At 42.5% G+C, this 110,059-nt stretch overlaps 2 protein-coding genes across 2 annotated transcripts; both read left to right on the forward strand.

Annotated features, from left to right (window-relative positions):
• The first annotated feature begins 6,631 nt into the window (after positions 1 to 6,631).
• Positions 6,632 to 78,070, forward strand: RAD50 (RAD50 double strand break repair protein). The gene is made up of 25 exons (XM_081093139.1): positions 6,632 to 7,020; positions 9,192 to 9,275; positions 21,982 to 22,133; positions 25,824 to 26,009; positions 26,339 to 26,543; positions 38,000 to 38,128; positions 38,347 to 38,512; positions 41,604 to 41,797; positions 42,208 to 42,414; positions 43,623 to 43,805; positions 44,691 to 44,848; positions 47,058 to 47,233; positions 48,005 to 48,242; positions 51,343 to 51,532; positions 52,016 to 52,142; positions 52,567 to 52,760; positions 53,870 to 53,980; positions 55,662 to 55,754; positions 56,029 to 56,142; positions 58,424 to 58,551; positions 60,683 to 60,907; positions 73,463 to 73,548; positions 74,082 to 74,224; positions 76,420 to 76,553; positions 77,784 to 78,070. Exons 1-25 carry the CDS (start codon positions 6,892 to 6,894, stop codon positions 77,968 to 77,970), a joined length of 3,939 nt encoding a protein of 1,312 aa, XP_080949265.1. The 5' UTR covers positions 6,632 to 6,891; the 3' UTR covers positions 77,971 to 78,070.
• Positions 78,071 to 94,824: 16,754 nt separating this feature from the next.
• IL13 (interleukin 13) lies at positions 94,825 to 96,705 on the forward strand (the record flags this gene model as incomplete). Its single annotated transcript, XM_081092779.1, has 4 exons — positions 94,825 to 94,950; positions 95,939 to 95,992; positions 96,199 to 96,303; positions 96,598 to 96,705. 4 exons carry the CDS (start codon positions 94,825 to 94,827, stop codon positions 96,703 to 96,705), a joined length of 393 nt encoding a protein of 130 aa, XP_080948905.1.
• Positions 96,706 to 110,059: the final 13,354 nt, after the last annotated feature.

Raw genomic sequence — 110,059 nt, forward strand, 5'->3', positions numbered from 1 at the left:
ATGTTTCTCCCTCACATCAATGTTTCTCTCTCTCTCTCCGCCCCCTCCCCATCAATAATCATATTCTTGGGTGAAGATTAAAAATATAATATTGCATGTTGAAAAAAAGTTAATAATTGTTTTTTACTATTATTATGAAAGAGACTTTGTATCCCATAAATGTCATAGACTTGAGACCTTTGCCTTCACCACTAGATTGTGAGCTCCTTAAGAATAAGGATTTTATTTGATTGATCTCTTCATGGTCAAGGACCAGCCTATTGTAGGCACTCAATTAATGCTTGTTGAATAAGTAACTGAATGAATAAGCAGGCACTTGGTTGTATTAGTTGAACAAATTAATATGTATACTGTGGAAATTCAAGGAGTCTGAAGGTCTCCTAATGAAAAGATAGAGTAAAACTTTAAGGTTAAGCTAGAGACCAAGCCAATATGAACTACCATGGCATTAAAAAAAAATCCACATTATTTTAGGAGAACAGAAAGAAATTAGCAACCAGTATGCAGAATTAAGAATTATGAGTAACTATATTATATCATTTAGAAAAAAGATGTTGAATAGTGTTGAAAAGGTGCATTAGTAACATCCATCCTTTTGCCCTAAAACCTTCCAAATTGGCAACCTATTTTTAAAAATTGATACCTGTGGTTTTTACTAACTGTGTAGTCACTTAAGGTTAAATGACTTTTCTATGAACTGATTTTAATCAACCTACTGGGCATGATGCCACAAAATTTTCTTGGTGACTAAATGTAAAATGATAGTATCTCTTTCTTCTTTTTATTTTAATCTAACCTCCATCTTTTCAATCCTCAAGCATATGTTTAAAATAAATTTTTATTGAATAAATAACATTATAGGAAAATAACAGAACTTCTTCCTCTTGGCCTAGCAACTTTCAGTGTTTTTGATGACTTCTTCCAATCTTTACTAACACATAGATAGCTTTACAGAGTTGTAAACCAATGAATATATGCAATGTGTGTTTATCTTTTTTGCTTAATTTTTCACATATCTATTTGTTTATTTTAAAGGTTACCTGCTATTACATGAAACTGGTGAATCATAATTTACTTCACCATTTGGGTTGTTTTCAGCATTCCACAATTTTATCATTTTTAAAATACTGTATAATTTCTAAATATTTCCTTATGCTAAGGAACTTGTGTAATAATTTTTTAGCTTTTGTTACATTTTACCAGATCACTGCTCTGAAAATATTCAATGCACAAAAAATAAATCTCTTATATTTTAACAGTGTTTTGCAACTTATAAAGTACTTTCTAAAAAGTCCATTGTATCATTTCTAAAATATATCCTTATGTTAAGGAAGTTGTGTGATAAATTTTTTAGCTTTTATTACATTTTATAAGATCACTCCTCTGAAAATATTCAATGCACAAAAAATAAATCTCATATTTTTACAGTGTTTTGCAACTTATAATGCACTTTCAAAAAATAACTTTGTTTAATCCTGATATCAGCACTGTGGGATAGATTTCTTTCCCTGAAGTCTCATTAGCAAAACTAATGGAATGAATGAAATGAACCCAGAAGGAAGGTATGATGCCAGAAGCGGTGAAAATCAAAGAGATTGACAAATAAGTTGGTAAACCTAAATAAATAATGCTGGTTAAAAACAATTTATTTAGGGGGTTTCAAGGCAATGAGGAACAGACACTAAACAATGATCATGTAGGAGATAGAAAGAGTGATCAGACTTGGTGCATCTTATGGTCTTGTATTGTTTGGGAGGATGCTAAAGATATTAACTTTAGACGTCAAAATAGGCATGTGAAGTTTTTAAGAGTAGCCGCTAAAATAACAGAAATTGAATGTATTAAGTCCCAAACCAGTGGACTAAACCATGGGAATAAAGGAAGCTTAATCAATCCAGAAACTAGGAAAGGAGAAAAAGTAAAGAAAAAGATATGAGAAATATATCCAAATTTATCAGAAACAATAGTAATTGAAAAATAGATTAAACTCACCTATTAAAAGGAAGATACTATAAAATTATATTAAAATCATTTCAGCTATTTTCAAGAGATACACTTCATGAAAAATGCCATTAAAAGGTTGAAAATCATGCCAGGCTGGTGTGGCTCAGTGGTTGCGCATCGACCTATGAACCAGGAGGGACATATGCCCAGGTTTCGGGCTTAATCCCCCTGTGGGGTGTGCAAGAGGCAGCCGATCAATGATTCTTTCCCATCATTGATGTTTCTATCTCTCTCTCCCTCTTCCTTCCTCTCTGAAATCAATAAAAAAATATATTTTTTAAAAGGTTGAAAATCAAGGGATAAAAAATAGACTGATCAAATACTAATAAAAATAAAGCTGACACAGTAATACCAACACTAGAAAGATAATTTATATGAGAAAGTATCATAAGGATAAAGAGATTCACTAGCCGGTATAAGATAATATCTCATGGTAGTTTAATTTCCATTTCTTTGAGTATGCTATAAGTGAAACCAAACATTTTTCAATAGTTTACTGAGAACTGGGAACCTGACTGATTTGCCTTTTTAGTTATTTTTATTTTAAGGAGTAATCATTTTTATTGCAAATCTTTTCCACCTTCCTCCTAGAGTTATCTTAGTTTTAGAGTTTCCTATTGTTACAAAGTTGAAAATTTTTGTAATGGAATTTACCTTCTCATATCCATTTTTTTCCCTTTAACTCATAACTTTTCTTCTGAAGTATTTTAAATGACAGAAAGCATGACACTATCATTAACACCTCCATATGTACCTCAGAAAATGATCGTTTTCTTACATAGCAAAATATTATCACACCTAATATAATGAAATTAATAATTCTTTTTAGCATTTAATTTGCAGTCTACATTCAGAAAAAGTTTTCCCATGTATCCCCCAAATTCCCTTCACATCTCTATGTTCAAATCAGGATCAACTCCAGGACCACATGCTGAATAGGGGTAACATGCAACTCAAATCTTTTCATTTGCAACAGTCCTTAAAAAACAAACAATCAAATAAACAACAAAACTAGGCTTTTAAAATGTCCTTGTTTTAATGACAAAGAGAACCAGGGCTAGTGTTTTGCAGTACATCCAGGTTTACCTCTTTAATCCTTGTGTATTATTAGCTTAATCCTTAATTCCTGTGAACTAGAAGTTAAATTTAAAGGTGTGATTAAAGTATAACCTTTGAAAAAAACTGCATAAGAGGTGATGTTGGATACTTCATATTAAGATTTCAGGAGGAGACAATGTCTGGTTGCCCCAGTCATTGCTAATTTCTTGTGTTACTTTGAGTATAAAATTCTGTTTTAAAAGTGAGGGTTAAAAAAAAGGGGGTGGGGGAGAGTTGTTATGCCCAGAATTCAAGATCCCCAAGAAACCACGCCAGGGAGCCAGTCCGATGCAAAAGCAGAGGGTCTCTTATACAAGCTCGCTTGGTCCCCCCCTTGCCTCTATTACTGGATGCAAGAGAGAGCCCCGAATCCCAAGAGAACAAAGAATTTATAGGGCTTGGGGTCGGGGGTTCAGGCAGGGTGCAGCTAGGGTCTGGTTACACAAAGACAGGGGCGGTGGCCAGCATACTTTTGGCCTTGGGCTAGTTTCCCCCCGCTTTCCCATTGGCCGAGATAAGGGCAGGCTGAGTAACTGATACACCCTGCGGCTTTTTCTTGGAAAGAGGGGTTAAGGACACAGCCATCAGTCCTGCTCTGTCCTTTCAAGAGTAATTACATTTCTGGATTTTCTTTTATTGTTTTCAGAAATATCTAGCTCTTCATCAACCTAGAACTTAAGAGTGGTTAGTAAAATATAGATTTGCTTTTTTCTTCTTACTGGCATCCAAGTATTTGTCTTCAAGGATGGGGAGTGTCTGTCCCATGGGCCATATAAGGCCCTCGCAATCATTTGGTTTGGCCCTGCCAAGACATTAGGGGTAAGTTAATTAAATGTTTGACCAAATATAGCAGGCTAATTCTTAATTTTATAATTTTGTATGGCCCTCAAATGATGTTATAAATATCCAAATGGTCATTGGCAGAAAAAAAGGTTCCCCACCCCTGAAAATTGGTGGGGGGCGGTGGGGGGGAAGTGGTCTTGGTGGTTACACATCTGTTTACATTTGTCAAAACTCATGGAACTGCATGCTGGAAAGAGTAAATTTTACTGTAAGTTATGCTTCAGTAAACCTGATTTTTAAAAAATGAGCTTTCATTATTTTAATACTGGGCAAGAGCATAAATCAGGCTTCCTAGTTTCTTCACTGTTTATATGTTTTGAGTCCTACTATGAGAATTTCCTTTCAATCAACCACAGAAAATAGGTATGAAAATAATGAACTCACCAGTAAAGTTCACTTCGAATAGTCTTCGGAGGTGCTAAATTTTCATTACTTTAGCGTCTCCTAGTAATTTTTAGGTAGTGAGTAAAAAGAAAACATTAAAAAGTAAAAACTCTTTTTTTAAATAAAAAAGGCTTTACTCTAGTGTCATTGTTTTATCATATTTGGTAATAAGGCATTATTGTATACATAAGGCATTATTGTATAATTTCAATCTGTTTTGTTCCATTGGTAATTTAAGATATGTACTGTAATAACTGACCCTTTCATGTTTTCACACTTGGTACTTGAAGACACTATTTACTGGCCTTCCCCACTTGCATCTTTGATGTATTTTTTAGTTAATGTATTAAGTTCTGTAACTGATTGTCTTGGGACTATGTGATTAGAGTGTTTCCTATGCTTTTCTAGCTCAGTAGTCCAAAGTGTTTACTTTGATTTTAGTATCTTCCATTACTGCTTTTGTAATTTTGTCTATACATCCTTGCATGTGATATCCCTCAAATTGGTTTCCAAAAAGCAATATTCTCATTTTTAAATTTATTGATTTTGAGAGAGAGAGGAAGGCAAAAAGAGAAATATCAACTTGTTGTTCCACTTATTTATGCATTCATTGGTTGCTTTTTTTTTTTTTTAAAGAGCATTTGTGGGAAGTTTTAATTCATTACCTTTTTAAAAAAATATATTTTATTGATCTTTTACAGAGAGGAAGGGAGAGGGATAGAGTTAGAAACATCGATCAGCCGCCTCCTGCACACTCCCTACTGGGTATGTGCCCGCAACCAAGGTACATGCCCTTGACCGGGATCGAACCTGGGACCCTTGAGTCCGCAGGCCGATGCTCTATTCACTGAGCCAAACCGGTTAGGGCATCATTGGTTGCTTCTTGTATGTGCCCTGACCAGAGATGGGACCTGCAACCTTAGCATACAGGGACAATATTCTAACCAACTGAGCTACCAGGCCAGGGCCACAATTTTCTTATTTTTGAGAAAGGTAATTTCTCTTTCCCTTATTTTACTTTAAATTTCTTGAAACATAAAAGTTGTACATACTTCATGTATACAATGTGATGACTCTGGAGGTAAGTCTACTCCGTCAATGCCACTAGTGCACCTGTCACCTTCAAGTTCCCTCCCACCTTCTCGGTAGGAACACGTAAGATCTACCCTGTTAGCAAAATTGTATTTATACAATATAGTACTCTTCACTGTAAGCACTATGGTATATAGATCTCTTACTAGTCATCTTGCATAACCGAAACTTCCTTTTTTGAAAGGTGTCTATTCCTATCTTGTGTTAATACTTATGACTAGATTTCCTTCACATCATATGCCAGAGCGTTTGACTTTTAGTCTTAAACGCCTCTTTACACTCTTACAAATTACTGAGGACCGCAAAGAGCTTCAACATTTTATTTTTATTAAAATAGTCGGTATACAGTATTATATTGGTTTGAGGTGTACAACACAGTGATTCGACATTTATATACCCTGTGATCGCCACTCGAAATCTAGTAACATGCCACTGGTCACCATTGCGATGGCGTCACCACCCGTCATGTGATCACCAGAAAAAACTCTATTAGTGAGCAAATGAGAGTAGAAAAGGTAAATAACAGCTACTTTTAGAAAAATAGTGGCTTTTTTTTGTGAGAGAGAATTATTGATGAGAGAGAATTATTGATCCGCTGCCTCCTCCACGACACCCACTGGGGAGCAAGCCCGCAACCCCTGCATGTGCCCTTGACCAGAACCCAACCGATGCCTTATCCAGCGGTTCTCAACCTATAGGTCCCGACCCCTTTGGTGGTCAAACGACCCTTTCACAGGGGTCGCCTAAGACCATGCTGCATATCAGATATTTACATTATGATTCACACCAGTAGCAACATTACAGTTATGAAGTAGCAACGAAAATAATTTTATGGTTGGGTCACAACATGAGGAACTGTATTTAAAGGGCCAGAAGGTTGAGAACCACTGCCACTGAACCAAACCGGCAAGGGCTAGGAAAATAGTTTTGACGTTAGCAAACACCGCACTCTCCTCCATTCCCGGGATCCCACTTTGAGAACCGTGGTGGTTCGCTGCAAGTCTTCGTCTCCCCTTAGAGATAGTGCCTCTCCATTCGCCCAGGACCGCCAGCAGTGATCAGGGAGCCGGAACCGCCGCCACCGGAAACACGCAGGATCCAACCCTCTAGGTCCGCAGGGCTCCCAGAAGCCGGCGCTGCGCACGCACGCAGGGCGGGCCTCGCGTTCCCAGCGTGCCCCGGGCCTGCGGCGTAAAGGCGCGCAGGCCGCAGCCGCTCACGTGACCCGCGGGGCAGCAGAGGCGGGAATCTGTGAGTGGGCACGGTCGCGGGGTCCCGTGGCCCGTGTTTTGCGTCTCCCGCGGGCATCCCTGGGCGGCTCCGGCCCGCCAGCCGGGAAGAAGGCGGGCGTGGGAGGAAGGGTTCCAGCCGGAGCCTTCGCTCCCAGCGGGAGCCTGCCGGCCCGCGTTCGCCGCGCTGCTGCCTCACCGCTCAATCTTGCTGGTGTTGAAATAAGAAACATTTACAAACATGTCCCGGATCGAAAAGATGAGCATTATGGGCGTGCGGAGTTTTGGAATAGAGGACAAAGATAAGCAAATTATCACTTTCTTCAGTCCCCTCACAATTTTGGTTGGACCCAATGGGGCAGGGAAGACGGTAAGTGCGGAGTAGCCCCCTTCCGGTTACCGGTCAAGGAACCGAGGCCTCACACGCCCGGGGAGCAGGATGCTGATGAGGAACGAGAGGCGCCCCTGTGTCTGGGGCCCCAGGAAGTGCCTGTCCTCTCCTCCGGTGACTTCCCGGCCCCGGGGCGTGGTCAGCGAGTGCAGGAGTCGCCCAGACCCAGCACCCGAGGGTGTCCGGGCCCGTGGGCAGGTTCTCCGGGGAACCCCACGGGCCGACAGCCTGTCCCGCAAGAATCCTTGTCTGTATCGGTGCATTTCAGCACCTTGCTCCCAAGCATAGCACTCTCTTCATGGTAGTTTTCTCAATACAGGAACTTCATAAAAGGTTATGAAATAGAAATATGTGAGTTTACAAGTATGCCAACTGTTTTAAGTATAATTAATAAAAAAATAAATGGCTTAATTTTAAAATGAAACATGCAGTGAGGCTTAAATTGGAAAACTGCAGGCATACCTCGTTTTACTCTGCGTGGTTTATTGCTCTTACAGGTGCTGCGTGTTTTTTGTGTTGTTTTTTTTTTAATGAAATAAACTTAAGGCAAACCCAGCAAAAAAAAAAATAAAAAAAAATTGACTTGCTTTATTGCAGTGGCCTGGAACCAAACCCGCAGTATCTTCGGGCGTGCCTGTATTTTGTTGTGGGATGCGCTTCCCTAGTCAAAAAGTTGGAGCACAGCTTATTTACTGTGGTTTTTTTAAAACGGGGAATATTTAGGAATTTAGGTTAGGCCCTGCAATGGCAAGCAGTTACGGAAAAAGGATAGCCAAAAGGCTGGATTGTGTTCTGGAAGGGTGGCTTGAGAAAACACAAGGCGTGTAACAGGGAGACGAGTCACTGAGGTTTTGTTAAAAGCGTAGAGGAAGAGAGAAGGTTTAGCGCTGAGGACTGAATGTCTGACTCCTGTCTCCTTTTATGCAAAAATGTTGTATTTATTGCACGCCTTTGGGTAGCTGGCATTGTATTAAGTGACCCACTGTGAAGGAGACGAGTATCGCGTTGATGAGCGCTGGCTGTGCAAGAGTGACCTCAGTGTCCTATGCCTTAGTTTCCTCATTTGTAAAGTGGAGATAAAAGACAGTTTCGAGAGCCTAGGATTAATGTGAGAATTACAAGGTTACTCCATGTAAAAGTGGTTCATTCAATACCTGGCACATAGTAAGGTCTATGTAACAGCCATTGGTTTTGGTGGTGGTGTTTTTTACTTTTCTAAAAATTTCAGTTTTATCAAGGTATAATTCACATAAAATTGTAAGATATTTATAAAGTATACATCTGGTGGTCTGATAATACCTCATGGTGGAAGGACTCCCCCTATGTAGTTAATTAACAAATCCATCATCTCACACATTTATCTTTTTTAGTGAAAACATTTAAGTTCAGCAAATTTCAGTTATACAATATTGTTATTAATTATGGTGGCCATGTTTTTTAATTAGCCATTGTTATTATTAAATTAGCTTAAATGATTTTAATTGGAAATAGTGAATTTTTTCTAAATAATTATTATTTATTATACTTTTAAAAAATATATTTTTATTGATTTCAGAGAGGAAGGGAGAGAGAGAGAGAGATACATCAATGCTGAGAGAGAATCATTGATTGGCTGCCTCCTGCCCCCTACTGGGGATCGAGCCCGCAACCCAGGCATGTGCCCTTGATCAGAATCGAACCCGGGACCTTTCAGTCCACAGGCCGATGCTCTATCCACTGAGCCAAACCGGCTAGGGCTATTATACTTCCTTAATTGTGTAGTTTTTCTATGAACTTACAACAATTATTCTTTAATAGTTAATCATACCTCTGTTGCAGGTTTTATGTCTGATTGTATCCTTAGAGTCTCTAAGGCAGTGGTTCTCAACCTTCCTAATGCCGCGACCCTTTAATACAGTTCCTCATGTTGTGGTGACCCCCCAATTTCATTGTTACAAATTGAACATAATTAAAGCATAGTGATTAATCACAAAAACAATATGTAATTATATATGTGTTTTCCGATGGTCTTAGGCGACCCCTGTGAAAGGGTTGTTCGACCCACAGGTTGAGAACCGCTGCTCTAAGGTAAATAATATTTTTATAATGAATATTGTATGATTAATTTCTGTGGTTCTCTTATGGCTAAATGTAATTTTCTCTTTCTTTAGACCATTATTGAATGTTTAAAATATATTTGTACTGGAGATTTCCCTCCTGGAACCAAAGGAAATACATTTGTTCATGATCCCAAGGTAATGGTGCTAGTAAAACTTTGTACTTTTAAACTAAATTGTTTATAATTATAAAAGTGATAACAGCTTATTGTAGAAACCTAGCAATGGCAAAGTATAAAGAGATAGGAATGTCACCCACACACAGTCTTAGCACCCAATGAAAACCATTGTTGACATTTTCATGTATTTTCTTATCTTTTACATACTGTTTAACATAGCTGAAGACATACTCGAATTTTGTATTCTGAGGGTTTTTTTTCCACTTAACATCATAAAGTCCCATGTCATTAAAAAATTAAGTTCTTAATCTAGGTGTTTGGTATATGGGTGTTCTTTATAATCTTTATGCTTTTTTATAATGTCTGAAATATTTCTCCTTAAAACATGTAACATTTGTGAATGTTTTTAATAATTGCATACTTTTCTTACATTGCTTTTAGTTTTTCATTAAAATGTACCATGACGAAAGTCTTTGCCTGAATCTTTGAATTACTATTTATACTATTGGTGTTTGTCAAGGACATAGAATTTTCTGTACATATTTGGCCTGTAGGTTTTTCTTATTGCATATATTGGTGCCTCTCTCAATATCTACCCCTCACAAGAGTTTGTTGTATATTTATTCCAGGCTTTTTTTGTGTTTATGAAAACATATTTGTGTGCATATATAAATATACTCACATATGTATTTTAACACATGGATAGAATTTTATTATGCCATTTTACAAATCAAATAATTATTTAGTGACCTACTATATGTCTGTTTATATACATACTAGAGGCCCAATGCACGGTCCAGGGGAGGGGCCGAGGGAGGTTGGCTGTGGGAGCGCACTGACCACCAGGTGACAGCTCCTACATTGAGTGTCTGCCCCCTGGTGGTCAGTGCACATCATAACAACCAGTCGACTGGTTGTTCGGTCATTTAGACTTTTATATATGTAGATATTCAGGGGTGGGCAAAAATAGGTCTACAGTTACGAGTACACAGAGTTTTTATTGTAGTAATATTTATTAATTATTGTATTCTTTTCCACCCCTGTATATACTCTTATTTCGTTGTTTTACTAAGTTGAATTCCATTGAGTTTATATTCTGTAGTTCATTTAACTGACTCCCAGTTGGTCATTGAAATTTCTACTTTTATATTACTATAAATAGCTAATAATTAAAGTATTTATTAATTTTCCACTTAGAAATAGAAATACCATTTAGTACATATACTGAGCCCTCTCTATTCACATTTTCTTTCTTCTTAAACCTGTAATCTACCCTCCTTGATTGATGATCTTGCCTTGTACTATATTGAGAAAGTAGAAGGAATCAGATGAAAACTCTCTCGTTTTCCAGTCATAAAATCTTCCAAACTACTCTGTATATGGACCCATGCTATCTGTTTTCTCTCCTGTATTAAGAGTAAATTGTTTATTATTTTATCTAAAGGTCAGCCAACTCCTCTTGAAGGCTGGATCCAATCTCTCTTGTCATCTCAAGCATTTTGCTTTCCTAGTGTTCCTTCTTGCTCTTTCAGTAGCAATTTCTCCCTCTGTATAGGATCATTCACATCAGCATGCTCTGGTAGCTCCAATCTATAAACAAAAACAACTGTCTTTTTACTTCAAATCACCCCTTTGCTACTACCTCTTCTCTGTTCCAGTTTATAACAAAATTCACAAGAGTTGTATGTACTCATTGTCATCACTTCATTGCTTTCCATTTTCTCCTCAGCCTACTCAGTTCAGATTTTCTTCTTTTTTTCCTCACTGAAACTGCTCTTGTAAAGTTACCAGTAATATCTATGTTGCCAGATAAAGTGGTCATTTTATTTTTCTTTTCCTTTTATTTAAATACTAGAGGCCCGGTGCACAAAAATTTGTGCACTTGGGGGAAGGGGAGGTCCCTCAGCCTGGCCTGTGCCCTCTCGCAGTCTGGGACCCCTCGGGAGATAACGACCTGCTGGCTTAGGCCTGCTCCCGGGTGGCAGAGGGCAGGCCCAATCCCTAGGTGCAGCCCCTGGTCGGGCTCAGAGCAGGGCCGATTGGGGAGTTGGGGCGCCTTCCCCTGTCATGCACAGAGCAGGGCAGATTGGGAGGTTGCGATGCCACCCTCAGTCACGCTCAGGGTAGGGCCGATTGGGGGGTTGGGGCACCGCCCCGTCACACTCAAGGCAGGGTCGATGGGGAGGTTGCGGCGCCACCCCCTGTCACGCACAGAGCAGGGCCTATCAGGGGAGTTGGGGCTCCCTACCCTGTCATGCACAGAGCAGGGTCAATCAGGGGGTTGGGGAGCTCCCCCCTGTCATGCACAGAGCAGGGCCGATCAGGGGGTTGAGGAGCTCCCCCCTGTCACTCACAGAGTAGGGCCGATAGGGGAGTTGGGGCACCGCCGCCTGTCGCACTCAGGGCAGGACAGATCAGGGAGTTGGGGCGCCGCCCTCTATCACGCACAGAGCAGGGCTGATCAGGGGGTTGGGGCGCCGCCACTGTCACACTCAGGGTAGGGCAGATGGGGAGGTTATGACTCTACCCCATCACACACAGAGCAGGGCTCATGGGGGGTGGGGGGGCACCGCCCTCTATCACCCACAGAGCAGGGCCGATCAGGTGGTTGGGGCACCGCCACTGTCACACTCAGGGCAGGGCCAATGGGGAGGTTATGACTCTACCCCATCACACACAGAGCAGGGCCCGTGGGGGGAGGGAGGGGTTGGGGCGCTGCCCTCTAACACTCACAGAGCAGGGCCGATCAGGTGGTTGGGGCGCCGCCACTCTCATACTCAGGGCAGGGCCAATGGGGATGTTATGGCTCTACCCTGTCACACACAGAGCAGGGCCCGTGGGGGGCGGGGGGGTTGGGGCCCCGCCCCCTGTCACACACACAGCTGCAGGGCGATCAGGGGGTTTGGGTGCTGCCCCGTCACGCTGATCCCGGTGCCGGGAGGCCTCGCGGCTCCGCTGATCCCGGTGCTGGGAGGCATATTACCCTTTTACTATATAGAATAGAGGCCTCGTGCATGGGTGGGGCTGGCTGGTTTGCCCTGAAGGGTGTCCTGGATCAGGGTGGGGGTCCCCACTGGGGTGCCTGGCCAGTCTGGCTGAGGGACTGAGGCTGTTTTCAGGCTGGGACTGAAGCTCCCAACCGCTCCGTTTTTTCTTTTTCTTTTTTTTATTCTGGGCCAGCTTTAGCTCTGAGGCCTTGGCTGCTGAAAACAGGTTTCTGGCCTTTGTTTACCGTCTGTATTTGATACAATGTTGCGGTCCGGCTGGCTGAAGCTCCGCTGAGTAAAGCAGGTTTCTGGGGTTTTTTTAGCTTCTTTATTCGCAACATAGTTGCTGAGAGTTGCAGCTGAGAGGCCGGCAAGTCAGGCAGGGAACGTTGGAGTTCTCCATCACTGAAGCAAGCAAGCCTCCCTGTTCGCATCTGCTGCCAGGCTGCCGGCCACCATCTTGGCTGCCAGTTAATTTGCATATCTCGGCCCTACTCTGTGAGTGACAGGGGGATTAGCCAATGGGAAGGGTAGCAGAGTGACACTAATTACCATGTTCCTCTTTTATTAGTGTAGATATTTTTATTGATTTCAGAGAGGAAGAGAGAGGGAGAGAATGATGGAAACATCAATGATGAGAGAGAATCATTGATTAGCTGCCTCCTGCATGCCCCACATTGGGGACTGAGCCCGCAACCTGGCTGGGAGTTGAACCATGACTTCCTTGTTCATAGCTGATGCTCAACCACTGAACCATGCCAGCTGGGCTAAAGTGGTCATTTTCTAATTCTTATTAACTTCTCAGCAGATTTGATACAGTTGGTTAATCCATTGATTTTTGGAGAGAGTGGAAGGGAAGGGGAGAGACAGAAATATCAGTGTGAGGGAGACCCATCGATTGGTTGCCTCCCGCATACACCTGAACCAGGGCCAGGCATTGAGCATGCAGTCGTGCCCTTGACTAGAATCAAACCTGGGACCCTTCAGTCCGCAGGCTGACACTCTCCACTGAGCCAAACCTAGCTAGGCCGGTTATTCCTTTTTTTTTTTTTTTAAACATTTTTATTGATTTCAGAGAGGAAGGGAGAGGGATAGAGAGATAGAAACATCAGTGATGAGAGAGAATCGATAATGGGCTGCCTCCTGCATGCCCCCTACTGGGGATCAAGCGCACAACCCAGGCATGTGCCCTTGACCAGAATCAAGCCCGGGACCCTTCAGTCCACAGGCCAACGCTCTATCCACTGAGCCAAACCGGCTAGGGCTGAAGTTCATTCTTTAAATGAATATAATTAATTTACCTCTAAGCAAAGTGATCAAGAAAAAGACACAAGTTACCAATAATAGGAATGAAAGAGGTGACTTCACTGCAGATCTTATAGTCAGTATATAGGTAATAAGGGAATAGTGTTAGCAAACTTATACCAATAACTTCAACTACTTAGATGAAACGGAAAAATTCTTTAAAGGACACAAGCTGTCAAAGTTCACTCAATAAGAAATTGATTCAAAGTTAAAAACCTCACAATGAGAACTTACTTCAGGCTCCAATGGTATCACTGCTAAATTCTACCAAACATTTTAGGAAGAAATAATATTTCTATACAGATCCTTTTAGAAGAGTGAGGGAGAGGAAAATGTCCCAACTCTTTATGAGGGTAGCATTACCCCATACCCAAATCAGACAAAGACACAAGAAAACTAGATGATACCATTCATGAACATAAATATCTCCACAAAATTTTTAGCAAAATATTAGCAAATCAAGTTCAGCAATATGCAAATAAAGATAATATTCCAGGTGTGCTCTCCCTCCAAGGAGCGTGCCCATGCCATTCCCCTTGCCCCTCTTCTCCCCCCTGCTCCCCTGCATGTATCCCCTAATCTCTAAGGGACTGCATGAGATTTGCAACCAGGGGAGCAATGGGCAGTAGAGCTCTTCTTGGGCTATCTCCTGAACTTGTCTCCAAAGCCCCCTGTTCTCTGCCTTCCCAGTGAGCTCAGGCAGCCCAGCCTAGGCTCTCCTGTTGCTTCTATGGCCTTCCTTGTTTCACTCTTCTAAGTATATTTTTGCTGCGGTCAATAAACTTTATGCTTGCTTTTCTAAAAAAAAAAACAACCACAGAAAACAAGATAATATTCTGTGACTAAGCAGGGTTTATCTCAGGAATGCAAGTTTTGTTTGACATTTGAAAACCAATTTGTCACATTAACTAAATAAAGAAGAAAAATATAAGCACCAGTAGGTATAAAAACAGCATATAAGTTCAATATTTGTCCAGATAAAAACTCAGCACTCTCTTTTATTCATATATGTATTTGATTTTTTACAGAGAGGAAGGGAGAGGGATAGAGAGTTAGAAACATCGATGAGAGAGAAACATTGATCAGCTGCCTCCTGCACATCTACTGGGGATGTACCCGCAACCAAGGTACATGCCCTTGACCGGAATTGAACCTGGGACCTTTCAGCCTGTAGGCCGATGCTCTGTCCACTGAGCCAAACCAGTTAGGGCATCTTTTATTCTTAAGTAATTCAAACCAAAAGCTAGTAGGTAAGGCTGAGAGAGGAAGGCATCAACAAAAAAATAGCTGTGGCAGCGTGGTTAGGAATTGGAGTCCAAGTGAGGAATGAATGAGTCCATCATTATATATAAAATTAAACTAAAATAAGTGGGGGGAGAATGAAGCCCTTAAGTAGAATCTTAAAATTATTTTCAATTACTGTTGACATACAATATATTAGTTTCAGGTGTACAACATAGTGATTAGACATACGACTTACAAAATGATTACTCTAGTAAGTCTAGTACCCATCTGGCACCATACATAGTTATTACAATATCATTGACTATATCCCCATGATACAAATAAGCATGGGTTTATTGACTATATCCCCATAATATAGTCAATGATACTTCTTTGGCATGCTAAAGCTCTTAAAAGGCATCCAGTAAGAGGTGCAGGTGGAGTTTGTTAAGGAAAAAGCAAAACAAAATCCTAACAATTTATTTACATTCATTAAAAAATGTTCTCTATTCAGCTCAAGTGGGAATAATAATGAGTTGCTAAAATAATACGCAATTTGTATTTAATTCCTTCCCATTTTTCACTCATCCCTCCAGCCCTCCTCCCATCTGGCGACTATCAGTTTTCTGTATCTATGAGCTTGTTTCTGTTTTGTTTATTTTGGTTTTTTTTTTATTTCACATATAAATGAAATCATAAGGTATTTGTGGGGGTGACCAGGCTGGCAGGGTGGGGGCAGTTAGGGGTTACCAGGCCGGCAGGGAGGGGGCAATTAGGGGTGACCAGGCAGGTGAGCAATTAGGAGCCAGTGGTCCAGGATTATGAGAGGGATCCCAGATTGGAAAGGATGCATTGCTGAGGGTACACACACACACCCTCCCCCGTGCATGAATTTTGTGCACTGGGCCTCTAGTATATAAAGCATAAAAACAGACACATCGATCAATGGAACAGAATACTGAGCCCAGAAATAAACCCATCCTTATTTATATCTATTCATGTCCACTGCCCATTATTTGGTTTTTATTGCTGTTAAGTTATATGAATTTCTTATATATTTTGGATACTAACCCTTTTTTGGATGTATTATTGGAAAATATCTTCTCCCATTCAGTAGCTTGTCTTTCTGTTTTATGTTTGGGCCCTCTCTTTTTCTTTCTTTTCTTTAATCAGTCATGAATTTTTATATATATATATAAAATATATGAAGTATATATATATATATATATATATATATATATATATATATTTCAGAGAGGAAGGGAGAAATAGAAACATCGATGGTGAGAGAGAGAATCATTGATAGGTTCCTCCTGCATGCCCCCTAGTGAGGATCGAGCCTGCAACCCGGGCATGTGCCCTTGGCTGGAATTGAACCTGGGACCCTTTAGTCTGCAGACTGACACTCTATCCACTGAGCCAAACCAGCCAGGGCTCTCTTTTTCTTGATGTGTCTGGCAAAAGGCTTATCAATTTTGTTTATCTTTTCAAAGAACCAGCTCTTGGTTTCATTGATCTTAGTATTTTTTTTTTAACCTCTATTTTGTTTATTTCTGCTCTGATCTTGTTTCCTTCTTCCTGCTCACTTGGGCTTTGTGTTTCTAGTTCCTGCAGGTGTAAGGTTAGATTGTATATTTGTGATTTTTCTTATTTCTTGAGGTAGATCTGGATTGCTGTGAACTTCCTTCTTAGAACTGCTTTGGCTATGTCCCATAGATTTGAGGTCATTATGTTTTCATTTTCATTTATCTCAGGTGTCTTTTGATTTCTTCTTTGACCTCATTGTTAACAATTCATTGTTTAGTAACTTGTTATTTAGCCTCCATGTGTTTGTGTGTTTTCAATTTTCTTCCTGTAAATGATTTCTAATTTCATGCTATTGTCATCGGAGAACATGGTTGGCATGATTTCAGTCTTAAATTTATTGAGATTTGTTTTGTGGCCTAACGTGTTCTATCTTGGAAAATATTCCATGTACACTTGAAAAGAATGTATATTCTCCTACTTTCAGGTGAAATGTTCTAAAAATATTAATTAAGCCGGTCTGGTCTAATGTGTCATTCTAAGCCACTCTTTCCTTATTGATTTTCTGTTTGGATGATCTATCTATTGATGTCAGTGGGATGTTAAAGTCCCCTCCTCTTATTGTATTACTGGTAATTTCTTCCTTTATGTCCATCAATATTTGCTTTATATATTTAATTGTTCCTATGTTGGGTGCATAAATGTTTACAAGAGTTATATCCTCTTGTTGGATTGATCCCTTTATCATTATGAAATGTCCTTCTTTGTCTCTGGTTACTGCTTTTGTTTTAAAGTCTATTTTTTCTCTTACAAGTATTGCAACACAGTTTACTTTTTGTTTACATTTGCACAAAATATCTTTTTTCATCCCTTTACATTCTGTGTTTATCAAGCTGAAGTGGGTCTCTTTTAGACAGCTTACGTATATATGGTTCTTGGTTTATATTCATTCAGCCATTCTATGTCTTTTGATTGGAGCATTTAGTCCACTTACATTTAAAGTAATTGATAGATATGTAGTTATTGCCATTTTATTGTTTTTTGAATGTATTTTAGTTCCCTGTTCCTTTCTTATTTTCTTGCTATCTTCTCTTGTATGTTTATGACTTTTTATAGTGTTCTGTTTGGATTCCTTTCTCTTTATTTCTAGTATATATCTTACAGATTTTCGGTTTGTGGTTAATATATGCTTCATATATACTAAGTTATATTTGTAGCAGTCTGTTTTAAGTTGATATTTGCTTAACTTCAAACATATTACAAAATCACTACAATTTTTGCTCATCCCTTCTACGTTTATGTTTTTGTCATTTTTTACTTTTGTGTCTGTGAGTGTATCCCTTAATTGATTGTTATTTTACACATTATCTTCCTACTTTGCCTTTAACATTTTTTGTAATACTGGTGTAGTGGTGATGAACTCTTTTAGGTTTTTCTTGCCTGGGAAACTCTTTTATCTCATTTGATTCTAAATGATAGCCTTGCTGGGAAGAGTAATCTTGGTTGTATTTCCTTGCTTATCATCACTTTGAATATTTGTCAGTCCCTTCTGGCCTGCAAAGTTTGTGTTGAGAATTAGCTGATAGTTTTATGGGAGCATCTTTGTATGTAACTAATTGCTTTTCTCTTGCTACTTTTAAAATTCTTTATCTTTAAACCTTTTGCATTTTAATTATGATGTGTTGGTGTGGACCTGTTTGGGTTCATCTTGTTTGGGACTCTCTGTGCTTCCTGGACTCATGTGTCTATTTCCTTTGCTAGGTTAGGGAAGTTTTCTGTCATTATTTCTTCAGTAGTTTTCAATCTCTTGTTCTCTCTCTTCTTCTTTTGGTACCCCTATGATGCAAATGTTGGTATGCTTGATGTTGTCCCAGAGGTCACTTAAACTGTCCTCAGTTTTTAAAATTCTTTTTGCTGCTCTTATTGGGTATTTTTTGCTATCTTGCATTGCACATCATTGATTTGATCATCTGCTTCATGTAATTTGTTGTTGATTCTTTCCAGTGTATTTTTCATTTCAGCTATTGTAATCTTTATTTCTAACCGGTTCTTTTTTTATGTTTTCCACCTCAGTGAGTTCATCTAATCTTCCCCTAAGTTCGTTGAGCATCCATTACACAGTGTTTTCAACTTCGTATCTGGTAGGTTGCTTGTCTCTATATCATGTAGTTGTTTTCTGGAGTTTTGTCTTGTTCTTTTATTTAGGACATGTTTCTTCATCTCCTCATTTTGGCTGCCTCCCTGCATTTATTTCTATGTATTAGGCAGATCTGCTATGTCTCCCAGTCTTCACACAGTGACCTTATGTAGTACATGTTCTGTGGGTCCCAGAAGCCCAGTCTCTCTAATTACCTCAGCCGGGAATTTTAGGGTTTTCCCCTTGTATGAGTTGTGTGTGCCCTTCTGTTATAGTTGAGCTTTGATTGCTGTTGGCATGTCATAGGTTTGGTTGACCCTCAGACTAACTGGCTTTGAGTACTGGGTGTGACTACAGTGAGTGAGCTGTTGTGTGGGAGCTGACCCTATGAAGAGGGAATCACTTTAGTGGGCTCTGGTGCCTGTTGAGTTTGCCCTTTTGGTATGTTGTTTGTGGAGCTGGTTGGGTGGTGCTTTTGGTGTAGTTTAAAGCTGGCCACCCAGTATGTTGGTTCTGGAGCTTTTTGGGAGAGGTTCCAGTGTAGGCCAAGGTCAATTGCCACTTGTGCTGGGCTTGAGGTCACCCGGTAGGATCAACAAAGTGATCTGCAGTTGATTGCTTTTTGTGCAGGGCTTGGAGGCATTTGCGTGATGGCATGGTGCAAACTGAAGCCAGCTGCTACTTGCGCTGGGCTTGGGACCCTTTAATGGGTACCTTGATGTAAGCTGAAGCCAGTGCTAACTTGTGCCTGGCTATAGCTGCTTAGTTGAAGCTACATTTTAAACTAAAAGTGGCCACCACTTATTCCAGGCTTGTGGCCACCTGATGGGAATTACAATGCAAGTGAAGACCAGTCACTGCTTATGCTGGGCTTAGGGCTGCTTGCAGGGCATCCTGAACTCAGCTGCTGCTTGTTTGGGGTTTGTGGGCCTTTGAGAGATTTTAGGAAGGTCCACAAGCCCTCGGCAGGCCCCCTGTGTGGAGCAGCCACTGCAGGGCTGGACTTGAGTGGGGTGGGGTCTTAGGGAATCACCAGGGAAGGCTAATGCCCACTTGTGCCCACTGACTGAGTGAGAGGAGTGTTCAACAAAGGAATAGTGATGCCTATCAGCACTTCCTCAGGGAGAGCTGCCTGGACCCCTGCTCCTTCAGCCCTTGCTGCGAAACTAATTCCTCCCTGGATGTCCCTGGCACTTTTCAAGCTGCTGTCCCTTCTCTGGACCCCAGAACAAGTGAATTTATCAGTGAACAATTTCATGCACAGGACCTTTAAGAAGACAACTTGATTTTTAGCAGTCCTCTGGATCACTGTACTCAATCCCTGCTGGTTTTCACAACCCGGTATTCTGGGGGACTTCTTTTCCTGGCACTGGTGCGCCTGGTTGGGACCCATTGCTCCTCAGGGGGGACCTCTGCAGCCCAGCTCTTCCTCCTTATCCTTTTTTAAAATTATTATTATTTAAGGTATTACAAATAGTAGTACACGTCTCCTTTTTTTCCCCATTGACCTCCGCCCGGCCTCCCCTACCCCCATTCCTCCTCTACCCTCAGCACTTGCACTCACACCGCCCGGTGTCTTGCATCTGTGGGTTGTGCTTATATGTATGCATACAAGTCCTTCGGTTGATTCCTCCTTGTGGAGGCCTGCTGGCTAGCACCTTCGGATGATTTTTAAATATTGTTGGCTGGACCCAGAGCTCAGGCAGAGCCATGCCCTGGGGGCAATCCTAGTCAAGAGGCTAGGATGCCACTCAGTCTGACTTTCCCGCCCAGGTGCTAAGAGAAAGGATGGATCCTATTAACTCAAGACCCACCCAGATGTGATGTAACTTCCTGTTACCTCGAATATATATTAAATTTACTTCCAATGCTGCGAGTCTGTCTGCCCCTCCATCAGAGGGCAGATGCCACACCTGGTCCCAGCTTTCCCGCTATTTCTCTCTCAGTCTTGTTTTATTCATTTTTCCTTAAACCTCGTCGTGTCTAATCAAGATTCATCAACCCCCCGCGTTCTCTCTCTCTCTCTCTCTCTCTCTCTCTCTCTCTCTCTCTCTCTGCGCTGGTTGCGGGAAGAGAGAACTCCCCCCAATACCTCCTGATTCTTAATCACTACACTTTGGATGTGAAACCTGCTGGTTCTGTGTCTCTGCTCCTTTTACCAGTCTTGACATGGCTTCTTTATGTCCTTAGTTATAGGACTTCTGTTCAGCTGATCTTCATCTGGTTTTCAATGATGGTTGTTCTATAACTTAGTTGTAATTTTAATGTATTCATGGGAGTAGGTGGGCATAGCGTTTAGCTCTTCTACCATCTTTGCTGGAAGTTCATAGAATCTTAACTAATAAATGTAGGAGAAATAATGGAACTAGAAAATTACTATTGGATAGCTATTTAGTAATCATTCAAGTAAAAAACATTCATTACTAGATGCTAAACCTCATGGAGGAAAGCTTGATAAATATATTTGTATGATCTTAATTTATTTCTCCTCCAATACTTACTAAAAGCAAAGTAGAAGAAAATAAGTTTATGGTGGAGAAGCCTGACAGGTACTGCTTTTATCAGAAACTGGTGTTAACATCCCCAGTAATGAGATAAATTGAAATCAAGTTTCATCTGATAAGATTCAATGAAAGGAACATATCACCATTTCTTTAATATTCCTGCCAAAGATGAATAATCTGGTTATAGTCATAAAGAAATATTAGACAAAGACAAAGATGGGGAGACATTCTGTAAATTTTCAAAATTATCAGGTATGCAAATCAAGGAAAAGCTGAGGAACTGTTCCAAACTGAAAGAAACCAGAGACATGATGTGCACTTCTGAACCGTGTAAATTAACAGTGTGTAATTTTGAAATAGCTTTTTTGTTATAAAAGTCATATTGGAACAATTGGCAAAACTTGAATGGAATGTGATGACTATATGGTGTAATATATCAATATCAATTTCCTGATTTTTATGATTGAAATGTTTCCTAGGAAATATTGGTAATGGGATAGCAGATGAGCAACTTACTCTCAAGTGGTTTGGGGGCAGATTATGTATACTATATTTCTACTTTTCTGTAACCTTGTAATTTTTTAAAAACTTTCAAAAAATGTTTTTGGTGCTTAAAAACTAAAATTTATTTGAAAAATCACACGCCTGAGTTTTTAAAAATATATATATTTTATTGATTTCAGAGAGAAAGGGAGAAGGAGAGAGAAATAGAAACTTCAATGGTGAGAGAGAATCACTGATAAGCTGCCTCCTGCATGCCCTCTACCGGGGATCAAGGCCGCAACCCGGGCATGTGCGCTTGGCCGGAATCGAACCTGGGACCACTCTGTCTTCAGGCAGACACTCTATCCACTGAGCCAAACCAGTTAGGACACCTAATTTCTTAATGATGCTGAATAATATAGGGGAATATATAATTTTAATAAATCAAACTGTAAAATTAAATTCTTTTGTTCACTCATTTTCAGTAAAATTGCTTTTCCTTCAGAACTAGCATTCTAATGCTTATTAAAGTAGCATTTTTTTTCTATTTTATCTTGAAAGATTGCTCAAGAAACAGATGTTAGAGCCCAGATTCGTCTGCAGTTTCGTGATGTGAATGGAGAACTTGTAGCTGTGCAGAGATCTATGGTGTGTACTCAGAAAAGCAAAAAGACAGAATTTAAGACCCTGGAAGGAGTCATTACTAGAACAAAGTAGGTGTTTATTTTATATTTGATTATCCGTTCATTTTCTGTCTTTTAGTTTTTTTATGGTTTTTCCTACTACTTTGAGTTTATTTTAGGGGAGCATATTAATTTTTTAACAGACTATTTTTTAGGGCAATTGTAGGTTCTCAGAAAACTTGAGCAGAAAGTAGCCTGTATAATCCCTGCCTCTACATATGCACAGGCTCACCCACTGTCATCATTTAATTTTTTACTTGGTTACAATTTATCAGTTAAACAGAATGATAATGTTCCGTTCTTTTGAGTAATTTATGAACAGTTGCTGAATTGAAGATCCATAGTCACTCAAATATAGATTGAATGAAAAAATGGTAGTATCGTGTAGGGATGGGTGAGATGAGAAGTAGACAAGTAGGAGAGAGTAATAATTTGTCCATTTCAACTGAGCAGGTGTCATCTTGCAGTGAGTGTGGATTTTGGAATTAGGCCACCCTGGGTTTAAGGCTTTATCTTTGTTGAGCAAATGACTTAACTGTGACCTTACCCCCTTCCTTTTTCATTTATTTCTTATTTGTTAAACTAGTGAAATAATCCTTTTATTTAACCAGTAACGTGTAGCATCTATTATGTGTTAGAGGTACTATACTAGCCACTAGCTTCTTAAGCAGGTTCTTTTTAGTGGCTTTTAAGCACATACCTTTGATTTCAGTCCACTCCAGTTACTGTTTCCATCTTCCCCTTTACAGCCAATCTTCTCAAATGAATTGTTGATACTTACTGTTTCCATTTCTTTACTTTCTCCTCACTCCTTCTCTAGCCCCTTCCTCTACTGAAACAGCTACAACTAAGGTCACTAATAACCTCTGTACTAATTAAGATAATGTTATGGTTATATAAAATAGACCTCACAGTTAGTGAGCTTGTTTTTTTTCATTTGTAAAATTGGGGTTCAGTATCACTGTACATATTAAAACAGATGTAAGGATTGTGCTAGTGCATATTAAATGCTTAATATGTATTAGGAGCTCATGTATTAGTTTTCTATGACTGCTGTAACAAACCACAAACTTAGTGGCTTAAAACAACAGAATTTATTTATTTTTAAGTATATTTTTATTGATTTCAGAGAGGAAGGGAGAGGGAGAGAGAGAGAAATATCACTGATGAGAAAGAACCATTGATCTGCTGCCTCCTGCATGCCCCATACTGGAGATGGAGCCCACAACCCGGACATGTGCCCTAACTGGGAATTGAACCATGACCTCCTGGTTCATAGGTCAGCACTCAACTACTGAGCCATGCTGGCCAGGCAAAACAACACAATTTATTATCTTGCAGTTCTGTGATTTAGAAGTTTGAATTGGGTCTCACTAATCTAAAACCAAGGTGTTGGCAAGGCTGTTTCTTTATGGAGGCTCTAGGAACAGTCTGTTTCCTTGCTCTTTCCACCTTTTATTTTATTTATTTATTTTAAATGTATTTTTATTGATTTCAGAGAGGAAAGGAGAGGGAAAGAGAGATAGAAACATCAATGATGAGAGAGAACCATTGATTTGGCTGCCTCCTGCATGCCTCTTACTAGGGATTGAGCCAGCATCCTGGGCATGTGCTCTGACCAGGAATCAAACCATGACCTCCTGGTTCATAGGTCAGCGCTCAACCAGCGAGCCATGCCGGCTGGGTACTCTCCACCTTTTAGAGGCCACCCATATTCTTTGGTTCCTGGCACTCTTCCTCCAAATTCAAAGCTAGCAACAGTGGACAGAGTTTTCACATCGCATCACTCTGACTTCCTCTTCTGCCTCCCTCTCCCAAACTTAAGGACCCTCTCCTTACCTTGGCCCACCCATACAATCCAGGATAACCTATTTTAAAGTCAGATAAAGGGTAACTTCAATTTCATCTCTTCTTAATTCCCCTTTGCCTCATAAACTAACACATTCACAAATTCAGGGATTGTAATATAGATCTCTTTAGAAGGCCATTGTTCTATGTACTACAACGCAATAAAAAGTAGATGTTAATCACTTCTTACTTGAACATGTTTTTAGATTTCCATGACATGCCGAAACACTGTTCCCTCTTCCTTTTCCTTAAAGCCAACTTCTACCCAGCCAATAAAAGTTGGAGCTGTACAGACTTAGTCCTAGATCCCCTTTCATTTTTGCTCTATATTCTCTTCTTAGATAATCTCATTTATACCTATTGCTCAATTTACTGTGTATTCATAGGTAACTCACAGATTTATGTCTCCAGGCCAGACCTCTGTTTCTAGACTGATGTACTTAACTGCCTCTCTAATTTTTCTACCAGTTGTTTCAAAGATGCCTCAGATTCAACTATACCAAGTTCATGATCCTTCCCCTGACTCCCCTTGAAAAACCTCTTACAGTTCTCTTACTCTCAGTGAATGACACCACTACCTATCTGGTGACACAAGCCGAGAACCTAAGTCTGTTTTGACATCTTCCTTGCCCTTCATATTCAGTCCATTATCAACTTGTGTGGATTTAACCTGAATGTCTTTTTAGTCTTCTTCTTTCTATCTCTATGATGACCATTCCAGTTCAAGCTACCATTATCTTTTCCTGGTCTAATATGATAACTTCCTGCTCTATCTGTGCCCATTCAATCCCCCTACAAAACATTCTCACTTCATTCAGTGTAATGTTTTAAACATACATAAGGGAATATATAAATGACAGGAAAGATCGACACTGCTTCTGCCTACCTCATCTAGTTGTTAACAGATACTGGACAGAAGATATGAAAGAACATGGTAGATTTGTCTTTCTGCTGGAAGATACTGAGAGATCTCTTGGAATCCAAGGACAAGGATGCTCCTCGCTCTGGGTATACTGATCTCACTTAAGAGACCCCAAAGCAGCTCTCTTTATGGTATTGCTTTGGCAGTGTGAACCTAGAGCTTGGGGTCTACTGATAAGAATCCTCCCTGGATTTGCTAGATGGGTACCACTAAGGTTTGTTTGCCTTTACTCTCCTTTTACCATGTGTCTGTTATTAAACAACCCCTTATCTAAACTACAGTCTTTACATGTTTTTGTTTAAGGCACCTTTGCCTGTCTGCTGTGGATTATCATGTTTTGTTCTATTCTCTTAAGACCCTTATTTTCCTTATTTTTAAGTTCTAGGGATGGGAGGTAGTTTATTTTTCCCTATGTATTGTCTATAGGTATTTTAAATGATTGTAATTAAAAATCCAAATATGTAAAAACATATTACATAAATTCTTACATCTTTTTCTGAACCACACAGTTTTATGTACTTCTTTTCTCAGTGAACTGCTGAATTATTTCAGAATACTTTTTTTTTTTTAATTTTTTTTTAAATATATTTTATTGATTTTCTACAGAGAGGAAGGGAGAGCGATAGAGAGCTAGAAACATCGATGAGAGAGAAACATCGATCAGCTGCCTCCTGCACATCTCCCACTGGGAATGTGCCTGCAACCAAGGTACATGCCCTTGACCGGAATCAAACCTGCGACCCTTCATTCCGCAGGCCGACGCCCCATCCACCGAGCCAAACCGGTTTTGGCTCAGCATACTTTTTAACATGAGGAAGCTATTGTAAGAGGGATGAATGAAGGGACTTTTTTTTTTTTTTACAAGTATAACATAAAGGATTGATTTAAGCAATAGAATAGGTACAACTGGAGGTTATTTTACATAAATTCTTTATTTTCATTTTCTATAGGCATGGTGAAAAGGTCAGTCTCAGCTCTAAGTGTGCAGAAATTGACCGAGAGATGATAAGTTCTCTTGGGGTTTCCAAGTCTGTGCTAAATAATGTCATTTTCTGTCATCAAGAAGATTCTAATTGGCCTTTAAGTGAAGGAAAGGCTTTGAAGCAAAAATTTGATGAGATTTTTTCAGCAACAAGGTTTGTAACATTTAATTAGACTTTGTAGCCCATCAAGTTATTGATATGATTGCAATTTGGATATATCTTTCTTAAAACAGATAAAATTTTAAAAGCAAGAAAGTCATTAATTATTACTTCTCAGTAGCAACCAGTGGGCATATTTCCTTTCAGTTTTCTTTCTGTGCATGTAAACTACCTGATTGACAGTGTATATGTAACTTTTTCACTTACCATATGTCATAAGCATTTTCCAAGTTATTAAAAACTTTTAATGACTGCATAATATTTCATTGTATGACTATACTATCATTTACTTAGCCAGAAATTGTTATTTAATATCTTCATAGGTACATTAAGGCCTTGGAAACACTTAGGCAGGTACGCCAGACACAAGGTCAGAAAGTAAAAGAATGTCAAACAGAACTAAAATATCTGAAGCAAAATAAGGAAAAAGCTTGTGAGATCCGCGATCAGATTACTAGTAAGGAAGCCCAGTTAACATCTTCAAAAGAAATTGTCAAATCCTATGAGAATGAACTTGATCCACTGAAGGTAATTTGATTTCTTATATGCTAAGGAGAAAGTCACCTTTACCATGGTAGCACTCACCCTTTATGACTCAGTGGTTCTCAACCTTCTGTCCCTTTAAATACAGTTCCTCATGTTGTGACCCAACCATAAAATTATTTTCGTTGCTACTTCATAACTGTAATGTTGCTACTGTTATGAATCGTAATGTAAATATCTGATATGCAGGATGGTCTTAGGCGACCCCTGTGAAAGGGTCGTTCGACCACCAAAGGGGTCGCGAACCACAGGTTGAGAATCACTGCATGTACTTTATTTTGTTATGAGTTTGAATGATACATGTATTTCTTGAAATATGTACAGTACGTAATACTTGATAATATATTACTGTGTTACTGTTTTATGTATTTACTACATTGTACTTTTTATCATTATTTTAGGGTGTACACTTTTTACTTATAAAAAAACTTTTGCTATAGAACAGTATGCCTTGTTAACACCGGCAGTAGCTTCATACAACTCTTGTTCAACGTGTCTCTTGTGCTTGATTTAATCTCATGTTATTTTGTTCAGCATGTCTCCTACATATACAGAATCTACTGCTAATGTTGCTGGTAAGAGGTCACATTGAGGGATTGGCCTGGAAATGAAATTAAAAGTAATTAAGGACTATACAGGTGGAAAATCAGTGATATTCATTGCTCTTCAGTCAGGCATGTCCCATTCTACCATAGCACAAGTCTTAAAGAACAAGAGCACAGTGATGAAAACTATTAAAGCATCTGCTTCATTGAAGGCAACGAGACTAACAAAAATTAACCCCTAGAGTGCCAGAGAACGTGATTGCGCTCCTCCTGTCTTTCGCGAAAAGTGCCGGGAGCGCTATTGCGCGCCTCCTGCAGTGTCCCGTTCTAAGTCTCCTTTCATTAGTGATGATGATATTGCTAAATATGTCAATTCTTGCTGTGAAGATGACGATTTTGTGGGAGATATTGAATATGTAACTTCATTTACTTGCAATTCATAAGTTTTTTCCTAAACTGCTGTAAAATCAGCAAAAATGCCTTGGCAATTTTAGCATAGTTCCTAGGATATTGGTTGGCACTCAAAGGGTTAAAGAAGAGGCCTACATCAGACATGATCTGAATTGGAGACCAGACATAGAAGTGTATTCTTCTCAGCACCTTGATGATCACAGCCAAAGCAAAAGGATTGTGATGTTAAAAGAAAAGGCTCGACTCTACTATCATGTTGATTTTACTGCTAGCTGTGGGCAGTTTAAACTATTCAAAAATAGTTATTCATTCCATGATGTGAGAGTGAGTGGTGAGTCTGCGAGTGCTGATGTGAAAGCAGTTGAAGAAACTGCTTTGGAAAGTTTCCAAACTTTTGGAAACTCTAGAGAAGTTGATTTTGGAGGAAAATTACTTGCCAGAGCAAATATTCAATATGGATGAAACCTTTCTATTCTGGAAACAGATGCTTGGAAGGACTTTTATCCATAAGAAGGCCAAATCAATGCCAGGTTTCCAGGCTTTTCAGGACAGAATAATAGTCTCATTTTGAGACAGTATATCAGGAGCAAATTGAAATTCTTTGGATCTGGCACAGTGAAAACCCAAAGGCCTACAAGCATATCAGAGAACACAAACTGCTAGTGTATTGCAGGAGTTACAAGAAGTCATGGATGACCCAGCTGCTCTTCCAAAATGCCCTCCTGAATTGCCGTGCTCACGAAATGGAGAAGTAGTATTTGGAAAATAACATAGACCTATCAAGATTCTGCTTATTGATGATAGTGTTCTTGCATATCCTCCTTTCATTGGTGATCTTCATCCCAGTATCAAAGTGGTGTTTTTCCTACAAATACCACCTGTTTGATCTAACCAATGTATCAAGGAATTGTAGCTTTTAAGACCTTCTTCCTGAGGGGGACCTTTGCTCAGGCTATTGCTGCAGCTGAGAAGACACTGATGCAATTTTGGGAGAATTAGGAACCTTGCTGGAGCTTGGGGTGATGTCACCAAGGAGTGTATGAATAGCATCTGGAAGAAGACACTTAAAGGGTTCATCTATGACTTCTAAGAAGTTGCCAGGATAAGGAGGTTACAAAAATCAACAAGACTGTGGTTGAGATAGCAAACAACTTTAACGTGGATAATGGAAGAGCTCTTAGGAGTGGTTCTGGAGGAACTGACTAGTGAGTTGTTAGAACTGGAATAGGAACACATAGAAGAAGAGGTAAGAAAAAAGGAAACTTCAGGAGAAGAAAAAGAAGAACCCCCGCCCCCCAAGAATATTCTTAGTGAAGCCTTTAGCAGAAGCTTTTGCAGATTTCAACTGGCTCCTTAAAAAGTCTAATAACATGGACCCCAACACCGAAAGGTTTTCATTAATAGAGAGGAATATTCATAGTGCATTATCTGCTTACAAGCAAATCTATGATGAAACCAAGCAAACCACCATGAACATATTTCTGAAAAGAGTGACACCTACTTAAGAAGATCCTCAGGCAGGTCCTTTAGGTTATTCCAGAAGAAGGGATTGCTATCATAGGTGATGACAGCTCCATGTGTGTTATTGCCCCTCAAGACCTTCCATTGGAATGAGATGTGGAGGTGGAAGACAGTGATATTAGCCTAGGCCAGTGGTCGGCAAACTATGGCTCGCGAGCCACATGCGGCTCTTTGGCCCCTTGAGTGTGGCTCTTCCACAAAATATCGACTTCTGCACATGGGCCACAAAGTTTCAATCGCACTGTACATGTGCACCCACACATGGTATTTTGTGGAAGAGCCACAGTCAAGGGGCCAAAGAGCTGCATGTGGCTCGCAAACCACAGTTTGCCGACCACGGGCCTAGGCTAATATGTGTGTTTGTGTTTTAGGTTTTAACAATAACAACAAAAAAGGTTGAAAAAGTAAAAAAAAAGTTAGAAGTTTGTATTTTAAGCTAAATATTATCACAAAAGAATCAAAGAGTTTAAAAAAAGGTTACAAAGTAAAAAAGGTTATAGTAAGCTAAGGTTAACTTGAAGAAAGAAAAATATTTTTTAATTATTTTTGTCTAGGTTAAGTGTACAGTATTTACAAAGTGTACAGTAATGTCATAGGTCTTCACATTTACTCACCACTCATTTACTCACTCACCCAGAGCAACTTCCAGTCCTGTAAGCTCCATTCATGGCAAGTGGGTATATGTGGACTGATGCAATTCAAACACATGTTGTTCAAGAGTCAACTGTACTGTACCTTTTCTGTGTTTAGATATACAGATACTGTTGGGTTACAGTTGCCTTCAGTATTCAGTATAGTCATATGCTATATAGGTTTGTAGCTTAGGAGCAATAGGCTATACCCTAGAGCAGTGATGGCGAACCTGTGACACGCGTGTCAGAGGTGACACGCGAACTCATTTTTTTGGTTGATTTTTCTTTGTTAAATGGCATTTAAATATATAAAATAAATATCAAAAATATAAGTCTTTGTTTTACTATGGTTGCAAATATCAGAAAATTTCTATATGTGACACGGTACCAGAGTTAAGTTAGGGTTTTTCAAAATGCTGACACGCCGAGCTCAAAAGGTTCGCCATCACTGCCCTAGAGCCTAGGTATGTAGTAGGTTATGCCACCTAGTTTTATGTAAGTGTACTCTGTGATATTTGCACAGTGACAAAATCACTTAATGCATTTGTCAGAACATATCTCCCTTGTTAAGAGAAAATATTTGCAAGCTATGTATCTGACAAGGGACTTGTATCTGGAACATAAAAATAACACATAACTCAATAATAAATAAATAATAGTTTGAAAATGGGCAAAGACTTTGAATAGATAGTTCTTCAAAGTAGATATATGTCCAATGAGCATATGAAAAGATGCTTGACAACAGTATTCATCAGGAAATGCAAATTAAAACCACAATGAGATGCCACTTCATACTTACTGAAATGAGTTTAAATAAAAAAAATAAGTGTTGGTGAGGATGTGGAGAAATTGGAGCTCTTATACATGCTGGTGTGAATGTAAAATGGTGCAGCCACTTTAGAAAATAGTTCAGCAAGTTCCTCAAAATGTTGAACATGAATTCTCATATAACCTCAAAGGAAATTAAAACATAAATCTGTGTAAAAACTTGTATAGGAATGTTTATAGCAGTATTATGTATAATAGTAAAAAATGAAAACTCAGATGTCATAAATACCTGATCAATAAAATATGGCATATCCATATATTGGATTATTATTTAGCCATAACAAGAAATGAAGTTCTCATACATGCTAAGTGAAAGAAGCCAATCACAAAAGACCACATATTGTATGATTCCATTTATTTAAAATGGTCAGAATTGGCAAATTGATAGAGATAGAAAATAAATTAGTGATTGCCATGGGTAGGTGGTAGAGAGGAATGAATAGTGACTGCTAATGAATACAGGGTTTCTGTTTAGAAATTGAAAATGTCCTAAGAATAGAGTATGGTGATGGTTGCACAACTCTGAATACACTAAAAAACATTGAATTGCACACTTTAAATGGATGAGTTGTAGGGTATGCAAATTATATCCCAATAGCGCTGTTTAAAAAGTGATATAAATCTTTAATTAATAAGATTTAATATAAATCTGTTGTAAGGTGTCCAGGGAGGAAGCATGGCTGAGCTGGGCCTTAAAGAATGGGAAAATTATATCAACAGATTGGAAGGCATTTTATGTGTGTTTGTATTTATTCTGCATTTTTTTTCTTTAAAAATAATCTATGCTCACAATGAAAAAAATTACAGAAGAATATTAATTTAAAGTAAGAAATGTTCTTCCCACTTATTATTTTTGGCCTCCTAGACACATCCAACCAAAAACTTTTTTTGCATATATATAACATATATGTGCATATATTCACATGTATATACGTATATATTCACACATACAAGCTTATCAAAACAGAATTGTGTGAGAAGAGCCTGGGTTAAGTAAATCAGGGTAAAAGGAGTAAGAGATTATTACAGTCAGATTATGAAGAGTTAATGGGTTTAGAATTTAGTTCAGTAGACAAAAGAATGACAAGTATGCTGTATCTTACTAGACTAGAGCTATAAGCTCTGAGGTGGCCAGAAAGGACTTTATGAGACTAAATTTGGGGTATGTTTTAAACCAAAAATGGGTAGGTAATTAGAGACATAGGGACAGTAAAATGCAAACTGTCTTTGAACACTATCAAGGAAAGTCATATAGCTGAAGTAGAGCATATGAATAGGAAATATGTCAAGATAGGCTGGGATAATATCTGATATTTATTTGAGTGGTGCCTAGATTCCAAGATTGTAGCAAACATTGAGGTGTTTGTAAATTTCTTTGTTTAATTTGACTAGTTCTCCAAGGTTTTAATCTTATTCTCTTCAGAGCCTAGTCCAGTGCCTGGCACATAGCAGGTGGGTCAGTAGTATTTATTAAGTGGGTTATTTCCAAAGTCCTTTTTTAGCTCTAATATTTGAGAATTCTTTCCTTCATAGAACTCAGCATAAAGTTTGGATCAAGTCACCTTCCCAGCAGCCATCCAGGGATAGCTTCATTTCACTACTGCACTATAATTCATTCTTAACCGTTTTTACAGATTCCCCCAGTCTTTAAGAACTCTTTCATAAACTACTTTATTTCCATCCCACCACACTGGCTCATTTAGGCCTGTTTTTCTTTCTATCAGTGGAAACTGCTTGAGAATTTGTTTTCAAGTTCAAAAACACTTATTTATTTTTCCACACACACAAGTTCATAGTCATCTATACTGATACAAGGGTAATATGCTAATTAGACTGGATCCACTGGACATCTGACATCCTTCCGGACAAAGCCATGGTGGCGGGGGCCGAGGCAGAGGTGGTTAGGGGTCATCAGGCTGGTAGGGGAGGGCAGTTAGGGGTATGGGGGATCAAGCAGTTAGGGGTGAGATCAGGCCAGCACAAGGGAGCAAGCAGTTAGAGAAAAGATCAGGCAGGCAGGCAGAGGCGGTTAGGGGTGATCAGGCTGGCAGGCAGGCAGGCATGCGAGTGGTTACTAGTGGTCCCAGATTGCGAGAAGGATGTCCAACTGCCGGCAGTCCGACATTCCCCAAGGGGTCCCGGATTGGAGAGGGTGCAGGCAAGGCTAAGGGACCTCCCTCCCCCCGTGCATGAATTTTGTGCATCAGACCACTAAGCCTATATAATAAAGATATAATATGCAAATGGTCATGAAGCATATCGGCTAACCGAGGAACGACCGATCATGGATCAGCAGGAGGGTGGGGCAGCGAGCTACAAGCGGGTGGTGGAGAGCTACAGGAGGGGGCAGGACAGCAAGCTATGAGGTGGGGAGGGAGCTACCAGAGGGTGGGGCAGCTGGCAGAGAGCTACTGGAGGGCAGCAGTGAGCTACTGGCACACGGATTCTGCACAGGGCTACTAGTTACATAGTAATAGCCCAATTATCCTATTCATTTGTCTCATTTCACACTAATGCCTAAGCTTTAAGCACTCTGCTATATTTTTTGTTGCTTACAAATTTGTCTTAGCTCCTTTTATTAGATTGTGTGCTCTGGGGATAGAGCCAAAACACAAGTGTCAAAAAAAGAATCCACAGCATCTGGTGATGGGCTAGATATAAAAAAAGGAAGTAGCTAGGGATGTCACAAACAATTCAAGCCCAGATAATGTTAATGCCACCAAGAGGCAGTGAAAACACTGACTGAGGGAAGCTAAGAAGTTTTTGAGAAGTAGAGTACCATTGCGGGTTTGGTTCCAGACTACTGCAATAAAATGAGTTGTAATATTTTTCCTGGTGGATAGGCTCTCCTCCAATTTGTAAACAATGCAACTTTGTGAAGTGCAATAAAATGAAACACAATAAAATGAGGTATGCCTATAATCAGTGTTTTGAAGATTCAATCCATTTCTCTTGGTTAGACTGTTCAAAAGGTATTCATTAAGGGCCAGTTGTATGTCAGTCACTGATCAAAGTGCTTTAAAATGTATTTTGTAAGCTCCACATTAATCCTGTGAGGTTTTTAGGAAAGAAAACTGAGACACAGGTTTTCATGTTGGAAGTAAGGGATAAAGTCCAGATTTGAGTCCAGGCCTCTCTGATTCCTATGCCCGTACTATTAAACGTCAGATTTATTGATGTATAATTTACATATAGTAAAATCAACCCTTTTAAAAGTATAAAGTTCAATGAGTTTGGGCAAATGCATATAGTAGCATTGCTACCACTCCAATCAAGATACAGAACATTTCCATCACCTCAAAAAGTTCTTATAAGTCTCTGTAGTCAGCCTTCTCCCTCCATCCCCAGCCCTTGGTAACCACTTATTCGTTTTGTCTTTTCCAGAATTGTCACCTAAATGGAATCATAGCTTATGTAGCTTTTTGCATCTGACTTCTTAGCATGTTGCTTTTTTTTTTTTTTTTTTCTTTTAATTAAATCTTTATTGTTCAGATTATTACATTTGTTCCTCTTTTTTTTCCCCCATAACTCCCCTCCTCCCAGTTCCCACCCCACCCTCCGCCCTCACTCCCCACCCACTGTCCTCATCCATAGGTGCACGATTTTTGTCCAGTCTCTTCCTGCATCTCCCACACCCCTTTCCCCCCCAAGAATAGTCAGTCCATTCCCTTTCTATGTCCCTGATTCTATTATAATCAACAGTTCATTCTGTTCATCAGATTATTTATTCACTTGATTCTTAGATTCACTTGTTGATAGATGCATATTTGTTGTTCATAATTTGTATCTTTACCTTTTTCTTCCTCTTACTCTTCTTAAAGGATACCTTTCAGCATTTCATATAATCCTGGTTTGGTGGCGATGAACTCCTTTAGCTTTTCCTTATCTGTGAAGCACTTTATCTGACCTTCAATTCTGAATGATAGCTTTGCTGGATAAAGTAATCTTGGTTGTAGGTTCTTGGTATTCATCACTTTGAATATTTCTTGCCACTCCCTTCTGGCCTGCAAAGTTTCTGTTGAGAAATCAGCTGACAGTCGTATGGGTATTCCCTTGTAGGTAACTGAGTTTCTTTCTCTTGCTGTTTTTAAGATTTTCTCTTTGTCTTTTGCTCTTGGCATTTTAATTATGATGTGTCTTGGTGTGGTCCTCTTTGGATTCCTTTTGTTTGGGGTTCTCCGCGCTTCTTGGACCTGTAAGTCCATTTCTTTCACCAGGTGGGGGAAGTTTTCTGTCATTATTTCTTCAAATAGGTTTTCAATATCTTGCTCTCTCTCATCTTCTGGCACCCCTATAATTCTGATGTTGGTTCGCTTGAAGCTGTCCCAGAGGCTCCTTACACTATCCTCGCATTTTTGGATTCTTTTTTCATTTTGCTTTTCCGGTTGGTTGTTTTTTGCTTCCTCGCATTTCAAATCATTTACTTGATTCTTGCGCTCCTCTGGTCTGCTGTCGGGAGTCTGTATAATATTCGTTATTTCAGTCCGTGTATGCTTAATTTCTAGGTGGTTCCCCAATATACGATCGAGGGTCTCATTAGTTTTCTTGTAGATCTCATTAAGTTTATCGGCGGCTTCTAAACAGTTCTTGAGAGACCTTAAAAGTGTGGTTCTGAACTCTATATCTTCCATTGACAATTTTGTCCTGTTTCTTTGTCTCCGCATTTTGTTATGCTTTCTTGGTGCACCCCCTAGTGGTCTTTGTGCGCAGTCTTATAAACCTTGATTGTTGTAGCTAATACCAGGGAGGGTTTGACCTCCAGGCCAAGTGGCTATGAGAATCAGCTGTTTCTGCAGTGAGAGAACTTCTGTCCTCTAGGGAGGTGCTAATCTGGCGTTTGCCTGAGGCTATCCGGCAAATGCCTCTGTGCAGGGCTTGGGCAGGGCGGGTCGCACAGGATCAACAGGGTGGGCCGGAGAGAGCAGTGATGGCGGCTCTCAGTCCTGTCCCCAGGGGCTCTGCCTCTCTGAGTCCCAGCACCCGCTGCAAAGCTCGGAGAGAAAGCTGCACTCGCTCTGACCGAAGCCAGGCAGTCCCGCTTCTCCCGTTTGAGTTTGGGTCCCTAAAGACTCGCCGGGATCTGGAGCTCAGAGTCTGCGACTCCCTCCCGATTGAAAACGCCAACCGCGCCCTCCGCCGCCAGCCCGCTCCGCGCACTCCGCACCTCAGAATTTGACTTCAGCACTGCGCCTCCTCTGAGTGTCCGAATGCGTTTCTCTTTCCTCCTAGTTGTAGGACTTCCACTCAGCCAGCGTTCCTGTGGTTCTGGGTGATGTCCCTTCCGTTTTTTGGTTTCACTTTTGAAGTAGTTGTTCAAAGCAGCAAACTCCGGCGTTAACCTATGCCGCCATCTTGGTTCTCCGCATGTTGCTTTTTAATTAGTCTCTTGCACATTTAGGTAGTTACTCCTTTTCATTGCTGAGGTTATTTTACTGTATGGCTATATTACAGTATGTCCATCTGTTCCCTGATTGATGGACGTTAGGTTGTTTCCAGCTTTTAGCTATTACAAATCAAATTGCTATAAACTTGTGTATGGGTCTTTGTTTGTAGTATGTTTCTTTCTAGGGTAACTCTCCAGGAGGGGAGTTGATAGGATGTATGGTAAGTATATGTTTAACACTGTGAGCTGCCACTTTTCAAAGTGGCTGTACCATTTCATAGTCCTACCAAGAATGTTTACGATTGAAGTTGCTCTGCATCCTTATCAGCTCTTACATTGTTAGTCTTTTTTTATTTCAGCCATTACATTAGATAGGTTGTATCTCTTGAGTATTTTTTTTTTCATTGTGCCTTTAATTTTTCTAATGTCTTTGGATGTTGAGCATCCTTTGTATGTGTTTATTCGCCATCTGAATATCGTTTTTGGTAAAGTGTCTTTGATTCTTCTGGCTATTTTCAAAAAATGTTTTAATCCTCACCCAAGGACATTTTTCTCCCATTGATTTTCAAAAAGAGTGGAAGGAAGGGAGAGAGGAGGGAAGAGAGACAGAGAAAGAGAGAAACATTGATGTGAGAGAGACAATGCTCTAACTACTTAGCAACACTGGTCAAGGCTATTTTCAAATTTTTTTGTCTTACAAGCTGAATATTAAAAGTGCTTCAGATAGTTTGGATACAAGTCCTTATCAAATACATATTTTGCAAATATTTTGTTAACTGCTTTTCAAAGAGCAAGAGTTTAGTTTTTATGAAGTTCAGTTTATCAATTTTTCTTTTATAGTTTTTGTTTTTTATCTAGGAAATCTTTTCCTGACACAAAGATTTTTTTTCTGTATTTTCTTCCTGACATTTTATAGTTTGAGTTCTTACACTTAAGTATATGCCCTGTTTTGGGTTAATTTTAAAATATGTGTGAGGTAAGGTTGAGGTTTGCTTCTTTGCATACAGATGTTTAATTGTTCCAGCACACAAAGCCTAGGTCATAACCATTACACAACTCTGCATCCCAGTCTCATCTCTTATTGTTAAGTATATATGTAGCTTTATACAAGTTAAGTCCTCCAAGTCTCCTGCCTAGTACATAGTCTCATAGGATTAAAGAGAATGTATAGGAGCAGCTAGTACAGTGTCTACAAGTTGGTAGGCATTCAGTCATGATAGCTGTAACTGTAAATATAAAATTACTTTTTTAAAAATCTTTTTCAGCTAACATACTGAACACCTGTTATATGTGCTAGTGATACATTAGTGAACAAAATTTCTATTTTTATAGTGATTACATGCTACTGATTAATTTACAAATCACGAGATGGTTTGATACAATTTTATTAAATGACATTAAAGTTGAGGATGCATTTTGGTGCAGCTTTGAAAGGTTACAATAAATAAGCACTGTAGTAATGCGTTAGTTTAAAAATCAGGTTCTACAAATGTCTTGTAAGAGGAATCGGTCAGCCTTGGAAATGTAATGGCAGTGGAAGAGCATCACCCAGGAGAATGCTCTGAACCAGGTCACACATATTCCTAGGTGATGAGGCAGCCAGCTCTCCCAGGGAGCGGACCACTGAGGTTATTTATCACATTTCACGTGGTCAGAGTCCTCTGTGCTTGAGCCAACTTTGAATTAAAGTATAATCTTCCATGTAAATTTGCCTCCAGGCTCAGAATGCACTGGTGACTCACCCTGAGTCTCTAGCCCACTCGTTTTTCCTAACTTTTTAAAATACATTAAATAGCTAACCTTTTGAGGATTAAATTCTTAAAATGTGGTACTTTGCATAATGTGGCTCTCAGTACTCGATGAATGAATGACTTGGGGGTGTTGAAGATGAGACAGGGCTTTGGAGTTGACTGCTTTTCTTTATAGCTGTGAGGAGTGGGCAAGGTACTTAATGTCTCCGATCCTTAGTGTCCGTATACCCCCTTTGCAGCATCGTTCACATTAATGAGATCACTTTTACCAAGTGCCTGACCCTGGCACATCTTATGTATTTCTCTTTACCCATCTGTGTTGTAAACTATAGAGAATTTTATTTATTGTAGAGTGTTTGTTTATTTCCAGAATCGTCTCAAAGAAATTGAACACAATCTCTCTAAAATAATGAAACTTGACAATGAAATTAAAGCCTTGGAAAGCCGAAAGAAGCAAATGGAGAAAGATAATAGTGAACTGGAACAGAAAATGGAAAAGGTTTGTGGTGATAGAATTTTGTTCTTCAAAATTCTGGGCTTATTATAGTGAACCTCATTTTAATCCATTTTGCCACTCATTTTGAAAGAAAATCCTTATGATGTTTGCCTTCCAAGTATATGTTAAGAGGAAGGATATTGAATACTTTTTTCATACTTTGTACCTCAGAGTGATATCTTCTTATACTTATTAAAGCTCTTTATTTTGGTTTTGCATAGGTTTTTCAAGGGACTGATGAGCAACTAAATGATTTATATCTCAATCACCAGAGAACAATAAGGGAGAAAGAAAGGAAATTGGTAGACTGTCAGCGTGAACTGGAAAAATTAAATAAAGAATCTAGGCTTCTCAATCAAGAAAAATCAGAGCTACTTGTTGAACAGGGTAGGGTAAAGTATTTACTTGGTCTTTCTTATTGTAATATTATGCATTTTCAGCATGAATGATGAATCTCCAGGGGATTATGCTGAGTAAAAATAAGTCAATCTCAAAATATATACAGTGTCTTGCCATTTATGTAACATTTTTGAAATGCCAGAATTTTAGAAGTGGAGGACTGATTAGTGGTTGCTAGGCTTACTAAGTAGGAGGAGGGGCAGGAAAAAGGTTACTGTGGGTATAGTTATAAAAGCAACAAGAGGGATTCTTGTGGGATTGGAACTGTTCGGTATCTTGACTGTTGTGGTAGATATATGAGCACAGGTGATACAATTATATAGAATTTAATAAACACACATACAAATGAATACAAGTAAAACTGGGAAATCTGAATAAGTTTGTAGGATTGTATCAGTGTCTGTATCCTGGTTGATAATGACACTACAATAGGTCCTTCGAATAACTTTTATTACAATGTTTTTGAGAGGCATAGGAACTTAACTCTTGTCTATATCAAGTAGTCTATGGTAAATTTGGTTTCATTATATGTCATTTCATTTAAAGTTGCAGAATCTACCCATGATTTTAAGTGAGGATTTACTTTATAGTTTTGCAAAATGTTACTAAAATGTTACATAGTTTTCTGCTTAAAATAATTCTAACACCAGGTGAGTGCATTTTTCCACACCAAGCAATTTTCCAATTCTTGGTAACTGGGTGTCCTGTAATTTAATTTAGTTCTGACACTAACTGTCTGGAATTAGCACAGACCCCACAGATTGAGGGCTCAGTCCTGTAAGACTGCCTTTCATTTCCAATGGCCGTTGCCAAGTCCAACCAGGTTGTCTGTCACCTGTTCTTCTGACCACTGGCTACACATCAGACATTTCTGTACCCCTTCCTCAGATTCAATAATTTTCTATAATAGTTCATAGAACTCAGGGAAACACAATTTCTAGTTTATTATAAAGAATACAGCTCAGAAACAACCAAATGGAAGAGATGTATAGAGTAAGGAATGGGGAAAGGGCGTGGCACTTTCTAAGCACCTCCATGTGTTCACCAACCTGGAAGCTCTGAAGCTCCTTGTTTAGGGGTTTTATGGGAGTTCCATTACATAATCATTATTGATTAAATTATTGACCATTGACGATTGAACTGAATCTTCAACTTCTCCCCAGAGTTGGGTAGGAGAGTACTGAAAATTCCTATTCTCTAATCACATAGTAGGCTCCTCTGATAACCAGGTCTCATCCTACAGGAGTCACTTCATTAGAATAAACTCAGGTGTGGTAGAAAGAAACTTATAATGAATAACAATAAAAGAGAAACATGTAAGTTGACCGTACCTCCATGATGCCCACCAGCCAATCAGGAGTGAGCATGCAAATTAACCTGACAAAGATGGAGGGTTAATTTGCATACACAGGGGGAGAGCAGAGTGAGAGAACCGGAGGCTTGGGGGGATGTGGCTCCCTTGGTTGCTCCCCGCAAGCCACCTGGCAGAGAGCAGAGCAAGAGAGTCAGAGGCTTGGGGGGGTGGGGCATGTCTCCCTTGGTCGCTGAAAGCAGAGAGGGAGAGCTGGCGGAGAGTGGAGCAGCTTGGGGAACTTGGCAGAGTGGGAGGCCATGGGACGTAGACAGAGCAGGAAGGGAAAACCAAGAGTGCGGGAAGCACCAGGAATTCTGGGAATAGTAGTTCTGGTGGCAGCTGCAGGACCAGGACCAGAAGCAGAAGCAGAAGCCCAGAGCCCGGGGAGCACCAGGAATGCTGGGAATCGTAGTTCTGGTGGCAGACGGATCTCCACCACCTAGACACTAGAGCAGTGGTTCTCAACCTTGGCTGCACATTAGAATCACCTGGGAATCTTTTCAAAATCCTGATTTCTGGGCCTCATCCTCCGGAAATTCCGTTTCTTTGTTATGGGGTGGGGCCACAACATTAGTAACAAAGAAACAGACTTTCCGGAGGATGAGGCCCAGAAATCAGGATTTTAAAAAGATTCCCCGCTGATTCTAATGTGCAGCCAAGGTTGAGAATCAGTGCACTAGAGCAAAGTGAGCCTGGAGCAAGTTACTGTTGTGGTGGGGATGGAGGGAAAGCAAAGGTGAGAGACATAAGTAAAATCAGAGTGTCTAGGAAAAATTAAAGGGAAGATATCCTAAAACTTCCAGGAAATCTCCACCAATGAAGCAAAGAAAAAAAAAGCCTCTATAATTCTGTGAGCAGCAAACCAAACTGTGTTGGGGTCTCAGACAATTCGCTTATATGATTGCAAAGACAGATAGAAACTCCCAGACTGGAGACAGCTCCTCTGAGGGCTCCCAGATTGAGGGTGCAAATCGGGCTAAGGGACCCACCCTTCCCCACCCCTTAACCCCCACCCCCATGCACGAATCTTTGTGCACTGGGCCCCTAGTAATGAATAACAAAAGACACTCCTCTCTTGCCCTGGCTGGTGTTGCTCAATAGTTAGACCATTGGCCCATTCACAGAAAGGTCTCTGATTTGATTCCCAGGCCTTTCTTTGTCAGGGCATCCAGCTGATGTGTCTCTCTTACATCGATGTTTCTCTCTTTCTCTCCCCTTCCACTCTCTAAAAATCAGTGGAAAAAATATCCTAAGGATTAACAACAACAACCAAACAAAGACATTCCATCCGAAATTCTAAGTGTTTTAGGAGATCAGTGCCAGGAACCAGGGACAAAGACCAAATGTGTATTTCTAATTATATTACAATATCATAGTTACTATTTGGGGAAACAGGGCACAGAATATAAGAGATCTTGCTGTATTTTTTTTACAACTACATGTTAATGTATGATTATCTCAATTTTTAAAAAATCAGCTAAAAAATGAATTACATCTACAGCTCAGTCCGTGTGGGTCAATGGTTGAGCGTTGACCTATGAACCAGGAGGTCACGGTTCGATTCCTGGTCAGGGCACATGCCCGGGTTGAGGACTTAATCCCCAGTGGGGGGGCGGGGTGCAGAAGACAGCTGATCAATAATTCTCTCTCATCATTAATGATTCTATCTCTTCTCCCTTTCTCTCTGAAATTAATAAAAACATATTAAAAATAATAATAATAAAGGTCGTCTACAGCAACAAGCAGATCGCCATCAAGAAAATATCCGAGCTAGAGATTCACTAATTCAGTCTTTGGCATCACAGTTAGAATTGGATGGCTTTGAGCATGGACCATTCAGTGAAAGACAGATTAAAAATTTTCACAAACTTGTAAGAGAGAGACAAGAAAAGGAAGAAGAAACTGCCAGCCAACTGATGGTAAATATTGTTACTTTCTTTTGTTTGTGTCCAAATCTTTAGTTATGTTGTTTTAATACTTGGATAGACCTTATTTTCTTATATTTTGGGGTTAGTGTTAGGATAGAATCTGATACAAGGTAGAAGAAACTTTTATGGATGCAAATTTTTAAGTGTGGATAAGGCTAAAAATAAGAAATGCAGACCTATATTTTTTATTTGATTTTAAGTAATAGTTCTTTTTCTTTTACCAGAAAAAGTAAAGGTTTGCTCAGAGTTAAAAATGATTATCTGTGGGTGCTAGCCATTCTATTTTTTAACTTTTTAATATTTTCCTTAGTGTGCATGTGTTACTTTGATAATGAGGAAACTGTCACTTAATCAATTATGGAGTGAAAAAATTGTTAATACGTTTTCTTATATGTATTTAGAATGACTTTGCAGAAAAAGAAACTCTGAAACAAAAACAGATAGATGAGATAAGGGATAAGAAAATTGGACTGGGAAGAATAATTGAGTTGAAATCAGAAATTTTAAGTAAGAAGCAGAATGAGCTGAAAAATGTGAAGTACGAATTACAACAATTGGAAGGATCTTCTGACAGGATTCATGAACTGGACCAGGAACTCACAAAAGCTGTAAGACAAAATAATTTTAAGGTGTAAGACATTTAGAATCTTGCAGTTTGAAGTATTTTTTTCTGTTGTTAATTCTAAGATTATGACATGTTAATTAAAATATCGACCTTGTCTAACAATTTCATGTAAAATGAATTCATCTAAATATCTTAATCAGTTAACTCTTTGGTTCTAGAATCCAGTGGATTAAAAATTAGAATCACCTAGGAAGTTTTTAAAAAGTACTTATGCTTAGACTAAGCTTACTTCAGACCTTCCAAATCAAACTCTCTAGAGTAGAGCATGGAAATGTGCATTCAGAACAAAACGAGGCTATTCTTATGAGTACCTTGGTTAAGAACCATTTACTTAAGGTATAAAAGAAACAAGTATTTTTCCTCTAGGTTCCATACACTGTAGATCTTATAATTTTTTTGCCATACTACCACTTTTTCTATGGTGGAATCTTTCTTAGCCCACCTGTTCTTTTCATGAATTTCCAAATTTTCTTCCTTCTTTCTATTTTCTTCATCCCCACCACCAAAGTAAACATCCTAAAGCTGGGAATTCCCCCTCTCAGATCCTACTTTGATAATGTAATTAAACACTGCTTTTTGCTTCCTAATTAAACATCTAGTGTACGTTTTGTCAGTTTAGCATTTTATCACAATACTAGAGGCCCGATGCACTAAATTCATGCAAGGGCCTTGGCCCTGGCCCCCGCCCACCGCTGCCATGGCCAGGGGCCTCTGCTGCCTTTGCGGCGGCCCCCACTTGCTGCAGCTTTGTCAGGAAGGAAGGACATCGGGTCTAATTAGCATATTATGCTTTTATTATTATAGATTGTCTTGTTGTAAAGGGGTGGCATTATTAAGGGACAGTGTTACACTGTTTTTAGAGTTTCTATGTGGCAGGAAATGTAGTGAGTTACATGGGTACTTGATAAATACTTAGGTATTGACTGAAGAGTCATGAAACTATATTCTTAGACAAATTTCTCTTAACTTTGCATTAATTCTTATTCTCCCACCTTTGTTTGACTCTTCCAGATTTATTTAATAATTCTCTAGTATTATAAGATAGTAAGGTAATTTTATAAGATTTTTTCCTTAAAAATTTTATTATGTTTTTTTATTTCTGTTGCAGTGAGTAGTTGATTTCTAATACACTTTGTCATTATCTTAACACAAACTATATAAACCTCTGTGTTTGTTTTTATTATTGATAAGGAACATGAGCTAAGCAAGGCTGAGAAAAACAGTAATGTAGAAACTCTAAAAATAGAAGTAATAAGTCTTCAGAATGAGAAAGCAGACCTAGACAGGACCCTGCGTAAATTGGATCAGGAGATGGAGCAGTTAAACCATCATACAGCAACACGCACCCAGATGGAGATGCTGACCAAAGACAAAGTATGACCTTTCTTTTTATTTTAATTACTAGAGGCTCGTGCATTGGTGGTATCCCTCAGCTTGGCCTGCAGACATGCCCTGAGGGGTCCCGGATTGTGAGAGGGCGCAGGCCAGGCCAAGGGACCCACTGATGCATGATCGGAGCTGGGGAGGAACCGTGGGGGGGCTGCAGGGCATTTCTGGCCCATCTCGCCCAATCGTGATTGGTGCTGGCCAGGGAGGGACTGCAGAAGAGCTCCAGAGTGTGTCCGGCCCATCTTGCCCAGTCCCACCTAGATTGGGACCCGGAAGGGGCTGTGGGAGGGCTCCAGGGCATGTCTGGCCCTCTCGCCCAGTCCCAATCAGCCAGACCCCACCAGCAAGCTAACCTACTAGTTGGAGCTTCTGCCCCTGGTGGTCAGTGCACATCATAGCGACTTGTCGAATGGTCGGACACTTAGCATATTAGGCTTTTATTAAATAGGATAATTTTTGGTATTTTAAATAGTTTATCTTACTATGAAGAAGTTAGTCGTTATTGGCTTTATATTTTAGGGGCTAACTGAGCTTAATACTATAAAAATAGACTTTCAAGTTTAAAAACTATTTTCTAATTACAAGAAACTAATACAGAGGTGTATACATACTAGTAAATACATACATTGCTGTTAAATTTTATATCTTATGCAGAAGTTTTAATTTTTATATTATCAGACTTGTTACTCTTTTCTCTTATGGCTTAGGAAGGTCATCCCCACTCTTAGACTTTAGGAAATTATATATTCTCTTCTTACATTTTTATAGTTTTACTTTCTAAGCCTAGAACTTTAACCAATCTAAAATTTATATTTGTTCTTGACATAATGTGGAGATACTGAGCTTTATTTTTAAAATATTTTTTAATAGGCTGACAAAGATGAACAAATCAGAAAAATAAAATCTAGGCACAGTGATGAATTAAATTCATTATTAGGGTATTTTCCCAACAAAAAACAACTTGAAGACTGGCTTCATAGTAAATCAAGAGAAATTAATCAGACCAGGGACAGGCTTGCCAAATTGAAGTAAGTAATAGAAATGTAATAGAAATCTCTTATTTCCTGCTTTAATTTTTAATTGTTCTAAAATAATTTGTCATGAAAAGGTAAGTCTTATTGATTTTGGTTCTACATTTTATGAATTAAGTAAAATGGTAACAGTGATTTGGGATCTCTTGTTCCTTGAAAGTTTGTAGAATTAACTGAGAGGATTAAAAGTCTCCTTTATAAAGCCATACCGGTTTGGCTCGGTGGATAGAGCGTCGGCCTGCGGACTGAGGGGTCCCAGGTTCGATTCCGGTCGGGGGCATGTACCTTGGTTGCGGGCACATCCCCAGTGGGACGTGTGCAGGAGGCGGCTGGTCGATGTTTCTCTCTCATCGATGTTTCTGACTCTCTGTCCCTCTCCCTTCCTCTCTGTGAAAAATCAATAAAATACATTTTTTAATAAAAAAATTAAAAATAAATAAATAAATAAATAAATAAAAGTCTCCTTTATAAAAAAAGTGAGACCTGAAACTATAAAACACCTAGAAGGAAACTTAGAGGAAAAGCTTTATTATATTGAAATGGCAATCGTTTCTTGCATATGACAACAAAAGCAAAATAGACAAATGAGGCTACATCAAGCTTTAAAACTTCTACACAGCAAAAGAAACATTAGACAGAGGGAAAAGGCAGCCTATATAATGGGAGAAAATGTTTGCAAATCGTGTATCTGATAAGGGGTTAATATTCAGAATATATAAACTCCTGCTACTCAACAACAACAACAAAATAACTGGATTTTAAAAATGGGCAAAGGAAGGCCCTAACCAGTTTGGCTCAATGGATAGAGCGTTGGCATGCTGACCAAAGGGTCCTGGGTTCACCCCGCCTGGGCCCTAGGTCATGTGTGGGAGGCAACAAATCGATGTGTTTCTCTTTCACTGATATTGCTCTCTGTCTTTCCCTCTCTCTTCCACTCTCAAAAAATCAATAGAAAAATGACTTCAGGTGAGGATTAAAAAAAAAAATGGGCAAAGGACTTGAATAGATAATTCTCCAAAGAAGTTATACAAATGGCCAGTGAACATGTGAAAAGATGCCCAACATCACTAGTCATCAGGGAAATGCAGATTAAAACCACATCACTTCAGCCCTAGCCGGTTTGCTCAGTGGATAGTGTCGGCCTGCAGACTGAAGAGTCCCGGGTTTAATTCCGGTCATGGTCACATGCCCAGGTTGCTGGCTCAGTCCCCAGTAGCGGGTGTGCAGGAAGCAGCCAATCAATGATTCTCTCTCATCATTGATGTTTCTATCTTTCTCTCCCTCTCCCTCCCTCTCTGAAATCAGCAACAACAACAACAAAAAAAACCCACATCACTTCACACTGGTTAGGATGTTCAATATCAAAAACGCAGAAAATAACAGGTGTTGGTAGTAATGTTGAGAAATTGGAACCCTTGGGCACTGTTGGTGGGAATGCAAAATGGTGCAGTTGCTACAGAAAACAATGGGAAGTATCAAGATGAAGCAGGTGTGCACTCACACATGTTTATCTGAAACAGATTTCTCAAAATAGTACCTGTCCTACCTATGTACAGTCTACTCCGATAGATTCTGTTATTTCATTTTGTTAAAATATGCTGAGATGATGCATTGAATTGATTATATGATTTGCCTCACAACCTGCAAATTAAAAAACCCTAATCTGTATGGGCATGGAGATTGACTATGGTGAAATTTAAGAGTTGGAGTGGAGATAAATTGAACTAGTGAGCAAAGTCTTTGATGAATGAGAAGAAATGAATGATCCTAAGTAGATGATAACAATAAAGAGGGGACAAAGGAAAAGTTTACAGGAAAGGAAGGGAAGTAATATTGTGAATGGGCCCAAAGGGAATTAGGATGTTTGCCCCGCTTCCCTTCCTCCAGTAGATCCAGCAAGCACATTCTCCTTGCAAAGGCTCTTAAGCTGAGATCTGAGGCCATGAATTCCCAGAAACCAGGCAGAATTTCGCTGATATTACACATTTTTCTAGGACCGGGCCCATGACTACTGATGACAAGTGAGTTGGTATCCGAGTGGGAGAGTTCAGGTAGAAGTGACAATTGCCTGGACTTCTAAAAAAAGTACTTGGCCATAGCAAACTTTTTAATATTTGTTGGCAGAATTTGTCTTATACCTATTCAAACTTTTCAAACTAATTTCTCATGTTCTAAAATTGTAATTCATAATTTTCTTATTTTATAGCAAGGAACTAGCTTCAGCTGAGCAAAATAAAAATCATATAAATATTGAGCTAAAAAGAAAGGAAGAGCAGTTATCCAGTTATGAAGACAAGCTGTTTGATGTTTGTGGTAGCCAGGATTTTGAAAGTGATTTAGGCAGGCTTAAAGAAGAAATTGAAAAATCTTCAAAACAACGAGGTAAGTTACCTGCTTTATATTATCAAGTCACTGTGACACATGAATTTTCATTGACAGGTAACTAAGGATGGGAGATTTAAAAACTTGGTTCTGGATCCAGTTGGCTTAAGTTTTGGTCCTGGTTCTATAACTTAACTTGCTGTGTGACTTTGTGCAAATTATTGAATCTTCCTATACTTCAGATTCATTGTCTGAGGACATAATTACCTACCACCTAGGCCCCTGGTTGGCAAACTGCGGCTCGTGAGCCACATGCGGCTCTTTGGCCCCTTGAGTGTGGCTTTTCCACAAAATATCACGTGTAGGCTCGTGTACAGTGCGATTGAAACTTCGTGGCCCATGCACAGAAGTCTGTTTTCGGCCTGGGCGAGTCTATTTTGAAGAAGTACTGTTGATATTTGGCTCTGTTGACTAATGAGTTTGCCGACCACTGACCTAGGCCGTTAGGGAGGAGTAAATGAGATTTTAGGTATAAAACTTAGAACAGTTCTTGGAACATAATAAGCTCTAAAATTTATTGTACTTTTATGTGTTATCCAAAAGACAAATCTGAATGTATTGTGGGAGCCAGAATTTTGAAAGTGATTTAGATAGAGGTTTTTAAGAAGAAATTGAAAAATTTGTAGGAATATTTAAATATCAGAATTTAAAATTTTTTAATAATGTGTTTATAAAGCAAGAAGAATAATCATATATTTACAGAGGAGGATGTAACCATATTGACAAAACTATATTTTCTCCTGACTGGAAACACTTATTTTCTTAAAACAGCCATGCTGGCTGGAGCTACGGCCGTGTACTCCCAATTCATCACTCAGCTGACGGATGAAAGCCAGTCCTGCTGCCCCGTCTGTCAGAGAGTTTTTCAGACAGAAGCTGAATTACAAGAAGTCATCAGTGATTTGCAGTCTAAGCTGCGGCTGGCTCCAGATAAACTCAAGTCAACAGAATCAGAGCTAAAGAAAAAAGAGAAGCGGCGTGATGAAATGCTGGGGCTTGTGCCCATGAGGTGAGACGAGGGGTTTACCATTACGTACATGTAGCAGCAGCAGCAGCCCGGTAAAAGGTACTGGCCTAGTGCCTGGCATGTGGTAGCGCCTCAGTAGCATGTCTTGAATGAATAAAAGTTGAAGTCAGGATCCTAAGCCAGTATGCCCCGTCTCATTTTAGTTACATGACAAGAAGAAACAAAGATTCTCTTCTTGTTTCCTTTTTTGTTTTCTTCTAAAGGTAAATTTGCTTCTTAATCTAGTTACAGGGCAGACAGATATAATCTGTGTCTGTGTTAATTTAATTCCTCAGATTTGGCTTGAGGGCAGAAATTTTGACAGATTTAGAACTGTTTGCTGATATTTAACTTTGTAAGCCAGCAAAAGAATTAAATTACTGAAAAGCTCTTCCAGCAGACAAATTTTAAACTGTATTACGGCCCTGGCTGGTGTGGCTCAGTTGGTTGGGTGTCATCCCTTGCACCGAAAGGTTGCTGGTTTGATTCCCGTTCAGGGCACATGCCTGGGTTGCGGGCTCAATCCCTGGCAGGGATCGTGCAGGAGGCAGCCGATTGATGTTTCACTGTCACACTGATGTTTCTTCCTCTCTCTCCCGGTCTCTCTAAAAATCAATAAAATATAAGAAACTGTATTATGTCTTTCCCACTCTAAAAAGGAATGAATCCTAAATGATTTCTAGTGTTCGTTTTTCCCTTGCTTGTGCAAGAAATTCAAATGAAAGTCTATAAATCAAATCAGAAAGTATGTGATGATTGCCTTGTCTCCCAGAACAGAGCACAGAGCTGGTCAGAGAAACCAATGACATGACCCTCAAGGAGCTGACGTCCCAAGAAAGGAAATAAGCTTTCAGAATTAGATAAAGTGCTTAGTTCAAACAAATGCATTATTTAAGAAGAGAGAAGCCAGTGGACTACAGAGTGAGAATAGAATTTAGAGAACAAGGTAGGAGGGAGAATGTAATTTGCACAAAGTCACACAGGGAAACTGGTTAAACTCAGTTAAGAAAAGGAAAGGGGAGAGGGAACTGAGAACATTGTGTATAAAAGGATGGAGAACATGACCTGTGCTGCAATAGAAGCATTGGAGTTTAGGGAGTTATTTATAGGGATTGATTCCCATAAATTGGGAAGATGGGACTAGATTATGTTCAGGTCTAGTTATAGCTGTCTCTGATGGGGAGCCATCCTGAGGGATTTAATCAAGAATGTGTTTTAGGAAAATTGATCTAATGTTAATGTATTGAATAGATGAGAGTGAAAAAAACAACAACAAAAAACTCTGGAAGCAGAAAAACCAAGAGGATCTGTTGTCCTGGAAAACCAAAGAGGAATTTCAGGAAAAGCAGGAAAGGTTTAAGAAGTTGTGCTTTGTGGTAGCCAGCCTCCATGATGGCCCCCAATGATCCTGGCTTTCACAGTCTTGTTCCAGGATTGGTCTGTGTGACCAAGAAAATATGACAGAAGTGATAACATGTCCCTTCTAGGACTCGGTTATATAAGGCACTCAAGCTTCCTGCTCTCCTTTTTTCTCTCCTGGATCATCTGGATCTCGGGAAAGCCAGTTGTCATGTGGTGAGCAGAGCAGGGACCCACTTGGTGAGGACTTTAGGCCTTTGAACAACCACATGAGTGAGGGTACCATTTGGAAGCATATTCTCTAGCAGTCACTCCTTGAGTGACTGTAGTCCTGGCCTTCAGCTTGAGTACAACTTCAACAAGAAACCCAAATCAGAAGTATCCAGATAGCTGCTCCTGATTATCTTACTGTGAGAAATAAGTGCTGTCATTTTAAGCAGCTAAATTTTGGGCTGTTTTGTTTTGCAGCAGTAAATAATATAATTATCAAGGTGAAACCAGATTATTGCCGGCTATAGAGAGAATGTGATAGGAGACAAAGGCAGTAGTTTGAGAATGAAAAGGAAGAGGAATAAGGCAGTATCTTGAGAAGAAAAAGATCAAATAAAAGATAAAATTTAAAGTTGATAGATATTGCATGTCAAGGAAATTTGAGCTTAGTTCTGTGTCATACTGATATACTATAAATAGCAGAAATCAGCATTGTGTTATATTTTGGGGCTCTTGCCATCACAGCTCCCATTTTCAGAGTAAGGTACTTGGTGCCTACCTTTTTCAATGTTGTAGTTTCATAATTCTTTGTGTATTGTAACTTTCGTGACCCATAGTTTTCAGTGTGAATTTTGTCTACACTTCTTCTCTATTAAACCATAAAAGTGTTTAATAAAATAATGAGAGTGAAAAAATAATATATATGTGGGGCTAGTACCTGCCATATTAGCTAGAGAAGCAACAGTAGGCTGGACTGACAGCTTTTGTACCTAAAACTCATGTAGCATTTGGCTGAGTGGTTGGTTGCTTTCCTTCTTTCCATCATTTTTTTAAACCTTTTATTTTGAAAAAAATTTTAGACTTATAGGAAAATTACAAAAATAGTACAGAAAATTTACATATACCCCTCACCTAGCTTCTCATGATGATCAGAATTTATGTAACCATAATTAACATTGGTATAATGCTATTACCTAAATTACCATATTTGAATTTCAGCAGTCTTTCCATTAATGTCCTTTTTTGTTTCAGGATCCAAACCTGGATTCCACATTGCATGTAGTTCTTATTTCTCCTTAGGCTCCTGTGGCCTGTAACAGTTCTTCAGTCTTTGTCTTTCGTGGCCTTGGTACTTCTAATGAGTGTGATCGGTTAATTTGTAGACTATGTTTGACAAACAGCACAGTAATAATTGTTGCAAGCAACATCTAGCAATGGATAGTAAAATCAATGGGCAGAAGTTTGAGGAGAAACAGGATATTTACAGTCTCAATCAGTGTATCTCTCCTAAGTATTAACTACAAAAAGGAAAATAATTACTTTACAATGGATGGATCTGGCTAACACCATCTTAACCAAGTGAATAAGTTTAACATCTCCAGTAATAAGACATACTGACATGTACCCATCGATATGATGCCCTCAGAAGGATACATGATACCACTGTTATATTATTGCCAAAAAATACATAACCTCAATCTCACGATGAGAAAACATTAGATAGCTTATTTTTAATTGTGTGTTTTCTGTTAAGGCAAAGCATAATTGATTTGAAAGAGAAGGAAATACCAGAATTAAGAAACAAACTGCAGAATGTCAATAGAGATATACAGCGCCTGAAGAATGACATAGAAGAACAGGAAACACTCTTGGGTACAATAATGCCTGAAGAAGAAAGTGCCAAAGTGTGTCTCACAGATGTTACAATTATGGAGAGATTTCAGGTATGCTGATTGTAGTTAAAACTACAAAAAACTTATAGCGAGGCAGCAAAAAACTTCTTTCATGGTGGTTTGAATGTGAAGTGTGAGAGTGTTAAAAACAGTAGCTGGTGTTCAGGTACACATCATGGTTAGAGTTCCCCATTCTGAATTATTTATAAACTAGAGGCTCAGTGCACAAATTTGTGCATAGGTGGAGTCTGCCGGCCGGCAGGGAGAGGCCATGGGCAGTTGGCCAGCCAGCCCCATCCCATGGTTGAACTCACGGTCAAGGGGACAATTTGCATATTAGCCTTTTATTATATAGGATTATGAAAAATAGTCCTGTTTGTTTCCATTTTCAGTCTGCTGCCTTTTGCTTATATCATTGAAATTATTTAAAATTAATTTTATTTCCTCCTATCAAATTTTGTTCAAATGATACATAAAAGCAGTTGTAAATTGCAGTAAATTTCTTAAAAGAAATAACTTTGTTTTATTCTTAAGATGGAACTTAAAGATGTTGAAAGAAAAATTGCACAACAAGCAGCTAAGCTACAAGGACTAGACTTAGATAGAACTCTTCAACAAGTAAACCAAGAAAAACAAGAAAAACAACACAAATTAGATACAGGTAATATAGCCCGTTTCCTCATATTCCCATTAAAGACATCAACATTCCCAGCTTTTGCTTTTCACCTAAATTTTACACCTGTTATGTGGATAAGAACTGTCTTTCCTCCTTCCAATCCACAGTATATTCACTTACTTTTTTCAGAAGTATCACTTCTGTTTCCTTGCTTTGTACAACAGATTTTGAATGATGAGTATCGAGTGAGCTGTACTCTTTCTCAATCATACCTGCCCTGTGAGTGGCCAGGAGGGGACAGAAAGATGGTTTGGGGCTGGAGGGTTCTAGTGGCACTTTTGTTGCTGTGGGTGGGACCTGTAGAAACTTGCCTTTGTGAATTCCATAGACCTATAACACTGGAAGGATGCTGCTCAGAGCATTTTCTATACTCTTACATTAATCACTGTGTCCATATGTTTTTGTGCAGTTTCCAGTAAGATTGAATTGAATCGTAAGCTTATACAGGACCAGCAAGAACAGATTCAACACCTAAGAGGTGTAACAAATGAACTTAAATCAGAAAAACTTCAGATATCCACTAATTTACAACGTCGTCAGCAACTGGAGGAGCAGACTGTGGAATTATCCACTGAAGTTCAGTCCTTATACAGAGAGATAAAGGTAAGAACATTTGTATGTGTTTAATTACTTCAAATGTATGAAATGTTCTTTATTGGTATAGCAGCTAGAATTATGGATATTGTGAAGATAAAATGAAAATGGTATAATAATTCTTTGTGTGGCTCCTGGGTGACAGAACTTGTACTCATAGTACTAAAGATGTCTGGAAGAAGAATTTTGGTCATAATAAGGAAGAATTGGCTGCCTGGTTAACTTAGTAGAGAATGTCTTGTTATTGGAGGTGGTCAGGTGGTGGGTAACTAACTCCATGTAAGTATTCCTCCATGTGAAGTTCGTCTTAATTCTATATCCACAGCCAACACTGCCTTAGTCATAGCACTTTCTCTATCTGATTTGAGATGTAGTCTTGGAATTCTTCCCCAAACAGTGAACATGGGGAATTGATTTGTCACATGAAATGGAACCCATTTGGAATCCCTCATCTCAATTAATAAAATCTAAAACCCAACCAATTAAGTTTTTAAACAGTTTTAGAAACAACAATCTCATTTAGGTTTTTATAATTAGACCCATTCAGTAAGCACTAAATATATTATTGAGCCCTGCCTAGTTTGGCTCAGTGGACAGAGCATTGGCCTGCGGACCGAAGAGCCCCAGGATCGATTCCGGCTAAGGGCACATTGTGGGCGGCAGCCAATCAATGATTCCTTCTCATCATTGATGTTTCTATTTCACTCTTCCTCTCCCTTCCTTTTTGAAGTCAATAAAAAAATACATTTAAAAATATATATATATATATATTATTGAATCTATAGTTACTGTGTTTCTTAAGTATTTTGGATTACAAATTATCAGAGGCTTATAGTATATCAAATAGTACTACCATACATTTATATAATATTTTAGTGTTTATAAAGTAATTTGACAATAAGCCACTTCCTTTATTTACTGGCTGTTGTGATCCTGGACAAGTCATTTCTATGCCTATTTACTCATCTGAAATATGGGATGAAAATAATGGTACTTCCTCATAGGGTTGTTAGAAGAGGCAAATGGGTTTCTTTTTAAAGCCTGGCACATAAGAGAGTGCTTGTATGACTGTAAAGTCTGACCCTAAAATAAGATAATGGAATGTTTTTTGTTTTTAGGATGCTAAAGAGCAGATAAGCCCTTTGGAAATAACACTGGAAAAGTTCCAGCAGGAGAAAGAAGAATTAATCTTCAAAAAAAATACAAGCCACAAAATAACACAGGATAAAGTAATATTTCCTTTCTATATTTACTTACCAATATATATATATGAAACATAATGTTCAGAGCACCATATTGGACATTATTATTTCCCATGAAATTAAAAGTACAAGATAAATAGTATTTTCAGATTTGTGACATAATCTTGATATTAAAAATTCTTGTTAAAATAAGGATTAAACTTGTAACTAGTTTCTTGATCTATCATAGAAGCTGAGAAATAAGACTATTTAATCCAATTCCATACGTGATAAAGGGAATTATCTGAGATAATAAAATGTGCTGGTGATGAAAACTAGAACCCAAAGCTCCTAACTTTCAAGCCAATGTTTTACTGTGCTCTCCTATTAAGTTTTTGTTACCTTAATATACGAGGTGTACCTGTTAAAAATGCAGATTTTGTAATCAAAGGAAACACAATAATTTCAAGAGAAACATCAAAAGTGCTTCATTCAAAGTAATGTCCATCTCTAGCTACACATTTCCCCCATCGTTCAGGTTAATTTTTGGATACTGTCCCAATAGAACTTTTCTTGTTTTGAGGCAAACCATTCAGACATCCAATTTTCCACTTCTTTGTACGTTTTGAAGTGCTGCTCAGAAAGTGCGTGTGCCATCGATAGGAACAAGTGGTAATCTGAAGGAGCAAGGTCTGGTGAATACAGCGGGTGGGTTAATACTTCCCAGGCAAGATCTTTTAACGTGTCTTTAACTAGTTTTGAAGTGTGTGATGGTGTGTCATGATGAAACAAAATTACTTTGCCGTGTCTTCTGGCCAATTCTGGTCATTTCACGATCAAAGCATGGTTAAATTGATTATTTGTTGTCAGTAGCGATCAGTATTAATGGTTTCACCTGGTTTTAGAAGCTCATAATATACCACACCTTCCTGATCCCACCAAATGCAGAGCATTTTCTTCATTCAGAAGCGATTTGGCCTTGCAGTCGATGTTGATAGTTGACCTGGATCAGCCCATGATTTTGTGCATTTGGGATTCTCAGAATAAATCCACTTTTCATCGCCAGTCACAATTCGATGCAAAAAAGACTTTCTTTTGTGTCGATAAAGCAGCATTTTACTAATGACTTTTCGGTTTTCCACTTGTCTTTTGTTCAGTTGATATGGCACCCATTTTCCTTCCTTTAAAATCTTTCCCATTGCTTGTAAACGAGTGGAAATTATTTGCTGAGCAACGTTTAATCTTTCTGCAAGTTGTTTTGAGTTTGACACGCATCTTCATCCAATAATGCTTGTCATTGTTGGTCTTCAAACTTTTTCGGTTGACCTGGACGTTCTTTGTCTTTCACATAGAAATCATCACTTTTAAAGCGTTTAAACCAGCGTTCACAAGTATCTTGAAATGGAGCATGTTCACCATAAGCTTCCCGAAGTATACAATAATTTTTTTCTTCAAAATAATGAATTAAAACTTCCCGCAAATGCTCATTTTTAAGTGTAAAAATATCTATGATGTTAACACCTTCAGCAAATTTGACATAGAAGTTTTGAAGCTTGCTGTCAATACAACAAAATAGCATATATATCAAATCACATATATCTCAACATATGTGTAACTCCATCTATTGAAAAAAATCCTCATTATTAACTGGTACACCTAGTATTTCCTTGGAAATAAATCTTAAATGCTCTGGTCCTCAATCAATGTGTTTAATAACTTTTTTTTACAGATGAATGATATCAAAGAGAAGGTTAAAAATATTCACGGCTATGTGAAAAACATTGAGAATTATATTCAAGATGGGAAAGACGATTATAAGAAGGTAATTTAAAACTTAAATCTTACTTATTTATAGTTTTATTTCTTGTGCTTAAAAAAATTTTCTCCCTCCAACCTCAGAGAGAAAGTGTGGGGGCCGGAGGGTAAGAGATCAATCAAAGGATGTGTATGCAAGCATATTAGCATAACCAATGGACACGGACACTGGGGTGGTGGGGGCTTGTCCTGGGGGCGGGAGTGTGGTGGAGGGGTCAATCGGGGGGAAAAGGAGACACATGCAATACTTAAACAATTAAAAAAATTTTTCTTTTTTATAGCAAAAAGAAACTGAACTTAATAAAGTAATAGCTCAACTAAGTGAAAGCGAGAAACACAAAGAAAAGATAAATACCGATATGGGAATCATGAGACAAGATATTGATACACAGAAAGTAAGTCTTCTTTGTGTCTTAATGGTATCACTTATACCAGTGGTCGGCAAACTCATTAGTCAGCAGAGCCAAATACCAACAGTACAACGATTGAAATTTCTTTTGAGAGCCAAATTTTTTAAACTTAAACTATATAGGTAGGTACATTGTTATTAACTGAATTAGGGTACTCCCAAGCTGGCCTTTGCTAAAAACGTCCTCAATCTGAGGGGTCAAGGTCAACCTCAGTGAATGTACCCCCACTTCTTCTAACGCCACTTCTTCAAGATAGACTCGCCCAGGCCGAAAACCAACTTCTGCGCACAGGCCACGAAGTTTCAATCGCACTGTATGTGCGCGCCCACACGTGGTATTTTGTGGAAGAGCCATACTCAAGGGGCCAAAGAGCCGCATGTGACTCGCGAGCCGCGGTTTGCTGACCACTGACTTATACCAATAACATTTTTTAAAACTTTTATGTTCAATAGATCCATATAGTAGAGAATATCAGTTTTTTAAAAATGAAGTTTTTATGCAGTATTGAAAGCCAATTCCAGTGTTATGTAATACTAGATAAAAGGAAGCAATAGCATAGTCTCTTGTTCCTAATAAGGAAAAAGTACACAGATAGTCTCCCTTGGAAGGATCTTGGAGTGTCACAGCAGCTGCAGTTGTGCATTAAGTTGCCTTGGCAGCAAAAGGACAGTTACAACCATATCATGGTAGTCACTTTTAACTGCTTCTAATGATATCTGTAATAGATAAGTATATATTTATATTATCATTACCAGGAAAACTGATGACAGTTGGGGGAAAAATCCACAAAATAGTGATTTATAGATGGGCAGGGTTGGATATGAACACTAAACATGAGAGAAAAATCCGTCCATGCTTCTCTCCCACCTCCAAATTCATTTTCCCTGGTGACTCTCTGCTGTTATTGTTGGTTAATGAGATATTGCCAAAGATCTGCCTCTCCCTCCCACTTCCCACATGACTCTTGAGTTTATCTCAGCTGCTAGGGTCACTGAAGGAGGAACCTAGCTCCCTCTTTGAGAAGTCTTGACTTTGAACTTGTGATGAGTTTTCTATATTCAGGCTTTTATGGTCCAAACCAACATTGTTTCTACAGGATATTTTTTTCTCTAAATTTCAAAGAATCAACTTCTAATGTTTATCTCACAATATAGTCCATTGTAATCACTGGGAAACCTACTGAAATAATTGTGTTGGCATTGCTGCTGCTGCTGCTAAGTGATTAGGTCTCTTTAAGGACAAAACTGCTCAATAAGAAGAGCCAACTTTTTAAATTTTCAGTTCAATTCAATGTCCATGGAAGTCTCATCAAGTAAATATTTACTATTTTTGTGACACTTCTTACTGCCTTGTATAATTTATTTGTTAGCTTGAAGGTAAAGATCTTATCTGACATACTTAATAGAATCTAGCCCTAGCCAGTTTGGCTCAGTGGCTAGAGCGTCGGCCTGGGGACTGAAGGGTTCCAGGTTCAATTCTGGCCAAGGGCACATGCCTGGGCTGTGGGCTCGATCCCCAGTAGGGGGCGTGCAGTAGGCAGCCAATCAATGATTCTCTCTCATCGATGTTTCTCTCCCTCTTCCCTCTCTGAAATCAATAAAGAAATATATTTTTTTAAAAAATAGAATCTAGCCAAAACCGGTTTGGCTCAGTGGGTAGAGCGTTGGCCTGCGGACTGAAGGGTCCCAGGTTCGATTCCTGTCAAGGGCATGTACCTCGGTTGCGGGCACATCCCCAGTAGGAGATGTGCAGGAGGCAGCTGATCAATGTTTCTAACTCTCTATCTCTCTCCCTTCCTCTCTGTAAAAAACCAATAAAATATATTAAAAAAAAAAAAAAGTTCTAAACTTTAGATTATAAAAAAAAAAAAATAGAATCTAACAGTATTGGCACATAGGACAAAAATACAAGTAGGCAAAAAAAATTGAGGGGGGACATTAATAGTAGTATTGCTAGCTTGTGATTTTTTTTTCAATCAGATTTTTTATTGTGGGGTTCCTATGCAAGATGATCCAATGGGGTACAGGTATAAAATATTTAATTACTTACAGTTGTTATTTCATTGTGTAAATTTCTGTTCTGGTTTATATGTGCAATCCAGGTTAGTCCAGGTTGTAGATTCCTTCACCCTGGCTTATTCTCCCTCTATTGAGTTTAACACGATTCTAAATAAGGCAGAATTAGTACTACCTGCCAGCAGTTGCCTGTTATGAATCACATGTTGGTAACTTGATCATTTTTTAACTGGTTTAATATTTACATTTAGATACAAGAAAGATGGCTGCAGGATAATCTTACGTTAAGAAAAAGAAATGAAGAACTAAAAGAAGTTGAAGAAGAAAGAAAACAACATTTGAAGGAAATGGGTCAAATGCAGGTCTTACAACTGAAAAAGTATGTTTTTTAAAAATAGTCTTTAGTTTAAATAAAGGACTATTATTGAATGTGAAGAATATTTAATATGTGTTTTTTTAAAATGATTTAAGCCTTTAGCCTAAATGTCCCTTGAGACTTATAGGAAGTTTTTATACAAATATATTTCATGGCCTTATGAATTAAATTACTGAAGAAGTGATATAGAATTTATAGTTACACTGCAGTGGTGGACAGAATTAAAAATGCCAAGTCCCCAGGTTTCGGTTAGTCTGCTTCACAAGATAATGGTACCGAACAAAAACAATATATGGCCTACGAACCCTGCCTGGGTCAGAGCTTGTGCAATTTATAATACTGCCAAAGTGATTTGACATTGGAGACCCATTTTAGATGGTCTTAGTCATAATTATACTAGAGGCCTGGTACACGAATTCGTGCATAGATGTGTTCCAGCCAGTCTGCCCCTATGGGGGCCCATCAGGATGGGCTGGCCAGGGGGAGGGACCGTGGTGGTTGGCTGGCTGGGGGGTTGGGGGTGGGGAGGATTGGGGCCGGGATCAGGCTGGTTAGCTGCCACAGTATGAGTCATAGCCACCAGTCGTTCTGGTTGTTCAGCCGTTCAGGTCGCTGGGCTTTTACTAGTATATATATAGATGACAACCAGGCAGATTTGTGTGGTTTTTTCTTAAGATTGTCCTGATTCTTCTTTCATCTGGTTTTATTGGTACTTACTGTAGTGTCTACCTTCCTGGTGCAGCAGAAAAGATTTTGTTCTTGCCTTGTCTGCCTTAGAGTCAGTTGCCTTAAGAATTCTGTAAGAACTCGGTTGATGCTAAGGCATTAGACTGGTATAAATGGCTATACTCACCAAATTGATTTTTTAACGGCCTCAGTTGATTAAATTTAGGTCTCTCATTCAGCCATTCCTTATAGATTTTTCATTTGTTTGACTTTACACAGAAATATGAATCAAAGAATGCTTTAGGTTTTCTAAAGTATATAGTAAACTGAAATTTTAATTTATAAAACACTACAAGTGGTTAACCCTGTTATTGGTTTAGCTGTTTAAAATCTCTTTCCTATAATGAGGAAATCAGACTTTTTAGCTGGAAGAGCTATTCATCTTTAGCTTCTTCATTTTTTATACATTAGGACATTGACACTCAGGGAAAAAAATTCACAGTAAATTTTGATGAAAGCCAGGAATGTGACTCAGATATCCTCACTCCCAAGCCTCAGCTCTTTAACGCTATAATGTTAGTGCTCCCGGTTGCAAGTTGGAAAAAATAAAGCTTTTAGAAGAAACTTCTAAATGAAACAATTTATTCTTTGCTACTGAAAGCAAAACCAGATTTTTTAAATATAATTCCTTCTGTGGTTGGTATATAACAATGCTTTTTACATCCATTCAGTCTACTAAGTACAACTGCTCTTTTGCAAACCTTTCTTCAACCAGAACACAACAGAAATAACAAAAGGACAATCAGGCCAATTCTGTAAGGATGTTTATAAACTTGACAGCAGTGCCAGGCACATAAGAGGGTGCTTAATAAGGAATTGTTAAATGAATGAAGATTTTTTAAATCATATATTAAAAACTGTATTATCTACTAAGTTTGGGTATTTTACTTTTTTTGGTCAGAATTATGCTTGAGTGAGAAATTTTTTCATAGAGGAATACAAACTTTTTTTTAGTAGGTGTTACTATAGAAATTAATAGTTTGAAATAAAATTATATTTGTCTTTGACAATGTGAACAAAATTATGACACCTGTTATTCAATAACTCCTCATTGTACACTCTCAGTTCACAGTCAGAAGTTTGTGAATTTCTAATATTAATCACTAAGAGTGCTTTATTTAGTGTCTAAAAGTCAGGAACTTTCTTATTGCTCACATGTTATGAGAGTTCTTTATTCAGCACACAAAAATTAACTGTTTAGAAACCTGGATGCTTCAGGAATTTGGAAGTAAGAAAATTTTCTTTTGTACTGAAGCCTTACATAAAAAGCAAGGAAAGACTCTGTTATCATATGCTGACTGCTAAGGAGAATGATAAATGATATTTCTCTCTAAAGAGATCTGGCTTTTCCACTTCAAGCTGCCAAAAGCTAAAAATGGTCCTCATTTGTCATTTTTCCCTTTCATAGTGAACATCAGAACTTGGAAGAAAAAATAGAAAATATAAAAAGAAGTCACAGTTTGGCAATAGGGCGACAGAAGGGTTATGAGGAAGAAATTATTCACTTTAAGAAAGAACTTCGATCACCTCAGTTTCGAGATGCCGAGGAAAAGTATAGAGAAATGATGATTGTTATGAGAACAACAGAGCTTGTGAACAAGGATCTGGACATTTATTATAAGACCCTTGACCAGTAAGTATTGGATTGGGAATTTGGTCCCCATTGTAGTGAATATCAACTAGCATATTTTAGTCATATTTCCCTCTTTTTAATTATATGTCATACATGCCAAAGAATGGAAAATACATATATTTATGTGTATACAACAAATACTGAAGTTATAAAGGTAAGTTATAAAGCATATTAATACTAAGGAGTGGTCATGATACCCCTCCTCACACACACCCAATCCAAGAACTCTACCATTGTCACTAACTGGCATCCTCTCAAATGCTCCTCTTTATCTCGGCCTCTGTCATCCCCACTCCCTGTAACCATTGGCACAGATTTTTGTTTTATATGCTTTAAAAAAAAATAATTTTATCATATGCATGTAATTTGAGCTTAAAAATATATTCTGTGTACTCTTCTAGGATTTGCTTTTTTTAAATTTTGTTTTGCTTTTGCTTATGTTGCTTAGAGCTGTCGTTCATTCATCTTCACTGATATATAGAATTCTATTGTGGGAATAGACCACTATGTATCCATTCTTCTGTAGATGGACATTCGGTTGTTTCCGGGTCTTCACTGATATCACCCTTCCTTGTTATGTGTTCTGGAGCAGAGGTGTAAGAGATTCCTTAGAGCAGTGGTCAGCAAACTGCGGCTCGCGAGCCACATGCGGCTCTTTGGCCCCTTGAGTGTGGCTCTTCCACAAAATACCACGTGCGGGTGCACACGTACAGTGCGATTGAAACTTTGTGGCCCTTTGTGGCCCATGCGCAGAAGTCGGTATTTTGTGGAAGAGCCACACTTAAAGGGCCAAAGAGCCGCATGTGGCTCGCAAGCCACAGTTTGCCAACCACTGCCCTAGAGTATATGTGGGGTAAAGTTTCTGGGTTGCAGGATATGCTCAATTTTACAAAATAATGTTAAGTTTTTTGCCAAAGTTTTTTCACTAATTTGCACCACTAGCAGAATATAAGGATTTTTTTAAACACATTTTCTGACATTGATTTTTTTCAGTTTCTTAATTTTTGCCAATCTGGGTTTAAAATGTTAAATCATTGTGGTCTTCATCTGCAGTCCCCTGATTTCTAATATTGCTGAACATCTTTTTCATGTTTGACCATTTTGCTTCCTCTTTGAAATGTTTGTGTCTTCTACCTATATTTAATGTATTATTAGTTTTGGGTTTTTTTCCTTACTCCTCACATAAGGATATGTTTATTGATTTTAGAGAGAGAGGAAGGAAGAGAGAAACATTTCATGGCCTCTTGTATGCTCCCCACCTGGGGCTCAAACCCACAGCCTAGGTATGCACCCCGATCAGGAATCGAACCCGCAACCTTTTGGTATATGGGACGATGCTTCAACCAATTAGGTCATCCAGCCATCTAATTGATTTGAAGGTGTTCTTTATCTCTTCTGCATTTTAATTACTTTTAAGTTATATGTATTACAAATATTTTTTTCGAACTTTTCATGTTTATCTTTTCACTTTCTTATAGTGTCTTCTAGTGGACAGATTTGATTTTAGGGTCATTGAATTTACCAATCTTTTCTTTTTGGGTTAGCTCTTTTTTGTCTTGTTTAAGAAATCCTTCCCTACTTTTGTGTGTCCTTCTAAAAGTTTTAAAGTTTGTCTTTTCACATTTAAGTACATTTAAGTATATAATCCTAAATGGAACTTTATGTACAGCATCAGGTAGGACTCCAATATCACTTTTCCCCTTGTGGCCAACCAGTCGTCCTGGCTCTGTGTAGTGAGGAGCCTATCCTTTTCTTAATGATCTGCACTGTCACTTACGTCACACATCAGAATTCCATGTGTGTGTATGGGTCACTTCTGGGTTTTCCATCTGTTTCATTGGTCATTTTATCTCTGTGCCATTGCCTAAACTGCCTTATTTCCTACATCTGCATAATATATTCAGCATATAACAGAATTTGGCTTTTTTTCTTTATTGATTAAGGTATTACATGTGTCCTTATCCCCCCATCCCCAACCCCCCCATAATTTTTTACTCAGTCTGACCATCTTGTTCTTTTCACTAGTGAATTTAGTTCTTTCAATTCACAAATTTGTTCCTGTCTTTTTTTTTCTCTCTACTTTCTGCCTTCTGTGGAATATTTCTTTATTTCTCTTTTCCCTTCTTTGGGTTGTAAATGATATATTCCACTTTAGTTATTTAGGTGTTTACCTTTAAATTTTTAACATGCATATTTTAAAATCAGATACATTGATTCTTAAAGTGTTTCTGGAGCAGCATTATGAGTATCATCTTGGAACTTATTAGATAGGAAGGAGGGGTGGGGACTCAGTCGCACACCTACAGGGTGGAGATTATCAAAGATAGCTCAGCTTCCAAGGTCCTCCCTGAGGAGTGGGATATGAAAATGTGGAGAAAAAGAAACCCTCCTGCCTTTAGGTGGGATTGCAAATTGGTGCAGCCACCGTGGAAAACAGCATGGAGGCTCCTCACTAAATTAAAAATAGAGCTGCCTGTGACCCAGCAGTCCCACTTCTGGGTATTTATCTGAAGAAATCCAAAACACCAGTTTGAAAAGATACATTCACCCCTAGGTATCCATGAATAGATGAATGGATAAAGAGGATGTGGTACATATATACAGTGGAATATTACCTTGCCGTAAAAATGAATGAAAACTTGTATTTGCAACAACAGGGATGGACCTTAAGGGTATTACGCTAGTGAAATAAGTCAGCCAGAGAAAGATAAATACCATATGATTTCATTTCTGTGTGGAATCTAAAAAGACAAAACAAAAACTCATAAATACAGAGAATAAACTGATAGTTGTCAGATGGGAAGGGATGGGAGAGATGGGTGAGAAAGATGAAGGGAGATTAAGAATATAATGACTAAGCCCTGTGTTGTCCAGTGGTTAGAGCCTTGGCCTGCACACCGAAGGGTCACAGGTTTGATTTCCAGTCCAGGGTATGTACCTGGGTCGGAGGTTCGATCCCCACACCCAGTTGGGGCATGTGCAGGAGGCAACCAATTAATGTATCTCTTACATCGATGTCTCTCTCCTTCCCTCCCTCCCTTCTCTCTCTAAAAAAAAATTAATGGAAAAAGTATATCCTGATGGGAATTAACAACAAAAGAATATAATGACCAATTGGATTAATGACCAATAATACATTTAAAATGGGTAAAAGACACAAATGTTTCAAAGAGGAAACAAAATAATCAAACACGAAAAGATGTTCAGCAGCATTGGAAATCAGGGATTGCAAGTGAAGATAACAAACTGCCACTTATAAAAGTAATCATGAGGTACATAAATCATAAGGTATATAAAATGCCTAATTACTATTTTGTATACCTGACACTCATATAATATTGTGTCAATATTATATAATCTTAAATAAAATTTTAAGATTTTAAAATTTATTTAAATAAAATTTTTAAAAATCAAAAACTCACTGAAATTTAAGAAACAAAAAAAGCGACCCAACCCTTGAATTTGACAAAATGGAGGTTGTTAATGATTTTGAGGTACAATCTTAGTGGCTTGGTTGGAACTAAAGCCTTGAAGTTGGATGAAGAAAGGATGTTTGGTAAGAAATGGAGACAGCGAATATAGATACTTCTTACAAAAAGTTCTTCTGTGAAGGGGAGCAAAACAATGGGGTGATAGCTTGAAGGGCCTATTTAGGTAGAAAGGTTTGGTTTTAAATTTTGCTTGCTCATATTCTACTATTAGGTAGCTCCTCTACTTAGTACACTGACTGCAGACCTGGTTTCATGTGTACTGACTGAATAGAACACTACTGCTAGGCGCCTCCAGCTGTTCCTGCAGACCCAGAGAGCCCGTGGTAGCCACAAGAAGAGGAATGTCCTCAGAAATGCACATGTTCATTCCCAAATCCCTCTTCTGTCTTCTCGTCAGGGAAAATGGAGATATCATATTCTGTCCCTCCTGCAAACAGTCCAACAGGGGAGACCATGGTAGGTGCCCCATAGTCTATGTTTGACCTGGGCCTTTAATAATGAAGGAAGGACATTTCAGTAGAGAAAAAAATCACAGAGGCATCACGTAGCCAAGTGATGGGGGTGAGAGGGTTTGGTGTGGCCAATCAGGGGTTTCTGGGGGTAGGGAGGTACGGGGCTTTCCAGCAATTTGGGCTTACTAAAGGAACAAATCCAAACTAAGGTCTTTATCTGGTAATCAGATGGATTCTACTAAGTGAGAGGAAAAGAATTGGTACAAATTTCCCCAAAATTGAGTCTTTGTGGGCTTGTGCTTGCAAACAGTGGCCTTCTTAAGGTTTATACTCTAAGCCTTAAATTTGCCTTCTCACCTAGAAGAAAGTGAGGTCCAAAATTTCCCTCATTGTTTCACCTCTTAGAATGAAGCATGCAGTCAGTGTAGTTGTTGCATTTAGCTGTCTATTTAAGGTAACACAGGAAATTAGCAATGCATTTTCAAGAAAAGCTGATTATCATCTGTTATTAGTAATCATCTAAAAACATCACTAATTGTAAGCATTGCCCATGGCCTGAGAGACTCGCACTGGCTGAGAAGAGGGAAAACATTCATCATTTAGAAGGATTGCTCCTTGCCCCTTAGTAGAATGTATCAGTTAGAATTAAATGATTTTAGAAGATGTTCAACCTTATACCAATCTTACACTGTCGTTCTTCCCCAAACGTGGAAGGTTGCATATTCTGCTGAGATTCTGTGGAAACATGTAACTTTTACAGTTTTGTATCCAAGGTAACCAACTCTCTGTGAATCTGTTGAGAGTCTGGCTACTTGAATGCATGGAGGGCTTAGGGCTCATTTTTCAACCAATATTCTTGTCTTCACCGTGGATGCAGCAGTTTTACAGCACTGGGCCCCTCCAGCATCGAGCCAAAATCAAAAGATAACCAGAGACTTTTCACACTCACTGCAGTTTTTTTTAAACCAAATGTTTATCTTGTGATAATGGTTGAACCCTTGCTTGAATTTTAAAAGCTGTTTTGTTTTGTGGTGTGTTTTTTTTTTGAGAGTCTGGCTAAAGGAAATTAGTTCAGTAGTTTTAAGAATGTAATAGTCTTAAGGGTTTTATCTAGAGAAAGTGGTCTTTTTTCTTTTAAATGTGCAACTTAAGTTTGGCAAATTAGGGATTTTGAGTTTAGCTCGGTAATGAAAATGATTATTAGTTTGGAACATGGTACCATTTCCTCTATATGAGAGGGCTTCTGCCAGCTTAAATGTTGGGAGACAGGAAGTTCTCACGCTGCTAAGTACCAGGGCAGCAGGAAGAGTATTCAGTGTAATCATGAATAACAATGGTCATAGCCAATTTCTTAGCAAACTATATATCTCAAAGTTTGGTACAATTTTAAATACAAGGATAAAGACAATATTGTTAGAAAACGTCCTTTGTTAAATATAATCTTTTCTACTTTTTTCCCAACTTTATTTTCATTAACTTAGTTTTTCATACTTTTGAAATAACATTTTTTTATTAGTAAGGCATATTTGTATTTGACCCTTTTAATCAATACTCAATAAAATAGCTTGAGACAATGGGGAAATTCAGTTCAAGATTTGCCATTTTATGTGCATTAGTTCAAATTTTGCCAAAATGGTAGCTAACCTTCCTTAGTACCTGGAGATGTTTTAAATAATGAAAGAAGCAGGACCTAGAAGGTCTTTTCCCGGCAGGTAAGGTTTTGGACTATTTAGATGATATTTTTCCAACCCCTTAGATACCTGCTCTCTAATTACTCCATATCAGACACTCCGATCTTTGCTAATGGTTAAGTCCTGATTTAAAACGTGGCCTCAGAACGGCAACGAAAACCCTGAACTATGGTCCTGGGGAGGCCTAATATGCTTCACTTGTGACATCAAACTAGAACATACGTATACTTAGGAAGAAGATAATTTAGAGCTTACAGAGCTTTTCACTAAATGTCCAAGTGTGGGAGGCAGCTGGACAGCTTAGAACAAAAAGGAAAATCATCTCATTGCCGGGGCAGAAGCCCTGGTGCAAAGAGGTACTAAAGGACAGTGTAGTCAGCCTAACGTTTACAGGAGATGCTGCATAAGAGGGAAGAGGGACATGGATAGAAACAGCTGCACCAGTTACATTGGCCCCTATTTCTATTTTTCTGTCTTTTTTAAAAAATATTTTACTGATTTTTTACAGAGAGGAAGGGAGAGGGATAGAGAGTTAGAAACATCGATGAGAGAGAAACATCAATCAGCTGCCTCCTGCACACTCCCTACTGGGGATGTGCCCGAAACCAAGGTACATGCTCTTGACCGGAATCGAACCTGGGACCCTTGAATCCACAAGTTGACGCTCTATCCACTGAGCCAAACCGGTTAGGGCTCTGTCTTTTTTTTTTTTTAGTAGACTTCATTTAGAGCAGTTTTAGGTTCACCACAAAATTGAGCAGAAAATACAGAGATTTCCCATATACCTCCCCCAATCTAATAACCAAAGCCTCTCCCACCATCAGCAGCCTTCACTAGAGTGGAACAGTTGAACCTACACTGACATGTCATAATCCCCCAAAGTCCATCGTTTACATTAGGGTTCACTCTTGTTGTAATACATCCTATGGGTTTGGACAAATGTATAATGATATGTATCTACCATTATGGTATCATATAGAATTGTTTCACTGGCGCATGTCTTTTTGTCTTTCTGGCCTCATGCTGTCCCATGCCTTCTTTCAAACAGGAAATTAGTAGGCCCTTGTCATTTGTGAGGATCATATCCTAAGACTTTCATTGATCACCAAAATTATCACTACTCTAAAGCTATCATTTGTCCTCATAATATGACATAGATTGTTACTAAAAATTTAAAGGAAATCTTTCAGATTAAATATAGGACCAAATAATTCATAGACCACCATATTCTTAGCTCTTAGACCTTTCCATTCTCTTGTGGGAACCAGTTTTCACAAAATGTACCACTTCATGTGAGTTAGTATTTGCATATAACCAAATTATGTACACCAGGCACATGGTGGGGCTGATGCAACTAACCAGATGACCACTTACCCACAACAGTTTCCAGCCCATGAAATTTATATCTTTGCCTCAGCAGAATGATTGTTTACTTGAGGTCATGGACCTTCAAGGTTAATCTTAAATGTTAATTATAAAGTCCAGGTGCATAAAGGTGTGTGTAGCTCATCTCTGGGCCTGTATTTGTTGATCAGCAGTCCACCCTCACCCAGTCCTGTGTCAGAGCTGCTTTTCTTGCACAGCCCCCTCTTGTCAGACCCTCCTTACTCTTACCTATATTATTGTCGTTTTCCCTCACTTCTTTGTCCCTCCTACACCCCCCAGCCCCCCGATATACTTTCACCTGGCTAATTTTCCTAAAGGTAGTTGTCTCTATTCCCTGCTAATTTTAGGACAGACTTCCACACCTGGCCTTTCCCATTTCATCTCTCAATACTCACTGTGATCTAAGCAAACTGAACATTCCTTAGGACACCTCAGATTTTCCCATGCTATTTCTCTTCCTTGGAACGTTATCTTGATGAAGCCCTTCCCAAGCAGATATAATTTTTCCTTCCTGTGTATTCCATAATATTTTGTACAACTTATATGAGTTAACCCATTCGGCCTTATATTATAGATATTTATGCTTCCCGGTACTCACTCCATTACTATCCAAATCACAGAACATGGTTCACATTAGACTTAGGTTTATTTCCATGACAATGTCTAACATTTATTCAGCACTTAAGTATTAGTACATTGGTGACATGTTTTTATTTCCCTCACAGTGCTTTTCTAAGTATGTTTATACAAATAGATCGTTTTTGTTTTTATGTGAATAGTATCACACTATTGGCTTTTTCTTTCACTTAACATGTAATGAAAATCTTTTATGTTCATATATGTAAGTACTTCATTTATAATGGCTGCATACTATTCTATAAAATGGATGTTGCCTACTTTATTTAACCACAGATGGACATATTAGGAAGTTTTTAAATAATTGCTACTACAGATAGTGCTACAATGCTTGTCTTTGCACACTTGTATAGATACACTAGGAAGATAACTTCTTAGAAACAGAGTTAATGGGTCAGAGGGTATCTACATTTTTAAGTTGTTATTGCCAGATTGACTTCCAAACACATTTACAAAATTTGTATTCACCAAAAGTGTATGAAAGTACCCATTTCTCTATGTCTTCATATCATTACCCTTTCTAATTTTTGTCAGTCTGTTACACACACAAAAAAATGCTCACTTTAATTTACATTTCCCTATTTATTAGTGAGGTTAAACACTTTTTTACATATGTTGGCTATTTGTATTTCTTCTCCAAGAATTGCCTATTCATATCTTTTTACCAGTTTTTCTATTAGGTTGTCTTTTTCTCAATGATTTGTACCACTTTTTAAATATATATTCTGGATATTAATCCTTTTCACATACATTGCAAGTTAGTTATTCCTAGTTTGTCATTGTCCTTTAACTTTACAGTATTGTTTGTGACTTTTAATTTCTAGGTAGGCAAATCTTTTTTAAAAAATATATATTTTATTGATTTTTTACAGAGAGGAAGGGAGAGGGAGAGGGATAGAAAGTTAGAAACATCAATGAGAGAGAAACATCAGTTCAGTTGCCTCCTACATACTCCCTACTGGGGATGTGCCCGCAACCAAGGTACGTGCCCTTGACTGGAATCGAACCTGGGACCCTTCAGTCCGCAGGCTGATGCTCTGTCCACTGAGCCAAACCTGTTAGGGCTAGGTAGGCAAATCTTTAGTCTTTCTTTATGGCTTCTGGATTAGAAGGGCCTCCCCAATCTTAAAATTATAAAAATGTTTTCAGAAGAATTATATTTGAGGTTTGTTAAAGGGCAGTGATATAAGTTTAAGTTTTTCCTTTCTCCAACACTACTGAAAGCTTTCCTACTGATTTAAAATGTCATTTATAAAACTAAAGTTCTGCAAGTATTTGGTTTTATTTCATTTCTTTTCCTGTCCTACTGTGATTTATTATTTTGCATTATTCTTTTGAAATAAGAACTTTAGAGTCACCTTATGGATTTAATTTTTAAAATGTTTTAATCTTTTGGGAGTTGTGTTTGGATTGCATTTGCTTTGTGGATTACTGAGGAGAGGAGACATCTTTGCAGTATTGAATCTCCCATTTTGGACTCTATAGTATGTCTCTTCTATTTAGTCAGTTCCTTTGTCCTATTGTAAAGTTCTATAGCTTTCCATTTAGAGCATTTACCTTTTTGTTAGATTTTTTCCTAGGCATTTATTTCATAATTTTAATTGCCACTGTGATTAGGGTCCTTTTTTTCTATTGTTTTCTATTGGATTTTGCTACTAGATAATAAAACTATTAATTTTATTTCTGACCACTGTATTAGTCTTAATAGCTTTACAGTTGATTTCTTAGATTTTCTGAGTGCACAGTTATATCACTTGCAGAAACAATGACATGTTTTGGGCTGCTGCTTCCTCTTCATTATCTTCCTGAATTGTTAGGGATATCTCTAGGATATTATTTTAGGGTAGCCATAATAAGAGGCATCTTTTTCTTGATACAGTTTTTAGCAGTAACACTTCTGTATATTTCAACATTAATTGAATGCTGCTGTGGATATCTGATCAAGTCATTTTGTCAAATTAAGAAAATTTTCTATTTTTTACTGAGGATTTTTATCAAAACCCAGTGTTATAACAAGTACTTTCTGGACATCTATTGAGATGATTTTTTTCCTTATAATCCATTAATACAATGAATCAATTTTTTTTTTCTGTTGTACTATTCTTGGGATAAATACTACTTGGTCCTGATATATTCTTTTTAATACCTCACTACTAAATGATCTTATATAGGCTTATACATTTTTTTCCTCTTTCTACTTGTATTTCTTTTTTTAAAAATGTTTTTATTGATTGCAGAGAGGAAGGGAGAGAGAATAGAAACATCAATGATGAGAGAAAAACATTGATCAGCTGCCTCCTGCACACCCCCTACTGGGGATTGAGCCCACAACCTGGGCATGTGCCCTGACCAGGAATTGAACCAGGAATCCTAGTTCATGGGTCAACACTCAACCACTGAGCAACACAGGCCAGGCTCTACTTATATTTCTTTTTGCTATGTAATATTTCATATACTTAAGAGTTTTAAGCGTACCAATGTACCTTGAAGAATGGAGAACATTTAGTCATAAAACTAGCTGAGCTTGGTGGCTTTAAGGATGGCATTTTGACTGCCTTTTAAAATTTTTAATTATCATATTCAAGGGCTGTTAATAGTCTACCCACTTTTCTCTGATTATGATGAAGTTACTGACTTCATCTTCTTAATAGGAAAATGGGGATAACCAAACCTAACTCTCCCAGTATTATAAGGATTAAATGAAATAATATGATTGTTTAAGCATATTTGTGCCTTCCATAAGTTAATGCTCCTCAGTAGTAACCACTATTATTATTGTTATTCCCTCAAGTGGGGTTAAACTCAAGACTAGACAGAAGGGATACAGCCAGGTAGCCTCAGCTGTGTCTGGCACAGCCCTGGGGTGAGTAGGTCTTTCTCGCAGTGCTCTCTCCAGCACACTACCCACGGGCAGATGCACCTCCGCGGCTGCACACGGGGCACCGTCACCCCCTGCCTCAGCTGGAGCTTGTGCTCTACTTTGGGAATATTTATTATGGAAGATTTTTAACTTGAATGGAAAGATGACTTTTTTAAAAAGTCACTTGAAAAGTCAGGAAAGTAATATATAAAACTATGGCTTACAACCTGGGCCAGGTGGTTCAGCAGGTTGGGCCTTGTTCCATACACCAAATAGGTTGTGGGTTTGATTCCAGTGCACATACCTAGGTTGCGGGTTCAATCCCCAGTCTGGGTGCATTCGTGAGGCAGCCAATCAATGTCTCTCACATTGATGTTTCTCTCCCTCTCCCTTTCTCTCTAAAATCAATTAAAAAACACACACACATATCCTTAGGTGAGGATTAATTAAAAAACAAAAAACTATGGATTACATGATTGATCTCAAGAACATTCTCTGAGAGTGCGTGTGTGTGTATTTTATAGCAAATATTTAGACATTTTGTCTCCATCCTTTGTCTTATTTTTCTGTTAATCCTCACCCCAAGGATATTTTTTTCTATTCATTTTTAGAGAGTGGAAGGGAGGAAGGGGATAGGGGGAGGGAGAGAGAGAAACATCGATGTGAGAGAGAGACATCAATTGGTTGCCTCCCACACACACCCACAGTTGGAGCCAGGGATCAAACCTGCAACCCAGATACGTGCCCTTGACCAGAAATCAAACCCAAGACCCTTTGGCGCATGGGCCAATACTCTAACCACCTAGCCACACTGACCAGGGCTGTCTCCATCCTTTTAAAGGAGTATAAAATGTTAGCCTGAGACAGATGTATAAAGTAGAATATGGAGACTTGCATTCTCATCATCAAGCAGAATATGGTTTTTTCCAGTCAATTACTTCAAAATCCTTCATCTGATACTTAAAATGTATTTGTGTTGAGTCATTTCTTTCTCTTTGGCTAGTGAACCAGAAGATCATGAAGTGATTATGAAGAGGCAGAAGCATTACGTTCAGTTTCTTTTTGTGTGTATCAGATAAGAGGCTGCAAATGGAAGTGAGGCGCCTCACATCCTCTGTGTGGCGGTGGCAGCGAAGTCTGCCTGTGTGTCACTGGGGCAGCGCTTACAGTTCATAGGCCTCCACAGAACCCAGCGCTTTTTGGGGAAAGGTGACAATAGTAAGAACAACATTAGATTCTGAAGGCTACTTCTGTTTTTACAAACATTTCTTCTCTTTAGTGTTCAGAAACTCCTAGTTTTTTAAGAGTGTTGAGAGGGGACGGAAGGGGTGTACCTATTAGTAGGATTTCTGAATCTTTGGCTGGGAAGGGAGAATAAAAGTTTTGAGGTTCAGCTCAGTTTAAGCCTCTAAATGGCCCTTTCTGTACCAAAGCTTCTAATAGATAAAAAGCTCACGGATCTGAGGAATAAAAGCAGCCCAAGAGACTGACTCTTGGTAAACCTTATTAGTAATTAAAGAGGAAAACAACAGCATTTGCAGAGATTTGCCTATTTCCCCATAGAGCAAGGGACCCTGTACACCTCCCTCCCCTCTTGACTCTTCCATTCAGCAGGTCTTCCTGTAACTGGTGGCCACCAGTGGAAACAGTCCTTCCAATTAGCCTAAGAAAGAGTCTACTAAAAAACTGTTTTCTGAAATGTTCACAGCATTTGTGGTTGTATTTAAGGGAGTGTTTGTCATATCATACAGAGTACAAATGGAGAAGGTAGGGACCCTGGAGCTCTGGAAATATGACGGCACTACTCATTATTAGCCAAGCAGCAAGATCTTGGTCCTGATTATTTTTTCTAGCTCTTACTATATCCTACTTTTATCACTGAAATATCCAGGGAAGTTACTTCATGATATTGTTATGATGTTACTTACATTATTATTATACACATTATTATATATTTCACACTTTAATGTTACTGTTACATGTAATAATACGTTACCATATTATTATTCTATTAAAAGTACCACTGGCTTTTTTTCCAGAGCAATAATGAAATTCCACAGTATGAAAATGGAAGAAATCAATAAGATCATCCGTGACCTCTGGCGCAGCACCTATCGTGGACAAGGTACCGCGCGGTGTCACCAGCTCCTCCCAAAGCCCTGTCCCCGCTCCCACCGCGCGACTTCTCATCGTGCCGCGTCCCCTCCCGGGCCCTTGCTGAGCATCTCTCTGATGTGTTCTAAGAATTCTTATCTTGACAACATCTTGTAGCAAGAAGTGCAGAGGTTTCTATTCCAGAGCCTGGTAGGCCTTACATATTTGGCTACGATGCACATTATATTTAGCTGATGACATAATAGATTCTGTTGAGTGTCGATAGGGATAAGCCGAAATGTGATAAGAAGAAACCGTCAGGAGGAAACTCTTAGTAGAGTAGAACTAAGAAAGGCAGCGCTGAGAGGGGGTTGGGGTCTCTGGGTTGCTTCTAGCCAGGAATCCACGGGAACACTCTCAGCCAGAGGAAAGGTTCCAGACAAGCCAGGGTTTCCCCTGTGGTGTCTGCCTCACATGGTACTCCTGGGCTTATTTGATAATGCTGGCAAATGACAAAGGGTACAGAGTGTAGGTTCCTCTGAAATCTTCTTCCTTCTGTGTCAGATATTGAATATATAGAAATTCGGTCTGATGCCGATGAAAACGTATCAGCTTCTGATAAACGGCGGAATTACAACTACCGCGTGGTGATGCTAAAGGGTGACACGGCCTTGGATATGCGAGGACGATGCAGTGCTGGACAAAAGGCAGGTACTCAGAACCTAGGGGCCACCTTCACCCAGAGACTCGACAGAGAGAAACAAATGTCAGTGAGGTGGAAGCCTCCAAGGCCGCCCGGGAATGGTGGAAGCTCCTACCACGCTCCTGGCTGCCACATTCAGGGTCGGATCTGCTGCCCTCATACACTCCCCCACTTCTAACCGGCATTTCCTGCAGCATCACATAAATTGGGCTTTTAGGAGAAGGGCCTGAACCATTCTCACAGGATAGGCTCAATATAAAACAAGGAGCTGAAGACCATTCATTCTTCTACAGCCTTCCTTAGGAGAATAAGTTACTGTGTCATTGATTGCAAGACACACCATTTTATGTGCCACTAAGAAAGAAAAAAGGCAGTTGTAATTATAAGATGCATCCTGATTTGAGAGAAGTCAAGTGGGAGGGGGAGGTGTGTTTTAGTCAGTGACAGGCAGTATTAGCAAACTAGATCCTAGGTTGAGCCAGATGAGGTGTTATAATAGATGAGCCTCTCTCTGAGAAAGCAGCCCCCTTATAGGTCCGAGTCCCCCAACACCACCCAGCCTAGCCTTGGGGCCTGCAGACACCCCCCCCCTCACCACACACATACACACACGCTCACACACACACACACACACACACACACACTCAGCTGCTGGGCAGGGCACCTGGTGCTACGTGAGGCTCTGGGAAGACAGCCTCGGTTGGGCATGGAGCACAGAGCAAATCAGAGGGAAGGTGATTTACAGTGAGGACAGTGGGGCCTGCGTCCTGGGGAACAGGCTGGGTCTTCCCTGTGCACAGGCTGGTACCCAAGACGCCACAGATTCCTCCTTTCAGATTAGAAGCAAGAGATTATATTGATGACATCTCTTTACCCTTGGTTTTCTTAACAAATTTTTAAAATTCTAGAAATAGATGCTCATGTTACCCAAGTTATTTTTGTAGTTTTAAATTTTGACCTAAAGACACTCCATGCATGTATGTATTTTGTTGTCAGCCCAGACAGCTATACTAGTTTAAGGCACCTGCAGATTATCATAATCGTAGTCTGCAAAAAATGACAAATTTGTGATCTATAATCAGTATCCCCTACTTGCTTTGGTGATTTGTAGTGGTAGTTATGAATGGGAAAATATAGTTTAAAACATGTCTCTTTGGATTAAAAATACTTTCAAAAATAGTTTCTGAATAAAAGTAGATTTCCTGTAACTACTATAAATTAGAAAAATTCATTTGTAGTGATTGGGGGAGAAGACAGAGGAATGGTTTGGTAGAGGTGGGCCAGGACTCAGTAGACTCCACTCCGAGGAGTGGTGGGGGAGGTGGCAGCAGGGGGTTCAGACACAGGAAGAAGTGTCTGTCCAAAGGGCCAAGCCCTCCATCAAAGAGACTCTCAGCTGCTCTAGAATCACGAACTCACTGACTCCCCTTCACTCACATGTTCGCGGGGAGGGGGACTTCCAGCTCACACACAGGTGGTTAGACTTCCTGAAGCGCCTGCACTCTTATTGGTGTGCCTGTACCCTCAGATGGTTTCAGCGGGGCCTGAGGGGTTTCTGTTAGGTTTCTGTTAGCCATGGAAGTGCCTCAGTTTGGGTTGTTTGGATTTCCTACAGGTTAAGCTTAAATAACGCTGTATTTCTGTACTCCTGGTATTTTGGCCCAGGAATTCATTCATTCTGTCTCACAATGCACGAACATATTTGTGTGGGTGAGAGCATTTGTAGGTTAGGTGCCTCTTTTAGACCACAGAACAGAGAGATGTAAGGAAGAGATAAAAGGTCTCTGAGGCTCTGGGAAATGTAATGTGTCCAGGTTTCCTGATAAATCTCTATCAGGAAAATAAAATAGGTTGTGAATTTTAAGGTTGTTAATCTTATACCAGTTATTAAAATTATTAGTTAATACTGAATGGCAATGCATTTCTGATTCACGTCTGTGATTTCAAGTTTTGTTATAGCTGATGTGATTGGGGCAGGGGGTCAGCATTGCTCTTAGCATTTTATTTCATTGCACATGATACGCTGAGGTTGGGCACGTCTGGCCACAGTGCCGGGCTCTCCCAAGCAGAAGAGCAGCTTTTCCTCAGGTCAGTGGCCCTGTGACCTTCCCCGTGTAGAGACCCAGCCAGGTCTGCACACTTTCCCAGGTGGATGAGAAAATGGTCTGTGCGGCAGCTCAGCTCTGGTGCTTTTTCCAGGTGTTAGCCTCCCTCATTATCCGCCTGGCCCTGGCTGAAACCTTCTGTTTGAACTGCGGCATCCTTGCCTTGGATGAGCCAACAACGAATCTTGACCGAGAAAACATTGAATCTCTTGCACATTCGCTGGTTGAGTAAGTTTCTCAAGTTTAAAGTAAGATTAAGAGAGTTCCATGGTGAAACGCCTTTAGATGTGTCTTCCTCGGGGAAGCTGGTTGGCTTTACCTTTTGATAGTAATTTATCAGATTTTTAAACATGAACTAAATGGTGACCACCAGCAGCACACACCCTGCACCTCCCCATGTGTTCATGGGGAAACCGTGGTGAGTTTGCTGGTTTGGTTTGGCTTTCCTGTAAACCCACCAGAGGGGCCCACATGTTGTGTACAGGAGTTACCATGACTTGTAAAACATTCTGGGTGGTCACGGTGGTTTTGGACTGTCTCCCCAGCTTTCCACATGCGTCAGACTCTATGAGGAGTGACAGTTCTTATTCAGAAGTAGATTAGTGGTTAAGTGGAATCCAGGAAGGTAAAGTTGCACACACCTTGCAGCACAGTCACCTGTGGGAGACCCCTGGCAGACATGTTTCCTGTCTGACAGCCAGAGGGAGAATTGAGCAACCCCGGAGCCACCTCCCAGGATACCTGCGTGACCAGCAAGTAAGGGCTAGTGCTTTTGAACCTAAGTACATCCAGCTCCGGGCAAGGGATATGTAAGTGGTTGGTATAAGGAAAAGGTCTTTCAGGCCTCAGGTCTCAGCCTCGTAACCTCAGCGTATAGATAACGAGCACCGTGTCTCAGTCCACCCACTCAGGCCGTGTGTCATGCTCATGATGCATCTAGTGACTAGGCGGGCAGAATTCTAAGTAGACACAGCTCCTGAGAAGGCAGCAGGGCTTGCACACGTTATTCCCCTTGCCTGTAGTCTGTCTTTTCAAAAAGAAAAAGTATTTTCTTCCAGAGAAAACTAGTCAGAGGTCAAGAAAACCCAAGGCAAAGGAATAAGTCAGCCTCCTAAAGTTGAGCAGCATAGATATCAAGGAAAACTTTAGAGCATTTCCAGCTGCTGTGGTAAGAACTTTGTGTTCTGGAAGAAACGAGATCACGTATTCTTACCAGTTCGTAAGCCAGACCTACGTGAAGAGTCAAGACATGCACCCCCACTGCCTGGAGAGGAGATGGGCTCCTACCTGACAGAGGCCCGGGTCCACCCCACCCCACCCCCACTTCCTGCAGGGCTGGCAGCGGCCCTGCCGCTCAGCCATATGTCAAACAAGGTTCTCAATAGCTTTTTCAAATAAAGGAAAGAAAGGGTTATATATGTTCTTTAGTAACAAAATGTTCTAAATCTGTTGTTTCAGGATAATAAAGAGTCGCTCACAGCAACGTAACTTCCAGCTTCTGGTAATCACTCATGACGAAGATTTTGTGGAGCTCTTGGGGCGATCCGAGTATGTGGAGAAATTCTACAGGATTAAGAAGAACATCGACCAGTGCTCAGAGATTGTGAAGTGCAATATTAGCTCCCTGGAATCCTATGTTCACTGAGAAGACTCGGGATTTAGCTGCCTTAGAAATACAGGTCCTTAGGCAACTGCTTGTTTCTGGTATCAGCTGAGTCAGTAAGCAAATATATTCTTTAAAAGGAGCTCCGTGTCTAGGATTTTGAATGTCTGAGAGGTTCTAAAATGATTCAAGTTGTTTCACATGAGATTTGGACTGACTCCTGAACTTCACCCCTCGGGCAGCCTGACAGGCCCACAGGGCTCAGCTCAGCAGTTGGACTCGGTTTCCCTTCCCTTCCCAGCATCCCTGTGATTCCCTGGCCTGACCTGCTACTACCTTTCACTTCTCACTGCACCACTGAGAGTAGGTCCTCACTGCCTTCAGATTTAGGTCTTTGCATTTTAAAGTTATGTGTGTTAAATGTTATCACTAAATTTATTTGCTGAGATACGGTTTTTAAAAGCCGAGTTATCACTCTGGCCAGTGTGGCCCAGTTGGTTGGACGACATCATATGCACTGATTCCCAGACGGGGCATATGCCTGGGTTTCGGGCTCCCAGTGGGGGGCATAAGGGTGGCAGCTGATTGATGTCTTGTTCTCACATTGATGTCTCTCTCTCCCCTACTTTCTTCTCTCTCTAAAAATAACTTTATTTTTTGTTTATCCTCATCCAAGGATATTTTTTCCATTGATTTTTAGAGTGGGAGAGAGGGAGGGAAGAGAGAGAAACATTGATGTGAGAGAGACACATTGATTGGTTGCCTCCTGCATTCGCCCTAAATGGGGCTGGAGATTGAACTTGCAACCCAGGTACATGCTCTTGACTAGGAATCCAACCCGTGACTTCATTGCAGGTGCTGAAGAGTCTAACCACTCAACCACACCAGGAAGGTGTCTAAAAATCAATTTTTAAAAAGTCTTTTATAAAACTGAGTTATCAGTGACTGTTAACACCTGACGATGACCATAAATGATGGCTCCATTCACTCTATAAATCCAGCCAAGTGACCTTCCTCTGGGCCTGTTTTCCCAGCTAAAATTTTACAAAGTTGAATGGGGCTTCAGGGTTTCACGGAACCGTAAGTAATCTTGTAGTCACTGTCCGCCATCTTCCCTCCCCACACATCCAGCCGCGGGCTCTCTAGAGAGGAAGTCCCCCACTGTGCACATCCACCCTTGGAAACGCTGACAAAGAGCAAGGCCTCCCTGCCATCACAAGTCTTTAACTCTCCCTGTGTGTCCTCAGCCTCACCATCAGCTGGCTGCTCTCCAGGTGTGCACTACAGGGTGGAGACAGCAAGGCTCGCCCACAAAGTCGGGACCTGCTCCAGTGGGGTCCTGCCACATCTGGAGGAGCAGGCCCCTCATTTCACTCCAGATGTCATTTCTAATCAAAGCCCAATCACACTTTCCCTCGGAATTGCCAACTGACATCTTGAAGCCTCTCACAAGCATTGCGTACAGAGTGCTACCAAGCCACATGCTTTTGAGTTAGACTGTGGAGTTTGATCCTTCGGAGCCTGTCAGTCATGTGGCATGGTTCTGTGTCATCTGCAGACAATGAGGATATATGGTCTAGACCAGTGATGGCGAACCTTTTGAGCTCAGCGTGTCAGCATTTTGAAAAACCCTAACTTAACTCTGGTGCCGTGTCACATATAGAAATTTTTTGATATTTGCAACCATAGTAAAACAAAGATTTATATTTTTGATTTATTTTATATATTTAAATGCCATTTAACAAAGAAAAATCAACCAAAAAAATGAGTTCGCGTGTCACCTCTGACACGTGTGTCATAGGTTCGCCATCACTAGTCTAGACAGCCTTTCTCAACCCAAGTATAGAAGAGAATTAAGCTCGAAGGTCCTTAAAGGGGGAACAAGTGGTGACAGAAGGAGATTAGACTTTGGGTGGTGAACACAGAATACAATATGCAGATGATGTGTTATAGAATTGTACACTTACATAATTATGTAATTGAAACCTATATAATTTTATTGATCAGTGTAATCCCAACAAATTTTTAAAAATGGAGGAAATAAAGAGCTCCAAGGTCCTAACATACCTATAGTAGGTTGAGTAATGGCCTCTGAAGATACCAAGGTCTTAATCCATGGAACCTGTGAATATTATGTCGCCAAAGGGGCTTTGCAGAGGTGATTAAAGCTAAGGATCTTGAGATGGGGTTACCCTGGTAAACCTAAATGTAGTCACTAGTGTCCTAATAAGGAGGCAGAGCCCAGCCGGTGTGGCTCAGTGGATAGAGCTCTGCCGCAGACTGAAGGACCCCAATTCCCTCCCTACCCCCACCCCCCACCAAGCCTCCAAAAGGAACCAGCCTCGCTGGCACCTTGACTTTTAGCCCAGTAAAACTGATTTTGGATTCCTGATCTCCAGAAGTATAAGAGAATAAATTTGTATTGTTTTAAGCTGCTGGGTTTGTGGTAGTAATAATTTGTTATAGCAGCAATAGGAAACTAATACAGTACCCACTGTATGTAATCCATTTCTATGTATATAAAAGGGCACTAGTTACGTACTATCCTTGAGAGAATTGGAAAAAATTACTCAGATTCCTTTCTGTGGTTCCCATGAAGAACCCTGGTTGAAAAGGCTGGTCTAGACCAGGGGTGGGCAAACTTTTTGACTCGAGGGCCACAATGGGTTCTTAAACTGGACCGGAGGGCCGGAACAAAAGCATGGATGGAGTGTTTGTGTGAACTAATATAAATTCAAAGTAAACATCATTACATAAAAGGGTACGGTCTTTTTTTTCAATAGTTTTATTCATTTCAAACGGGCCGGATCTGGCCCGCGGGCCGTAGTTTGCCCACGGCTGCTCTAGACCCTCACCCAGTGCCTAGATGAAAAGGCCAAGCAGCACAGCCACCTCTCCTGCCACCTTCTCATGACCATGTTCAGTCCTAATGAGCTTTGAAAAACTGAAATTACCCATATTTACCAAACTAGCATGACCTTGACAAAGGTATTATGAGAAAAAAACAAACCAATTCTCACTCAGAGCACAGATCCAGGAATTTATAAATTAAGAGCAAATCAATCCCAGTCATTAAAATAAACACAACCCACTGCATGGGAGAACATATTTGCCAATGATACATCCAATAAGAGGTTAATCTCCAAAATATGTAGGGAACTCATACAACTTAAAAGGAAGTTAAACAATCCAATAAAAAAAGGGCAAAAGACCTAAATAGACACTTTTCCAAAGTGGACATACAGAAAGCCAAGAGACATGAGAAAATGCTCAAAGTCACTTATACAAGAGATCAAATCAAAACAACATGAGATATCACTTCACACCTGTCAGAATGGCTACCATCAACAAGCGACAAATGTTGGCGAGGTTGTAGATAAAAGGGAACCCTCGTGCACTGCTGGTGGGAATGCAGACTGGCGCAGCCACTATGGAAAACAGTATGGAGTTTCCTCAAAAAATTAAAAATGGATCTCCCATTTGACCCAGTAATCCCACTTCTAGGAATATATCCCAAGAAATCAGAAAGGATATATGCACCCCTATGTTCATAGCAGCACAATTTACAATAGCTAAGATTTGGAAACAGCCTAAGTGCCTATCAGCAGATGAAAAAAAAACTGTAGTAACATTTACACAATGGAATACTACACAGCAATTAAAAAGAACTCTTACCATTTGTAGCATCATGGATGGACCTGGAGAGCATTACACTAAGTGAAATAACCAAGTTGGAGAAAGGTAAGTATCATATGATCTCACTCATATATGGAATCTAATGAACCAAATAAACTGATGAACAAAAATAGACCCAGAGACATAGAAGCATGAACAGACTTGTTCATGTCATCTTCAGACAATGAACCTCAGAGGGAAGGCAGGGGAGGGGGGTTGGGTAGAGATCAACCAAGGAACTTGTATGCACATATGCAGAACCCATGGACACAGACAATGTGGTGGTGAGAGCCTGGGTGTGGGGGTCGGGAGTGGGCTGGAAGAGATTAATGGGGGGGAAAGGTGGACCTATGTAAAACTTTCAACAATAAAGATTTAAATAAGTAAATACACATAATTAACCAAGGTGTTTTTATCCCAAGAGTGCAAGACTACTTCAGAAAATGAGAAACCTAAATCATCAACACAATAAAGCCAAAGGGGAAAATTTCTGACAGACACCTAACACTGGCCATTATTTGGTAACATTTACTATCTCCTAGCTTAGTGAACTCATAACATTGCAAAGGATAAGAGAATATAAATGTTGTCTTCAAATCAAAATTAAACTCAAGCCAACGATGAAACATTCCCATCTATCTATATAAAACTCTAATATGCAAATAGACTGAACAGCTGAACAACCGAACAACCAGACGCTATGATGTCCACTGACCACCAGGGGACGCGTGCAAACATGGCAGGCATCGGCCACAGCGGGATGGTGGAGTAGGTGAGTAGGGGTGCCAGACCAAGGCAGAGCACCAGTCACTGTCATCGGGGCGAGCTTCTGGTGGTTACTGAAAATTCTTTGCTCCTATGCACCGTGGTCCTGCCCGGTGCTCACACCTGCTGCCGGCACTGGTCCCACTTGCACCCGCTCCTGGCACCAGAGCCGCCGCTCACACCTGCTGCCAGCGCCCAGCACTGGCCCCAATTGCTTGGTGCCATCAGTGGGTGCGAGCAGTGGCTGCTGGCCCAGATCCCCCCTCAGGGCTTCGCCACCTCCCCCTGCTCCTGAGGGGCTATCAGGCCAGCAGCCTCTGCTCGCACCGCTGCAGGTGCCGGCCCCAATTGCTCTGCGCCATCAGTAGGTGCGCGTGGGGCCAGCGCCGTAAGTGCATGGGAGTGGCAGGGGTGGGGCTGCCAGCAGACAGGGGACCGAGGGCTGCGGCAGGAGGGGCCGGGCTGGGGTGCGGAGGATGGGCCGAGACCCGCCCCTGTGCCCACCGCATCCTCAGGGCCCACAGTTTCTTTCAAGGTGTACGAATTCATGCACTGGGCCTCTAGTTAAATAATAAAACCAGTTACCTTCTAGCAACAACATGTTTCTGAAAGCTCTGGCCATTGCAATAGGAGTGACCAAAAACAGCAATGCAGGACACATATAGGCAATGAAACAAAGTCAGACAGACTTCCTAGTTTGATTCTGGTTTTCCCCGAGAATGCAGCTTCCCTTGCAGCCCTGTTGAGAGTGACTGCTGCTTGCTCTCCTCTCCCCACCTCGCCCCTGTTCCTCTTGAATCTGTGGGCATGGAGGTGGGGTGGGTGCCCTTCCTGCTTTTCATTGCTGCTTCTCCACAGCCCCCTCCTTCACACTTGGAATGAACAGGCATTACAGGATGGAGGTTCAGAATAGGAGCCAGACTACTTGGGCTCAAATCTTAGCACCACCACTCACTAGTCCTGGGACCTCGGGCAAGTCATGTATATCCTCTTCTGCTTCTGTTTCCTTATTTGTAAAAGTAGGTCAAAACAGTGCCTGTCATGTAGGGTTGTTGTGAGGATTAAATGACTTCACACACTGCTTAGAGTTGCCTGGCACACAGTAAGTACTGGGTGTGCAAGAAAAGCCTATTTTCAGTTCACTCTTTCTCGCTGCCGTTATCTTTGGCCTGGTCACTCCCCCATGTCCCCTGACTGTTTCATCATCCAGTTCACTGTCACTGTCCAACACTAATTTCACAGTCATTGTGATTTCAGTGTCCAAACGACGATCGAAGACCAACCCCTGGCTCTCCGCTCCTTGTTCTTTTCCTCCAGTGAGAACACTCCATGGTCTTGCTCCCGCGTCCAGTCCCTCCAATAACGATAACTGTGACCCCCCACACATACAAGCTCGACCGGAAGCACCTCTCTCCAAGCCCCTGGTACTTTCCAACTCACTCCTGGGGCCTCCAACCCCAGCAACTCTTTGAGCCCACCAGGGTTTTGGCCCGTTGATCCCACCACTTCTTCAGTTCTTCACTTCCCTCGCCTTCTCTCCGCACACCTGAAGTTCCACGGCCCATCCCACATCACTGTCTCGTCCTCTTCTGTCCTCAAACTCTCCTGACAGCGCCAGCCCGCTTCACGCACAAAGGTTTCCTTCGCTGGTCCCCAACTCCCTCGCCTGTGAGGTTGTGGTGCTCGTGCTCAGCCTGAATCTGCGCCTCCTCTGCACGCCCTTGTTTGTTGATCTCATCCGGTCTCGGCCTTAAAGTTACTACTATCTTAGTTTGGGTTCTCCCAGAAGCAGAACCTAAAACAATGATCCCAGCAGAAGGAAACAGGAGACTTCAGGAATTATATAGTGAAGACAGCCAATGAAGATTGTGTTCTTAAACCAGCGGTCCCAGCAGGCAACGGAGGCTTCATCCCACAGGGAGACGGGGAACTTTGGCAGAATATGTGCTTCAGAATTATCCCACCCGAGGGGCAAGAGAGCTGGGCATGTCTGTGTATACCCACTCCTAGAGGCACCAGCGGAGGGCTCTTCCAGGGCGAGCTGGCAGTTGGCTAGCCATGTACACCAGCAGAGCTGCCTTTTACAGGGATTTTTTTCTTGTTGTTGTTTTAAGAAAGAAAGAAAACGCCTTTGACAGAGATACGCATAGCAGAAGATACAAGTGGGACAGAGCACAGTGGAATTTTTTAGGATAGAGGTAGGGCCCTGATGGCAACTTTAATAATCATGTGGATGCTACTCCTCAAACAAGTCTCTAATCTAGATCTCTTCTAAGCTCCCGACTCATTAAGCTGCCTACTGGACATCTAGTTGCACTTAAATGTAATAGACATTTGAAACTTAAAATGACCAAAACCAGTCTTTCCCTCAGAACCTCCCATAGGCGTTCAATTAATGTCAGCTCCTTCCCATTGCTCAGGCTAAATCATGGCATCACCCTTTACTCTATTTATCTCACATCATGCAGCCAACCCATCATTTTAATGCTATGGGTTCAAATTTCAAAATATACCCAGAACCTGGCCATGCCTGTGCATCCGCCCGCCACTGCGCTGGCTCAGGCCACCATCACCTAGCAGTCTGAGTAAGCACCTACCTGCTCTGCCGACTCCGTCCTGCCCCTCACAGTCTGTTCTCAACACAGCGCCAGTCCTTGTTTTAAAAAATAAACGAAATAGGTGTTTCTCACAGAGGTGAGGGTTAGCAATTCTGAAACCACTTTATATCAAAATCAAACAAATACTTACGTACACTGTAGACAATTAGAGCAGAGTTTCTCACTGTTGAAGAGAGATGTTTGCATACCCGGAAAGGGGGAAGGCTATAGAAAGAGCCCAGTACTGTTGGATTGAATCCAAACTATCGGTGTAAATGTATGGTTTCAGTATATAAAGGATTTCAACTTTCAGAAGGGAAGAGCAAAGACTGCCAAAAATATGCTTCTCCATAAAAGCAATGAGAACAAAGCCAAAATAAACTCTTTTTAGAACTTTAGAAATTAACTAAAGGCTTGTAACAGGCCAAAGAGTCCTTTTCAAGGAAAGCAGCTGAGTCTCAGTAAGAAAAGCCAGTGCATTTGAACCTGCCCTAATCCCAGTCCCCTCTCCCTGTCTTTGGCAGATTTGAAAACCAACATAACCACAGTACCTGTCGAATCAGCAGCGCCTGGAGGAAGCGAAGCGGAATGGGTCTAGAGCTCCCCAAAACCTGCAGCCCAAGGAAACTGCCACGATTTGGCTTGTCCGGCAGCTCACTGAAACGCTCCACCCTCAGGGTCTATTTGGCCTGAGGCAAGCTCGCGCTGCAAACAGCGCACCTGCCGTAGCCAATCCGTGGTAATTAGTTAACCATGCAGCTGCCTGAGGCACAGGGGCTAAGAAAAAACTTAAAAGGACAAAGTGGGGAAGGATATGTCCATGGGGGCTTTGACAAATTGAACATGTTCCTGGGAATCTAGACGTTCATGTGTGTGTCAGAGCTGAGAAGGCCCTACGCTCTGACCTCTGGCTGACCTTGGTACTTAGGCAAGAAGTGAAGGCTAAAGCACAGTTGTAAATTGCCTGCTAGAGCATTGATAACATGACCAAACCATCTCAATCTCCATCTCCATCTCAATCTCGCTCTCTCTCTCTTTCTCGCTTCTTCCCTCGCTCATTCACACGCACAGAGCCCTTCAACAAAGGCTTGGAAACTTATTAGTTCAAGGCATTAAAAGAAATCTCTGTCCATTCATTAACTTACTACTAAGCCTACTCAGTAGAGACTTCAATGAACACACATGACAAAGAAAACAGCTTTACTTAATTAGTCCAGGAAAGTCAATAAATAAATAGCAATAACAACAGTTACAAACCCTGGGGAGGGGGTAATCTGATTTTCAGAGTTGATACATCATATTATGTCCGGTTATCAACCAGAAATTATAAGACATGCAAACAACAGGAATTATGTGGCCCATATGCAGCAAAAAAAAAGTTAGGTGCACGCCCCCTCCCGGGAGCATGCGTACCTTTCCCTTCCCCTCTTCTTCCCCACAAGCATGCCTCTCCTAAACTCTAAGGGTCCCCAGGAGACTTGCAACCGGGGAGCAATGGGCAGCAGCAGCTCGTCCCTGGCTAACCCCCTGAACTTGTCTCCAAGGCCCCCTTTTCTCTGGCTTCCCAGTGAGCCAAAGCAGCCCCACCCAGGCTCTCCCTTATATGAAATATTACTATGTGAATACTAATAATCTATTAATTTCAGACAGCATACTTCAGACAAAGGAAAGTTATCAGGGATAAAAAGGGGCATTATATAACAATAGTTAGTTTTCCAAAAAGACATAATGATTCTTAACATGGATGCCTACTGGACACATATAATAACAATGTCAGTTTTTATTTGTTTGTTTGTTTTTAATCCTCACCTGAGGATATTTTTCCATTGATTTTTAGAGAGAGTGGAAGAGAGAGGGTAAGACAGAGAGAAATATTGATGTGAGAGAAACACATCGATTGGTTGCCTCCCGTACAAGCCCTGACCAGGGCCCGGGATGGGGAGGAGCCTGCAACCAAAGTACGTGCCCTTGACCAGAATCGAACCCGGGACCCCTTTGTCCACAGGACAATGCTCTGCTCTATCCACTGAGCCAAACCGGCTAGAACACAGTGTCAGTTTTGCATGAGGCAAAAACTGATAGAACTGCAAAGAAAAATAGATTATTCCATTATTACAATTGAAGACTTTAGTACCCTCTTTCAGAAATGAATACATCCACTGGGAGAAAATCAGTGAGGGAATAGTTGAATTCTATTCACTATCAAACAACCGGGTAAAATGGACAGCTGTAGACCATTTCATTCAACAACAGCAAATGCACATTCTTCTCAAGCTCACAGGGAAAATTCACCATTTGGGGCCCTAAAACAAACCTTAACACAGACGAATAGAAATTATACTATGTCTGCTCTCATACAACAATGGAATTAAAGTAGGAATCAATAACAAAGATAGCAGGAAATCTAAAAAAATATGTTGAGATTAAACAAAACACTTGGAACAACATGGGTCAAAGAAGAAATATTTAGGTAAATTAAACAATATTTTTAACTAACTGAAAATGAAAACAAGTTGTCAAAATTTATGGGATGTGGTGAAAGTAGTGTTAGAGGGAAATTTATAGCATTGAATATATATTAGAAAATAAGACAGATCTAAAATCAATCATCTACTAGTAAGTTTCCACCTTAGGAAACTAGAAAAAAGAGCAAGTTAAATCCAACATAAACAAGAAAATAAATAATAAGAATTAGAACAGAAATCAATGAACTTTAAAACAAGAAATCAATAGAGAAGCCGAGGCCGGTTTGGCTCAGTGGATGGAGCGTCGGCCTGAGGACTGAAGGGTCCCAGGTTTGATTCCGGTCAGGGGCATGTACCTGGGTTGCGGGCATATGTTTCTAACTCTCTATCTCTCTCCCTTCCTCTCTGTAAAAAATCGGTAGAATACATTTAAAAAAAAAAAAAAAGAAAAAGAAATCAATAGAGAAAATCAAAGAAACCAAAAGCTGGTTCTTTGAAAAGATCAATAAAATTAATGAGCCTCTAACTAGGCTAAGAAAAAAAGAAAGACTACAAATTACTAATAACATAAATGGACTAAGGGAACCACTGCAGATCCCATGGACATAAAAAGGATAATCAAGGAATATTATAAATACTATAAATAATTTGAGCTATTCTATGCCTAAAAATTTGATAGCCTAGTTGAAATGGACCAATTCTTTGAAAGGCACAACCAATCAAAACTTGCACAAGAAGAAAAAAACAATCCAAATAGGTTCATATCTATCAAATAAGTTGAATAATAATAATCCTCTAAAATATAAAGCACCAGGCCCAGATGGGTTCATTCACTGGTGAATTCTGCCAAACATTTTATGGAAAAAATTATACTGATTCTCTACAACCTCTTTCAGGAGATATAAACAGAGAGAATACTTGCTAACAAGTTCCATGAGGACAACATTATCCTAATATCAAAACAGACAAAAACATTATAAGAAAATAAATGTACAAATCCATATAGCTCATAAACAGAGATGCAAAAATCCTCAACAAAATATTAGCAAATTAAGTCTGACAATGTGTAAAAAGAATTATACATCATGACCAAATGGAGTTTTTCCTAATGCAAGGCTGGTTCAACATTCAAAAATCAGTTAATGTAATCTATCACATCAACAAGCTAAAGAATAAGTATCATATTATCACATCAATGGACAAAATCCATCACCCATTCATGATAAAAATTCTCTCCAAACAAACAAACAAACAACTAAGGATAGAGGAGAGCTTCCTCAACTTGACTAAGAATCTCTAAAAAAAACCTATAGCTAACATCACACTTCATGGTTAGAAACTCAAAGCTTTCCCACAAAGACCAGGAACAAGGCAAGGATATCCCCTCTTACCACTGCTTTTCAACACTATACTGGAAATCTTATCTAATGCACTAAGACAAGAAAAGGAAATAAAAGATATATAGACTAGAAATGAAGAAATAAAACGGTCTTTGTTCACAGATGACATGGTCATTGAAATAGAAAATCTAAAAGAATCAATAAAATACTGCTAGAACTAATAAGCTATTATAACAGGGTTACAGGATACAAGGTTAATATACAAAACTTGATCCCTTTCCTATATACCAGCAGTTAACAAGGGAAATTTGCAATTAAAAACACAGCACTGTTAACATTAGCACCCCAAAATGAAATATGTAGGTATCAATCTGACAAAATATGTATAAGATCTACATGAGGAAAACTACAAAACTCTGATGACAGAACTAAATAAATGGAGAAATAGTCCATTGTTCATGGGTAGGAAGACTTGATTAGATGTCAGTTCTCCCCAACTTAATCTGTAGATTCAATGCAATCCCAATCAAAATGTCAGCAAGATATTTTGTAGATATTAACAAACTGACTCTAAAGTTTATATGGAGAGGCAAAAGACTAGCCAGCACAATATTGAAGGACAAGAACCAAGCTGGAGGACTGACGCTACCCGACTTCGAGACCTACTATACAGCTATAGTCATCAGGACATTGTGGCAAGAGCAAAAGAATAGACTTGTTGATGTATCAGTGGAACAGAACAGAGAGCTCAGAAATAGACCCACATAAATACAGTCGGCTAATCGTTGACAGAGGAGCAAAGGCAATGCAATGAAGCAGAGATAACCTTTCCAACAAATGGTGCTGGAATATCTGGAAAAAAATGAAAACTGGACCCAGACTTTATACCCTTCACAAAAGTAACTCAAATGGATCACAGACCTAAGTGTAAAAGTCAAAACTATAAACTCCTATAAGATAACAGAGGAGAAAAGGTAGATGACTTTGGGTTTATCAGTGACTTTTTACATGCAACACCAGGGCACAATCTATGAAAGATATTAACTGATAAACTGGACTTCATTAAAGTTAAAGATTTCTGCTCTTCAAAACACTGTCAAGAGAATAAAGACAAGCTATAAGACATATCAGATAAAGGACTGTTATCCAAATATACCAACCCAAATTTTAAAAGGGCCAAAGACCTTAACAGAAATCTCATTTAAAAAAAAAAAAAGATACACAGAGGGCAAGTAAGCACATAAAAAGATGCTCCACATCATATTTCTTCAGAGAAATGGTGAGATACCTATTAGAACGGCCAAAATCCAAAACACTGACCACACTACATGCTGGCAAGTCTGTGGAGCAACAGGAACTCTCATTCTTTGCAGGTGGGAATGCAAAATGGTACAGCCACTTTGGAAGACTGTCTGACGGGTTTAGATTTTTTTCTGGCAAAACTATACATACTCTTACCATATGATCCAGCAGTCATACTCCTGGTGTTTGTGTAAATGAACTGAAAACTCATGTCCGCACAAAACTGCACAGAGCTGTGTGTAGCAGCTTTATTCGTAATTGTCAATAGTTAGAAACAACCAAGACATCCTTGATTAGGTGAATGAGTAAACCTAGACAATATTATTCAGTACTGAAAAATAAATGAGCTATTAAGCCATGAGAAGACATGGAAAAAGTTAAATGCATATTACTAAGCGAAAGAAGCCAATCTGAAAAGACTATGATTCCAACTATGCGACGTTCTGGAAAAGGCAAAATTATGGGGCCAGTAAAAAAGATGAGTGGTTTGGGGTTAGGAGGGAGGAAGGGATGACTAGGTGGAGCACAGAGGATTTTTAGGGCAGTGAAAATATCCTGTGGATACATGTCATTATCCATCTGTCCAAGCCCACAGAATGCACAACACCAAGAGTGAACCCTAATGAAAACTATGGACTCTGGATGACAATTACATGTGTCAGTGTAGGTTCATCAGCTGTAACAAATGTTCCACTCTGGTGGGGATGCTAATGGAGGGGAGGCCATGCATGTGTGGGGGCAGGGGGCTGTAGGGACTCTGTAATTGTTCCTCAGTTTTGCTGTGAATCTAAACTCTAAAAAATAAAATCTGCCCTGGCAGGTTTGGCTCAGTGGATGGAGCGTCAGCCTGCGGACTGAAGGGTCCCGGGTTCGATTCCGGTCAAGGGCATGTACCTTGGTTGCGGGCACATCCCCAGTGGGGAGTGTGCAGGAGGCAGCTGATCGATGTTTCTCTCCCATCGATGTTTCTAACTCTCTATCCTTCTCCCTTCCTCTCTGTAAAAAATCAATAAAATATATTTTAAAAAATAAAATAAAATCTATTTTTAAAAAAGCAATGACTTCACGAAATTTCTTTTAAAAGAAAGTTTCCAAGAACTGAACATGTTTCCATTTGAAAGGGCCCCCAGGGTGTCTGCCATCGTAGATGAAAACACACAGCACATCATTGCAAAATCTGGAACTTGGGGACCAGGAAAATTTCCTACAATTTCCAGAGAGAGAGAGAATTAGAACAGGTCTGGATTCACAAAAGCCTTTGCACTTCTGAACAGCAGTATTGGAACGTAGGAGGCAACAGCACACGCGTTCAAGATTCTGAAAGAAAATTACTTCCTGCCTGAAACTGTATGTTTATTAGAATGTGTCCCGGGATGCAAAGAACAGGGAAGTCAGCTAAGAGAGAGGCGAAGGGGCTCCCGGGCAGCGGTGGCCGGTGGCCGCTGTGTAGAAGGGTCAGAGGGCAGCTGCCCCTGTCACGGCAGGTGGGCAGGCCCTGAGGAAGACTTCTCAGGAAGATGACATTGTGAGAATAACTCACGAACCCGAGTCTCTTGAGAAGAGATTTATTAGGTGGCCCAGAATGTAAGGCTAAAGGACTGATTTGAACATAGAAAACTAAGCCAATGGGAAAACAAGATTTTTTTTAAAAAGGTTTTCTATGGTATATTTTTGTATTTTTTTCTTTTATTGAACTTATTGCGGTGACACTGGTTAACAAAATTGTACATGTTTCAGGTGCAAGACAATTTTTAATCCCAGAGGAAATGAGTTTTGAGGGAAAATAAAAATAATCACAATTAACCATGTGTCAGCGATGAATATGTTAGCATAATTATGTAAATGATAGACAAGGCTTTTGACCGACTGAACGTATGATTTATGTATATTGATAGGACACAGTGGAGGAAGAATGGTAGGGAGAAAGAGAAGTAAATATTCAGCTAAATTACACATAATGGCTACACCTGAAAATCAAGAAATTTGGAAACCTGAGGGGGTAAATACCAAGAAAAACAGAAAATGGTGGTTTTTCTGGAGAAGAGGCAGGTCTGACAGGTCTGAGACCTTACCCCACTTGCACGCTAACCAGTTTGCCACAGTTTCATGGATGCCGACAGAAGACATGGAACTCTGGGATCAGAGACAAAGAACAGTTTAGTTTCACAGCGGCACTAACTTTGTGTTTGTAAGCTAGTCTCTAAAGGCCAAATTCTGTGAAGGCCACGTGTTAACATAAAATTTTGTAGTTACATCAATATTGAGTAAATTTGTTCATATGTTAAATTTTAATTTCCCGGTTTCACTGGAATGTGAATTCACATTTACAAATGCCGAGGTAGTTTAAGAACCTAAAGTGAGGTCTGAATACTACTGAGCACTGTCTTGCTGCAGTTATTGTATCCAAATTCTAGGAAAAATAAATTGATGCTGGAAGTTGAAGAGAAAAAAAAAGGTAGTAGGGAGCCCAAGCTTCATGGGCGGGAGCGTGCAAAAGGCAGCCCACTGATGATTCTCTCTGACCATCTCTCTCTCCCTTCCTCTCTGAAATACACACACACTCTCCCGGGAGACAAAGAGGGCAGCCAGTGCCTGACTCAGGTGTGCAGAAATGCCAGAGAACAATGGAGAGCTGGTTCTCAAAACTGCTGTCATTCATCATCAACCTCCTTGAGTTATTTTTTAAAATTCGCATGCACATAAAACTTCCGTAAAAACACAAACCTACGATATTTCAAATGATTCAGACAACTCATCCAGCCCCCACTCCTACCGACTAGGCATATTTTCTTTCCAACGGAGACCCGCGGTTGAAGACAGCGGGAAAAGGAGGTTTTCTGAAGCCTTGCCCAGGGGGGGCCGGTGGGGTGGGCGGGGCTGAGCGCTGGGCTGCCCCGGACCGGACCCAGCGGCTGCCAAGGGCCGGGAGCAGCCCTTCTGTACTTTGTGTTGAATGGAGCCCCGCAGAAAGTCAAGAAATAGCAACGCAGTCGGCTGGCCAGCGGGGCTCAGCTCCCGGGCCCTGGTGGCGGGACAGGAGGAGGGGCGGGCGGTACCAGCCGCTTATCAGCCCCATCTCCCATTACATAAGGCCGCGCCCCTATCTCCCCGGCATCGCCGCCAGCGCACGGCCAGCGCATCTTCTCCCACACACAGCAGCCTGCCCACCGCTCCCCGCCTGGGTTCGGCTGGTCCTGGGGAGTAGGCAGGCGTTGACTCATCCTGACAGGGCTCCCCGGGACTTGCACAGCCCAGGGTGGTTCCCCAAACCTTCCCCCATCCAAGACCCCAGGCAAAGATGCCCTTGGCCCTATTCTACCCATGAAGAATCGGAGGCCCACAGAGGGGTCACACAGCCAGGGAGCAGCACTCCAGGCACTGGGAGCGGGGACAGGGGTGGGTGGGGAGGGGGTACGCGAGCTGCAGGGGCTGCCTTCCTTCAGGGCGGGCAGTTGGGTGGGAGCTTAGGATTTGGACAGAAGAGATGGGGGACAGTGTTGCCTGTGGGAGGAGAGGGGGTAAGGCTGGGAGGCTGCAGAGCGGGAGAGAAGCTCCTGCATCCCTAAAGGCCCTTTTGAGGAGATTGGGCCCCACAGGGGGGAGGGGGTGACAGGGAGCCTGAGCAAGAAGGCAGAGAGGGGGCTGGAGGGGGAGGCACTGGCTTAGGGGAGGGAGGAAGTGGGTGAGAGGGTTTGACATCAGCACACAATAGGCAAATGCTGCCGTCTCTGTTGTGGGGGTTTCTGCAGGAGTTCTAGAGAAATGAGGGAAGGGCAGGAAACAGCTACGTGCCAGGGTCCCTGCAGGGGGTGGGCTGTGCCAGGGACCCAGGAGCGGGCTTCACTGTGCAGAAGGGAAACGGGGTCCGCAGAGGGCACGGCTTGGTTTCCACAGAGGCTGGTGGGCAGAGGTGGGCAGTCCACTCCCTGACCTGGGACTGACCGGAGCAGTGAGGCCGCCCAGCAGGACGGGCCCACACTGAAGGCCGGTGGGGCAGGGCTCCCAGTGTCCAGGTGGCCTGTGCTCCCGTCAAAGCCACGTGGAAAAGGGAAGGTCCAGAGGGTCTGCCTGGATCTGTTGGTGGAGACCCGGAATCTGGACTTTTAAAACCCCTCACACAGCGGGGCTGCTGGGAACCAGGAGGCCCTGAGGAGTGGACCTCATTCCGCTCCTGTCCTGTCTGTACTTTGTATCCGAAGCAAGCATCCCTTCGGGAACGCAAAGACCGCTTCATTGGAAAATAAACCCCCAACTCCCCATATCTGGGGGACTGGGGTCCTAGCACTGTCCGCCGAGCACACGCGGTGGCCCAAAGGGGTCTGAGGGCAGGAGCGGGGCAGGCCCTCGGGTGGCCACCAGGCAGGACTGCTGGCACCCCAGCAGCAAGGCTGACCCGGCCCCCCAGGCCCTCTCACCTGCCCCCCAGGCCTTCTCACCTGCCCCTGGAGAAAACCCACCAGATCTTGGAAACTGCCCAGACCCCTGTCATTAGTAAGTCCACAAGAAATCAAACACTTTCCTTTATGCGATGCTGGATTTTCCACAAAGTAAAATCAAGATAAGTAAATTGTGGTTTCTAGATAGTGGCTGACAACGCGGGGACCAGGATGTGAGGCGTCACCTTGGGCCTATAAAAGCTGCCACGAGAGACCAAGGCCACAAGCGCTCAGCTCGGGCCAGCCTGCGCGTCTGCTCTGCTCCTGCTCCTGCTCCTGCTCCTGCTCCTGCTCCTGCTGGTCTGCTCGGGGCTCCATGGCGCTCTGGCTGACCCTGGTCATCGTTCTCACCTGCTTTGGCGGCCTCGCCTCCCCGGGCCCTGTGCGCCCCCTCACGGTCGTCAAAGAGCTCATTGAGGAGCTGGACAACATCACCCAGAAGGTGAGTGCTGGTGCTGGTGCTGGACTCTCGGAACTGGTCATGGTCTGGGCCATGAAGGCTGGGCCTGGCGCTAAGATGCCCGTGGGTCAGGAAGAAGCCCCACGGGCCAGGGGCCGGGTCCGAGGGAGAGAGAGGGGCCAGGCTGGGGTGCCGCAGAATGGGTGGACCCATGAAGAGATTTGGCAGAGCCCCAGGGACCGCCTGTTCCCTGGCCTGGCCCTGCCTGCCGAGCAAGCGCCTACCCAGCCGTTCCTGATCAGAGAAAAGCAGAGAAGGGCCAGCGCCCGCTCAGAACCACCTGGCCTTTGCCAACGGGATTTGAATGCAGTCATGGGCTGTTATTCCGAGCCTCCTCATTGAGCCCATTCTTGTGGAAGGTTCGCGGGCAGGGGCAGGTCCTCTCCTGGTGGTGGCAGCTCACGCTTTCTGAGCGCTGATCATGTGCCAGGCCTGGGGCTGGGGCTTATGCCTCAGTTCACCCTGTCGGCCACCTCGAGAGGCAGGTCTGATGACCCCGTTTTACTGACTGGGCCTCAGCGCACTTAGTTCACAACAAACAGATTCAACACGAGCGCCACGCTCTGAACTGCGGGGGAACTGCGGCGCCCACAAGGCAGGGTAGATCCCCACGCCTCCATCTGCGTGGCCCGCCGCCTTCCCTGCCGGCCCCCTCCTGGCCTGCCCGCAGCGTCTTCTGCCCTCAGTCCTGGCTGTGGCGAGCGCCACACAAGGCAAAAGACCGCTTCACTGGAAAAACAAGCCGTGGCAAGCGTCCCTTAGTGGTTGTGTCATTCAGTTTTTCTCCCTCGAGGCCCCTGGAGAATGGGTCTCCCCGATGTGCAGAGAAGAAAATGGGGTTCAGAAACACTGAGGTGGCCAGGCCTGCCTCAGTGCGACACCGGGGGGGGGGGGGGTGCTTGTGGGACTGATCCCCACGAGACCTGCCTGGGCCCCGCCAGCACTCGCTTACTGTCCTTTGCTCCCCCAGGCCCCGCTCTGCAACGGCAGCATGGTGTGGAGTGTCAACCTGACAGCTGGCTCGGTACGGACCCCTTGGGCACCAGGACCCCAAGGCCTTCCCGCTCACAGGGCTTGGGGGGCTCTAGGCAAGCTTAAAGAGCTGCTCCCTCCCTCCCTCCCTCCCCCCAACCCCACCTCCACCAGACCTCTCAGTACCCCCTGGCCACGCACTGAAGGTGTGAGGCTGGGGTTGCCCACAGGCCTGACACCGCCTCCTCCCCCACGCAGTGCTGTGCAGCCTTCGAGTCGCTGATGAACGTGTCCGACTGCCCTGCCATCCAGAGGACCCAGAGGATGCTGAGCGCTCTGTGCCCTCGGAAGCCCTCAGCCGGGGTGAGGCCCCTGCCCCGCACCCCGCCCTGCACCCCTCCTGCAGCCCTGGGCTCGCCCTGGGGGCCCCAGGGGCCCCGGCTGAGCATCTGAAGCACCCACCCACCTGGGGGCGGGTCCCCTGTGGCAGCAGGCACGTGGCCCTGGGATGTCTAGGACCTGGAATGAGGGGCCACGTCTGTAAAATGAGTCAGGACAGCGGTATCCACCCATGGGTCTTCTCTGAGGACCCAGCACGCCCAGCCCCGGGGAACCCCTGGCGTTGCCACTAATGCACGGGCCTCTCTCCCACTGCAGCCGGCCTCCAGCCCGCCCGTCCGCGACACCAAGGTGGAAGTGACCCGGCTTGCCAAGGACCTGCTGCAGCACCTCAGGAAGGGTGTTCGCCAAGGGAAGTTCGAATGAGAGCAACAGCGGGAACCGAACCAATGGCCCCGCTGTTGGCAGAGCTGACCCACCCACTTGAGTTGCAGATTCGTTTTCCTTTCATGTGTCAGACATTTCTTCGGGGAGGTGGGGCGAAGGGGGCGGGAGGGGGTGACATTTCCTTAGCTTCGACCTCAGCCTGTGCTGCCTGCCTTCAGCCCTGCCCGCCGGGCGGCCCCTGGCCCTGGTGCCTGGGGCTTGAGGCCCCACATGGTGGGCCTCCTCCCTCCGGGGCTCCAAGCTCAGTGGAGGGAGGTAAAAACATGGCCCCACCTGACCTCCCCTTCCTTAGGGCGAACTAGCATTAAGTGGGCACTGGCCTTGCCAGCGGGAGGGAGGGGCCTTCCCAGCGGGCGACTGAGGCAGAGCGCAGGCCTCCTTCTTGGCCTTATTTATTCCTGTGTGTTATTTAAACAAGTGTCTGTCTGTGCCGGGGGCGGGGAGGGACTGCTGCTGCCAGAACTCGGGGCCAAGGAGACTCGGCTCCAGCACTAACGCAGCGGCGCAGAGCCCTGGGAACAAGTACTGTGTGCAAACCCTGCTACCTCACGGGCCGGGGCGGAGGCTCCTGTCTGCAGCCGGCAGCCGGCCCTCAGCCAAAGAGTAATTTATTGTTTTTCCTTGTATTTAAATTTAAGTATTAAAATATGTTATCAGAGTTAATAATATATATACGAGCAGCCTAGAACACTGCATGTGGTATGTGTGGACTCGGGGGGAGAGGTCATTCAATAAATATTTCCATTGGCTTTGCCAAGCTGGAAGCCAGAATAAAGGTGGTGACAAGAGACTCACGGTGTTTGCCTTTTATTTTATCTGTGGGAATGCTGGCCTGTGTCCCTAAGACTCTGTGGAGCTCTCCTGGAAACCAGCTAATTGGAGGGGGGGCCTGGGATGGGCGGAGGGGGAGCGAGGGATGAGACCTCGGCAGAAAGAAAGTGAGCAAGCCCCTGGGGGAGGCCTGGCCTGCAGGAAGTGCCCTCACCTCCCCCTGCAGAGAGTGGGAGGGGGGTGGGGGGGCCTGGGCCAGGATGTCAGGGTTCAAGGAGGGCGTCTGGAGCAGACGTTGACCTCAGAGTCATCTCATGACCACGGCTCTTGATGAGGAGCCAGCCTGCGTCTCCCACACAACCTCTCTGAGGCTCAGAGAAGAGGAGGTGACTTGTTCAAGGTCACACGAGGATAAATAAAGCCAGGATTTGAACCCAAAACTCAATCCAACTCCACTTAACAACACTTAACAACCCTGCCTCCCTGTCCAAGTGTCATCTGGCCCGAATGCATGGCCTTTGTAATATTTTCATCCATCTGCTTGGGCATCTTCCCTGATGGGGCGCTCACTGCCTACTCTTCAGGGACAGCCCATTCCATTTCCAAACATTTCTCGTCACTAGTGAGTACGCTCGCCACCTCTCTCTGCTCCTCCCCTGGCCTCGGCCCGTCTGGGAGCAGCGGCCTCCGCGAGCTGGTGTCCTGGTTTCCATGGAGAACCTTTGGGCGGTGCCCCGAGCAGAGGACTGCCCCAGAGGACGGGTGCCTCTGCAGTGGGTGGTGGGTCACTGGAGACCAGTCTTAAACTCTGGCAGGCGGCGCCCTCCCTGGAGAGCCCAGAGCCCCTGGGAACATCTGCAGTGATGCTCAGAAGTCAGTGGAGGCGGCCGCCCAGGAGCAGGGAGAGCTTCCGCAGGCAGCAGAGGTCACGGCAGGCCGTGTCCTGGGGCGGATGACCACACAGACTGCGGTGGAGGGACCCTCACTTGGCTCTCAGGCAGAGGTGAGGGAAGAGGTCACAACTGACGAGGCAGGATGTTAGGGATGTTTGGCCCTGAGAGGGAAGACCTGGGAGTGGGCATGGGAGCTACGTGTCCCACGGGCTGTCCGCAGCAGGGACTGGCTGGTCTCTGTGGCCCCACTACGTTAGCTGAGGACAGCCTGTGGCCTGCTCTGCACCAGCCTTCTGGGCAGGTGATGACCAAGACACCACATGCACTCAAGGCCGAGCCCCAGCCGGGTGTCTTTAGACGATGGAGGATCTGAGGAAGGCCCTCTACCCTGGAGGGTGGGGACAGGAGGCAGATCTCCACTATCCCCCTCCATCCAGAGATTCGAAAATTTTAAGGCCAGAAGTATATTTATGGAAGATTAATTATAAAATTTAGCATCTATCTGCTGGTAGCATCACTTTTGACTCATGTCCTCTCTGTCCAACCAGGGCATTGGCGTATCTGCCCAAAGGAAGACGGAAAGTCTGCCGCTGAAAGTCCATGTGAATCTCCCAAACAGAGCCTGGGACTGAGGCTGGTGTTGGGGAGGGCCCCTTAGGGTTTCCCGGGGCTGTATTCTGAGCCCTGCAGTCCCAGGGCCCTGCAGCGGGGTGCACAGTCCCCACCGGGCCACCGGGCTTCACCACTAGGGGGCCGCCGAGTGCCACATCCTCAGCCACCCACAGCTCCCGCCCGCACCTCTGAGCTGTCCCTAGACAGGGCCTGTGGCCGCCAGCGCCAGCGTGTGTGCGGCGAGTCAGAGATGGCGTCCAGGGAGGACGGATGCCTCACAGAGCACAGGACCAAGCCACTTCTGGTGGCAACAGGGAGAAAGGGAAAAAGAGAAGAAAGAGAGTACAAAGGTCTGTGTCAGCCACTGCGGCTGGGCGCACCTGGGTGTTTGCTGGGAGTTTTCTCTACCCCATCCCCTTGCTTATCTTCCTGAAGGAGGCAAGGGCCGCCCCGAGAGAAGGGGGAAGAGGCATGGTGCTTGGTGAGTGGGAGGGAGATGCTGATTGTGGGGCCCAGAGAGGGAGCCCCCTGGCACCTCGGGAACCCCAAGCTTAGGAGGTTTCACTGGAAGGGGGGCTGGGGCTCAAGTGAGAAATGAGAAGCAAGTGAGTTTCCGGTGAAGTCGGCACCAAACACCTCTGTTTGCTGCTCAGATGAGAAGTCAGAAACCCTCGAGTCACCTCAGGGGTTCTCCGAGGGTGGCCCCCGAACGGCTCTGGGCCTAGGAGGACAGGGCTGCCTGTGTCCCTGCGCCCCTGCAGCTGGGAGGCCGGGGTTTGTCCAGCCCAGCAGCTCGTCACTGTTCGTTATGACGAAGCAGGGAAGTGCCTTTTGCTTATGATCTCAATTCAGTTGGTCAGTTTGAGCAAAGTTTGACTTTGGCTTCCCTTTGGCTCCCGGGTGAGGAGGCCCGCCGGGGCCAGGCTGACGGTGCTCCCGGGGCGGGGGTGCCCTGGCGTGGGACACGCTGGCCAGGTGGCCTTTCTGGAGGGCCGAGCCAGTGTCAGAACCGGTGGCTGTATCCACGATCACCCGCCCACACACTAGGCCCACTCCTACCCTGAAAAAGAAAAGCCTTACAGTCTCATTATCTTCGTTCTTTTCTTGGCTCCACCCAAAAGCAGCAGAGCAAAAGGTTTGCACCAACGAACTTTCCCAGATCAACTGATTTCCCGGCAGCCAGGGAGGGCCCCATGACGAAGCCGGTGAGATCCCAGAAGCCGTTTCTACTTACAACCTCACTTTCTGTTACGCTCTCTCCCTTCCCCTCCGCAGTGCCTCTCTTATGGAAAGTAATTCTCTCAGAGCGTCTCTCAGAGCTGCCCCCAGCCCCGTGCCCTGCCTGGGCAGACCTCCCTGTGGCCACTGTGACACAGACGCCAAAGTTAAACAGCCTCTCTCACCAGGTCCGCTCCCGCGGCACTCAGACACGCCTGTGGCCCCACAGCCCCTCCTGAAGCCCACGGGGCGTCCCATGGAGGCCAGTGCCCGATGGCCTGCTGACCACGCCAGGCAGAGGGCCCGTGCCCCCTGCCCAGCCTGGGCCTGGCCAGGAGGAGCCACAGTGATACCACATTAGAATAGCAGTTTCTCATTATTATCTCTTCTTCTAATCTCTGGTTGCTCACATTTCCTATAATGAGCATGCATTCATTTCCCACTGGGAGACAAAGACAAAACTAATTGAGAACAAAAAGAACATGAAACTGATGTCATGAGGGAGCAGATCAAAACTAGGGTGGGGAAGGGGCCAGTAGCACCCCTGGGTGGGCCTGGCTCCGTTCTAGCCCCTCCCCGGGGCCCAGCTGGACGTTTGCAAGGGCCTGGGAGGCAGGAGGCCCAGCTGCCCTCCTCCCAGGGCTGGATCCCCAGGCCCATCAGATCTTGTCCTTGGGGGTCGTCACCCAGCCCTGGCCGACCAGGCTGGGGCAGGGAGACCAGGGGGAGCTGGGCAAGTGGCCGAAATGACATCAGTGCCCTGGGGGCACATGGAGAGGTGCTGCAGACTCCTGGACCAGCTTTCCTCTCTCAGAAAGACCTTCCACCTGCTTCTCAAAGAAAAGAGAAGCCAGGGCCCATGGCCCACCATGCGCTCAGGGGAGCGGGAGTCCAAGGCCCTCCTGCCTCGGCTCCCTCCTCCCCTGGTCTCCTTGTCCCCTCGTCCCTTGGGAGGGTCCTCCCTGCACCTGTGCTCAGAATCCCATTCCCCCCTGCCTTCTCCAGGGACTTGGGGCAAGGACTTCAGGGTCCAGACAGCCCTGGCTCCCAGTCCCCACTGGGCCCTGACTTCCCTTGTTACATAGGCCAAGTCTCAGCTGCCCCTCCATGGAATGGGGCGCTGACCACTCCTTCAACAGGGATCTACCGAGGCCTTTACCAGGTGCCAGGCACTGTTCTACGCTCTGGTCAACTAAACAAGGTTGCGTCTAGTGGGGACACAGAATCCACAAACAAGAGAACACCGAGCCCTGACCGGTTTGGCTCAGTGGATAGGGTGTCAGCCTGCGGACTGAGGGGTCCTGGGTTCGATTCCGGTCAAGGGCATGTACCTGGGTTGCGGGCACATCCCCGGTGGGGGGGTGTGCAGGAGGCAGCTGATCGATGTTTCTCTCTCATCGATGTTTCTAACTCTCTATCCCTCTCCCTTCCTCTCTGTAAAAAATCAAAAAAATATATTTTAAAAAAAAGAAAGAGAGAACATGGAGTGTGCAGGTTGGGCGGGGGGGCTCCAGGGGCAGAGAGGCAGGGGGGCTGCCATGCTGTGAGGGGCGGTCAGACAGGTCCTCCAGGTGAAGTCATTCAGAATGGGGCGTGATGACATGAGGGAGGGAGAAGGGCGTTCAGCATAATGTGGGACAAGAACAGGGAGTGAGGACGGCAAATGCTAGAGCCTGGAGGGGGGGGGAAATGGAACGCTCCTCCCAGCAGTGTGGCCGGAGCGGAAGGTTCCCAGGCTTTGCTCCAGGTGGGAGAATGCACCACCATTTGCTCTCATTTAACAGACGCCCTCGTGTGGAGAACGGAAGTGGGCCGAGGGCCGGAGCAGGTCGCTAGTTGGGAGGCTCCTGCCGAGAACCCAGGTGGGAAATGACAGGGGATGTGGCAGTGGAGGGTGGGGCAGGGGCAGACTCTGGGGATGTGTGTGTGTGTGTGTTACCTATGAAATATACACTTACATGCATATACCATGAACATAAATGCTATGTTATATGTAAAAGCATAAATACTTGTATATTATATCTAAAAAGTAGTAAACATACATTTAAGTTTTCTATCTACATCATTTTAAGAAATCTCTAAATGGCCCGCGCCCATCCCAACAGGCAGCCATCCAGTCTGGAGGCCGTTTGAAGGCAGAGGATGGTGCGGGCGCCCTGAAGGGCGGTGCCATTCGCTGAGCTGGGGGAGCCTGTGCTCAAGTGTGTGCCTTTAAAAACTAACTGCTGATCATGCGTAACCGCCACGCGCAGCCAGCACCCTCCTCCAGGGCGTCTGCGCGGACGCTCACACCGTCCACACTGCGTCCCGTCCCGTCCCCGCAGCATCGAGACGCCGTCTCAGTGATTCACCAAGAAGCTCCTATCACTAAGCCCAGCCTAAGTGCCTCTGCCCTTCCCTTTCCTGACCCTGAGGAGCTCCTTGCCCCAGACTGTCCAGGCCGGGGCCCCTCGCAGGCTCCATGGCTGCCTGCCTCCTCTGCCTCCTTCCTATTCCAGTCGCTGAGGGCTGCAGGCACCCGCGTCCCACGCCCCCTTTGCTCCCTCTCCTCCTCTGTGCAGAGCTGCACGGCTCAGTTCCTGGTCCCCCCACCCCACCCCACCCCATCCCTGCTAAGCTGCCATCACCATTAACAGCAGCCCCAAGCCAGAAACCAGGCATCCTCCGGCCTCTCGCCCTTCCTCACCCCATATCCAGCAGCCCTAAGTGCTGACAGTCGGCATCATGATGGTGATAATGATAGCTGGCATCTATTAAAGGCTTTCCACGTGCCAGGCACCACACAAAACACTTTATATTTATAACCTTATATCATCTTCCCACACTCCTATTATTTTTTTTCAATCTTCACCCGAGGGTATTTTTTAAATTGACTTTAGAGAGGAAGGGAGAGAGGGAATCATTGATGTAAGAAACATGGACCAGTTGCCTCCCGTATGTGCCGCGACCCAGGATCGAACCCGCAAACTTTTGGTGTACGGACAGCTCTCCAACCAACGGATGTACCAGCCAGGCCCCCCCTCTTATTCATTAGCCCAGTCTCACAGAGAAGCCTGGACAGGGTGAGTGGCAGAGCTGGGACGCAGAACTGCCAGGTCCCGTGGGCTCCAGACACACATGGCCTTCACTTCCACACTCCCTGGCCACAGAGCCCCTCACACCACAGCCCCCCAGCCCACCACCCCGCCCCATCCACGCAGACAGATGGGACGGGCAGTGCTCTGATTGGCTCCCCCTCTGCCCTTCCTCAGGTCCTCCAGGGCCTTCCCCGCTGCCCCCCTGCTCCCAGCTGGGCCTACCTACTCATCTCTGCCAACATCACTCCCTTGGAGGGCTCTCACTTGTGTTCATGAATGCGGCCACCAGAGGAGCTGGGAGGGGCTCCTCGGTGTGTTGCCCTGCGCTGCTGACACTGGAGGAAGACGATTTGCAGGGCTGGGGGCTGGGACAACCCATCACCGATCACTGGGGGGGGGGGGGGGGGCACAGGAGGCTGGGCTGCCCTGCTCCACCTCCATGCCTCTCCCCTTGAATGCTTACAATTCAGTTCCCGACCTTGGAGTGAAAGCCTGCACCCGCATTGTTCTCCGGGAGCTGTGGAAGGCAGGAGGCAGGTGCCACATTCCTGTTCCCTGGGGCTGGGGCAGGGAGGTTTACTCCTGAGTTCGGGGAGTTGGGAGAAGCCCAGGCCACAGCTCTGCGGTCCCTTCACTGGGGCTTCAGGGATGTTTCTCGAACTTCAGACCTGCAGTGGCAGCTTCAAGGGCAGAAGTCCTTCCTGTGGGTCGTTCCTTTAGAGCTGTGGGCCCAGCCCGGAGCTGTGCAACCACCCTCCCTCCCCCAACATTCTACACGCACCTACTTTCCTGCATCAGATGCTTCCTGCCAGCGGAGCCACAGCAGCATCTACTTCCTACAGAGAGTCCAGCACGGACAATGAGGGCTGCAGTGCAGCAGCTAAGGGGACTCCCCAGAACAAGGACAGGGCCTCAGAGACTGAAAAGAGGACACACCCAGGAGGGTCCGTGTGGGGAAGGGTCCGCTGGCACAACCTCCGCTGGCCCTGCCCGGGCCCAGGCTCGGGCTGGCCTCACACATTAAGTACCACAGTCATTGGACCAACGGAAGATGTGATGCGGACGGTGCTGCCGCTGCTGCCACATCCAGAGCATCCAGAGCGCGTTCTGTGTCCAGGCACGTCTCTGGCGACTCTAACATCACCTTGTTTATTCCTGAGCCCCCATGAGGCCGGTAATGTGTCTCCCTCACTTTACGGAGGAACCTCTTGCTCGCTCCTCACAGGAGTCCCACGAGGAACTACATTATTCCCATTTCACAGGTGAGGGAACTGAGCCCAGAGAGTTAGTGACCCGCCCATGATCACATGATAGACGAGTGGCCTGTTTGCTAAACTCTAAACCCCAGTGCTCCTAACTGGTACGGCCCAGGGCCTGAAAGGGAAGCGCTGAGGCCACACAGGTGTGGGGGGAGGGCGGGAGGCACTTGTCATCTGCTCTCACAAAGGGGAAAGGGAAGAGGGTCCTCAATCTGCCCGCCTGGGACCCCACAGGCCCCGCCTTTCTGGCCGCTGCCCAGGCAGCCACGGGAGAGCGCTGCCACAGCCACGCTGCAGGGGACGGTTCGTTTCTACTTCCCTTCGAGGGGACCTCTGGTCACTCCCTGTTGTTCTGGAAAGTTAAGCCTTTCCCCCTGGCCTTCTCCAACCAGTGGAAATCCAAAAACAAAGCTGTGTTCTGCTTCCGGGCTACTGGTTCCCATTTCTATTCCTTTTCTGATCCGTCTGTGCCCGGAGCCCAAGCCCGGGGCTGGCCCTCAGTGAGGTGGGCGCTCACAAAACCACTGCTGGACACACGATGGCTGTTCTGTGCCTCTCAGGCACCCCTCAGCAAGGCCCGCTGACCCTGCCTCGCCAGCATCCACAAGGCTTTGTGGGGTGCACACTGCCTGGATTCCCCTCCAGTGCATCCGCACTCCCAAGTTCCCTCCTGTTTCACCGGAACTTTTCCTCAATAAAGGAGGAGCACCATTTTACTCCAGGTAATAGTCCATCTGAGTTGAAGTCCCCACCTGTTCTGGAAGGAGCTGCCTGCCGCCTCATACACCCACTTATCTGTGCAGTGACGGATTAACTTCCCCAGCAGAAAAACAAACAATCCCATTGAAAATGGATTTTCCATAGAAGACATGCAGATGGCCAAGAGGTCCATGAAAAGATGCTCAACATCGCTAATCATCAGAGAAATGCAAATCAAAACCACAGTGAGATAGCACCTCACACGTGCAGAATGGCCATCATTAAAAATCAAGATGACAAATGCCGGAGATGACTTGGAGGAAAGAGAACGCTTGTGCACTGTTGGTGGGATTTCAAATTGGTGCAGCCACTGTGGAAACAGCATGGAGGTTCCCCCCGCAAAAAAATTAAAAATATAACTGCTGTCTGATCCCACAATTCCACTTCCATGTTTATCCAATGGAAACAAAAACACTAAGGGTTCCAGGTTCGATTTCAGTCAAGGCCAAGGGCACATGCCCGGGTTGTGGGCTCAGTCCCCGATAGGGGGCATGCAAGAGGCAGCCAATCAATCATTTTCTCTCACCATTGGTGTTTCAATCTCTCTCTCCCTCTCCTTTTCTCCCTGAAATATATGTATGTGTGTGTATACACACACACACACACACATATACACACATATACACACACATATATATATATGAAGATATGTGCACCCCATGTTCACTGCAGCATTATTTACAATAGCCAAGACATGGAAACAACCTAATTGACAGATAAATATATAAAGAAAATGTGACACACACACTCGACTATGTTATCTTACCTAATAATAGACAAACATGTAAATTGACCGTACCTTTGCTATGCTAACCAGCCAATTAGGAGAGTATGTAAATTAACCCAACAAAGATGGCGGTTAATTTGCATATGTAGGCTCTAAGCAGCAGAGCGAAGCCAGGCGCCCCCAGGGCCGGCTCCAGCTGGAGCCCGGCCAGAGGGAAGGCCTGGGTCCCGGGTGCCAGAGGCAAACCGGTGCCAGCAGCCAAGGGAAGGGAAGGCGTATTGCACGAATCTCTTCATGCAACAGGCCTCTAGTTCAGTCATAAAAAGGAAGGAAATCCAGCCATTTGTGGCAACATGGATGGACCTGGAGCAGCGGTTCTCAACCTGTGGGGTCGCGACCCCTTTGGCAGTCAAACGACTGACCCTTTCACAGGGGTCGCCTAAGACCAATTTGCATATCAGATATTTACATTACGATTCATAACAGTAGCGACATTACAGTTATGAAGTAGCAATGAAAATAATTTTATGGTTGGGTCATAACATGAGGAACTGTATTTAAAGGGCCAGAAGGTTGAGAACCACTGATAAAGGATATGATGCTAAGTGCGATAAGTCAGAGAAAGACAAATACCATATGATCTCACTTAGAGGTGGAATCTATAGGTGGAAGGAGGGGCCTTGGATGAAGGTGATCAAAAGGTACAAGCTTTCAGTTATAAGATAAAATACTGGGATGTCACGTGCAACATAACTATTGAGAACACGGCTGGATAGTATATTTGAAAGTGGCTAAGAGAGTAGACCCTAAGACTTCTCATCACAAGAAAAAACACATTTTTTTCTTTTCCTTTTTTTGTTGTATCTATATGAGATGACGGATGTTAACTAAACTTGCGTTAATCATTTCACGATATATATGTCAAGTCATTATGCTGTATATACACTTTAAACTTACACAATGCTGTAATTATATCTCAATAAAACTGGAAGAAAAAAGAAATGCCTATCTTTTTAAAAGAATGTACCCAAAGAAGTCAGACCTTTGTTCCCCTCTTGGAAGATAACCTCTAAACTCCTGCAATAAAGAATTTGACTGTGTTTTGTCATTAGTTCCTGAGAGGTAGTCCCTAAATCCTAGGAATTTCTCAAGTGACAGGAGTCTCAGCCATTCAAGATGAGCTCTGATGGTTTATGCCAGTGATGGCAAACCTATGACACGCATCTCAGAGGTGACACGCGAACTCATTTTTTTGTTTGGTTTTTCTTTGTTAAATGGCATTTAAATATCCTATCTAATAAAAGAGAAACATGGTAATTAGCATACAACCGTTACCCTTCCCATTGGATAATCAGGGCGATATGCAAATTAACTGCCAGCCAAGATGGCGGCCGGCAGCCAGGCAGCTTGAAACTAACATGAGGCTTGCTTGCTTCAGTGATGGAGGAAACCAACGTTCCCCGCCTGCCTTGCTGGCCTCTGAGCCTGCAGTTTGAAACATTGTAACAAATATAGAAGCTAAACAAAACCCCAGAAACCTGCTTTCAGCGAGCTGGGATCTCAGAGCTGGAGTTATACATTGTTTCGATTATAGAACACAAACAAACCAGATACCTGCTTTCAGCAGCAGAGGCCTCAGAGCTGGAGCCAGAGCTAAAGCTGGTCCAGAATTAAAAAAAAAGAAAAAAAGGAGCAATTGGGAGCTTCAGCCCTCAGCCCCTCACCCAGACTGGCCAGGCACCCCAGTGGGGACCCCCACCCTGAAGGGTGTGTGACCAGCTGCAAACAGCCATCATCCCCTCACCCAGGCTGGCCAGGCACCCCAGTGGGGACCCCCACCCTGATCCAGGACACCCTTCAGGGCAAACCAGCCAGCCCCACCCATGCACCAGGCCTCTATCCTATATAGTAAAAGGGTAATATGCCTCCCAGCACCAGGATCAGCGGAGCCGAGAGGCCTCCTGGCACCGGGATCAGTGTGACAGGGGGCAGCGCCCAAACCCCCTGATCGCCCTGCGGCTCTGTGTGTGATAGGTGGCGGGGCCACAACCTCCCTATCCGCCCTGCTCTGTTCCTGACAGGGGAAGGCGCCCCAACCTCCTGATCAGCCCTGCTCTGTGCCTGATATGGGGGGAGCTCCCCAACCCCCTGATCGCCCTGTGGCTCTGTGTGTGACAGGGTGTGGCGCCCCAACCCCCACCCCCCGCCCACGGGCCCTGCTCTGTGTGTGATGGGGTAGAGCCATAACCTCCCCACCGGCCCTGCCCTGAGTGTGACAGTGGCGGTACCCCAACCCCCTGATCGGCCCTGCTCTGTGTGTGACAGGGGGGAGCTCCCCAACCCCCTGATCTGCCCTGCTCTGTGCGTGACAGGGGGCAGCGCCCCAACCCCCGGATTGGCCCTGCTCTGTGCGTGATAGGGGGTGGCGCCGCAACCTCCCCATCGACCCTGCCTTGAGTGTAACAGGGGGCAGTGCCCCAACCCTCCAATCGGCCCTACCCTGAGCGTGACTGAGGGTGGCATCGCAACCTCCCAATCCACCCTGCTCTGTGCATGACAGGGGGCGGCACCCCAACTCCCCAGTCGGCCCTGCTCTGAGCCCGACCAGGGGCTGCATCTAGGGATTGGGCCTGCCCTCTGCCACCCGGGAGCAGGCCTAAGCCAGCAGGATCCCAGACTCCCGAGGGGTCCCAGACTGTGAGAGGGCACAGGCCAGGCTGAGGGACGCCCCCCTTCCCCTCGAGTGCACAAATTTTTGTGCACCGGGCCTCTAGTATAAAATAAATATCAAAAATATAAGTCTTTGTTTTAGTAACGGTTGCAAATATCAAAAAATTTCTATATGTGACACGGCACCAGAGTTAATTTAGGATTTTTCAAAATACTGACACGCCGAGCTCAAAAGGTTCGCCATCACTGGTTTATGCTAATAAAGCAACTCAAAGTGGGGGGCAGCCACACTATTAAGCTACTGTGATGTCATCAAACCTCCAGGGAAGGGGTGGAAGATGAGGTCAACTGAGTGGCGAGCGATGCAATCAATCATGCCTACAGAGCACACCCCAGGAGAAGTCTGGGCACGGAAGCTGGTGAGCTGGTGCTGGGGAAGCGACTCCGCGGGAGAAGACAGCGGGAGCTTTGTGTTTGGGATCCTTCAGATCTCACCACCTGATTGTGTCTGATTGGTATCCTTCTGCTCTAATAAATGTATCGCACTTTCCTGAGGTCTGTGGGTCATTCTAGTACATTACTGAGCCTGAGGGCATCATGGGAACTCTGGAATTCGCAGCCAGTGGCCTGCAGCGAGTGTGGACTGAAACCCCGGATTCGCAGCTGCTGAGCGAGGGCAGGCTTGCGAGGCTGTGCCCTTCACTGAGACTTGTGGCCCAACTCCACATAGTTGGTGTCAGAAGCCATTGCCTTGGGTTTGGCAAACGTGTTGCACAGTCCCGAGGGAAGCACCCTAAATGTGGTCAAGGGGCCCTCCTGATACAGGGATCCTTGCCCTCTCCTTCACAGAGAGCAGGGCACCGCAACAAGATCCAAAGGCAGGAACAGCCTCCGCAGGAATCCTTCTGTGTGACCCTCCAGAGGAAAGCCAGTGAGGGAGGAAGGCGGGGAACCCAGATAAGGGGAGGGGAGAGGAGGGGAAAGAACAGGAAAGTTCAGGGAGGAAAAAGCATGGCTTGCCGGTGCACAGCAACCCTGCTGCATCGGTGAACATGGGGTGCTCAGCCCCTCACTGCCAGGGGAGCTGCACTAAAGCAGCAGGTAGGTGGTGGGACATTGACAAGACATTTGATTTGTAAATCAGGAAGGTTTTCCCAATTCACTGAAGACGTACGTAAGTTCCATTTAAAGAGCAGTCATTCCTGACCGACCTAACATGCTTAGTGCCTCCTTATTATTAGACTATGCAGCCCTACCCAGTCTGGCTCAACCGGAAGGGTCCTAGGTTCAATTCCGGTCAAGGGCACATGCCCAGGTTGTGGGCTTAATCCCCAGTAGGGGGTGTGC

This window comes from Myotis nattereri (assembly GCF_964212035.1).
Source record: "Myotis nattereri genome assembly, chromosome: 5".
Taxonomy (NCBI): domain Eukaryota; kingdom Metazoa; phylum Chordata; class Mammalia; order Chiroptera; family Vespertilionidae; genus Myotis; species Myotis nattereri.

What these genes read in the sequence shown, in the direction of transcription:
- RAD50 (XM_081093139.1), top strand. Translation starts at nt 6,892, where the DNA reads ATGTCCCGGATCGAAAAGATGAGCATTATGGGCGTGCGGAGTTTTGGA. An exon ending in CAATTATGGAGAGATTTCAG is followed by an intron (nt 51,533 to 52,015) that starts GTATGCTGATTG and finishes TTTATTCTTAAG; the next exon opens with ATGGAACTTAAAGATGTTGA. An exon ending in GGAAAGACGATTATAAGAAG is followed by an intron (nt 55,755 to 56,028) that starts GTAATTTAAAAC and finishes TCTTTTTTATAG; the next exon opens with CAAAAAGAAACTGAACTTAA.